Source organism: Gopherus evgoodei, chromosome 17 (assembly GCF_007399415.2).
Source record: "Gopherus evgoodei ecotype Sinaloan lineage chromosome 17, rGopEvg1_v1.p, whole genome shotgun sequence".
In the NCBI taxonomy this organism is placed as follows: Eukaryota; Metazoa; Chordata; order Testudines; family Testudinidae; genus Gopherus; species Gopherus evgoodei.
The window spans coordinates 5,982,450-6,126,628 of record NC_044338.1 but is presented as its reverse complement, the minus strand read 5'-3'; the positions used below and the strand labels follow the sequence as shown (position 1 = coordinate 6,126,628).

The following is a 144,179-nucleotide window of genomic DNA, read 5'->3' as shown; positions in this document are numbered from 1 at the left end:
TTTAGCAAATGTGACCACTAGATGGAGCATGTGTAGGCACATTTCTTGCAAATTTGTGTTTTTTTCTCCTTTATTTTCTGGTAGAGAAATATGCCTCACAGTTAGTAGCCATATGTGCGTGCGTGCACATGGTGGCCTAAATATATCAGAAAAGAAACTTTCTATCTGCAGTACACAGAATCCCAATGCAGTGAAGCAGATAGGTCTGTTACTAACTATGTGGGTTTACAAGGTGTGCGGGTGTATGTAAGTAAGTTACTCTTTCCACTTGCCTGGGAAGGAGGATGAGTTGTATAGAAATCCAACATGATCAGTAGAATAATCTCTCTTCTTTTTGCCATGATTTACCACTTGAAAATAGTGCCAGATCAACTGACCTACCCATGGCCTTTGATACAAGTCAGGCACAGAACAAGGACGCTTGCTGCGCTCCTGTCGTGATCTGAATGGCCCACCTCTAAGCAGCAGAGGGTAGTTTAGTCTTTCTGGCCTACTCACGCCTCTTATTCCTTCTAAGTTACAGCAAGGGGATGACAATTGTCATGGTACTTTTTGCATTACGAAAGCATCTCTACAATGAGGAGTCCTTATGGCACCTTAGAGACTAACACGTTTATTTTGGCATAAGCTTTCATGGGCTACAGCTCACTTCATCAGATGCATGGAGTGAAAAATACAGGAGCAGGTATAAATATACAGCGTCTGAAAAGATGGGAGTTGCCTTACCAACAACGTCCAGACTACCCGCCGTATCGGCGGGTTAAAATCGATTGCTCAGGGATCGATATATTGCGTCTAATCTAGATGCGATATATCGATCCCTGAGCGCGCTTATATCGATTCCGGAACTCCACCAACCCGAACGGAGTTCCGGAATCGACACGGAGAGCCGCGGACATCGATCCCGCCCCGTCTGGACGGGTGAGTAATCCGATCTTAGATATTCGACTTCAGTTACGTTTTTCATGTAGCTGAAGTTGCATATCTAAGATCGATTTCCCCCCCCCCAGTCTGGACCAGCCCCAAGAGTGTGTGTGTTGGGGGGTGGGGAGGAGATCAGTGCTAACAAGACCAATTCAGTCAGGGTGGATTAATTCCCAAGAGTTGGCAAGAAGGGATGAGTATCAACAGAGGGGAAATTATTGAATGTTTGGGACTGGCAATTCTGCAAACTGCTGAGTGACCCATCCCCTCCTGGGGATCTATCCACATAATATCTAAAGCGGGGCATGAATTTGGGATGGCTGAGGAAACCCTCCTAAGCTCTGCTTGCAAACTGCTGTCTGACCATAGGAGAGAGATGCCTGCTGGGCTTGGCTCTTTCTGGGTGGTCTTCTGGCTTGCTGCTGGTGTTTGCTTTCCTTGTGGCACTGGCGCTGTTGGGGCTCCCCTCAGAAAAGGAAGAAAATGGTTAGTGCCGCGTTGCTTAGCAACCAGCAATGACTGGCAGCAGCAAATGGACCCCACCACTCTCTCAAAGGGGCTGCAAGCTGTGGCTGGTGGTGGGTCCTGTCGGAGGAAGGCAGTGCCCCACTGCCCTCTCCTCAGACACTGTTTTCAAGGTGACCTCAGCTGACAACGTGAAATGGCCAACCCCTGTGGCTCAAGAGCAAAGTCTAAATGCGTGCAGCCCCTCTGTCCCCCCAAAAGTCCAGCTCAGCAAGGCATTGAGAGCTGACCCAGCTCAAGCCCTGGTGTGAAGTCCATTGTGAAACTGCAGAGAGGTCTCTAAGGCGACAGGCCAGACTGCAGCTCTGCTGCTATGCAAGGGTTGGCCAGAGTGCACTGAAGGTTACAGGTGCTGTTGCAGGAGGAATATGGCAAATTGCAGCTGGTATCACGTGCATTTTGGAGACCTTTCTGTGTGGAAGGAGAGAGAGTGGGAAGGAAATGGAGGGACTGCTCTCAAAGTGACTCTGAGAAATAAGCCTAGAGGGCACTGAGTGAGACTACTAACAACCACCTACTTTGAGAAGAGCAATGTCTCTGAATCAGGATGAAGGAAATGGGTGTTCCTTGTTCTGCCACATGGGAATAATTTTGATAATCCCATTGAAGTAGATCTCCTATGCTTGTATTTTTAAATGACCCTAAGGAGGGACACACATGAAATCATCAATTTATTTGCGCATCTGCCCAAATACCAGTTTGCAGCCCCCTCATTTCCAGTGTTCATTGTCATTTTGTCTGATGGCCTAGGGGCAACCACAACTTGCAAATGTTGCATTTAGTTCTGGACTCCATGTCACCAGAACTATGGGGGAGCACAGCGATGAGGAGAATGAAAAGTTCTGACTCACTAGAGGAGAGTGAAAGACTAGAGACGCTTGGCTAAGAGGTGATTGAGAGGGAAGGAACGTGGAGCACGGTAAGCCAACGGGTATCTCAAGGATGCAAACACCAAGGAGGGAAAGGAATTATTTAGTAGGGTACAAAAGGCTGTACAGCCAGGAGCAAAGGAATCAGACTGAGAGGTCAAATACCCGGAAAGCCTTCCTGATCATGACATGCCTTAGTTTCTGGAATTGTCCCTAAGGGAAGTGGCAGAAGCTTCACCACTTGGGATGTTTCAAAACTAGACTGGACAAAACCTCCATAAACATGCATTAGGAACAATCCTGCCCTTTTGTTCTGGGGGATGGACTCCATCAACTAATACTCCCAGGATTTTAAAAGATGGTTTAGACACGCGTCCGTGTTTTGTAATCTTTAGGAATGCCTGAGCACAGACACTTACCTACCCAGATCCTCCATCTGCATGTGGACTGTAGCTGGGAGGTCATGAGAGGCTAGTCGGTAAATAAAGCATGTTCTACATTCAATGAAGCATTCTGCAAACAGCCTGCTTTGAATCCTTAAATCAAGGGAAATGTATTGAGAATGGATATAGGTGGTACGGAATCACCAATCATTTGACCCCTGATCCCCCACCCAAATCAAAATCCATGTGTTTACATTGCCCTGCACCACATTAGGTTTGTTAGGTCCTGGAGATGCTAGTTCTCGGTTTTTGATGGTATTGGTATGGGATTCCCACCTTGCCACATCCTTATGCTGCAGCCTTGCTCTGAATGGATTGGTGTCAGTAGCGTGCCACTTTTATTCAGGCCCTGGCACCGTTGCAGAGAATACTGGCAATGACCCAATGAGAGTCTATGGAGATGGTGAGCTCTGTGGGTGTAGATGTCTGTTATTGTTGATGGCTGATCTGTGGCCCACGTGAAATGAGCAGATGTACAGAACACAAGTGGGAAGCCTTCCCATGTAATGGGCGCTGAATATGTGTGATAACAATTACTGAATGTGACCCAGCTCTTTGTAACATTCTAAAGCTACTGTGGGTCACAAATCGCTTCATCTTCGCGCTTCATCCTCTGAAGCCTATTACACGAGCTAGGTCAGGGTTATGTCCTGTAGTACCCACCCAGCTCCATCAGCGTCACCAGGAGAGAGCAGAATCTGTCCTATTGACTGATGGCTCTTAAACATCCCTTGTGAGGAAGAATGGATCAGATGAAGCAGGGTGGTAGGGGACCCTGCTCAGGTCTGAAGGTGGATCAGGGGTCAGGTTTTCCAGGGATTGATCCTATGCACTTGCCACCACACAGTTTACTTCAGAGTGCTTAGCAGTGATCACTCCATACAATCCGATGATTGTCAAGGAAATATCTAGAGTGTGTCTAGAGGTCTGAGAGCAAAGACTGCATGTGGTGATCCAACCCCTGCTTTGTCACCGACTTGTGGTATACCCTCAGGGGAGCCACGCTACTCCTCTCCCTCAGTTTCCCCATGAAATGAAGATATTTACTCACATACCTTTTTGAGGGATGTTATGAGGATTGTAAAGCTCTTTGAAGATGAAAAGGACTGTTTTTGTAATTGCCAGCTAAGATCCTATCCTGTTCCTACTGAAGTAAAGGGAAAGCTCCCATCAGCTTCTATGGGAGCAGGATCGGGCCCTAAACCATAGTCCTAAAAGGTGGTAGAAATGGCGCATTGTAAATTACTTACAGTGACTTTACACAGAGGTGGCGTGAGCTCTCCAGGGGGGGCTTGGAAGGAGCTTTTTCTCTTCCCAGCCCTACCACTCCCCTCCCCACCCCCATCCCCCTAAGGAGCTCCTCTGGAGCCTAGGAGTGCGCTATCTGCAAACTGGCGCAGATTATCAGCAAGCACTTTCAAGATTAGAGACCCATATTTATGTCTGTTTCTCCTGGAAAGAGAGAGTGAGAGTTCTGAGTTGAATTTGATGCAGACTCCTTGGCACCAAGTGCTGATTACTTGGGTAACCTTTCCCTTTTCTCGTAGCTTACTGAGGAGGTTTTGGAAGGATTCCTGAGTGCTTTAAAAATACAAAAACAACAAGGAGTCCAGTGGCACCTTAAAGGCTAACACATTTATTTGGGCATAAGCTTTTGTGAGATTCATCTGAAGAAGTGAAACTTTTTACCCACGAAAACTTATGCCCAAATAAATATGTTTAGACTTTAAGGTGCCACCAGACTCCTTTTTGGTTTTGTGGATACAGACTAAAATGGCTACCCTCTGATGCATTAAAAAATATGTGTGCGTGCACACGCGCGCGCACACACGCACACACACTTTTCCTCATCAAAGCTGCAGGGGAAAAATTGGGGTGCAACTCTGAACTCTAGACCAACTGCTGCTACAATGAAAGAGTAACAGATTCTGCCTACATGGTCCCTAACGTGTCAATGTAGTATTTTGTCAATGTCTCTGTATTTCAGAGTGAAAAAATTTTTTTAAATAGCAACCAATTCCTGAAGAACGTAATCTCCCCATGTAATGAATTGCATCTGTACATGCACCTCATGTTGTTGTCAGTAAGACTTGGACGTTGGATCTTCAGCTGCCCTACCCTCCTGCTGCTTGAACTGTGGAAGTACCTTTTTGGTGCTGGAGGTCCCACTGACTACTATAGAAGCTGTATGTTTGCAGCTGTGGTCCATTACAAAATGCCCCCTTATCCCCAGATGAGACATCGATCTCCTGTGGACTTTAGCTATTCGGATGAGCTTACCTAACAGAGCATAGAATTATTATAGTATCTAATGGCCACGGTCAGTGATCAAGCCCCCATTGCGCTAGGTGCAATGAAAATACACTACCTAGCTTTGTGTGTGTGTCTGTCTCCCTCTAATGCTATGCCAGGGGAGGAGAACCAATCCCAGAGTTACTGTTGGACTCAGTGTTAAGAACTTGTGATTGTTTGGGGTGGGGGTGCTGAGGGTCCCTATTTTTATCCTTGCTGTTGGCTGTGGAATCTGGTTGCAAGCTGCCATGGTTCATTACACTTGTGCATCCAGCACATAGAATTAACTTGTACGTGCCATAGATCGGTCTCTTCATCTGTGCACCTCAAAGCACTTTCCAAAACATTGTCAAGGTGGAGTGAAGTGACCCCCTGTATAAACCTGACAAGGCCACAATTGCTAGCAGATTGTTGAGCTTGCATGGAAGATCTATCGAAGGGCTATGTATTTTATCACTGTACATGATTTTCTCCTGGATAAAATATGTGGCAGGGCTTCCCTGAGCTTGTCTGTACTTCCACAGGTTCACCCTGCTCGGAAGGCAGCAGCAGATCGCCCTGGCAAGCTTTAGGGGCTTTAACAGGCTTAGGGCAGAGTGGCTCTCATGAGTGATAACGTGAATTAGTACAAATCTCATTTAGGTGAATGTTTCTCCTGGACTCTGCTTCTTGATAAAATAAGCACCTTCAAATCTGAGGTGGAGACATGATGAAAGGGACCCATACATTCTTCGTCTTTGGTAACGAAATCTCTCCTAACATAATTTTGTATTGTTGGAGGACAAATATTGAACCTCTATCGCTGCAGCCTTCCCAGTGAATCCACAAATTCTGTCTGAGTTGCTCCTTTATGCTCGACAGGAGGAAGGACAGAAATCCACTGTAATAAAAAATAGATACACAGCCAGAGGTTCAACTCTCTCGCACTGTGCGGGCCAGGTCCCAAGCTGGTATAAATGATCCTTGCTCTGTTGAAGTCCAGTTGAGCTGCACCCACTTACAGCGGTGGAGGGTTTCTGTATAGGTTCTTATCCTGCCCTCATCCCCATGGTATCTGAGCACTCTCCAGAAGTGCGTGAAGTGACCTGACTGATGTTCGCCACAGGTGGTTCATTCTTTCTCTTGTTGTTTTCCTGGGGAGGAAGTTGGTTTAGGAAGATCAACACGAAAGGCTGAGTTGTGGGGAAAGAGAGAAATGGCAGTTGCCATCCTTGCTGAGGGTAATTCTTCTCCTGTTTTGAAAAAGGACAGGATAGATCAGGCAATTTGCAGGCAGCAGTCAGGCCACTTCACCTGGTACTGAGACTCTCATGTTGTGCAAACTGTAGGATGAACTGGGGAACATCAGCTGTAAACTTTACATGGTTGCTGAGATTAAGACCCCAAGATGCTGCTGAGTTTAATCCTTGGCCCTGGATCTCCCAATGTCAGTCACAGCTTCTTCTATGGGAAGTTAGTATTCTTCAGTATTTTCCGCATCTGTACTGTGCCAGGCATAGTGACGGCTGCCAGATAGTGTTATTGTCCAGATGGACGTTAACCTTCTCAATTCATAGCCCTTAAGGGAATGGTTTTCCTCACCACTGAAATGCAGCCCCTTCTGTGGTGGAACACTGCCCATGACTGTTTAGGAATATTGTGGAGGAAAAATAGCCTATCCATTTTCAATTACAATGGGGGTTTTAGGTTGGCAGTCTGTAATTACCCAAGGTGGAGTTTGGCCAGGCCACTTGGGTTAACATCCTCACATCTTGGGCATGGGAGGGAAACACCATGGATCATTAATGACAAAAAGAGCTTAGGATCTTGGTTGTATGTCTCCACTGACAGCTTGTCACTACTCTTATCAAGGGCCAAGACGTAAGCAGCAAAGGAACAGTGTATGAAGGAGAGAGTGAGAGAGCTGGTCCCCTGGGAATCTGGCTCTGGTGAAGAAGCCCAGCATAAAAAATGAGGAAAGCAAGCTTGGCCCTCAGTCACCCGTTAGATGTGTTTCCAGCTTCTTTTCATCTTGCTTGGGCTTCAAAAGCCATTTCAGCATCAAAGCAGGAATTTCCCCAAGCAGCACTGAAGGGAGAGTGAGCAGACAGGAAGAGCTGTCTTGTGTCTAAGCAGAGCCAGGAAGTTCCCAGTGAAACTGAATCGGGTCCTGGAGGCTCACCTTCCTGTCCAGTCTTTCCTCCAGAAATTATCCCAGGTTTCCAAATGTGCTCTTGGGAATAGCATTGGTCTCACTGGGGACAAAGTGTCAGAATGGGAGGGGCACAGCTTAAAGGAGCTCTGAATAACCCAGCTCTCTTTAATCATGGAGGCAGTCTGTTGGGGATGCGTGACTGATGTCCCAGTATGTTGGGGGTTGTGTTTACCAGATGGATATTTTTTCCCTAACTCTTTCTGTGGCACAGGCACTGACCGAACCTCTGTGATGTTGATTGGAGTAGTCATGAAATCCAGATAGCTCACGTTTTTGATCCCACCCAGCCAGTGGTTTTTAAATATACAATTGTTTGGGTTTTGTCAGCTCCGTGGTAGAACTTCAGAAAGTTGCCAGGAGCAAATGTCTGTGGGCTGTCCAGGCTAGCACACATGAAGATGCTAGTTAACTCCTGTTAGCTACCAATCGATTCAACCAAGATAAAAACTCTAGACAGATCCCAAAAGTATTATGCAGGATCAGGCAGCGATGCGTGTGCATATCAGAAATACAGATCACCAGGGCACATCTGCGATGTTACTAATTAATGAAAAATATCAGTAGTGCAATGATTCTCTGCAGCCATGCAGAACAGCTCCCACTTCAGCAATGGATTCTAGAACCATTTCTATTGAGAGGGGGAATATTGTCCAGGATACCAGGGTTGTCCCATAGTCTTTATGTAAAATGCCATGGGATTCTTACCTTACAATGGGATATACACGAGTGACTTCAGTCGAACATGCTTTCCAGAGGACAGCCGTTCCCCAAGCATTGCTTTGGTAGTGTGAGCCCAAGGATTTGAGCCTTCTAGCCTGGACGCAAGAGTGAGTTATACTGACAGTGACTTCAGTGGGTTTGGGATCAGAATGTTAATGATCTGGTCCAAGTGAGGAGTACCGGACGCCTAGGCCCACTTACAACCAAACTGCCCTGGGAATAACTTCCCACTCCACAGACCTGATCATGGTAGGCACATGCCCTCCTGGTCATTGAAATCTATAGGACCAAAACTGATGGGATTTAAGACCCAGAAGTCAATGGGGCTTGAGAGTCCTGGTCTCCTCATTGGATTGGTCCCCAGGTGAAGCATACAAAGCAATAGTATCAAAGATCAAATTTTCCCAATGAAAAGTGAGGGAAGGCTTAGAAATTGAACATATTTGTCCAGATCCTGGAGCTTGGTACTTGAACTCTGTTCATGAGTTTATTTTGTTTAATGAACAAATGTGATTGCAATTATTTCAAGAACTCTTGCTTCAGAAGTTAATGGTAAAAGTGCTTATTAGTCAATGATAAAATGCACCTGGAGATGGAAAAAGCTCTCTTCAAGGAAAACATGATACTTCATTGGAAAAGTAGCTTTGCCAAACACTTCTAATTTTAAAGGTATGGCTTGGAATGTTTCCATAGACTCGGAAATCCGAGCTGAATCGTCTGCTCTGCAGGTTTTAACTACCTTCTCCTTAGAATTTCGAATTAACTAGACAATATCGTTCTGCCTTGAAGGATTTTGCCTAGAGCGTTTCCAGGGCATGTGCCCCTTCCCTTCTTTTTCCCCTTTCAGTAGGCCATAAATATCTTTATCATTGGAATTTTACCAACCCCAGCACATAACAAATGAGTTCTGAATTCATTAATACAGGTTAAGTGCTAGGCTGCTGCGCAGCCTGTAGGGGGAGCACAAGGTGGTGGTAGTGGTTTTTTAAACAATACCTTTGGGAACAGGGTGGGAAATGTGGCTACTGGACTTTATTATTTCCTCAGCAGCAAGGTGATGGATTAAGCACATGAGATAGACGCTGGAGAGTATTCCCCATCCATGTTCTAACCCTCTTAAAGATTAACTGTAAAGTTTTACCTGCCAAGACCTGGGTTTTGGGTTCTGTTTCTCTCCTGCAAGAGTTGATGCTGTCACTAACACCTACAGCAGAGCGGAGAGCTGCAGTCCTTAAACTGCATGAGGTGTTGGTGATGACATCCATTGCAGCAGGGGAAATGGAGCCCATTTCTCTCCTGTCAGGTAAGGGAAGGAGGAAAGAACTTTAAAATGCAGTGCTTTCGAATGCATCTTTCTAATGAAGTGGGGCCAACTCTGTGTGCTGTGGGTCATTGCTAGGGCAAAACACAGTGAAGTCAATGGGCAAGCTTACCCAGGTAAAACTTTGTCCCTTAAAGAGTTGAGATCTTGGGCCTGATTCTCTTTTTCACTTACACCAGTAGGAACTGGGAGGAAATCCACGAATTTCCGGTGTTACACCAATCAATGTGAAGGTGAGGAAAGTCACACCCCTGATTGGTTAAGCTCACTTCTCTCAGGTCAAACTCGAGGCACGTTAATGGGCAGAGCTCTTTTAACCTTTATAACGGTGAGTATGCAATGGGCCAGATCCTGCTGAAGTAATTCCCATTCCAGCCAGTGATGATCTTGCATTGGAGTAGCTTGAATAGCGGTAGCATGTGGCCCTGTGTGTCTGTGGCTTGATCTCTATTTCCAACATCTTACACCCAATGTTTCTTAAACATCTCTTGGTCCAGAACCATGGAATCCCATTATTATTTGTATTACAGTAGCACCCAGAGGCCCCTCCAGAGATCAGAGCCCCCTTGTGCAAGGCGCTGGATGGACACATGTCAAAGAGTTTGCAATCTAAATAGCAAAGACCGAGTGGGAGACAGAAAAGCCTTCTTATCCCCAGCTGGAGATGAAGAATTGGGGCACAGAGAGATTAAGTGACTTGCCCAAGGTCACAAAGGATGGCTGTGGCAAAGATGGAAACTGAATCTAGTCCCAATCCAGAACCTTGATCACAAACCAATCTTCCTCTCTAATTCAGCAAAGCATCTAACAGAAAACAGTGTTTACTTTTTTTTTTTAAAGGGGTGGATGGAGGAATATATATAATATGTAGGCAGGAGGTATGATTTTGGTGTGCGTTGTCCATTGAGATGCCAAGAAAATGTTAGTTGAACAAGACCCTCCCATTAACAGATGTAATTGGACACCACTGTAAAATAATGTATTTTAACAAACCATTTTTTGGCAAATTAAACCAGTGCCACCACATGTATAATTTCTATAAATGATCTTCTCTCGTATGAATGCGTCCATCTTAGTTAGAAAGAAACCCTTGTAAATTAAATGTTAGATGAGGAAGGACTCTGTTACATTGTTAAACAGGAGAGTTTGTGTGGCTGGGGAAAATAGTTTGCCTTTGTAGAGTGCCTTCCAGTTGAGGATCTAAAAGCTCAAGACAAACATTAGTCCATGTACTTTGGAAGAATTATCCCCGTTTCACAGGTGGGGAACTGTGGCCCACAGTGAGTAGAGTCACACAAGGAGTTTGTGGCTGAATTGGAAATTGAACCTAGGTCACTGGGCTCCCAGTCCTGTGCTTTAACCTACAAACTGTTTTCCCTTCTCCTTCTGTACCATTTTCATGAGTGCAGTGAAACCTGTACTGGAGTCCCGCTGGGGACCCCTCTCTGTGCATGGACCAGAGCAGAACTGGTGCAATCCCTGTGTGGATGGGGAGGAGGGGACTGGATTTCAGGAGCCTGTGCCAGGGGGACTGTATGTATTCTGTGTTCCTCTGCTTTGGAGAGGTGGGGGACGGGAGGCTTCCTGCATGTCTGGAAACTGAGATTGGCAGGGGCAGGCTAGGTGGTTCCAGTACCTACATCCAGTGTATCCACAGCCCGTCCATGGATTCACTAGCAATTCCTCCTTCCTCTCCTTACCACAGCCACCTGTGGGCAGAGGCTGCCTACTTCAACTGTGTAGCCTGGAATGGGGAGGTTCCCCCACCTCCTGTCCCATTCTCAGCTGTGTTCTCCAGCACCCAGTCCAAGTGCCTGGCCTGGGGAAAAGTGGGGAGACTTTTGAGTCCAACAGTGTATTTCATACCTACTTCCCCAAGAAAATCCCCGGCTAAGTCAGCCTCTTCTCTTCATCATTCCCAGGCACCCATTGCTTTGATAGGGGTGTACCCTGCTGCCATATATGGTACGGGCTGGATCCTCCCAATCACAAGGCTCCCCAAGGCCCAAGGTAGAAGCTCTTTCTGCACCAGTCAGGAAGGATAATCCAGGACTGAACTGTCTCTTATGCCCTAGATGATTTCTCTCCCCTTGCCCGACTAACCAAGCATGGGCCAGGACTGACCTAATACCCCTTCTGTGTATTGAATTTTCCAGCCTTCTTCCAGCGTGACTGTCAGAGCAGAAGGAGCAGCACGGTGCTGGGAAGAGAGCTGTCAGCACAACTGTTGCTGCTTTTGCTACCCTCCTTGCTGAGCCTGTTTAGATTGTAAACTCTTCCAGGCAGGGACTGTATCTTCCTTTCTTTCTTGTAGAGCACCCAGATGCTCACTGCTGCTTTGGCCAAGGGGCTTGATTTAACCACAAGCACTCTAGGATTTGAGGACATTTTTCCTCATTGTATTGCATCCTTGAATTAAACAGGGGGATGGGGGGTGACAACTCTGCTTCAGACACTAGATTACACAAAGAGGGTAACTTCCTAACTCCAGGGAGGGCTGGGAGAGGAGAGGGTAAGCAGCAGGTCAGACCTATGTTGGTGCTGCTTTGTGGATCAGCCAGCAGGGGGAGAGCTCAGAGCAGTGTGCCTATAATACAACCCATTTCCAGTGACCTGGTTTGGCTAGGAGAGATTTTTAAAAAACATACACAAGCTTTTTCTAAAGAATGTTTGTTTTTTAAAAAAGGGCTTTTTGTAGGTTCCAAATGCAATCAGCACCCCAAACACCCTGAAATCCGGACTGCTGCTTGCGTGAGTGATGTAATGGGTTCACTCTACACTTTCTTTAATTGTAGAACTGCTTGGAGGACTTGTTGCAGGAGGTTTTGAAAGGTTTGCTAGGTGCAACTCCCCAGGCCCAGTGAATAAACACACATGTGATTTTCCCTCCCCCCCCTCCAGGAGGTTAGCATCTTAATGTCTTATATTCTTCTGTATCAAGTTTGCATGTTACTTTGAAGTTTTGAGATTCTATTAGCTTTCAGTGTCCTCTTTTTGGAATTAATAGTAATAGGCATTTCCCTCTGGGGATCGCTTCCTGGCCAGGAAGCAGAGGACTCTGCCAAATTTTGCTCTAAACTCTGATTTCAAGAGAGTTGAGAACTGTTTGTGATTTAAAACTATATGGTATTTCAGGCTGCACTGGCTTGTTTGCCAAGTAATTTGGATGCCTTCCTTTGATCACCCTGATTATTGAGTCCCACTGTAAAAGATGTACATGATTTTAATGAGGACAAACTGTCCAGCTCATAAAAGATAGCCATGGTGAGTGAAATATCTTCTGCCTGTGACAACTCTAAAGCCTGCATGAGAAGGGAACATTAAGCCTGGGCCATTTGGATGCGGTGATGAATTTGTACCATTTGCCTCTCAAAGCCGGTAAGGTATAGACTCTTGGATAGAGAAACAAATCATGTTTCTCTTCGGCAAAGCCCGCAGCCTAAACAATGCAGCCTTGTTCTAGCTCTGTGTATTAGTGAAGTAATGCAACTATCCTGGGCTCAAGTTTTTGTTGAGGACTGTTGGGCCATAGACTTTTATGCAAACTAATAATCTTGAGTTGGGTCCTCTTTATACTGTGGGGCTCAAAAAGAATGTCATCTTTCCTCTCTGAAAGGAACAAATATTTTATTTATACAGCATCAAGGGGCAAGACACAGTCCCTGCCTTGAACAATTTGCAGTCTAATGGCCGAATCTTGCAGTTTTATCCAAGTAGACACGTTCTAGCACCTGTAGGGAGCCTGTGTGTGTGCAGACCCTTATGTCTCACTGATGTCATGGCTGCATGATCAGGGCTTAATTGTAGAGCTGAGGCAGTGAGCGATAGAAACAAACAATGGGAAGAGTGGGGATTGGGCTGGGGAAGGATAATGGTTATGGCATTGGGTGTTTGATTAAGGTAAACGCATGTTTTGATGGTGAATCCCTACATATACCGTTGCATGAAATAGGTGACATGGAAGAGGTGGGTTTGTAAGCGGGATGACTGGCTCTTGCTTTCAAGAGAGATTGAAGCAGAGAATGTGAACATCGTCTTCTGTCTGACTCTTGGGTTGGGTATGGTAGGAAACCTCTTGCGAACAAAAGGATCAGAGAAAATGTACTGCCAGCAGGTAATGAGAGAGCTGCGGCTGAACATGTGTATTTCCAGAAATGCTGAATTTAATGGTGTTTCACTACCTAAAATACTCTTCTATGGTAGTTTACATTATAAGGCCCCATGAATGACACAAATTACCTCAGGCAAAACTCCCATTGAATCTGACAAGAGTTTTATCAAAGTAAGTACTGCAGGCTGAAGCCCTGAGTCTTACAATGGAATAAAATAATAAAATTTCGCTTCACAGGTAAACAGGTATATTCAATAATAGAGTGTGAAGAATTTCTCCACTATATTTTAACAGTTATGCGCTGAGCAACACACACGTTAGACAATGGAAGAGATGTAAATGTCTATTAGAAACACAATGCACATCGTAGTTATGCTTCGGTCCAGATCCAAATCCCACTGAAGTCAATCAATGGGATCTAAACCACTAAGTATCCTACAGTCCAAATCTGGCCCTTTAACAGTGTAAAGAACTCCAGATAAGTGGACACTGACTCCATTATAGCGCTGTGGAAGACTGGACCCTCGTGTCTAGGTTGCTAATGTAATTGTGAACAAAATGAACTTGTCCTAGCCAACAAAGGTTGGGGTAGTTGAATGAATAGGCCACAACACTGGGACTGCCTGCCCACAGAGCCTAAGATTTTTGGTCACATATACATTAAAATTTTACAGAAAACCTTTGAGAACCATTTTTGTTAAAATCCCAGTCTGGTCTATCTGGGTGACCAATCTACAAAACAATGTAAAACTGCATTTATTCCGAACATTAACAATAGCAGCAAGGAAATGCGTCACTGAGTTATGCTCACAAGAGAAAATCTTATAATTCTGTGGCTAAATAAAACATGAGACATGGAACAGCTCAGAGCTCTGTGGCTTTTTACCAACGATCTGTCAAAGCCAGAGCTGTAATCCCACAACGCTCAATAGACACAATGCTGCATGTAGTTTCAATACAATGTCTTTAAAGAACTTGCACTGAGAACTTTAAACAGGCCTTCTTGATAGAAGTGGGGCCGTATAATGATGTAATACATTTGTACAGATCTATGTGGATCTCCCAGTATTACAAAATCTCTCTAAAATGTATATTAAAAAAGAGAATTATTTTATACTCCACTCCAAAGTAAAAAGCCAGAAATTTCAGTGTCTCAAAGATGTGCTTGGAAGCCATATATTTTCACTTAAGTATTTCAGTGGCATTTTCAGCATATTTTTAATGAAATACTGTGTTACCAGAGATCACTTTTGGCGGATAATGCACTTACCATTTATGGAGAAATACACCGCTAAATCTGATGGTCCTTGAAGTTGCTTATAAAACATGCATAGGAATCAAGATACTGATCACAAGAGTGATCTGGAAATATATTGAAAGCATTTTTTCAATTTATTGATAATATAAAAATTTGATTTTTGTCTTGTGAAGATGTGGAAGGAAAATATACAGTATTGTTGATCCAAATGTCAGTGTCCGTTCAGAGAGCAAGTAGCGTTTAGTGTTTGATAGACTTTCAAACCACAGAAAGAATCTGGTTATAAGATGCTAAGAAGTTGCTCCATAGTATATGGTGCTCACACAGGACAGCTTTCAAAGCCCACTGGAATCAGTGAGGGTATTTCAGTGGCATCTCAACCACTGTTAACCTCTGTAACCTATACTGAAAAGAGACTGTTCCATGAGAACCATATTTACTTATGTCTTGCATGGATCTAGTTTTACTTTTATTTATTTATTTTGTAAATTATTGGCAAACAAGCTTCTGAAGAACATGAAATTGTGGAGAACATGTGTCCCCCACCCCCCCATAGAAATTGACTCCAGATCATATTGCATGTCTTATCTTGGTTCTATGTCTTCAAAGATGTATCTAAACTTGAGAATGCCGGAGGAAATTCCCCCTGTGCAGAGGGATTTGTGTCTGTGTGAACCCTCTTAAACCCTACTTGTATCTTAAGTGATGCTTGGGTCTTGTGTAGGTCCTCTGGACTCCAGATCTGCAAGTTGCATTATAATTAGCTTTAGTCATGGGAATTAAGTGTGACAAAGGTATCACTTAAGTTCACCGGGTCTGTTTGGATGATTTACATGTACTTGCCTTGAAAAGTGAATATCTCCATCTTAACCACTAGTGATTACTTTCACTGAAATAACCTGAACAGAGGTTTTTAATCTGTATAATTTAGGGTGACCAGACAGCAAGTGTGAAGAATCGAAATGGGGTAGGGGGTAATAGGAGCCTATATAAGAGAGACCCCAAAATCAGGACTGTCCCTATAAAATGGGGACATCTGGTCACCCTAGTATAACTCCAGTTAAAGTCGATGATACTAATATCTTGTATGACACTGACAAAAACTTCTCTCAGCTTTGGCCTTGGTTTAATTTGGCATGAGAGAGTCTCTTTATTCTCCTCTGCAGTTTTTCCTCAATCTCTATGGTATTGAAGAGACAGAATTAAGCTTTTTTTAATATTTTTTTTTTCTTGGAGCAATATCTGGAATCTTCTTGTTGTTTTATGTGTTCTCACCAGCAGTTTGTAAACCTGCCCAGTGTACTGGGAGCTGCTAGGACTAAGTGACACAGCTTTTTAAAGATGTGAAGAGTTTCCAATTTGCAGTCCTCTTTATTCCAATCCTTCTGAGGTTCCCCCATGACTAGTACCTGGCCTTCCTTAAGATTTAACTCACTGACAGCACCAGTGTTTCATCCTGCTTGAAAGCTATGTGCTACACAGAGGGATGTTTCTAACGCCCATAATCTGTTCTGCCACCATCCATTCCTTTTGTGACCCCACTGCTTTCCCTCTGTTTTCTTCTCAGCATTTCTTCTGCCCCGCATCCTGGCTTGTCCAATTATTTGAATTATCTTGAACTCGGTTCTTTTTTTCCCTCCTTAATCAGTCTTAATGAAAGTGTGCAGGGGAAGCCGAAATCAAACCTGAGTGTGATTTTTTTTTTCCTGGTGGTGGTGGAATCCAAATATTGGAGTAGGGGAAGTCAGGAATCCTGAATTATTTTCCTGACTCTGCCACAGACTGCAGGACGTGATATTGGGCAGGTTCCTTAACCATGCTGTATCTCCGTTTTTTTTCCTCTCTCATTCAGCACAATAAAGCACTCTGAAATCCTCTCATAACAGGTGCTGCACACTGTGCTAGATTCATAGTCATACTTTACCATGGCTGTAGGTCAATATTTAAAAAAAAAAAAAAAAAAAAAAAAGCTAAGGGTTTCAACAAAACTGATTTGTCTGGCAATTTAAAAGTAAAATTGGAACAGACTGTCGAGCCTTCCTTGTATCTATCTTACTTGGGTGCCTTATTCCCACAGTATTTGAGTGCTTCGCAACACTTATATGGAATAGGACTGTCCTATTATCCCTATTTTACAAATAGGAAACCGAGGCACAAAAAGACCCTCAAGGTGACTTGTTTAAAGAATCCCAATGTCTGTGGCAGGTCTAGTCTAGCAGCCTAATCAATTGACTCTTCTTCCTTTATATACTTGGTGTCTCCTCAAGGAAAGCAAGGTCACTCTGGGTGAAAGTAGGAGTCACGCAGCAAGAACTCCTGAATCTCCAAATCTGGCAAGCGTTCCTAGAGCTGATAGCTTTACAAGTGGTTGCAGAAAAAGACACTAACCTTCCTCTGCTGGCTCCATATGCTAAGCCAACTTGCTTCCTGAGCCCGGGCTGCAGGATGTAACACTCTTCAAGGGTTAACCCAAGTAACTGTCAGATGAGTGTAAAAATAGTCATAAGGCTGCGATGGGGTTTTCTAAAATTAGAATTTACTGTGGTAATTGCAGCTAATGTATTGGATCACTGCAACATCCCTTCTCAGAATGAAAAAAATAAATTGCACAGAGTGTACGTAACTGAGTCAGTCACATTTATTGCATTTAATCAAAACTTGATTCAGTTAAATGTATTCCATATGATAGCCATGCAATTCCCATGATTGATTCTTAGTTCAAGCCAGTGGGGAGGCTCAGTAAATATTTGGCTTTTAAGCAGAGGGGAAGGTTCAGATGTTGTGGTGTTAGACATTACCCAGTTTAGTGGGGCTAATTTGCATATACTGTTATGAGCACAGGGTGTACATCCTAGGGGATATTTACTGTCTACAGATAATGTATTGCTAGTACAGAATCTAGATCATACTCCACTCTGCACTGATTTTATTTTGTGTTTTGCATTGAAAGTGAAATTCTCTTCTGTGCAGAAAAGCAGCACAGCACTCAGGCACTGGTTTCAGTCCCACTGGAAGTCCTATTTTGAGGGCTTAAGTAGGATTTAAAGAGGGGCAGAGGCCTCTTGCTTGGCTGTCTGCACAGGGAGAATTTCATCGTTAGCCCTTCACCCAGCAATCAGGTTCCCATAAGCAGTTCAGATTGCCACTGAAATCAACAGTACAGGACTCTAGTTGAGTGGGTCCAGTTGCAAGATGGAGGTTTAAAATGGTAAACCCTTTTGGCGGAGAAATTCTTACATGGAGGGGATGGGAGAGACAACGATCGCGTGAATTCTTCAAGGTGGGGTATCAGGAGCTCCTACTTAAAATACGGGGATCTGTTTACACAGTGCATACCTCTGCCCATAGTCCAGACTCTTGGCTTCATTGCAATATGGATTTTACACTCGAACAATAGCAATATCATGTAAATTTCAGCCTGAACTTTCTCTGCCAAGCTTGACAGTTCCCACAGAATTCTTCTGACCCAGGCCTTAATTACCATTGCCCTCAGAAGGCTTCTATGCTGCTTGTCTTTGCTAATTGAATCTGGGGCTCAGGCGCCTCCCAGGAGTCCCTGCATCCCCTAGGCAAGCTCCTAGGGTCTCTTGTATTCTTATACCGAGTCACAACATTGCAGAGTCAGGGAAGAATTGGGTCCAGTGTCCTTAGTGTATTCTTGCTCTTTCTTGATATTGAGGTGGGCCTAAGACACGCGTTTGGATCTGGATCCAAAGTTCAGGGGTGGGGGGAAGGGGAGAACATGTTCAGAACTGGGGTGCTTGGTTAGACCCACGGCACAGAAGGGAGCCAGTGTAGATCCAAAATCTGGCAGTGGTTGGCTGCAAATCTTTGATCCAGGTCTGTCTCAGGGTGCATGTTCTGTACCTTCCCTTGTTCTTCACATGGTACATCCTGAAGTAATGTATTGCTCTCTCTGCTCACTCCTCCTGCCCTCTTTGTTAGCTCTGTGATGCAAAGCTATTTCTTCCTGTATAAAGATGTGGCTTTTCCATTGTTTCCTCATTCTCATGACAGAAGGAATCGGGAATACATGGCTGTCAGAACCCACCTGTAATTCTTCATTACATTCTTCATTGGGATACAGGGCAATAGCTAGTTGTATAAGATTCTTGTCCTGTTTGCTGGAAGAAAGTTCTGACAAGTCGCAGGGCAGAGGCTGCCTGCCCCTTCCATGTCTTGGGCAGCACTGAGGACACTGCTGGTGTTTAATAATAAAATTTCTGCTCTGAAAAGAAGCTTTTGAGCGACACAAACATTTCTCCTCCTCCTGCAAGTTAAGTGTTTAGAATTCTTCCTCACTGCGTGTGTAATTCACTACATTAATCTTCCCTTAAAACCTGCTCCTTCCACAAAGCCTCCCTGTATTGATACAACAAAGACAATTATATACTGCGGGTGGGGGAGGAACAGCTGAAGTGTTTTGAGACTCAGCCTTCAGCTGGCTTTGTGTCTGAATTGTCTACCTATTTAGTTTATTTTTAATTCTAAGCACCTGTGACGGGGTCATGTCTTCTATATACTGTACAGTACTGAGCAAGTTGATGGGACTATGTTAAATACTTAAAATGATTGCTAGCTATGTATAAATAAACACGCCCTGATGTTTTGATGAGAGATATAAAACAGGTACAATACAATCTTCGGGCTTGATCATGCTCCTGTTGAAACCAATGATGAAAGCAGATGAGATCCCAGTCAAAACACCGTGTACTCGTACAGTCAAAAAGTCACCTCTCCTGGGGTCTGGTTTATTAAGGAAAAGGTCTTTCCAAATAAGACTATATGAAGCTGCAGCCTAAACCTTCTCTCCAGCTAAGCTGCATTTAAGATTCCTTCCTTCAGGGCCTGTCTGTCACAGGCCTTAACTTCCCTCTTTAGAAAGCTACTTTCACCTCCCTTAGATTGCGGGTACAGTCTAATGAATCACACCTACTCCAGTGAGCCTGTGGATCCTACCCCTCTGTTACAAATGGCAAAACTCCCATCAATTTCAGCATAAGCTGCACCAGACCTGTATTCTGCATAACGTCCTTCCTACACAGTACATTCCAAAAGGCTTTAGAGTTACTGCTTTCTAAAAAAAAAAAAATTCAAATTGCAGAGATCAATAATGAAATCCGCGACCGAGGGCTAGGGGGAAAGATTTTCAGCTGTCTGGAATGCAGCTAGCTGGAAAATGGGCATCAGATTCAGTCTGTTTTTTCCCCAGTGAAAAATTTTGATTTGAAACAAAAAAAAATGGTCTTGACAAAATTGACCCAATTTTTTTTTTTTAGTTCTTCAATCAGAACTCAGGAAAGAAAACTGGTTGAGCAAAATTTCATCCCCTCTCCTCCCACCATTTTCCACTGAAAACTGTCTTGAGGGACATTTTCTAACAAATCCTGGCTGGAAATGCAACAGGTTGCTGCAGCAGAGGGACACACACAGGAGTCTCTTTCAGATGAGGGGAACCGCAATTGGGAAGGCTCTTGTGCCAAGGGGTAGTGAGCGCATGTGGAGGGATGGAGAGCAAGCCATTGCAAGACAAGCAAAGGGAGTAAGGTGAGCCTAGGAAGAAAGGACGTCAGTAAGTGAGGTTGGAAAGGTTTAAAAAACAGTCCGCTTTGGCCTGGCTACTGGGTGAGGGAAAGAAAGATTTTGAAAGTTCAGCTTAACTGTTCACTTGACTTGATTGCATGGGCATTTTGTGGGAAACTGGCTCACGCTTTATATTAAGGTTCCACTTATAAAGGGTTACTAAGTAGTGTTTTAATAAATGGTAAATCAATTAGTCCAATAACTCAATAGTGTGCTTATAGGCTCATAATCATCCATGGCACCACTACTCATGTCTGCATCATGCTTCTAATGTGTATTATTAACTGTTTACAAATGAAACCCCAGTATGAATGGGGGATGGGAAATGTAAGCATTTGATATTTCATACTAGGCAAGAAATGTCCTACGTGAACGTTAATACTGTGTTTGAGCCCAGTGATCTGACTTTGCTTCACTCTGAATGGAGTCCTTGCCTCCTGTTTGGTGCCCCCTGGTTTTAATGTTCAGTGGTACAGTCTGCAAAGCCTGGGATCGCTTTTCGGGTCCATTCTCACATTTGCCCACCCCAGCAGACTGTGGCAACACTTCTGACTGTGCTACGTGCAGCTAGCTGCTGAAGGGAGCTCCCTCCAGCCTGCCTTAGCTGAAGGAAGGCCGATTCAAGACACTGACATGAGATGCAGGGTACAAATCCCCAGGCTGTTTCTGCAAACTCTCATTGACTCCCCTGTAGAAGTCTAGAGGACCCAAGGATCAGGCCCCAAGGGAAGAAATTAGCAGCGGTAGTAGCAGTCCCTATAGTAGACCCCTTATAAGCAGCAGGGAAGGGAAGATCTGATGCTGATGAGACGCTTCCATGTCCAAAATATTAATTTGTGTAGTAAAAAGCCAGGCCATCTAAGCTAGGAGAGTTTGCAGAGCCCCTCTGGAAGAAAAATGAGAAAATAATGAATTACCCGGATTGACTATTTCTAAACATGCCCTAGATTAATGTGCAAAGTTTTCTCCATAATGCAGAAGGCATGAAATAAATCCTGCCCTCCCAGAATAATGAGGGAATCAATAGGATTATGAGGTTAGGGCTGAAGTAAACCTGAAAGACAGCTGCAAAATAAATTTTATTTGGAGGACATGGCTGAGGTTAAATGAAACATCATAAATAATGTAAAGTCTTTGGAGGGGGCAGGGAATAGTCCAGAGATGTAAGGTCTAACAGCAGCCTCCATGATTGCTAAATCTGTCTAGGTTATGCCAATTGCCTGCTTTCTTGAACGGCAGGACATGTGTAGTGCCCCAGATTTGGTTCCAGGCTTTTTAATGATTTTGTTAGGCCTCTCCTGTGCCTGCCCAGCATCAGCTTGGAGTTGGAAGAGCTGGTACTAGGTGTGAGGATGTAGCGAACGGGGTAGCATCCCTTTGCAAGCCTTCTAATGTTGTTCGTGGGCCGCAGACTCTGCAAGGGGATTGTTTTAAAGTCCAAAACAAAAGCCCACAACTCCACCTGTTTTTGCTCAAATTTTGGAAAATGCACAAAGATTCTAGCATAGTCATTGTTTGTTTGTGTTACCGGGTTACCGTGTAAAATTATCTCTCCTGCAGTTGAAAATCTTAAATTTTGGTTAATTAGAAGAGAAGATAGTTACATGAATCACTAATGGGGCACTAGATGGCATTGGCTGGAAATGGAATATCCAGAGCAGAGGTGAGCAGCAAACTACAACCTGCGGGCCACATCCGGCCACGGGACCGTCCTGCACGGCCCTTGAGCTCCCAGCTGGGGAGGGTAACTCCCAGCCCATCCCCTGCAGCCATGCCGCCGTGCAGGCAACGCTCTGGGTGGTGGAGTTGCGTGCTTCTGCTGCGCAGCGCAGCGGCGTGTCTGGCTCTGGCCAGGCGGCACAGCTGCCAGACATGCTGCTCTGAGCGGCATGGTAAGGGGTTTGGGGTGTTGGATAGGGGGCAGTCAGGGGATGGGGGGTTGGATAAGCATGGTAGTCCTGAGGGGTGGCTGTCAAGGAGTGGTGATGGAGATGGGGAACAGGGGGGTTGAATAAGCATGGGAGTCCCGGGGGGGCCCTTTCAAGGGGCAGGGGTGTGGATAGGGGTTAGAGCAGTCAGGGGACTGGGAGCAGGGGGGGTTAGATAGGGGCTGGGGTCCCCAGGGCAGTTTAGGGTTGGGTGGTCCCAGGAGGGGGCAGTTAGGGGACATGGGGCAGAGGAGATTGGATGGGCTGAAGGGTCGGTGGGGGACAATCAGAGGTCAGATAGGGGGTGGTGCCAGGCTGTTGGGGAGGCACAGTCTTCCCTACCCGGCAACCCCAATGTGGCCCTGTGACGAAATGGGAATGTTCTTAATGTTTTCTCTGAATACTGTGTGGGTGCCTCAGGTTCCCCTATGCAGTTCTTAAGTATCTAGGTGGTGTGATAAGGGTGTATGGTTGCTGCAGAGCAAAGGGCCAGTGCACCTAAATGCCTGACACTCTGTCTCCTAGCAACTGATGGCCTGGGCCCCTCCTCTGCAAAGGTGCCAACTGAAGGTGTTGGGGACAGAGGTCAGGTGACCTCCTGGCCCAGGAAAGAGAAAAAGCCCAGAGAGGAGGAGCTGGAGGGGGTTTCAGTTTTGAAGCTGTCTGGAAAATAGAGAGGGATGCCCCGGTGGGGCTTGGGCTTCCCAACAGGGCTGTAGCCTCCCTGGGACCCCAGACGGATCTAACTAAAGGAGGTCCTGTTGTCTGTGCCTGCAAGACCTGTCTTGGACTGTGTTCCTGTCATCCAAATAAACCTTCTGCTTGACTGGCTGGCTGAGAGTCATGGTGAATTGCAGGAAGCTGTGGGTACAGGGCCTTGTGTCCCCCTGCACTCCATGACAGGCCCTCTGGCCAAAGAGTTTGCCCACCCCTGATCTAGAGCCTTTGACATCTAAGTTGTTGGCACGAATCTAGCCCAGGTCTGCAATGACCAAAACCTGATACCATCTGGTAGCTCTTTGGTGGCTTCTGTGAAATGGATTCATCTGTTCACATTGCCGTTGGTGCTAAACGGTGTCCTGGTTTGCATCCTCTGCAGAGAGGTTAAAGACTGAGTGGCCCGTGGTGAATGAAGCAGTTCTGCCCCGCTGAGCTCTTGCATGGTCAGAATGAAGGCCTGTGTGAGGGAACCTGGCACTGCCACCGCTTCCTATGCGGTACTTGTTCTGTGGATTAATAGAAGGCCTCCCTGTGCAAGTTTGTCAGTCCGGCAATTTTTCACGAGCCAATGATAGGCACACACAACAGCTCATCGTGCTAAATATGACAGGTGAGTCAGAAATGTGAACTGTGACACAATTAACATAGGAAGGTTCAAACGCCCTCCCCTTCCTTGGATTCTTTCCTGTCCCTCTTAAATTACATTCATTTCTGTCATCTAGTATCCACAAAACAAGATTTTATGCTGCAGAATCCTGGTCTCCAATCTCTCTCTCTCTAGGTTCATATGACTGAGTCAGATGGTCTTTTGCTAGCCCTGATAGGGGATGTTTGTGCATGTCAAAGAACCAGCACTCATTCTGGTACAATTCATCGTGATTAGCAGCCTCTGCTAGGAGAAGCCCCTAATGGGAATAACAGGAGGTATTCCAGGTCAGAGTGAGGTGCGTTACCAGAGCTGTGTAGGGAAGCACCTGGATGGAGCAGCATCTGCCCCCAACCAGGGCTGGCTTTATCCAGTTGTATTAGTCCCTCACTTTCACGAGCGCCAGATACACATGGCGCAGGGAAACAAATGCACAGCCTCCTCCTGTATCCCCAAACCAGCTCCTCAGCTTTGGCATCGTCTCCAACACGCCAGCTGTTTGGAGAAGACCAAATAGATCTGACATCATGGAAAACAAATTGAAAGGGCCTAGGGGACTAACACAAACCCGGAGACTGCTGGGCAATAATGAGTTGAACTGTGCAGTGAGTCCATGCTTTCCACCTCATGCAGCCACGTCGGGTATTCCAGACTTGGGATCTGTTTCCGCAAATCTAGGCTAGCACTGCATCGTTTAATCAAGGTTCCTGGGGTTTGATCCTTCACACAAAAAAGGCATTTTCCAACATCTCACAGGAACATTATGGGTATTTCCTTCCTTCCTTCCCTCCCCCTGGGTCGAATACCATCTTTACCTGTGGGACGCTAAAGGTACATGGGAAGGGTCACCACTTTTTGGCCTAACTCGCAGAAGTGTGCAGCTATTTCCAAGAACAAGGGAAACTGCCCTGCTAAGCTCCTATGGGACAGCTGCAGTGCTCTCCAGGCTCATCGGAGACTGATCCAGCTCCCACTGAAGTCAAGAAGCTTTACCATTGACTTCAGTGGGGGTGGCTTTGGTCCCAGGCTGCCTCTGAGATCGAATCCTTTCCTAGTCTAATTGTTGTGTCTCTTTGTATGCTGCTTTTACTAGAAAAGATGCTTTTCTTTGACTTACGAGTGCGTCCCAACATTAGCAGCCAGTTTCTTGGCATTTTGGCCTTTGTGGGGGACTTAAATGTTTGGGCTCTCTCACTCGCTCTAATTTAAATGACCAATTCTTGGTCAAATAGCAGAAGAGGTAGCACAGTTGTGAAGAGACTTAGGAAGGGCCAAAGGTCCTGTCGTGGGTAATGCTGCTTGTTTCTACTCTGAGAAAATGTCATCTTCAGGCCAAGCCTGATCCTACTGAATCCAATGAGTGTTTTGCCATTAAATTTGGTGGGATCAGGACCTGGACTTTAGGGTTTGACTTAGCACACCGAGTTGCCCTGGTTTAACTAAACTTTATATGGTTAAGCTGGAGCAAACTCCTGGGTGAATTAGACCTGAATATATGGAAGCCAAGTTTAAATTGAATTAAGAGTGTCCACACATGGCTTTGCACTGGTTTAACTTAGTCAAAATGATGTAACGCTGTGTGTAGACTGGCCCTTAGCAGATGAAGCTTTGTTCCATTTCCTATTCTGAACACAGTGTAAACGTTCGGCAATAGGAAAGAGATTTTTGCCAATATACTTGATCCCGTGCGCGTCCATGTACTCACTTAGGCAGGTTACTAGGGTGAGTTTTTAGTTTTAATGCTGGTTCCTTTGTATATTTTTTTTCTAGCCCTTCCCTCCAAACATGTAAACTTGTACCTGTGTGTATCCTGCAAACCTACACATGCTTGTATAGAACACTCATCCATGTGCGTCCGTTGTCATGCACATCCACACCCAACGCATGCACATACGTCTCTCTCGCCCACCCATATGCATCTGTTCCTGTGTTATGAACACCCACAGACATGTAAGTTAATACAAGCACATGAACACTCACACACGAGACCTTTGGGAGGGAAAATGCAGAAAATACCTTGTTTTTTTTCTCTTGACATAAACTGCTCCTGTAACACTTAAAGTTAGCCATATTTCTTAGGCTTTAACATAAAATATGAAATATTTACAAGTGATAGGGTACATTGCTTGACAAAATTCTTGGCAGAGTCCGCACTGGTGGGCCACCTGCTTAAGAGAAGGATCTGCACAGTCTAGTTCCAGTCCCAAGGCCTAATTCTGCACGCAGTCCCATATGTGAATAACTTAACTCACATGACCAGTCTCACCGACTATCTGTAGGATGTAAAGCCATTAGGGTCATGGGGGTTTGCAGGCTTGGGTCATCAGTGATTCACATTATACACTGTGATAGATTCAGTTCCGAACAAGTGTGTGCGGAAAACCAGTTGTGCAATTAGTTAAAGTAATTTGCTCAGCTTTTATTTTTGTATTCTTTAAAAAAAAAAATTACAATCAGATACAAAGAACAAGGAGTCTAACGGCAAATGGAAAATGAGTGATGGTAGCTCCTTTCTGTGCTACTCCTGCTCTGGGAGCAAGACAGCAACTACAGACCACATGGGATCTACTTCAGGCAGTAAAATGCGGGCTGCTAATATAGTTACATTCTGCAGTCCTTAATGAAGCAAATCACCCATTGGAGTCAATGAGCCACCTTCCCCATTCTCTTCTCTGGGGAAATGCCAAGTAACTTTCAGGATTTGTACGGGGGTCTTCATTTGAGTAAGGGCCAAATAAGCCCAGATCTTGAAGTCTTTACTCAGTGGTTCCATGACCATGTTATCTGACGATCCCTGTTTAGTCTATCCCAGGCCATGCGGTTGCTCTTTGTAAGAGGAGAAGTTGCCTCAGAGCATAAATGCAAGTGCTGCAGGCCACACCTCTTCCACTTTATAAACCTTGCCCACTACACTACATGTTCTTGGAGACGCTGCATGTTGGGGTTGGTTTTTTTACATCTTGCATGTAAACTCTCTTCCAAATCCCACCTCTGAGGTCAAGGGAGAACTGGCAGACACCTGCACTCTGAAATCAATTCTGCCTAGCGTATGAGACTTCGTGCTGTGTCACTAATTGAAAAGTTTGGGTTTGATTTTTAGAGGCTCTGCTTTTAAGAGTCAGCTAATCGTGGAGGTTTCATACAGTAAACAGATAATCTCAGCTATTAAGTTATTTATCTGGGTCTGTTTTCCACTGTGCAGAATATTAACTTATTTTGCAGTGCCTCCTGAGGCGGCTTCTGGGTTAAAATATAGACGACATACACGAGGCTGGGCTAAATACTGGCAGGAAAACACATTTGGTGTTTTAATTGGAAAAACATACTCCTTGTTTTTATCACCGGGGGCCTGGATTCTGTAGAACAATATAGTGCATTCCAGGAAGTAAAATGAAAATGTACTGGAAGTGCTTGATGCTCTCGTTCGAAGACCGGTAAGGGTTTGATGTAAATACACAAGTGAATGGGTTCAGAGTGTAAGGGTGGAAACCGTGCCATGCCCTCTGTTAGCATTGGTGGGAATTTGATGGAGCACCCAGCCCTATGTTCCACAGGGCCCTTTGTAAAGTAATATGTTCAGGGAGACACAAGGCTCCCCGCTAATATACGAAACTGGGGACATTGGCCTCTGCAGCACTCTCTTTATGTGGCTGCCTTCAAACCCTCCCTTCCCAAACAGAGGGGTAACCACAGGGGGACAATGCAGGGCTCTCCTCCAGTTTTCTTGTGAGAAATGTCAACAACACAGCAAAAGGCTGGGGGAGAGGGATCATTTCCCCCCCCCCCTCACTCTTCTGACGGCTGCAGCTCTGGTCCTTTGTCTGTTTTGGTCCCACAGCCCTTTGCCCATGTCTGGAACAGAAATCCAGGCTGGAGCCAAGGGGCAGCTTTCCAGAGGAGAGCTAGGGGAGGGATGGTCCTGGAGTCCGATGGGGAATGGGGATAGCACTCCGGCTGGGTGTGTGCGCCTATGGTGTGGGGTCCCTCGAACAGCAGGACCCTCTGCAGCTAAATAGATCGCACCGGCCTAAGGCGTTCTCTACCGCTTGTGGCTTTGTCAGGCTCACAGCTGCTGACGTGACCGGGCCCAGAGCAGGAACTTCCTAGCTGTCACGGCACATCCCCAGACTCAGTGTGATCGCAGGGGAAGAACTCGTATCTTCCTGCTCTAAAGTCCCAGGGTCCAACCAGTTGAGCAGGAGAATCCCTCTTAGCAAGTAAGAGGAAAGGTCCTATGACATGCAGCTGAACAGTTCTGCTCCCATGGAGTAGAGGATAGTATGTGTCTATGTAATACTAGCTGATTAACGGGAGCATAATTTTTGTTGCATATAAAATTCAGTTAAATAGGGTGGAAGAAGATTACTAATAACACCACCTAAAAAGCACTTATTTAGCTCTTGACTTCTTTAAAGGGCTTTCTAAGGGGTAACCTCCTGAATCCAAGAAAGGAGAGGACATAGCTGGTAGTTCTCTTTTGCAGATGGAGAAACTGAGACCCAGATAGGTCAAACGACTTTCCCCTGGCCACAGAGGGAAGTCAGTCTCAGAGATGGGATAGGAGCTCAGCAGTTCCTGCCTTGCAGCCCTGTGGTCAGACCCCTAGACCATACATTGCTCTCAGGCCCGTTGAATAATGCACATGGCTGGAGCTGAGGTAGAAAGCCGTGCTGAGAAGGTACAGGCTGAGATTTAGAAATCATGATGTGTGAAATGAAATGGGAAGCAATGGATCTAAAGAATCACCACAACTGCTACAGGGTGTTCCTGAAGCTGTCATCAAGCCATCTGCCTGCTTGCCATAGGTAAATAGCTGCGGAATAGAATGCAATGGCTGACACTTGTTAGACATATATAAAGGGGCCTTGGCTGAGACAAGAGGAGCCCCCACGAGCAAACAGGCCCCAAGCTACACGTGTCAAGGGGAGTTCTGTTGTACACAGCGCAATGATAACCAGAGCAAGCCCTGTAACAACTGCAGACAAGGCTGCTAAGGCTGGGCCACCCCTAATGGACAAAAAGGAGAGAAAAGCCTCTGGCTGGTGAAAGCTTTGTGCAGTGTTTGCAGGGGGGGAAGACAGCCTTTTTTTTCCCTCATGTTGTTACAATTGAGTAAACCTCCCTGTTCTAGTGCCGAACTCCTCATAACTCATCCGCGGGACACTCGAACTGAAGGGAAACGTGCAGTTAGCCGAGAGAGAGGCGCTGCTGGTTCCAGGACGCAATTTATGGCCCTTGGTCTCAAAAAGAGAGTGTTTCAGAGCGGAGCCTGCCCAGGGTAGGCCTGTTTCCCATTTGATCTCCCCACAAGCTCATTACCCAAGCATTCGCTTTGCACCATAGCAACCCCATCAACAGGCAAGACTCATTCGCCACTGCCTCCAAGGAGCAGGGCAGGCCGCCTCCGGCTCTTTCACTCCTTCATTTTCTGTAAGGACCATGCAGGGTTCACACTGTGGGCAGTGTTTCAAGGGAGGGACAATGTACTGCGTTCTGGCCCTGACCCCTTGCATTCATTAAAGGTCCCAGGGCACACTCTGAATGGCTCGGGAAGTGAACTCCACCCGTCCTAGGCAAGTTCCCACTTGGGCTGGAAATCCCTTCTGCCTGCCTGTGGCGAGCTCAAGTTCCCAGACAATTCTGGTGTGTTGCTGTGCAGTGTTAAATATTTGCTGAATTCCATCCCAGGGGAGGCCGCACTGCAGTGGTGGATGAAGCCATGGCTGGGTATGTAACTTATACCGTGATTTGGGAGCTTGGAGGATGACTGGCTTTGTGATTGTAAGATATCTTGGGCTGGATCTTATCACTCCATCCTGCACCCTACCAGCTGCTTTGCATTGCTCCTGGAGGCAAACCAGGGACTTGTGGTTTCTCTAGTGCAAGGGGAATGTAACCAAGGGGCAGGTAGCCCCTGGGAGACCATTGCTGTTGGGATGTAATTCAGAGCAGACCTGATGGCCAGCCCAGCCCCTGGACAGCACCAAGATCAGGGAGAGGGATGGAAAGGTGTCACACACGTGCCGTTACATATGCACACCCTGCTCCCTGCACCACTTCGGCTGCACCCGGCTGAGTGTGAGGATCAGGCCAGAACAAGAACACAGGGCTCTTGTTCTGCACCAGAGCATCCTAGTGATGTTTCAGCCGCATTGTCTAAGGATGACTCAGGGATTATGGCTGGGGGAAGCCAATGTTTCTGATGCACAAAACCCTATACACAGGACACAGTTTACTTAGGGTACTTCTGTTGTGTTGTATAAGGCAATAGGTTAAAGACCAAACACATCCGTGGTCTAACTCACTTAGCTTAATTGTGTGGATGGTTCCATTGATGCTTATCTGTTCTAGTGTTCACAGCAGCCGGGCTTGTCCCCACTCAGGCTCAGAATCTCTTTGCATTTCTCTGCAGAAAGAATCAGACACTTCCTGAAATAGTCAGCAAAGATGAGGGCAGCAAACCCAAGAATTCCTCACAAGCCCTTGTCCTCTCTTCCCAAATCTGACTGGGAGGAGAGACAGCTTTGCACGGTTGCCGACTGCGGTAAGAAGGGCAGTGGAATTGAGTAAATATGTATATGTGTTTGAGGTTTGTGTGCCTCGGCCTACTCCTTAGTGAACTGAGAGGAACCTGATCCGGTGGGAGGGGACTTGAGAGTCCTAACTTCCATTCTTGCTTTGTCATGGCTTTCCTGTGTGATCTGGGCTAGTCACTTAGTTCCCCTGTCCATAAAATGGGGATAGTGATGCTTCATTCCCTCACGGGGTGAGGATAAGTGTATAAAAGTCTGTGAGGGGCGGAGGTACCATGATGATGGGAGGCGGGGCCAAAGCTTCCTGTTCTATCACAACGCTCTCCACAACATGGAGGCAGTCCGGAGACTTGCCTGGGAGTGGCAGAAGAGGGCAGGTTGTCCGTGTGGGTTGGGGATGCACCAGCAAAGCTGTCAGTGCAAATTTGAGGGCGCTGGCCCCCAACTCCGTCTGGTGCCAAACCGACCCCTAAGTCCTTCCCTTCCATGAGCACCGAATTCGCCTGCAATGAAAGGAACGTTCATGAAATGAGCAGGCCCCTGAGCACGTAACCTAAAGCTGTTAGAGCTCGAATTCTTTTAACGTCTCACAAGTCTCTCCTCTGCACTAGCCACCTCATTTCTCCTTCTACCCAGTAAACTTAGACCCTTTTGAAAATGCCCAAGGATGACTCCATAGACAAAATGTTAATTTATTTGAATTTCCTATTCCTAATGTGCCCTAATGTCCTTTTGTTTGATTTGCTGCCAACGTGCCAGTTCAGCACTTCCTTAGTTTCCCAGCCTTTATGGCAACTCTTCAGTAATAAGTATCAAGCGTACACATCCTAGTTAGCCAGATTTGAGCCTACAGCAACAACTTTACCTTTTTCCTCTGGAAGATCCTAAAGCTGCAATTACCCATTGATTTCCCTGGGAGTTTGTTGGTGCAAGGATAGAAAAATTAGGACCTCAGTTCCTAGAAAGTTTTTAAGTTTTGCACAGTGCTAAATAGATGGTCGTGATGATAATATTTATGTTGGGTCAGTGAACGTTATTTCCACTTCACAGAAGGGGAAATTTTAAAGCACAGAGGGGTGAAGTGACTTGACTTGTCCATGGGTACCCCATGAGCCGGAGCAAAATGAAGACTAGATCCCAGGGCTGCTCATTTCCAGTGCTATGGCCCAACTTTTAGGGATTAGTCTGAGGGCTGCAAATCTCCAATAAACAGTTTGATGGCTTTAACAGAGACCAACGCAACAGACTTTCCAAAACAAGGGAATCTGCTTTAACTGTAATGCTGTGTTTATTTTCACATCTTGCTCATAGTGAAGTCAGGGGAAAGTCACTAGTAAGACATACTGGGTAGCAAGGAACCTGGCCGCATCGCTGTGAAATGTGTGTGCATCATCTCATTGCTGTTACATTTAATGATGCAGCTGTTGATACCACAGATGGTGCTATGGGTTCGTTGCTCAAGAGCAGCCTCCTATGATGTATTATGTGTCTGAGTCGCTCTCACTTATCCACACTCGTCACCCAGTTGGTTTGTACCCATACAAGTGTTGTCAGTGGCAGCTAGCAAGGTTGCTCTGCTAGCCATCCCTTCTGCTTTTCTTATTGTGGAGTTTGTTTGGTTCCCAGGCCCAGGCAGAAAAGCCATTGTGGCTGCTGATGCTTCATCTCAATGGAGGTTAGATAACCATTCCCTGCAGAGCTCTGGCCCAAGGATTAGTGAGCTTGTATCTATTCTGAACTGAAATCTCTGCCCCACACCTTTCCAGGTACCCTTCTTTCATTATCTCATTCACCTTTTCTTCTCTCGTTAAAACAAAGTGCAGGTGTGAGAGAGGAAGAACCCTCTGTTCCAGCACTTACCTCACTCTCCTTCCCCTTCCTCTGTTTTTCTCATTCCTTCCCCTCCTGTTACTTACAGGGAGTTTTGGATCCCAACACAAAACAGTCCTCTGTGGCAAGGAGAAAATTCCCAGCCTATGGGTCTGATCCTACCATTCGATAAGCATCCCAGGCTCCCGCTGAAGTAAAACAGGAATTTGGAGTGGCAGTGCCTGCATCTTGCCTTTCCTAAGAGAGACAATCATCGGAAACTTGGTCCCAAAAATTAGCATTCACTCTCTAGTCTCTGATCCGCAGCAGCTATGATTGGGGAGGAAGATATTCTAGATGAAGAATAGCTCTTCTTTCAAGACCTCGCCCTGCACTACTGAAATCGATAGGAATTTAAATTACTGTTAACTTCGCCGGGACAGGACAGGAGGCTGTGGGTGTTCCATTAATAAGGGGAAAGGGCTGGAACCTGTATAAATAAGGTTCCAGCTCTGTGAAAGCACCAACCTTGATTCAGCTCTGGTATAGCTCAAGACCCAGGTGGGTTTCCTTTTGGACTTGCGTTTCAGCACTGGTGAAAACTGGTTACATCTGGCTGGATTTGCACCTTGCCTCTCTTTGTACTTGGCTTTTTTGTGTGTGTGTGTGTTGGGCAGGGGGGAGGCTTCATCCTGAGAACTTGCTGAGGTGGAACCAGGAAAGGCCTTGTTGACAGAGCATGCAAAGAACTGGAAATGTCAACTCCTGCCCGGGAGCGTCCACATGGAGTCCTGGAGTGAATTGAACTGGGACTCAAGGCGCTAGCACAGAGAAAGAGAAGGAAGAAATAGTGACATCCTGATGTCTGGAAAATCAACATCCTATCGTATGTGACTTGTATCATTGGCTTGATCAAGCAACCTGGATGGGATTTTAGCTCGACCGTCTTTAACTTCAGAAGACATTACTGGCAGGATGGCTTGGCAGAGTGCACTGCCTTTCAGACCCCCTGGGGCAGGTATTGTCGTCCAGGCCCCTTATCTCCTCACATCTTACCATCTGTCCCACACGCCTTTTGTATGGCTCCCGTGTGTACCGAAAGCTGCTTCCTGCTTTCGCAGATGGACAAAGAAACCCGATGGCATCTCCCCATCTTCAAACAACTCTCTTGGACCTCCATTCATTTCAGGGTCCCCTCCACAATTGCCCTTGCTTCTAAACCTCTCTAAGGATTTGTGTTTCTCTGCCTATTCCTCCCATTCATCAACCTCTGGCCTCTTTCCTGTCCCTTCACTGTAACTGGTGGTGTGAGGACCAGCTCCTCTGTAGCCCTTGGTATCTGGAAGAGGCTTTGTACCTCCCTCTCTGTCTTCAAGATCGGGAAGGCATGTCAGAGGTCAGCAACCGGAGGAGTTTTCATTAAACAACCACACCTGTTCCCCTCTCTTACCTCCTTCCTTTGAAAAATCAAACTCATTTTTAGATTATCCTTGAGTCTATAAGACCCACGCTATGAAAATTTTTTGACATTAAATATTTATTTTTGTGTCTGGAGATTTGTGAGCAATAACTAAAGCCCAGACAGGGCTTTCCTCTTGATGTTCCATATAATGTTACGTGTCCATTCTGGGCAGCGTCTATTGTTTTAAATCCAATGTTCCTGGATGATGCTTCCTATTTGTTCACGGTCTTTCTTCCACCCTCCCCCATCATTTGCACCTCCAGAATGAAGTGAAGACTCTATCCTAATGCTGGTAAAATGGAGACAAGAATACATGACAGGGTAACTAGTAGAAAGGACAACATTGTTGTCTTCCATGTGCTGCTCATGACTAAGTTGGAGTGAGACCCTCCAGTCTTTCTCTGGGGTGATCCTGAGACTGAGACCAGCTCTGCCCGCCTGCATTGTGCAAGGAGACTGGTCCTGCTAAGAAGGATAAGCTGGAGTCTCTGGCTGGCTCACCCGTTGGGAGAAGGAGGCCATTTCTCTGTAGAGTGGTCAAAACTGGAGAGCAAAGAATCTGGAAAAAGCCCATGAACTGCAGATTAAAGAACCCATGTAACTGGCAAGAGGCTACTTGGAAGATGTTTCTCTTTGAGTAGGTGTGAAGGCTGGGCACTCGTTCGAATGGCAAGATCCTGAGCAAGGGTGGGATACCAAAGCACATGGTGGGACATGCAGAAGTGTCTGCCTTGAAGGCATTGGAGCATACAATAACAAGAGCAGGGATTTTTTTAACTGTACTTTTGGCTAACATAAAATAGTGACCTGTCTGGCTTTCATGTTTGGCCAGAGCATTAAATTTAGGCTGTTTGTTGAAATTCAGGGCCAAATTCTGCTCTGGGTTACACAATGCAACTTCCCTGGGGCTGGGCGGTGGAACTGAGGCAATATAGTCCAGTAAAATAAGACACTGGATGGGGACTCCGACAATGGGGCTCTTCCTCCCTCTGCCACTGATCTGCTTAGTGACCTTGGGTGAGTCACTTAATCTCACTGTCCATGTTTCCCCTCCCTCCCTATAGCCTGTCTTGTGTATTTAGATTATAAATTCTTTGGGGCAGGGATGGTCTCTTACTGTGTGTGTGTGTGTGTGTGTGTGTGTGTGTGTGTACAGCGCCTAGCACTATGGGGACTCAGTTAGGGCCCTCTAGGGGCATTGTAACACATATAATAAAGTAATAAGTGAGGCTGGAAACTGGCCCTTAGTCCTGTTATCTTGCATTGTTTGTACCTCATTGTGCAAAAGTATTAAGGTTACCATACGGTAAAATGTGCATTTTCTTCCAAGCAGTGAAGCTTAGATTAACTTTTTGATTCTGGTTCTCCAATGCTTCAAACAGATTTCTTGAATTGGGTCACCAGCACAAGGTTTAGAAGCTTCTCGTTTTGTTTTGTAATGGAGGCTGGCAACACTCTTGTATCTGGTCAGGCCAGTTGAGTTACTGACCTGGAATGGCCCAGTTTGTGAGATGCCAGCATTGTGGAAGCGATTGTTCCAAAGGACTGTTTCTGGAACCAATGCAAAAATTATGTGTGTTGAGGAATGACTTGCAAGTTGTCACTTGTGGGCGGATGCAATTCCTGTGTCTTCCAATATCCCCCACAGCTGAGAGAAGCTTAACCTAAAGGTTTTCTGAGTCTTCCTCCTATCACATGATGGCTTCAATAAGCCCCTCCATACCCTGGAGTTGAGTGATTTGCTATATCCACTCCCCCTTTCCTCCATGTGCAGCAATCAACCTTTTTGAGCGTCAAGCCTTTTCTTCTTAATGACTCCAGAAGTCCCTGTATTAGCTGAATATCCCTTCAGGGCTGCTCCATTCAGGAATTGCTAAGCTTGAGCTTACAGCATACCTCAACCTATGATTCCTCCCCTGCCCAGAGAGGAGAGAGAGCTATAACAGTTGACCCATTGACCTGCCTTAAACTGTAGCAGCACCAGAGGATGCTGAACATGAGTTGCAGCAGTGTTAGGATCTGGTGTGATGTTTCTGGCCAGCAACATCATTTTGATTTCATTTCAGGAGTGCTGTGAATCTGTGGTCGTTAATGTGTGTGTGGATAAGTCCCATGAAAATTATCAAGTGCCTAGTGGGTTTTTTAAGGCTACTAAAAGATGTTCCCATGTGTTTGTCTATTTTTATCTGTCCAGTCTTGCATCTCAATAAACTACAGTTTTCAGTGCATTTGCACACTAAAAATGGGATTGTAAATGTTAGGCAGATGCACAAAATTTTTCTGGTGCATATCTTAGTGAATCAGGCCTATCGCTAATAATAATGATTACATATTTCTAACAAAGGACTACCTAAATCTGACATTCACGGGTATAATGACCGCTAGGCTTTTCCTTCCTGAATAAATTGTTTCAAAATTCTCCATGAGCTCTCTTATTTCGAAAATACCCAGTTTACTCACAATATTTAACATAAATGTTGTTTTCTCACCAGTGAATAAATATAATAATTCAGTGAGGATCAGCATATAACTCCAGAGTGGTCAGGGGAAACTATTGTTAGTTTCAAAAACGAAAATAAATTCTGATGTAAATTATTATTATTTGCAAAATCTTGGATTCATCTTTTTAATCTCTAGACTTATGAATTTTCATGCATATTTTTATGACAAATATTTGCTCAGCTACAAAAATTAACACGCCCCCCAAATTTGGAACTAAATAATTATAGTTGAAGAGTATACATTTATTAAGTATGGCTCAGATTATAAAATATCCTCAAAATAATACAATAGCAACTAGAAACATCCTTGTTAATTTGATTATCCTTCTATAGTGCACACTTACAGGGCTGCAGCTGTTGCATGGAATAACATGTCAATATATAATGATTGCTCTAAATCATTCATTTAAATATTCCCTTAGCTGTGTACAAAAACGGCTCCGATTCTGCAAAGATTTGCTCCTATATGAAACTTTTACATATGTGAATAGTTCCATTGTGCATAAAGTTACTCACATAAGTGTTTGCAGGGTCACAGCCATAGGGTGTATATTTTATATGCACTTGAATGCACACTAGAAATTAAAGAGAGCTGTTTATTGGATATGATTTATCTATGCTTCCGGTTGTCACTTTTTGATTTGTTTTTGTGTTTCTTTTTACATTTCAGGCTGGAAATGTCTGGTACCTATTGCTGGCAAAACTAGCTGAGGAATAGACGAGTAAAGAAATATGCCCCAGCTGCTATGCACAATGAGGTACGGATGCCCTTGTACGGTATAATTTAAACATGTTACAAAATTATTAGTATTGGAATCTCAAATTGAGCCCGGTTTAATTCCAACTGAGTAAATGAATAATCCTGTACCACCATTCTCTCTTTGGATCTCTACTACCAACCAAAATCTGTAACCTTTTGTTTAGCTCTCACCATTCCAAACTCCCACTGGACCAGGATCTCGATGGTATAAATTGGTGACGTTCCATCAAGATCCATGAAGCTAGTTTACATGAGTGGAGGTTCTGGTCTGTTGATTTCAGTTGGGATTATAGACCAGGCAATAAACACTGATCCTCCTCTCACTTACAGTCGTGTAAATTGGAAGTCAATGGAGTTGCACTCATGTAAAAGTGGTTTGAGGTGAGGGGAGCCTGGAGAGTTTTGTCTGAGTAAAAATGGCAGGATTTTACCCAAATATTTTCATTCCAATTAGTTTATACAAGGGAGCAAATCCTGGTCTTTCTGATGACAAGGGTGACCACAGGGTTGTGGTGGATTCTCCCTCACTGACTATTTTTCAATTAAGATTGGATGTTTTCTAAAAGATTTGCTCTCGTTCAAACCGGAATTATTTTGGTGGTGAGAAATAAGTGGATAAATGCAGGGCCGCCCAGAGGGAGGGGCAAGTGGGGCAATTTTCCCCAGGTCCCCATGAAAATAGAATATTCTATAGTGTTGCAACTTTTTTTTATGGAAGGGGCCCCTGAAATTGCTTTGCCGCAGGCCCCCTGAATCCTCTGGGTGGCCCTGAATAAACGAACCGATAGTGAACTCCATATTCCCCATAGAATAAGTGAGTAAATTCTGTTTACCCATGTGTACCTTCAACAACCCAGTGATTTTCAGGGACATTCTCTGGCATGTGGTGTGGTTTGGTTTGCTTTGCAGAGGTCCCACTGGATGAGCTGTGGTCCCTTCTGGCTTTAGAATCTAGGAGCAATGGGAGTTTTGCCATTGACTTTAGCCAGGGCAGGATTTGATCCAGTGTGGGGCACCTTTTGGTGAGCAGCTATTGAGAGAGACTATCTCATTTTAGAAACTAGTGAGATCTTTAAGCAGGAATTTCTGTTGTATTTAGTGCGTTGTAGTTGCATATTCTGGAGGGAATTTGCGGAGGATTTCTTTGGGGGAAAAGAAGCAAGCAAGGGGGGCTGCGTCACACAGTTCTCAGTGCAAATGCTAAATGCCACATCTTGAAAAATATTAAAAACCCCACAGCAGGTAACTGGCAGACTTGATCCTATTTATTTTTTCCATTCCCAAAGACTAAGTGTAAATGTAACTACTAAAGAAAGGCAACACTGCATTTTTATGAATCACCAGTGTTTAGGGCCAAAGAGGAAGATGATCAGACACAGTGATGAGTGATTCTGAATGTCTGTCCCTGGAAGAATGACTTCTCTGCTCCTTTAACTCCGTGATGATGAGCAATGAAAGATCCACGCTAGCTTTGTGTATCTAACACTTTATCTAAGGAGCGATGACAGTCGGGGTGTTTCAGAATCCCGGAGTCTTCTAAAAACATACAGAGGTTCTGCTAACACTTCAGACATGATAGGGCGGAGTGTGTGTGTGTGTGTGTGTGTGTGTGTGTGTGTGTGTGTGTGTGTGTGTGTGTTTGAAAACAATTAAATCTTAATGTGTTTAACAATTCCTTGCGCTCTTTTAACCTGCGATTCAAAACCATGCTTTGAAAATAACTTCCAACCACTTTTTCCATTGGCTGAATAATTTTCCACTGGTTTGAATAATTTTACAAAGATCAAATCAGGTACACAGCGGACCTACAGGATACGTTATGTACTTAACTAGATTTGTCATTTCAAAAAGCTAGTCTGTGTTTTCGGGATGAAGTTTGGATTAAGCAATAGAGCAGCAGTAAAATGTATTTGTGTGTGATACAAACTGTCAACAGAACGACATAATGTGAAATTAGTGATTTTTGTTCCATTTCCCAGCCCTCTTAATTACAAAAATGTCCTGGAAAATCTTTTACAGAGGCCTCCACTCTCTAAAGGAACACCGCGTCTTTCTATCTATAACTTGGGTATCATTGAATCAAATGTATTTTAAAGCCATTTGAAGCCTAAATAAAATTCCGACAGGGCAGTTCATTAATGCCCCGGCGATGACTGCACCATTTTTTTTAAAGAAGCCTCATCTCTTTTGGGTCACTTCTCTTTACCAAATGAAATAACTATAGGACCGAGTTCAATTACAAAGGGGAAAGTCCGCTTTCCTGCTGCTGGGAGCATTCGGCCGCGCGAGTCAATTTCTTTTCAAGTGCTGGATTGACCATTCCAAAGATTTGGAGCCAATTCCTTGAACTCGGGGACGCTGCTGTGAACCCCATCTCCTTAACTGGAGTTACTCCGGATTGGGTGTAGCGAAGATCAAAATGGGATTCTACAATTAAAGATCACATTCTGGGCTTTTTTTCTTCCACGGGTCTTTACAAAAGAGAGTTTCGGAGGGGGGGGGTATAACTGACCAACGTGGTATCGATAACTCTGAGCCCCATATCGACAATGGTTCTTTGGCAGACCTCTCAAAGAATTATTTTCAGCTAATTTTCCAAATCCTTCCTTAGAAATCTGAAGGGGAAAGTTCAAAGGGGTGAGGGCTGACAGTTTTTGTACGCACTCACTTTCTGTGTTTACATAGCATGCATGGTTTCACTTTTTAAAAATACTTAAAGGAGAAAAAAAAGTCCTTTTAGGCTCGTATTTTAACTGCTTAAAGCCCGTCTGCTTGTGCCGGGGCCTAAAGCAAACGAGAAAGGAGGAATTCCAGTCCGATGAATCCATAGGAAGATATTTTGTAGCCACGTATTGCTATCAAAATAAAATAAAAAATATAAATATGCTCTTAAATAGCAGAGAAAATACAATAAATCAACCAGCATGAAATTAGAGAGGAATATCTCCCCCTTCTTTTAAATGATTTTATTTTAGTAGGATAGGATCTAGATGAAGATGTCAGGGAATCTTTGCTCGGGTGTCGTTAGATTTTTCTAAAGCAAGGGCGATTCGAATGGTCGGTGTGTTTTCATCCTCCGTGTCAATTGCAGGCGGGAAGGTTTTCTCCCAGGCTGAGACCCCCCCTCTCACACGTGCTCCAAGGAGCGCGCTCAGATTTATTGTAAAGCCAAGATTTATACCGTACAAAATCACTGTACAGCAGAGTTCAGAGTCATGACAATTCCCTCCTAATGCTAAATGATGTTAATTGCTCCAGGATGATTGTATATCTTCTTGCTGCCTTCGAGGTGCCCTTAGCGGACCATAAAAGAAATTCAGAAGGAATTCTATTGCATTGAGATATTAAACAGGTTGGATTGCAGAATTTAGTCTCTTCTGGGTAACAGCCCTGATGTCTCCCGGCTCAAGAGGGAGGAGGGTTGTGGCACATTGATTTTTTGTTCCCTCCTGTGTGTAGGGGGGGAGTCCTCGTTTTAATTTCGGCGTTTCCATAACTTGTAACACTAGCAGCAGCTTTGCAATGGGTTTGCAGATGACAGACGAAGATGCAATAACAAACCCGGCTCTAACACGGAAAAATAAAACGCCCCCTAAATAAACCCCCACTGGATGTAGCCGTGGGAACCAGCGCTGGGCAGAGGCAGGTACAGTTCTCTGGCCGAGCGCAGCTTTGCAAAGCGGTACTTAAACGTGCACAGGGCATGAGACCCACAGGCAGGAACCAGCCCCGCTCGTATTCGAGTCCTTCCTTTCCCCCCAATTAGCGAGGTGGCTAATTATTGCGAAGGGAAGACAAAAAGTTGTTGTTTACCTACCCCTCCTGGATACACTGACCAGCGGCGAGGCTGGGCCGCGAGCACCAGAGCGCTGCCAGATCCGCTCTGAATTTTACAAACGAGTTTGCAGTCAAATGTATGTTAACGAGATTTTTATATATTTGTCAAGTGGACGGGGCTGGTTCATTTGGGCTTAGAGCCGGAGTCCTTTGCTTTCCCTTTCCTAGAACCGGGTCGGTTGGATGTTCTCTTCCCCCCACCCCCGGTCTCCCGTTTGATTCGGATCCTTTCAAAAATACATGTAATGATCTGGCCGGAGAGCAGAGAAAATGTCAGCTGTTCCACTGGGGTCTCTCGGCGCTGGCCAAAGAAAGGGCCCCAAATTCGGTGGATCCTTTTATTTGTTAAAGAAAATCAATAGTCGATTCACCTTGATGTTGAGTCCGGCGTCTCCAGCTATCAGCCCTCGCCCGGTTCCGCCAGAGGGGTCTCACCCTGGCCTGGCCTGGCCCGGCTCGGCCCGCTGCTAAACTCAGCCCTAGAGGTGTGAAATCTGGAAAGGGGACAAACATTTGGAAGTGGAAGTTTGGGGAAGTCTCCCTTCGTGGTGAAGGCAAAGCAGAGCCGCAGAGGGGCTGGTGGGTTTTGCCTCCTTGATCCCAGAACTTTCCAGACCCAATCCGTGGGCCTTGGCCAGGTTATTACCCCTCCTTCTCCCCCCATCTGCTTGAATAAGGTTTCTAGAAATGGTTTCGGCCCATAAGGGACGTGCCGCATGTAAACCGAATCCTGCACGTATATAAAGTATAAAGAGGCAAAATGCTGAAATACAACAGCCATCAGCTGCCTAACCCACTGCAACAAGACAGTGTCCGTGTGTGTATGTGTGTGTGTGTGTGTGTGTGTGTAAAAGCAATACACGTACACACACACACACAATGTGTGCGCACACGAAACAGCCCAGAAAAATAATAACTGGCCGGGAGTAAAGCAGGCGCCATTAACAAAGCGAAGCCAGTTCTCATGTCCTAGATCTTGGGCCTCTTCTGAAAGGGGATTGTAACGGTTGTGCTCGAGCCGAGTGGTTTCTGGGGTGAAGACCCAACTTTCGGCTGCAGACGCTACAAGTCACAACAGCAAGGCGCGCACACATCTAAAGTTGCTCAGGAAAAATAAAGTGCCTCTCGGCCCATCTAAAATCCAACGTTATCAACAAAAGTCTGATCGCTGGCAAAAAAAAAAAAAAAATACCGGGGACAGCTCCCAAAAGCAAACATTAAACTCTAGCCTGGTCGGGGATTGTATACTATTCCTTTGTTCTTTCGTCGCGAGGAGACCCCAGCAACAAAACACGCAGCTCCCCCCCCCACTAGACTTTAGAACCAAATATTTCCAACGGATTCATCGAAAAATCAAACTCACTCATAACAAAATGGAGCAAAACGTTAATCAACACTCTTTGGGCGGGAGGGGGCACCTTAAACTGACATCTGTAGTCTTCCTCCTTCCCAAAATATCTGCAACTTGCCCTATTGAGAGCTCGAAGTGGCGGGTAATTATTGTGTTGGCGGAAAGTTCGTGTGTAAATTACAGCAAGCGGCCCACGTGTTTGCTCTGCTTCAGGGAGCTGGGTTGCCCGGGTTTTTGCTTTTTAGATTTTTTGCGTCTCTGTGGTACCAACTATGCCCCAACCTCTTCCCTTGAGCTGCATAACTATCACCTGTTCGCTCCCTGATTCCTAGTTAAGCCTTATTCTCTTCTGCATTTCGCCCTCTCTCTGATAGTCACAGGTAATAAAGCAGAGAAAGTCCATCTTCCATTCCAATTGGTTTTCTGCATTGTCTTCCGGGAATTCTTCCCAGACATGGGAAAGCTTCTTCCTATGCCTTGGTTAACATCACACTGGCCTGCCCTGGCCATTTTTTTTTTTTTTTTTGGAGTGGGAAAATGGTTCATTAAGAGGTTGACCCCAGTTTAGTTTTTATTCTGCTCCTGTTCCCAATTTCTGCACCACGTGACGGTGGGAGTGAGTTTGGGTTTAAATTCACTTTCAAGAAAACCCCGATAAAAATCTTGCCCCATAAAGAATCGGTAGTTTTATGACACTGTCTTTTTAAAACCCTGAGTACTCGGGCATAGAGTCCATTTTGCAAATTAAGATTTTTTGGGGGGGAGGAAAAAAAGGGAGAACTTGGAGTCCAGCTAGGACAAGCAAACGCGACTGGTAAGAGAATTCTTCTTCTTTATTCTGCAGCAATTTACTTTACTGATGAAGGAACAGACACTGAGAGGATGCGGAGGTGTATGTGTTGTGTTTGTTTTTTTTTACCAAATAATTCAATATGAACAGCATAAAATGATAAATGCATCGTGTTTGTCCCGAATTTAATACGAATTTCCATCGTTGTTGCGTGCATTCTGCATGTACTTACAACACTAGAATGGGATCTCACAGTTGTGTCTAAAAGGATCTGATGTGGGGTTGTGTGTATGTTATATATAGACACAAACATATATAGACATATTTACAAATATATTACCTGTGCGCATATAGTTATAATATACACATGATTTTGTGTGTATATCTCGTGTATTGTGCATCTGGGTAAATATGCATATGTCTATTGCATGTTTATATATATAATATATACACACACACACCATTAACCGATTAATTTATAGATACTTCGAGGTGTAGTTTGTTTTGTTTTACAAACTCAGAAGATGGATTCATTTTAATTAAACCGTAATCCTCAGCTATCTAAAAAAACAAACCGGAGTCAAAGTGGCCATCTATAAATATATACTAATGTATTCTTCGGAACTCTCTCTTCTCCGTTGGATTTAATTTGTGATGGAAAATAGAGCAAACTTTTCTAGGTTGTATTTCTTTTCTGGGGGGGGGGGGAAAGCTAGGTGAAGTGTTAGTTGTCAGAAAATAAAAATAAACAATTAAGAAGTAATTTGCCAGAGAAAATTCATAGTGATATTTGCACTTTTTTTTTAAACCATCCAGCAGCACAGTGAAATCTGGTGTGTGGGATTTAACTGATGCGACGTCCTCGAATTAAAACCCCTGCAAGTCCCTGATTAACCCGCAGCCTGGGCTTTCAGTCACAGACAAGGCGTTAGAAAACTCTTGGGTTTTATTATTATAATCCAGCTGCCGTTGGGATAAAGCCCCTAAGATGGGGTTTTCTCCCCCCCCTTCTAAAATTGGAGTATATCCGTTCCTTACCCCCCCTCCTTTCATGTATTATTTTTCTTTCAAAATAAATAATCGCTCCTCTAGCCGCTGTATTACTTGCCACTAGATCGATATTTTCTCCTTTTTCTTCTTTCCCCGCACCCCACTCCCCACCCCACACACACATTTGAAAGGGAAGGATTTGGGGCTTGGTCTCAGGCACGTTTTGCCTTTTAAATAATTTATTCTCTTTTCTGAACTCTGCTGAGAAGGTAGATGAATGGTCGAAAGGCCGCTGGATGGGAGGGGGGGATGGATGTAATAGTCTATCAGAATCCGCGTGGAGTTCTCCCTTCGCTTCATAGACGTGCGGATTTCTATTTTGTTTCTTTTGCCACATTATCCTGCTCAGCTAATAAAATTAGAACAGGATTTTTTGTACGATAATGTATTCAACATTACTTTCTTTTTCTCATCTAAATCCTTCCCCTTCCTTTCTGGGATATCCAGGGCCGAATGCACAACTGTGGTCCATGTCGTGTTAAAAATAATGATTCAAATCATGTGAATTATTATAACATATTCTGGCGAGTGTCTGTGTGTGTGGAGGGCGGGAATACCAATTTGGATGAAAAATCAACGATTGTCGAAATTACCATTTTTAAATGTTTTAATCTCTCCTTTCACGCCGTAGACTTCAGAGATTTGGCTCAATGAGTTCAAATACTCAAATTCTCATGCTCTGTTGCGAATATGGGGTGGGGGCTCACTGTGCCACCGATTTGCAGGCAGAGCTCTCATTGATTTTCAAACGGGGCTTCTGCTTAAAGATTGCTCCTCAACTCTGATCGCTTGAGGATAAATTAAGAGGTCAGGGCTCCACATTTTAATTTTCAGTCAGAGGGGAGCGCCGGAAAGCTAGGCTGTACCTTTGGGTGGTAGCGGTTTGTAGCCGACTTCCTGGGAGTAATATCAAAATACTGAACTAACTGGAGGGCCCAATCCAGCCTGCAAGACATTCTGAGCGGGCTATTTACATTATTTAAAACGAGAGTGGGAGGGAGAGAAATGGGTTGTGAGGAAGGAACCTGGAGTGTGAATCTCGCTGTAAATACCTTCCCCCGGGTCAGGTTGAAAGGGAAAAGACCCTTTTGTCCCTGCAGCCGTTAGAGCTGAACTCCTCCGGGTAACCAGAGCTGGCAGGCCCATGCCTGGGTCTCGCTCTGTGTCCCGAGGGCAGGAATCGAACGTTCCTGGCACCCAGGAGCCTTTGAAGTTGCGAACATTCGCAACGGGCCCATATCCGTCCGCAGAGGCCATTCCACCGCCTCTCCCCATCGGTATTTATTCCAGTCGCGATGCTGGGCCGTTTAATGACGCTTGGCACGAACTGAATAGTTTCCTTTGTGTCCTGATATATGGCCCTTGGCACTAAAGAACCCCGTCATTGTTCAGACTGGAATCACAAGCCACATTTCCATTTTTGAAAAAGTTTTTGGCATTAACCTTTGTGCCCCTAAATTTATAGATTCGCATTTCATTTGCCTTTTTTTTTAAAGGGAAAAAAAATCAAAAATGCCTCCTTGGGCATGTTTGTCGTTCTTGTTTCAAGTACCCAAGTGTCGCCCCCGTTAAACGATTGTAAACTTTGAGTGCAGCCCGCGAGATCTGCTGTTGCTTATTACAACCTGTCTAGGCCCATTTTGGATATTTAAATATTACGCATCAACCTGCAACCGTGTTTGTTAGTAGCATGAAACCACCGTTTTATTGCAAAGGGGGGGGGGGAGGAGATTAATTTTGTGAGTTTGCCAGCACATGCAGTAAATCACAGGCCTCCCTTAACCACTGTAATTTTCAGATTGACCCTTTAATCCCAGATTGAGTCGACCATTATATTAAAATAAACCCACACCACTCTCTAACCACCCATATTTCATGTTTTTGCAACATGGGGAGGGCTCTCTTGCTCTTCACCAGGGGGAGGGGGGTCCTATTCCTGCGTGGGATCGGGAAATCAAGCTTTCAGTCTAGGGAGGGCGAGTCCTCCCTCGGAAACCCCGATTCTCTCCAAGCGCCCCAATAATTAGGGCAGGGGCCCGCAACCTGTCAGAAGTGATGCGCAGATTCTTCGTTTATTCACTCTGATTTAAGGTTTCGCCTGCCGGTCATACATGTTAACGTTTTCAGAAGGTCTCTTTCTATAAGTCTATAATATATAAACTATTGTATGTAAAGTAAATGAGGTTTTTTAAATGTTTAAGAAGCTTCCTCGGACTGGTGGCCAGGGCCCGGGCAGTGTGAGTGCCACTGAAAGTCAGCGCGTGTGCCGCAGGTCGCCTGCCCCTGAATTAGGGGAACACAGAATAGTGCACTGGAAACAGACGGGCTACCGAGGAGCCCTGGGCACGGGAGGGCTGTACTAATGCTAAGGAACACATCGACCCAGTGAGCGGAGGCCGACATGAACTGGGTTTGGTTTTATTTGTGTCTAGGAGATCAGTCCCCTCCTTGAGAAACAATTCGGAGCCAGGGACTGTGAAATTCGAAAGGGTCGATTTACTTTTTGCAGCCAGGCCTAGTTTAAACGGGTACCTCTTTTTTAAATAATTAAACCCCCCCCTCTAGCCTTCTGTGCAATCCACCCCCACCATGTGCCAGCGACCCATCTCCAGCCCTCTAGGCGCCCCCCGGCTTTGGGCTTCATTTCAGCCTGGGCTCTGCCCGGGGGCTGAGTGGGTGTCTTGAGAAAGTTGCCCACTGAGGCAGGCGCAGCTCTGCTTCGTTTCATCACGCTGACGCTTCCACTGGCCCCGCGTTAAAAGGCCATGAAGCCAGAGTCCCTGTGCAGGGGAGCTCTCTGCCCTGGACAATGCCAGGAAGTGAGGGATCTTTGGCGAGCGGTATGAATCTCCCAGGCCAACCGGATTTGTACCAGCTATTCCTGGAAAATGTGAGAGTCTCACTAGAACTAGAGCTGAGGGTCAAGGCCAAGGGGCCCGTTTGGGGTCAGACTGGAATTCGGGCGGAGGGGGGGCAATCATAAGAAAGAAAAGTGCAGCCTGGCCTAGGAGTGATCTGCAGAAGCGAGCTGGAAATACACGTTGATTTAAGCCCCAGAGCCACTTGTTGACTCTTGGGAGGGATGGGAGCGGGTCTGGATGTTTTAGGAGTTGCTGGACTTGTGCCCGGAAGGGAGTGAGAGGCTCAGCTCGCTCCCCGCCTCCCCCAATTTAAACTCGTCCTGTTCCTCTTGCCCCTGTGCATGGGGCCGAAGGCCCATCCGGCTGCTCAGCCGCCTGCAGCTTGTGCTGGTTGGTGCCCTGTGCTGTTTGCATCCCGCTCCAGGGTTTCCCAGAGGCACTAATCTAAACCAGGACGTGCCTCGAGCCCCATCCCCACGAGCTCGGGGGCAGGCTCCGAGCAGTGGTGGCAGGGCCCTGTCCTGGCCGAGTGCCGAAGCGCCCTGGACAGAGGGTGGCTGCTGGGCGGGGGAGGCGAGGCAGGGGCAGGGGCTGGGGGTGGGGGCAGTGGTTTGGGATATCGCCCCGCAGGAACAGCCAGGAGTTGAGCTCTTCAGGGCTGATTGACAGCAGCAACGTCAGCACCGCAGGGGAAGGAGAAGGGAGGGGGGGAGAGGGAAGGAGGCGAAAGGCCCCAAACTGGATCTTGATGGAACATTTTTTTCGAGAAGATCAAGGGCAAGTGAATCCGTGGAATGGGGACGGTCCCGCCGGCGGCGGCCAGTGAGCCCGAGCTCCCCTGAGTAGCCGAAGCGAAGCCCGAACGGAGCCCCGGGGGCTGCAGGATGCACCCCCCCTTTGGATGCTTTTAAGGCAGCAGCCACCAAATTAAGACGAAGTGTGAAGATCCCCCTTCCCCAGCCGCAGCCTGAGCCTCCTGCCCCCCCGGCGATCAGTGTAAGTGCCCCGGACTCTCCCTGCAAAGATCCCAGCTGGGCCGGGCCCGGGGAGCAGCCGGACACCCAGGAGGTGTTCAAATCCCTCGCCCCCAGCAGCTGCTCCAGGCCCTTATGTGCAGCAGGGAGAGGCGGTTTGCCTAAGCCCCGGGGTGGGGGTCGTAGCAGGGGCCTTGCGCGCAGGTTGTTTGTAAGCGATCCCAGGGCAGCCCCAGCGGGGGGACCCTGTTAAAACCACCTCGGCCAGCCCAGGGGCGGGGGAGGGTCTTCTCCTCTTGGGCCTCCTTTAAACACCGAGCTCCCCTTGGCACCCCTTCGTGCCCGGCCGGCTGCGCTCCCCCTGTCCCCCGGGGGAGCTCCCGTGAGCTCGGGCCCGGCGCTGCCAGGCGAGGGCCCCTCACTGCCAGAGCTGGGAGCCTGTTCTCTGCGCCGCTTTCCCCGCTGCACGGTGGCCTCTCTGGGGCGCTTGCACCCTTAGAGCTTGGCCCTGGCTGCAGATGAGCTCCCTGTGCCCTTCCAAGGCGGCCCCTGGGTCGATTTTTTTCTCTGCGGAAAGGAATAAAAATTGCTGAACAGATTAATTGGGGGGGGGGGGCGGCTGTTGAGTTGGCCAGGGTGATTAAAAACCCAGCGAGCAGGGTTTCTATGGAGCCGCCTGGGGCGATGGGGTCTCAGTTACTTCGAATTGTCGTCCCCCCCCCCCCATCTCTAGCTGTGCGTGCTCACTGGTAAGTGACAAGAGAAAAGCCCCCAGCGAAGATCCAGCCCCGAGGATTGTTTTAGGCGCAGATTCTGGTCCTAGGGGCCGCCTGAGGTCTGGTGTCTCTTGGAGTTGACAGGACGCGTGTGTGCTGATGAATAGTAATTAGGTGATTGTTTGCCTCTAACCAGCTCTGCACAGGGCGAAAAAAAAACAATTACCCCGAGAAATAGAGTTGTGGAGAGGACTGAAGTCCTGGCACCAGCAGGCGTCTGATGACCCCCGGTTTCCCCCCGAGCGTTTGCAATGCGCCGCTTGCTACGGTTGCTAGTGAAGACGCGTTTTAATAGCGCTGGGAGCTTTTTCATGGCCAGGGGACAGAGCTCGCTGGCACGGGTACAAAGCGCTGTTTGGCCTCACGGCCTGTGTTTGTGTGTGCACGCAGGACCCGCAATCTGCAGCGTGGTGGTGTAAATTCAGTCAGTGCTGGCGGGGGGGGTAGGGGGTACCCAAAGCAGGTTCAAGCCCCCTGCGGTAAGACAAGCACGGCAGAGATGTGGCTGTCCGGACGCACGAGTGGTGTTTGTTGCGAGCCTGCGCTCCTGATGCGCTGAGAGCTTTGACATATTCCCAAGTGATTTGTTGGATGGAGACAGAGGGATCGGTACTTTTGCCTACTGTGGGGAGGGGGAGAAGTCAGGCTGGAATTTGGGAAACTGCCCCAGACCCACTAGAATAGAAAAATGAGCCAATGTTGTTTTAATACAAACGTAGCGCAACTCAATGGAGACAAATCCCTACATATCGAATTAATAGCGGCTTAGAAGCTGGTTCTGGGGTGAGAAAATGCCCTTTCCCCTCCTAGTATATGTCTGTGGGGAGCTTCTCATTGACAGACGGGCAGGAAGTAACTCCAGGGCTGTCTGGTATGCGCGTTTGGGTCTGTAGTGCGCATTGATTGAACCTGGCCTGGCTGCTTTCTCCCCTTCCCCGCAACTGTCTAGATACAACTCTTTTCCTTGAGCGGCATCCCCGGGTTCACAGAGCGCTGCTTCCACTTTAGTCTTGCGCTCCAAAAAGCGGTAAACAGGTTGTCGACAAAGCGCTAATTTTCGAAGTTAAAAATCGCAGGATTCCTTGCCTACGAAAATAGCAGCCGTTTCGCTGTCATTCGCACAAGTTTCTACTTTCCTGCGAATTCCTACTTTGTGATACAAGTTTGTCTCTCAAGCACTTGAAATCAATGGGACGGTGTTAAACGTTTGCAGATTGATAAGGCATAAAACAGAGCAGATGAAGACTAGCTTGATGCTGTTACTGGCAACAATAAATAAATGGATCAGATTTATTTCTCACGGGGTGAAACCGAGACCCAAGACAGCAGCGGGAAATTGGAAATAGTTCAGTTGGGGGAAGTTTCAGTGATCAATGCAAGGGCTAGATTGGCTTATGGAACGGGTTTGCTTTGATTGCTTTCGAAAGTCGAGACCAAACTATTTAAAATAGGAGCTTGCATCTTGTTTGTTTAATTACAGACATTACGTTTAAAGAACTAGCTTGGTCCAAGCAGTGCCTGATCTATAAATTGTGTATTGTCTATTTTAATTACTAATATAGTAATATTACCCTGTACCAATAGGCTACACAAGGTACATTTTAAATATACCCTTTGGATCTACGGAAATATTACCCACAAAAACTTGTGAATCTCTAAAATGCGATTCCCAGCTGCATGGACCCCTGCTCTCCATGAAACTGTAACTGCAAATCCTAATAGGATCAAACTGTGCTGTTCAAAATACTCACTCACCAGACCGCTGGAGTTACTGGGGGGTTGAGAATCCCACAAACCGATTGGCAGAAGCAAGTAGCAGAAATCTTTAAAGATTTGTAAATTCTCATCTCCTAGTTAAACAAGTCATCCCAAAGAGCTAAGGTTACTCCCCCAAAAGCACCACGCAGGATTCATTTAACAATCAGGTACCGTTTCAGGCAAGCATCGGTGCCTATGTCCCTGCTGGACGCTATTGACAAGACCTAGGTTTAAGCACGCTGTTTGCTTGCTGTGCTTAGTATAATACTGTAAATGGAAAGTACATTTGCGCAGTAAAAGTCCGGCTTGATGTGCAGCAGCCTCAGTGGAGCTGTCAGGTCTTATCTTTATTGGCTTTTCCCAGTCTCTGTCCAAGTTGAAGAGAGGTCTCCTTTTATCTTAGTGAGCTTGCACTTAGATTGTTTACACAGGGCAACTTTTTGTTTTAGCATTATTACCAAGGTTAAAAACCTGACTGGAGACAGGAGATAAGTGGGTCATATTGCACTGGAGCAGGCTCTCAGGACTAGAACCTGTGCAGCAGCTGCCCAGATCAAAATAAAACGAACCCCCTTCGAGGTCTTTTCGAAACCAATTGAAAATGAAGCCGAATATTGCAAAGAATTTCCGTGTAACACATCAATCCAACAAGACTGATTTTTTTTGGGGGGGGGGAGGGGGAAGTATCTAAAACGAGAAGAGACCCGAAGGACAATAACGCGATATGTTCACTGTAGCTATGTAAGTGAAAGCTTTTGTCAATCTATAATGGCCTTTTGTTAAGAGACAGAGAGAAAACATCAAGGATCAAATCCTGATCCCACGTGCTTAATTGGGACCAAGATTTAGCCTTGATACTTAGTGGAATCTTTCCTACAAAGTAAATGTAACTGACCAGTGACTTCTGTATTTGCTGAAGAAAAGCAAATGCAACTGTTGTGGTTTTTGGTCTCTGTGTTTTGTTTAAAGGACATGTGGGAACGAAATCCGTTATTTTGTGTATAACGCGTTCCACCCGCAGCTAAACCATTGGTGATCGTACCAATAGGGCTGAGACAATGGAAACATTTGCTTTTTGGAGCCATCAGCTGAACATTTCAATATCCAGGTGTTGCTCCTTTTAAGGTTAAAAATAAAAAGCGAAGGTAAAAGGACCGATATTTCCCCAGTAAACTATACTCCATTGTCCCGTCCGAGCAGAACAAGCAGGCGGCAGCGCAGCTGCTATTGCGGGGTCTGGTCAGGGCCTGGACTGATTCCTCAGGCAAAACTCAGCCCTGTTTCAAAGGTGGGTGATGGGCGGGATACAGCCCCCTCTGTCTGTAACCGCTAAATCCCAACGAACTGGGAGAGTCACTCTGGGTGCGCTGGTGTTTGGTCACCCCCCATGCGGAGAAATAGAAGTCAGCCGAGATTTCTTCTGCGTTAGGCTCTTACCAGACTGGGAACCCCAGGCCCTGGGTGTTTATAATCCAGATCGGGAAAGAATTAGCAAGATGGGGCTCAGACGCGGGGAACCGCCCCAGTGGCCTTGGGAATCAGAGCGGAGTCCTGCCTGAGCTGCAGGGAACGGGGCCGTTTCCCCTGCTCGGGAGACACAAGGGCAGGTTTAGAAAATGTCCCTCCAAGTAACCGAGAACGACAGCGGAGTCAGCGCTATAACGCAGCGACCTGCCGCTCTGCGCACAAGCGGGGCTATGGGGATGTTTGTGGGTCTGGGACAAAGCTGCGGCCTGGGCCAGCTGCGGAGACGTGTCGTTTTCCAGCTGCTCATGAGCTCTGCCCTTGACTTGACAGCCAGGCGGCTGATTTTCAGGAGATTTCAATTTGGCAAACCGGACGCATCAGGGCCCAGTATTTGGGGCTGGGGGCGCTGCAGGCGGGAGTCAAAGGACAGGTCTGACCTGCTAGGCAGAGCCGTTTATGTTGCGCATTCAGACAGCGGGGTTGGAAACGGGCCTGGTGCCGTTTACACGGAGCCCGTTCGCTTGTCTCCAGTTCCAGCCGGCTTGGCACTAACCACGTGTGTCCCTGTCGAAAAGGAAATGCTCCAGGAGAAAGGCCTGTCTGAAACGGAAGAAGGGTTTCCAGCGGCCCAGGCACCTGGTCATGCAGAATCCACCGTGGGTTCCCCGGTTCTCGGCGTGGCAAGAGTCAGCAGCACTCCGCTGAGCAGTCCGCAGGGCCAGGATCCGGAGCAGGTACGCACCGTTTACACAACCAGCCTCTTCCCGCTGTGAATTGCATCCCTCCCCTGCGTGCCGAGCTCCCTTTCCACTTCCCTGACCCCCTCCAGCTAGCACCAGCATCCCAAGTAGCTCATAATCCCCAAGGCGATACACCCCCTGCTCCCCCCAGATATCTTCTTGCACCTGGGGATTGAGTTTTTCTGAAATTATTTGCTCTAAACTCCCAGGGCTCTTACCCGAGCGCTCTACACGCGCTTTATGTGAAACAAGCCATAAGAGAGAGAATTTACTGTCACTGCCACAGATGGAGGGATTTAAAAATGTTTCCATTTTTCTCCAGCTTGGTTTGGTTTTTTTGCTCCCCTTTTAACTTGCAAGCGTTCCCCGTCTGCTCTGGTTTTCTTTGGAAGGACATGTTTAAAGCCTGCCACTCCAGAGAGTCTGTCTTTGCACAGTCTACCCAAAACTGCAGTTGCTGGTTGCAATGAAAATTCAAGATCAAGAGTGTATCAAAACCTTCCCGCTTATCCAGAGTTCTCAGCAATGGGGTTTCCTTTGGCGGGTCTTTAATTTTTTGTCTAAATTTAGCTCATACCTTTTTGACCCATGGACCTTATTCATCTGCGTTGCTATAGAAACATCATTATGACCTGGCTGATTTCATGTGCCAGATTGAGTCCCCCTGTACCTTTTTTTGTAACCCCACTCCAAATATGTTATGCATCCTGAGATTTGTATACATTAATTAAATATAATTAAGCTCCTTATGCCAAAAGGTCTGACTATAAATTAGATTGCATTCAGTCATGCCTTCTGATTGGCTAGGGGTATTTAGTGTGCTTTTTGACAACTTTCTCATATCAGAATTATAACCTGTCAAGGGGATGAGGAGGGGGGGAAAAGGAAGCAGAAATGTAAAACGATGTAGTTTTATATTTGCTATTTAAGCTATTTAAAAAAAACACCCTATACTGTGTAATCATAAATGCGTCAAGTAATAGTAATTATGCCTCCAGGCTTTTTAGCTTAATTTTCCTCTGTTTTTCTTCCACACTCTGATCTCCAGCCAGGTGTTGGAAAAGGAAAATAGAACCGTGAAAAATGAAATGTTGACAATTAGTGATAGGTTATAGAAAACTCAAATTTGTAATAGATAAAATAGAAACCTCTCAAGATGCTCAGCATCTCCTTCACAAGGAGCCCAGTACAGAAGTGGGTTTGCTAAGAGCTGAAAAGTGAGTGTGTCTCAGATGCACAGATGATTCCCTCCTAGTTTTCTCGCCTTTAGATTTCACACACCAACGACTGAAGCTTAGTGGGGTTAGCAAATAACCATGGGATTCCAAGGAAGGATATGAACATCTAAGGTTTGATCCTGCACCCATTCAAATTAAGGGGTAAAAGCTCCCTTTGACTTAAATGGGGCAGGATGAGGCACCTCATGTTGAGTTCCTGTTACTTCAACTTCGCTGTCAAATGATTTCCATGAACTCTGTTCTCATGTTCATCACTTTCCTTAAAAGGGAGCAAACACCAACCCTGTCTTGTCTATATTATACATAGGTACCTACACACCTATTCCAAACTTCTTATATAGGCAACCGAATAAACAGGTCAGAAGTTCTCTACTGAGAAATTATGTTCACTAGAAGTAGGTGTGTCTATATAATAAAAATAAGGGGTTTCATCTATTGGGGCCATTGTGCTCCACCTGAAATCAGGGGGAGTTTTGCTGTTGATTACATTAGGAGCAGGTTTTGTCCCAGTATTTGTAACTGAACGTGACAGAACATTTTCAAGTCCAGGCGTTTTGCTTTCAATTTTTCTTGCTATTCACAAGGCTTCGACTAACCTGAATAATACATACCCTACCTTGATTTTTTCTTGCATTCTGGGCTGGATCCTGCTTTCACTGAAAGTCAATGGCAAAACAAAATAAACAAAGAAGTTATAATATTTGGTTTGCAGCTGGTTTGAACTGCAAGTTTTAGCATGTTGGGATAGATTTTTTTTAGTCAGTTTTTGGGAGAAAAACTAACTTAAAAAAATTGAAATAAAAATTAATATAAAGATGATACTGGAAAGATGTTTAAGCAACACAATTATTCTGTTCTTACATTATATATGCATTATTATTTTTCTGGTGGATGCATTTATCTTTAGTTGTATTAGAATCTCCTTTTACAGTTCATTACTTGGAAAAATAATATTTGTGAAACACTTTAAAGATGACAAGCATTTTTTTTATCTGTAGTTCTGTAATCTCTACTTTCAAGGAAATACTGAATGAAGCAATGTAGGAGTAATGTAAAAATAATCTAACCACAGATAAAACTGGATTATCCAAAGTGTTTTTACATGGGACTGATCGTATGAGAGCTTGTATACATGGGGAGTTATTCCAGAATAGCTAATTCCTGATTTTATTCTGGAAGAAGAGTGTCTATAGGTGGAGTTAGTCCCTTATTCCACATTCTCAATCCATTTTGGAAATGGATTCCACACATGGAGTTAACTGGAATAGTTAATCCATTTTCCAGTCACACTTTCCTTTATTCTGGATTAATTTTCATGTATAAACGCCCTGAGTATTGTTAATTGTGTAAGTATTTGCTGGATCAGACCGAGGCTCATAGCGTGCAATGACAGAACCAATGACACTGCAGGAGAATAATATAATTATGTATACCCATCATGTCATTTATTATCAATCTTGTTATAAAAATCGCGATCTATTAAATAACTTGCTAGGCTGGTGGGATGGTGGTGCAAAGAACAATCCATGTAACACTTTCTCCTAATTTTAAAACTGTCTATTCTGAATAACGGGGGAAAAAGTTGATTCCTTTTGACCTGAAGGTTATGCATTCTGCTCATATGAGAGTGAGTTGCCACCCTGGCAAGTGCTGGCTTTTTATCAGCTAATTTTAAAATATGCACTTACCAGTAAACATTTTCCTACAGAATTTCACCTTTTGCTGCTGCTTTCCCCCCTTACATTACCAGAACATCCTAGAGCTTTTAATTTTATTTTTTGAGGACAAGTATTTTTCTCACCTTGAACCGAGCAGACAGATAAAAGGTTGGATTTTTTTCCTTTTGTTTTTACCTGACCCTCATCTTAAAAGTGGAGCTTTACTTACTGATACACAGTTATATTTGATAATATCAACAACTCACTGAGCCAGTGCTCAGAAGTCTTTGTTGTTGTTTTTTTTTAATTTATTTGGCTGCAATATCCTAGCTGGATGTGAAGCATTCTGCAATTAAAATTGATTCAGTTTGTTTTTCTCCATTTTTTAGCAACAGGCAGTGGAATCTTCAGGGCCTGCTCCTGCGACCAGCGCAGTCAGTCCTGGGTTTGCCTTTCTTTTCCAAAGAACGTCAGCTTGCAGCTTTGCTTTGAGGGAAGAAATCACAGATAGAGGGCACTTTTGATGATGGTGGTTTTCTTTTTGTTGTTTTGAATCTTTTTAGACAATAGAAAACATCAAAGTCTTTCTCCACGAGAAGGAGCTATGGAAGAAGTTTCATGAAGCTGGCACCGAAATGATAATAACCAAAGCAGGCAGGTTGGTGAAAATGCATTTCACACCCTGAAAGTCTCTTTTCTATATTCAAAGTCACAATTTGCCCACAGTGGAATCTTTTTCTAAGGGGGGAGGCCTACTGCAAATGATTGAATTTTAAGAAACTGGGATTGCTATAGGATTACTTACATACTGAAAGTTATGTACCTGCATTGATACTTTGCTGAATATCATCAGAAGTGAGAACGCAATATAAGAAAAGCAAGTACAGTATATTGTCTTGGACGATATACTCTGGTCACTTGATAAGTCTCTAGTTTAATTTTAATTCTCTATGCTGATATTTCCTTTGATTATTTGTGTTTCTAAGACCTTCAGGACCATAGTGATGTCAGTTCTATACGTGACAGTAATTCCTTCATGAGCGAGAGATTACCTACTCTATATAGAATAGTAGTAATGCTCTGTGGTACGCTTGTGGAAGTAATAAAACCTTTGCAAACTGAGACTTATTATAAACCGCTGGTATCAAATCTTTGTTGAGTATAGGGATGAAGCTCCCATTTTGTGTGTGGGGGTAGAGCTGTCCCTTGGCTATGGTGAATTGGGGTGACCGCTCTGGGCCCTGTGCTTTGGGGGGCGGTGCGATTGGCCAGCATGGTCTGTCCTGGAAGAAACGAATCTGTAACTTCTGCCCTGGGCCCCACACCGCTCTAGCGACAGCCCCATGTGTGGGGACTGGCCAGGTGTGAGTTAGCTTGGGTCCACTTTAGATTGCTCACCATTCCTTTGCATTAAATGCTGTTCACGTGTCCGTAAGCTCTATTAATGTTGTATTTTAGCTACCATCATCTTCATAATGGTGAGAGAGGGCTTAGTCCTGTGCAGTGCTGAGCACCCTCAACTCTCAGTGGGTCAGTGGGATTGGAGGAAGGTGGTTCCCATTGTAGAATAGGTGGTTCCCATAATAGAATCTCACAGCAGTGAACATGTGATGGGCTGCAAGGCCTTAGTCTAACAAACTGTTCCACTAAGGTGCAATGCCCTGTGACGTCAATGGAAGGGTTGCCCTTGACATCTGGGGAATTGGGTCAGGTTTTTGTGAAGGATTACCATAAAGATGTTTTAAAAACCCCTTTAATTTTCTTTAGTACAACCCTTCTATAGGCAACTGTTGATTTAATACAACAGCACATTAGAGAATCATAAAGGTGTAAAGAGCAAGAGAAATAGTCTGAAATCACCCCCCAAAAAATGCCTTATAGTGGTAATGTTTCTTCTATAAGCCCTGATCCATAGCCCACTGAAGTCAATAGGAGACTTTCTCTTGACTTTAATGGATGCTAGATCAGGTCCATGGTTTAGCAGGGCTAAATCTGGCTATGAGATCCAGACTCCAGAACTCTGCTACAATGTGGCATATTCGCAGCTCTGCAGGGTAATAGTGTCCTGCTCTCAACCAGTAAGGAAATGTGCACTGAATACTTCCTTGCAGGCAGCCTTTCTGCATTCTTGCTCTTGAAGCACTTCCAGGGTTGCCCACTCCTCCCCATGTCTTCTCTGCCCCCCCAACTCCCGCCCCAAAAAGTGCTGCTCTGTCTCTATTGGCAGTGTTGAAAGACGCACTAACAGAACCTATCCCACCAGGGAGACGAGGTGAAACTGTGTGTGTAAATCAAGAAGCTGAGACATGTACAGTGGGGCAGCTCTATGACCTGATCCTGCAGTTCTTATGTAGATAAGATCCCCCTCGGGATTGTAATTTGCTATAGGGCTTGAAGCCTTTATTCACATTCAGACTCCTATTAATTTCAATGGAGTTGCTACTCACATTAGAAATGGCTGAAGGATCAGGACTGCAAATACTGGGCCTATAAACTGAGAGAGAAATTTTACCAAGTTCTAGAAACTAAACATCCCAAATGTGTAGGTTATCTCCATGTCAGTCTTAACTTAGATTGTTTAAACAAATCCATATGGCCAGGACCCAGTCCTGCATTCTTTGGGGGCTTAAAACTCCCAGTGAAATCATATTCATGCTTCACAGCTGCTCAGAGGGGACAGGGTGGCTCTGGTAATTGTCCCTGGGATCTGGAGCCTTTCACTTCTAGAAGACCAGGGCCAAATTCTCTGCTAGTGAAAATCAGTGCAGCTCCATCAGAGTCACTGGAACCCTGCCAATTTATGCCAGCAGAGAATTTGGCCCTCCGTCTGAACCAGGCCCTAAGTCAGTAGGGATTCATTACCAAACCATATGAAATAAGTGGGTAGTTTCACTTCTGTTCTGAGTGGAGAGTTACAATCCACTTCAGCCCAAATGACAACTTTAATTCTCAGCATTGAGGCCAAGGACTGAATGGGCCTCGTTACTTGACATCTATCTAATACACCGAAGTGTAACGCACCCATTGATGCATTGTCTTCTAAAGGTGGTCTCTGCATGTCAAGGATGAGGCATGTTAGCAGGGAGGTAGGGGTGAGCGTGTGTGTGGGGGGGTGGTGGTGGGGGGGATTGTGTGTGTGAGAGATTCCTCTAACATTGCTTATGCCTGTTCTGCAATAAGAGATTCCTCTACCAGCACAGAAAATAAAAATACCTGTAACAGTTAATAAAAGAACTAGTCTTACAACAACTAAACAACCAAGTTAAGCCACATGACAATAAGTCTGATTTAGACGCACATTTCAAAACTGATCAGTGTGCAAAACCACCTAGAAACAGAACCATCCAGCAGCACAAGAGCAGACTTCAGTTCAATTCTTATTGAAAATCGTATTTCACCCAAACTGTTTAAATGCATAGTAATAATAAACCCACCCACCCCCAATGACCCAATTTTAAAAAGATGATACAGAGTCTGTTGTTTCAAGGGGCCTCATACTAGACTCTCATTCTGTGTCTGCAAATAATATAGAAACAGTTGAGTGCAGACCCAAAATATGGTCCTGATCCTGCAACAGCCATTCTGTGTGTGTGTGTGTGCACGCGCACAGAGAGGTGGGGTTCTAAGCAGGCACAGGGATGCACCCACATGCATTCAACTGAAGGATCAGGTCACTTAAATGTCTAATTATTTAATTTCAAAAGGAAAAAAAGAAAAAAAAGGAGTCTGTTTTAAATTCTAAATTGCAAATGTAACTTTAATGACCAGTTATTTAAAAAGCGGGTAAAAAAATAAGATCAATGGGTGATCTAGTTCTAGGATGCTGGTGTAAAATAGATTTTTTCTAATTATAATCCAGACACCGATAACTCAAGAGGAGTGTGTTTATTTCATATGTTGTCAATCTGTATAATTCCACAGACCACGTCAACTATAAATTACCAGGAATTTCGGACTAAGAATTACTTTGGGGGATTATTACTCCCTCTTAGGACTGATCTGTAGGAGACGTTTGGAGAACACAGCAAGCTCAGTACTGAAATAGGAATGATGTTGTTGCCAAGAAAGCTTGATTTATAAAGTGGAAACATCTTTAAAATGCACTCACTATCTTTTTAATGTTTGACTCTTTCATTGTGGGAGGGGAAGAAAAGATTATTTTATATTAAAAGGATCATCAAAAGATAAAAAGTTTGTTAGCAAAGTTTCCTGAACTTTGTGCAAAACCATTCGCCTTCTTTGTATATAAAATACCACAACTTTTCATGTCCTGTTTGCAATGCAGGGTATGCAAATCAAAACTTTTGTCATGTCTTTTTTTTTTTTTAAAGGTTTGTTCTTCTACTTAATTTGTATTGTGTTCCTTTAAGGCATTAAACATAACACAACAATTGAGAAGCCAGCCCTGAATTCCTTGCACACATGCAATTCCCAGGTGTTTTGGGTGTGCACAAATGCAGGATTAGGCCTAAAGAAATGGCAGAAATTTAAAGTAAAATTCATTATCCTTTTTTAATGCAAAAAAAATCAAGATTTGCATGTTATTCAATGTAAAATTAATATGATTGACTGCAGGGTGGGTCAAATGCTGCCCTTACATACATACAACCCTACTGCCTTCAATGGCTTTCATTTCAGTCCTGATCCTGCAAAGAGGAGCACCTGAGTGGAACACTGGACTTGCACGGAGGCCCAGGGAAGTGAAAAGGGATGTGGAGAGATCTGCCGACATGGTTCTTTTAGCAGCATTATGGCCTGTTCTTGTGTGTGTTATAACCTAGGTGATAGCTTTAGATGTTGAGATGCATCAATACAATTTTTCAGAAAGATAAAAGCTCTTTTCCAGACAGAAAGATAATCCCAAAACCATAGTTGCCTTGAAAATAAAGGGGTGCGTGTGTGTTTTCCTCTTTCTTACATGTACTTGCTCTCCAGTATGTATCACTGTATGTACATTTTTTAAGTGTGCTGCAGATTAATACACTCCTCACTTAGGGTACTTACATGCTCTTCGTTTGTATTTACGGCATGTAATAGTCACAAATTTAATATGATGGAGCAATTTATACCCAAAGCAAATTCTACAACTTTATTATAAGCTGCTTTTCTTTTTTGTCCCCGCGCTCTGTCCCGAATTAGGCAAGTCCTGCAGTTGTAGCTATCTTTGTGGCTCAAATCAGTCTGTCTCAATTCTCCAGTGGGCTTGACCCTCCAAACCCTCATTCAGTCAAGCGGTCTTTACTCATGTGAGTAGTCCCATTGGCTTCAGGATTTCTTCTCCCCTTTCACCTTTTTCCAGAGCTGTCTGGCTTTTTATCACCCTGAGGTGCCGATCTTTACGGTTCCTACCCGGTACCATTCCATGACCCAAGTGAATGGGCACATCATCACTTCATAGGCAGTGTTATAATGGGTTTATTGATAAACAGCAGGGAATGCCAATCCACAGAGCAGCTGACCCCCTTCCTGTGGACACCCGACTCTAAATTAATATGTCAATTTCTCTACAGTGACGAACATCCTGATGATGATGATGATGATAGTGGGTTTGTAACCATGGAGTGGGGTTCAGAGCAAAACACCGTGTATACATGGATACAGAGTCAGCCTCAGTTTTTACTGTAACAACTCTTAAAAACTGCATGTAGATTGATGGCTGTTTATTTGAAGCTCCTCTAAGAACCTTCTTACAACATAGTGCACAGAACAACTTTCACCCCAGGGTACATGGAAAATTTGCAAAGCTCTGTGATTTTTAGATTTTGGTTTGAGTGGCTTATTTCAGTTTAGTTTAAATATGTTCACAATCAACTTAAGGTAAACTGAAATTCCCCTGGTTTAAGGTCACAAGGGTTTGCACCAGTTTAACTAAATTGATTTAAATTCACACCTTAGATTAAGCTGGTGAAATTTTGTCTTGTGTAGACAAGCGCTGCCAGGTTAAGATTTTCAGCTAGGAGATATGGATGCCCGGTTCCCATTAAAACAAAAGGGAATTGTGTCCCCAGAATCACTTTGGGCAGTTTTCAAAAGTTCAGCCCAAAGCTTTACATTTCAAATAGGCAAACCAGATCAGGTATGGAATGGGAAACATCCATTTAGAACTTTGGAACTAAATTAGTAATTCAAATAATGATTGACCTCCCGAGCCGTAAATTCAGGCTTCTGCAAATACCCTGTGTAGGTAAGCTCTTGCTCCCGGTGCAATCAGTGGGAACCAAAGCAGGATCCATTCGCTTTTGGCTCTGTTGCTAGAGATGTCAACATCTCTGGCAGGGAACATACAGTTTCTTGAACTTGGAACAAGTCAGGAAAATGGACAGTATTTTTTTTTAAGTCTCCCTTTATTTTCTGTTAATGATTTGGGATATTAATAGTTAAATGTGTTACCAAAGCATTTTCAGTTCACTGTTAGTCTGTATCCATAAAAACAACAAGGAGTCCGGTGGCACCTTAAAGACTAGCAGATTTATTTGGGCATAAGCTTTTGTGGGTAAAAAACCTCACTTCTTTTGTCCATAGACTGTGAGTTCAATGTTGCTTGTGTTAGTGACAGTGAATTTGGGGCTGAATGCATCTGAAGAAGTGAGGTTTTTTTATCCACAAAAGCTTATGTCCAAATAAATCTGTTAGTCTTTAAGGTGCCACCGGACTCCTTGTTGTTCTCATGCTAATAATCCCTAGCGGGGCAGTTCTCCGGTACCAGGACTGTGGTGTTTGCCTTTTGCCTTGAAGGGCACAGAAGCTACAGATCCTCCGATGCTGGACCCATAAAGGTCCAATCCATGTTGAGGAACTAAATCAAATACTGTAAGCAGTCAGAGTACTCAACACTATGGACCAGATCCTTCTAATGGCTCCTACAGAGGGTGTAACACTAATGGAGTTCTACCAAGGAGAAAACTGACTTTCTTTAGAACAGTTAAAATCATTAGGAACCAGCACAGAGTTGTTAACTTCCCTCATTCTTGTGCAGTTTCTTTGTTACCTTTGTACTTTGCTGTTTATGCGTCAGTAAACTTAATCTAATTTTAGCTCAGCCATCCTCTATTATGGTTTGGACCTCGATAAGGGAATGCTGTAAGCGTTTCAGCTTTCATGGAGGAAAATCAAACTGGAGGTAAAGCATCTTCTTGCAAGAAGTTTGTCTAGGTTTTAATTTGCTATGGGGCAAGAAGAGAAAATGATACTAGATCATTAAAGTAACTGCATAGTTAACCAAGTTCTCAAGCGTGTGAGAAACAATGTTTTATTTAAAACTTAGATGAGTTAGCCAGAAGAATTTAAATAGAACCTCCCTTTGCCAAACTAGAAAAATCCCCTAACTGTCTGATCCCCTCATCGGTGGGTCATAGTCCTGCCACCAGATAAATCTCTCCTATCTGTCCGTAGACTGTGAGTTCAATGTTGCTTGTGTTAGTGACAGTGAATTTGGGGCTGAAAAATGAACTACTGATGAGAACTCCTGTTGAACCTGTATTGTTTGTTATTCTGAGGCAACGATCTGGCATGGGCTAATCCAGCACTTCAAAGCTAACTGCTCTTACTTTGTATACAGAGCGTCATAGTGGAGTGGCGTGGGTGATAAGAGAAAGAAGGGACTGGAGGATTAGGATTCACTGGGAAAATGGGACCCTGTTGAAAAAGTCTTTGATCTCTTCAAAGTATTTTCTGAAAGCAAGAATCTATCAAAAAGGAAATGCCATAAAAAAAAAAAAGCTTAAAGAAATAGTTGACATGACCAAATTTGTATTAACTTACCCCTGGAAAACATTTTAAAAGATGCTTTATGTTGATATGGGAAATATTTGTCACAAAGGAGGGGGGGAATAGAAGAATAAGGAAATCATTTTAAAGAAGAATTTGGTTCTTGAAGTCTCTACTCACCATTAGTTTGTCTTTTGGACAATAAAGACAAAGTGTAAAATTTTCACAAGGGCCTAAGTTTTATTTTTCAAAAGGCACATGGGGCCAGATTTTCCCATCAATGGGAGTTGGGTGCTTTTCCTGCATAGGTGCTTTTGAAGACCCCATTAGGTACCCATCTGGCCTAAATCCATTTGAAAATCTGGCACTTTAGGCTCCTAAATCTTAGTGAGAAACCTTTTGAAAATGGCACTTAGGCCCCTAAATCACTTAGGAGCTTTTGAACATTTTACCCAAATGCAAAGACTGATTTAAATGTTTAATGGCAACTGGGCTGTCTTGTGAACCAACCTCTAATGTTGGTAGGGCCTAATCCAAACCCAGTGGAGTCAATGGTGTAAGACTCCCATTATCTTCAGTGGGCTTTCGCTCAGGCGCTGGTGAACAAATTAGCTCCTTCCAAAACTGCAAAGAAAAATGTGTTGCTACCAGAGCATCACGCAGTCAGGGTTAGACTTCATCTCCAGGATTAAGGTCTTTCGCTTCCATTCAACTTCTCCGAGGGAGTGAGAGGTAACGGCACTCCCTAAGTGTACTATACCTTCCTGTGCACCATGCCACCGCAGGGGCTTAGAAAAGTAGGACATCTTTGCTCAAGAGCAGGTTAGCAGCTTCCCTGAGGTGACCCACACTGCCCTGAAAAGGAAGGTTAGATCAAGCCTCTTACCGGGTAAAAAGGTCATTAAGAATGGAGAGAGGTATAGAAGCCACTTCATGATCCGGTCCAGACCAAACCATCATCTGGTGTCCCTGGCAGAGAGACACATGCAGCTTCTTGACATCTGGAGCGAGTAGGCAAAGGACAGCCAACCCTCACATCAGTGTCTCCAAACCATTAGTAGTTGTACTAATACTGGTGCTTTAGGCTTTTGCGATTGGCACGCAAGGTTCCTCTTTTCTACTTCACCAATAAGATACTACTGGACGCTGGGTGCTGCAACTGTGCACCTCCCATTTTAACGTATGTACTCTCCAGTCCCCAAAAGGAGCTTGCACTGCCCCAATTCCCCATCTTCCAAACAAGTATCCTTTTGGGCTAGGCCACGGACAGCTCAGTAGATGCTGGGGTCACTGGTTGCTACCACCAAACTTTTAAACTAGTACAGCTGCCTTAAAGGCTGGGATGTCCTGCCTTGGAGGAATGAATCTGTCTCTGTCTCTCTCGCTCACCATTTTGCTGCATAACCAACCAACCACGCAATTAAACACCAATTAAAGTTTGTATGAACATCAGAAGTTTTGGCTCCACGTCAGTAACTGCTTCCTAGTAAAAGGGATTGAACTGTAAAAGAATAAATAAATAAACAAAGGACGCTTATTCTAACAGCTCATTTGAAAACAATTTGTGAATATCATGTAGAGATAAAACGTGCATAGCACAAACTTAGCTAAGCAAAGGCTGCTTCATTATCAGAGCACATAATTCACTAGCACGTCAGCTCTAAAGCTTGCAAGGGCTACAGAATAGCGCTGCTTGCTTATTTTTCTTGCTCTTACTGTTTTTGTTACATTTCATCTGTAGAGCGGCACAGGGACGAATTTAGCTGGGGCCGTACTATTACCCTGCCAAATTTTTCATGTGGGTTTTGCGCCCCCCACCCCATATTCAACTCCCCAAAGCAATGCACACACTGTTTTTTGCTATCCGCAGGCCTCCCCAAAGAACATCGATCTGCAGATAACTTGATGGCAATTGAGATAAAAAAGACAGTATTTTAACATAAGGTGCTGGACTCCCCCAGGGATAAGGAAGAACGTTATGACCGTTCATCTTTCTTGATCTTTTCCATGGAGGATGCCTACGTTCTGTGAACATAAAAACAACGTTAATTCTTCACCACTAAGCTCTAGTGAGAACAACAGTCCTTACAAAGCAGGAGCTTCTGCACATCTGCCAATACTGCAAAATTTGGGGAGGAAAATAGGGATGTGCCTTTAAAATCCATTCCTAGACCACAGGAGAGTTTTGGAGGGATGGAGAGGAAGAACAATCAATACTGTACCAAAAAGACTAGACTGTCCCTTCTCAACGGGTGTGGGGTAAGAATGCACCTGAGACACAGAGTGTGAACATTCCCCAAGCCTGGAGTTGTTGGGATCTGGGACTTTATTCTGCCCCTACAGAGGAGGAGGGAGGCAGTAGGGAGCTAGCTGAAATCCCCAAGTTCAGAGGTGTTGGTTCTGGGGTTTCAGTTCAGGCCTGTGGGTCGTTCCCTTAGGCCAATATGTGCTTTTGTGTTGGCTGTCGTTCTGGTGGACACAGCAGAACTTGAACTGGGGATGTCCAGAGCTAAACATATGAGTCTTTACAGCATGAGCTAAAAAGCCATGTTTTGTAGCTAGGGGCTGTAACAGAGCCATGTCCTCTGTGGATCCTAAACAAAAGGAGATGCATAGCAAACATTGACCAGTGGGTTACACCCATTGCGTGTTTTGCTTTCTTTTAAAAAGTATTAAGGGGAACAAATCAGGCCAAGAAATCCATAACTCCTATAGCACAAGGTCTTGGTGTAGGGGATTGGCTTTCTCTACTGCTCTTCCTTCCCCTACCCACCAGACAGGAGGGGATGCAGTGTGGGAAGGGAGCAGGGCTAAGAGACCCGTGAGAAAGCCAGAACCCATCCCTAGAGAGCTAGATGCATGGAAGGAGTCTCCTCCTTCGTTCCTGTAGCCCCACTACAGGCTTCCCAGACTGTAGTTAGAATCTGACCCCTCCCAGGGCAGTCAGGGAGTTCACGGCTAGGGGCAAAGCTGCTTAAAGCAGCACTGACTTTCTGCTATGTTTCCTGCCTGGGCTCTGTGGTGCAGCAGGGCATTCGGTGATTGTGTGGAAAAGGGCCAGTAGATTTTTAAGTGATGGTGTGGTCCTAGCAGTCATCTCTGGGGGTAATAAATGAGGTATTTTCATAGCAAGAGCAACCTCTTGAATCACGTGAGGCGAATGAGACCCTCAAGCCCTTGCAGTGTCCATTCCACTTGACCTGTTTTGCAACTTGCACGGTATTTGGTCTCTGCTTCCCTTCCTTACCCATCTCACTCCTAACTTTTCTGTCTCTCTCCCTCATCTTTGGTGACAAGAGTGGTGGAAAGTTGGGGATTTTTGAGGCCCAGGAGCATGGTGAAAGCCAGGGGCAGCTGGAAAGCTTCTGATGTGACAGTTCTCTCTGTGCCGACTTTTCAAGGAGTTGCTTCGTAACAGCAGCAAAACAGCATGTGCTCTCCTCCTATGCTGATGAAGAAGAGTCTTGGGCTCTGGAAGTCTGGGGGGCCTAATGTTTGGGATGGGATTGGGAGGCAGCACTGCAGTTGCTTCTGTTTCTGGAGCAATGATATTGGCAAATGCATTCACCCTGGTCACACAATGTACTGGGATCTCCCTTTTAACATAGAGTGACCAGACAGCAAATGTGAAAAATCGGGATGGGGGGGTGGGGGTAATAGAGCCTATATAAGAAAAAGACCCCAAAATTGCGACTGTCCCTATAAAATCGGGACATCTAGTCACCCTATTTTAATGGGCACTTGTTCAAGGAAGTGCTAGTTTAAAAACCAAACCAAACAGTAATTAGCTGTGTACTGAACAGGCAGCCCATCAGCAATGGCTGGGAGTCTTTCCGTTAATATCTTTTTAAAAGGAAATGAAGGCTCACAGGCAAGAAAAGACATTTTAATTCCACTTCCTTAGATGCAAGAGGACTGATGCGCAGGCACAGATCTTTGCAGAGTGCAGCAGCTTGGAATTTCTGCCTTTCCTCCTTTCTTTGGTGATTCCCCCGCACCACTTCCCAGCCATAGATTTTCTTACGGAGCAAAAATCATCTGTGTTTATGACAGACAGGTGTAATCGAGTTGGTCTGTGCAAACAACTGAGAGAACAGGGACTACTTGGCATTAATCCTGAATCTGATGCTGATTCACTCTGTGGCCTCAGGCGAATTATAAATAGCCAGTTTCTACAATGCTGTAAATTCACACAGCACTTAACTTCTCTATCGTTCCCCCATCTGTAACCTGCATGGGGCAGAAACTGACCTTTTGTTCCGTTTGTACAACACCAAGCACAATGCATTCATGGCCCACAGCTAGGGCATCTAGCATAATAAACAGGAATAGAACCACTTTACCTCCTTTCTTCAACGAAGGTGTTCTTGAGGATTAAATACTGCATCTCATCTGCAGTCTGAGCTAGGAAGAGTTCCCAATGAAGTCAAGAATCCTGTATGTGCCCTGCCACATTGGGCTGCTGTTTGTAAATGATTTTCAAACTATGAAGCACTTCCTGAGTGTGAAATACAGTATGATCGAGGGGGCCAGTATGGGTTAAAATAATCTGTCTGGATCTTCATTCAGATCTCAAACCAAATCCAGCCTGAGCCTTTTTCTGCAGTTGGGAAAAGTGTGATCAATTTTGTGTGTGTGTGTGTGTGTGTGTGTGTGTGTGTGTGTGTGTGTGTGTGTGTGTGTGTGTGTGTGTGTGTACACACTCCATGTACCTGTTGAGCAGCTCCTGGTTTCAGATGGGACAGGAACTGAAAGTAACGTATAGAGAGGGATTCCTCGGCCAGGCAGAATGAAAGACTTCCAAAAAAGAATCTCCCCAGAAAGCCAGACTTGCTACAGGTCAACAGAGCTACTTTAGGTAATAAGCTCAGTGTTCAGCAGAAACTGTGTACAGGATCAAGCCCTCAGCCAATCCCACTGGACAGAAATTCTCCTGAGGCCAGGCTATGCAGGCAGACTTTTGGATGCTTACCAGGACTTGCTAGTGGACTTCATAGCCTTGCTGTAAGAGTGTGTGCTCCGCACGCAGCCCTGGAGATGTGCTTCCCCTTGGTTTTCTCTGATTGACCATCCAGATAAGAGCCTGGGCAACACTACACAGCACTACCACACTCTCTCTTTAACTTTTGAATCAAAACACTGATTGCATTTTTGGGCCCAACTCCCCAGTTAGTTGTGCATCCTCACCAGAAACACACGACCCATGTTTGTATCCTATTGCACAGAGGTATTTACTAAACTAGACTTTGCCAAGGGGTTGAGAAATATGTTTTCATTAAGAAAATTAAAGTGACACATCCCTGGACAGCATTTAGTCGCATATTTTTTTAATGCCAGAATGCAGCAGCTAATAATAATGATGAAATGTCCATGCAGGGCCAGAATTAAAAACTGATAATGCTTTCCTGGAAACAAATGCCGAGAGCTGGCAGATGCCACTGTCTCTCAGTCTGTTGACTTGCTAAGTGTAACGCTACCACTGCTAGATACTGAATGGTTTGCAAGTTAAGCAACACCTTCAATCAGATGTGAGTTCCCATTTGTTATCCTTCAGGAATTTCAGCTGTGTATATTAGAGTAGTACTTCGCCTCTTTATATTTATTTTAGAGAGCTATACTAAAGAACATTATAAACTCAAGCATGTCTACGCTATATGAACTCCATATGCTGAAGCTTAATTTTAAATGCCATTAAAAAAGCACTTAACATTTACAGTAGATCAGTCTGGCTACTTTAGCAGCTTGGATGTAGTTCAGTATGTGAAATGAATGGGGAAAAAAACTTCAGAAGCTACAGGTTATTAAAAAAACAACCCCGATATCTATAGAATCCTTTACTGGTACATCTCAATAACTATCCAAAATCTTATTTTCTAATTTCTTCTTAAAGTCCACTTTTTCTTTCATTTCATTTTTAAGTGCAATTTTAAGACGTAGTTTAAAAAAAAAATCTTGGCAGTCGGCTTGGATTCCTAGTGTAATTTTTTTCCCATGTGAATTGGGCTGTGTATTCACAACCTGAAATGTCCTACTGTATTTATACTGGTGCTTACCTGTGTGAGAACAAGGTTAAGAGGAGTGCACCGTTTATGAATGAAAATCAAATATGGACATTGGTAAACCACCCCTGGTTAGTCCCAGCTAAATACATAATAAATATCTGGATTTTATGCCTGGTGTTAAAAGAGTCAATTCAAATGAATCCTAACAGGGCCCATTTTATTGCCTTCTCCCGGAGCAATTACAAAATGGTGACACAGACAGCAACTACCGCTCATCTCACAGGCCCAGATTGTTCAGCGGTCCCTAGCACTCGCCACTTTCCTTAGCCACAAATACAGCGAGCCCTTTTATTGGCCTGAAGAAACTTGTTCATTAAAAAGAGAAAAGGGGGAGAAAAGAGAATTTAAAATACTGGGTCTATCCAAGGGGAGGGGAGGGTTTTCTCTGCCAGGCCAAGCTATTAATCCAGACTAAACTCTTATTTAAGTTGCTAGGCATTTTGACAGAGTAATGATATCAGGATTTGGCCCATTGTTGCTAACGCCGGTTGTGACGATGCTGCCTCAGGATATAGATATTTTCATCCATTCTGCCCATTTTTTTTGCTAGTGCAAATGAGCTGTCATGGCATGTTGATGTATTGGATTGTTCCGTCTTCTTGCTTAAAGACCGTGATGAGCCAGTTTGCGCAAGTAACTTGTTTTTATTGGATGAGGAGAGGCTTGGTAATATGGAGCCAACAGAAAAGTTACTCATAAGATTGAAGATGCATGCTCCTGCAAACCCTTACTGCTTACTTGGTATTTAGTCCCTTGGAAACCAATGGAAGTACTCACATGGATCAGAGTTACCCACACCAGCAAGGGTTGCAGGTGCCTACACTGTGACTGTTTGAATTAATTTCCCTGTCACATCTAGCTGTTGCTTGTTTTCATGCTGCAAATACTGCTCAGTAATGTAACATCTTAGGGTGAGATTTTTCTGCTTGTGTAAATTGGCACAACTCCACTGGCTACAACAGCGCTGCGCCAACTGACCCTCACAGAGAATTTGAGTCAGACACTCCATTATTAAACAGTATTTGCAGCATTCGATTAATGCACAGGAAAGTCAATGGAGCTGCATCTATTTACATCAGCATAGACTTTGTTCCTTAATCTGCCTCCCTCCATTGGAGAGAGAGAACCTGGGGTATCTGAGGCAGGGCTCCATGTTGGGTCAATATCGAGTAGTAACACTTTTTTTTCCCTGCTACCTCACGTAAGGTTTTTCACCATAATATTGTTGTTTATGATTTGTATTACCGTAGCACCTAGGAGCCCGTCGTGGAACACCCCCCCACTGTGCTAGGTGCTGCACAAACACAATCTCACTGTCTAATGGTTGGATATTCATAATTTCTGATCAAAATTCAGTGCCTGGGGAACTGTGTGTGTAACGTAGCTAATTCGATGTACTTAGATCTACTCATCTCAGTGTCTTCACTGTGGTAAGTCGACTGCTGCCACTCCCCCGTCGACTCTGCCTGCACCTCTCACTGGTGGCGTACAGGAGTTGACGGGAGAGCGCTCGGGGTTGATTTATCCTGTCTAGACTAGACACACTAAATCGATCTCAGATGGATCGATCACTGCCCGCCGATCCGGCGCGTAGGATAGACATACCCTTAGTTCCTTCGCCTCTTTCAGACCCATAGTCATTGTCAGCACTCCTGCTTTGTGTGCCCTCTGGAAGGCACTAAGCCAACCAGAGTCATTCCCTAATGATCCCGAGTAGCTTTTAAAATCAAATCAGCTAGTAGCCCAGATTTTTAGGGTGAAAATCACCTTCAGGCAGAGGGCCTGTGCAAGGCCCAACGCACCGATTAATAAGGGGCTGCTCACTGCCCTGAGCATGCATTAGGGATTAAATTCTGAAAATGGTCAATGCAAGGCCTCCACCCCATGTAAGTCCCCCCTTTGCTCTGTTATGAGGAAGCGGAACGTAAGTGGCGCACAGACCCTGTGTTAGCTCTCCACAGGGATGAATGTCATTCAAATGCCGTGACACGTAAGTGGTACGGAGTTTTTGGGTGAATTTCACTTTAGACTTTCAGTGAAACCTTCTTTCAGGGCTCCTGTCTGCTGTTCTGTTAGTGTACTATGTGTTAAGTTAGGTGCTAATGTATTAACCCTTTGCTTTTCATAAGGAGGATGTTTCCTAGCTACAAAATTAAGGTAACCGGAATGAACCCCAAGACCAAATACATCTTGTTGATCGACATCGTCCCAGCTGATGATCACCGGTACAAATTTTGTGACAACAAATGGTAAGAGACTGTTTGTTTTTTTTCCTTGGGTTATCAAAAGAGAGGCATTCATATCTGTATCAACTGTTTGCAATAAGCACTGAGGAGATGGTCAATAAGGACCTTCGTGGGGAGAAAATACCAGATACCAAAGTGCTCTCTAACCTAGCCCTGAAAGGCAGAACAAGAATCAATGGCTGGAAGTTAAAGCCAGAGAAATTCAAATTAGAAACAAGGTACAAGGTTTTTTTAATAGTGAGGGCAATTAACCAGCGAACAAACTACTAAGGGAAATGGTGGAGTCTCAATCACTTGATGTTTTTAAATTAAGCCTGGATGCCTTTTTAGATGACATGCTTTAGTCAGACACAAGTTATTGGGGCTAATCCAGGGGTAACTGCATGAAACTCTATGGCCTGTGATATACAGTTTAGACTAGACGATGTAATTGTCCCTTCTGGCCTTCTTAAAAAAAAAAAAAAAGTCTCTATGAGGCCCTAGATTTGCAGTGGGTTGAGTGTTGACTATTTCTTCTCTAATTATATTTGTTCTGTGGGAAAGAGCCACAAAGCCACCAGGTGAAGATCTGTTGGCAGACCAGATGAATCTTCCTCATTTATCCAAACTGGTGCGACTTTTCTTGCCTGCATATAGTCTCAGAAGACCTGTTGATAGTGGTCATCTTGAATTTACATCTTTTGAGCAAAAATACTTGTCCTTCCTGAGATGTCATCGTCTGTTGGAAATGAAATATATGTGCTTTAAAATAAATAAAAAAATAATAATAAACTCACCACCACCAGAGAGATTTTGAAGTGGCTGCTCTCCTTTCCTGTTGCCATTTTGGAAACACAGGAGCAGTAGCGATCTTGTAGTTCTTGTGGTGGTAGGGTCCCATGGGAATTGAGGCCTATCCCAGATTGAAAGTCACAGCCCTTAGAAGTTGGATAGCTAAAATATGGGACTTCTTTGTGGTCTCAGAAAGAGGGAGGACAAGTGGAATTGGTCAGTCCAATGTAGCCCAGTTCTGGAGCCATTTTTATTCTCCCACCCTCCACCTTTTTTTTTTTTTCCTTGCTTTATTCTCCAGATTTTTCTCCTTTGTGTCTCCTCTCGCCCCCTCTCAATGACAGCAAGATAACTCAGCATGAAGGCTGGTTTAATATTTACTTTCCTGCCCATGGGAATCTCATGCATCTTGACACCTTAAAATCTCTCCTTGCTGAAAATATGCTGTGCCTTTCCTAGAACCCTCCTGCGTTCTTTGTGTGGAGCTTCATCTGTTCCACTAAGTGTCGACATTGTTTCTAAGTCAATGGCAAAACTCCCGCTGACTTTGAAGGGAATAGAATTGACCTCTTCATAGTGAGATCCCATACAAATGTAATCTACATGCATTTTAGGGCATTGTTCTCAGTTTTTAATTGTCTTTGAGCCAATGCTTGTTTCTGGAGCTCTTGCAGGATGGGAGTCGTATTCACTGGGAACCTTACGCAACCCAGGGCAAATTCTTTGCTTTAGCCATTAAGTCCTAGATGATAACTCTTTTAATTTAACTTTGGCCAGTCACTAGAACTGTTTTCCCTCTCCATTTTTCATTGCTGTTGGAAAGGCTCTGCTGGTTTTGGTAATACTGCTTTTACTGGTGTTTTATTACATGAGAACAATACACAGGAAGGGGAGAGTTGCTGTTGCATGCTGTATTAGAGCATTAAATCCATGAAAAATAACGGCGCTTTTGACATGTGAACAAAGGTGTCTGGCAGGGGGAATGTGAGGACAAATCCATGTCCCAGCCGCAGCCTGAGAACTAGGCTTCCACAGGGGCTGGAGGGGAAGGAGTCGCTTCCCAAGAGCTTCTACCAAGCTGGTGTTTCAGCCTTAGGAGCTACAGTAGCCTCTAGTCTTCTTGCAGCCCTGCTACCTGGATCCAGCCCTGGTCTTGCCCCCTGCACTTTCCCCAAATGCCTTCCTCCTCACAAGGCTGAAGGAGTTCCCCCAGAGTGATGCTGGATCCTGCCTCTCTGCACAGTGGAGCCATATGGTTTCCCTCATGCTCAGGGACCTCTGAGTGGCAAAGACAGGACTTGTCCATAGCCAGCTCTCATATAGTTGCTGTGTACTCACTCATAAAATACTGTGTGTCCAGGGAAAACCCTGCCCAGGGAATGAGAACTGAAAAAATGAGAAAAGAGGCCTGTGTTCCTTGCCCCTCTTTTTGCTTCATCCTTCCCAGATCGATGAAGCAGCAGCAGCAGCCTACATTTCTTGTGTTTCTCCATCAGCCAACCTGTCTGGGCCAAATCCATCTTAAAATACAGACGATAGCTCAGGATTTGTAAGATGGTTACCATGTTCAGTTAGGCAATGAATTGCTCTGAAGTGCTAATTGGCCAGGAAGATGTAATCCATAAGTGCCTTGTTCACAGGATGGTGGCTGGGAAAGCAGAGCCTGCAATGCCTGGGCGGTTATATGTTCATCCGGACTCGCCCGCCACGGGAGCTCACTGGATGCGGCAACTGGTGTCGTTTCAGAAGCTAAAGCTCACTAACAATCACCTCGATCCATTCGGACATGTAAGTTCTGGAAATGTTATTGCCAGAGGTGGGCACAAGCCCTGGTTTGCATCTGAGTCGGAACTTCCTCAGATTTCAAGCCGGCTCGGCTCTGGGGCTCCGCTTAGGAGTGGCCTCTAATTAATCAACTTTTAAAATAATTATTAGTAGCATTTCTTTTATTCTACTATGTAACTGAGAATGAAGATGTTTTAATGATACAAGATCAAGCACTCACCACTAACTGCTTTAGTGCTGTTGCATTGGCCTCTTGAAGTGCCATGCGTGACTTGTTCCTTTATTCATCTGCATGGTGCTATTGGGCTTCTACTCTCTGCTATGGAATTTTCAAGTCAGTGTTTTCCGATATTTCAGCCAAAGCCTTTGATGCATAGGGCATGCAGAGCACTCAGAAACAGGTTACATAAGCTTGTCATTTTCCCCGCTGGCTTCGGCACTCCTATAAAAGATGGAGTATTTTATTTGGAAACTCTTAATTCCTGTGTATTGCAGATGTAGGACTGGGAAGTTCACCGTTATCGACTGCAGTACGTTTAATAGCTTAGAACACTGGCCTTTCCAGACTCCCAGCCGTGTGTGCACCCGCGTAGGTAATTAGAACATACTGACCAGTCTAGTTTTTGCTTTGCAAGTTGAAGGATGTGTACAAATAAACAACATTGACTAGAAAAAGTAAGGTTAGATTTTTAGGATTTGTAGAATTCTTTTAATTTTAGTGGTCTCAAGCACTTAGTAACACAGGTCAGAGCATTGGCTTTGCATAACAACATATGATTTTTACCAGCTGCTCCTTGAAATACCCCTGGTGTTGGGAGGGGCAGGGTGGGGGATGCTGATAGGATTGCAAAGTGAAGGGGAAGTGGGCCTGTCTTGCTCAAACTAAGCATATAGCCATATGCTAATGATCAGATCTTCAGCTGGGGTAAAATGGCATAGCTCCACAATCATGAGCTGTGCATCATGTTAATTTTCCAAACTACATGACACAAGGATCTGCCCCGAAGGGTTAAATCCTGGCCCCATGACATAACTCTGTTCCCACTTCAGTCAATAAGAGTTCCGCCATTAACTTCAATGGGAGCAGAGGCTAATGCTAATGCTTTGCATTTCAGAGCATCCTCTGGCGAGTAACAAACAAACAGCCCCACCCCAAAATCAAGTGCTCTTATTAATATATTTGTCCTGAAATATACAAAAGTTACAACTCATTTGGAGAGCGAAATTACTTTTAAACATACTAATCTGGGGGTCTTTCCCAAAGCCCGATGAAGTCAATAGCAGCCTTTCCAATGACTTCCGTGCATTTGGATCAGTTCTATGACATGCAAGGTTTCAACACAACTGAACAAAGCTCTTTGTGAAATCAAATTTTGCACATTCTCCCTGACTGGCTTGAGCAGAAATAAGGGCTGCTGATGGGACACTGCACAGGAAGATTGTGTAAGTCAAATAGAAACACAATAAAATTCTAAAACAAACAAAATCCTGAATAAGCAAATCCACTGTGCATTAACATAGGGAAAGCAGAATGCTTTAAGTCCTCAAAATAGTGCAGATCCGGTAATTTTAGGGTCTGTCCAAAATTTTTGATGCCTTTTATGACTTTATGCAAATTCTAAACTATCTTCCCATTTCTAAATTTCAATGTTGCAAAGATTCCAGCCATCACAATGTGATGCCTTGATAACCCAGCTTTACAGAAAACAGTCGAGCAAAGTTGGGAACTTGACCCTCTTCTCCAACCTATTGACCCCAATGAAATGTGTGTGAACTTCAAAGACTAATCAGGACCATTAAATGCTTACATTATTAAGCGCAGGTTTTCTCCCCCTCCCACCCGCCCACACTCTCTTCTTTAGGGAAAAAACACCGTGGAAATTAAATGCAAGCAACTACGCTAAAGATTGCATGGCTGAAAATTTCATCTTCGGAAAATGCCAAAGTTAAGGTCTCAGTGGCAGCAGTAACTTGATCGCTTTGCACACATCCCACTTTTTCTCCCGCCCCCTCGGGTAACTGTGCATCTTAATATATTACTGTTTATGTTGTAAAATGGATACTGTAAAACTTACAGGACGTTCAATGTGGTCATAAAAAAACCCAGGATATCTAGTGTTACTGTTGGAACGTTCAGCATCTGCTTTTCCTGGCTTTTTTTTTTTTTTTGGTAATTTTTAACTGTGCAATTTTAACACAGTATTTAACAGACTCAGTTGGTGTTTTTTTGTTTTTTTCCCCATTTATTAAACATTTTGTTTGTCACTCCGAGAACACATTCAGAATATGATGGGGACTCTATTTCGATTCTCTGGGTCAGACCCTCAGGTAGCGTATGTCGTTGTAGTGCCATTGACTAGAATCACGATCCATACCAACTCAGGATTTGGCCCTCTCTCCTCATGGAATCTGTCCTCTAAGACTGCCCTTTTATCTACGATTTTAGTACAGTGTATGCTAAAGAAAAATGCCTGGAGTAAAATTTTCAAAGGTGCCTAGGTCCCATTTTCAAAAGCCTCTAAATCCAAGTGGGACTTAGGCACTTAAGAACTTAAATCATCCTTCTGAAAATAGGATTTAGGTGCTTTAGACACTTTTAATTTTTTTTGATATGGATATGAAGGAAGGCAGGACCATGTACTGGGCTAGTCAGACTCTTCCTAGCAATGCAGGATATTTCACTGCATCTGTTACACCTTCACTGACACTTCATAGGGCTTGTCTACACCAGGAGCTATTCTGAAATAACAACGAGGAGTCCTTGTGGCACCTTAGAGACTAACAAATTTATTTGGGCATAAGCTTTCCTTGGGCTAGAACCCACTTCATCAGATGCATGGAGCGGAAAATACAGGCGCCGGTATGAATACATGAAGGGATGGGAGTTGCTTTACCAAGTGTGAGGTCAGTCTAACGAGACAATTCAATTGACAGCAGGATACCAACGGAGGAAAAATAGTGATTCCTGATTTAATTCTTCCTGATTAACTCCATGTGTGAGCGCTCCTATTCCAGAATAAAAGTGCTTTATTCCAAATTAACTTAATCAGGTTAATCTGCTTTGAATTCACATCCTACTTTATTCCAGATTAATTGGTACAGTTATAGACCAACCTTTAGAGCATAAGCTCTGCAGGGCAGAGGCAGTGACTTTGTATGTGTCTGTACAGTCCCTAGCACAACATAGGTGCCAGTTTTGACTGGGGTCAAGGGATACTACTGCTATGCAGATATTACTAAATTAAGAATAATCGCTATTAATTTCTCGGACTTTGCTCTCAAAGTATTCGCAGACTATCTCGTAATGCTCCCTAAAAACAGGTCCTAAAACCCACACTGCTTGTTTGCCTTCTATTCCTGCTCTATAAGGCTACTCTGCTATTTCCTTTTGTCTTTGATTTTCCTAAAACCTCAAAACCACTGCGGGTCTGTTTCTTCAGGCTGCAGTTACTTTCTATTGTGGTGAACAGAGTGACCCAGAAAGGGACCTCAGCAGTAGCCTGCTCTGGCCCTGTTAGTTCAAGGGAAATGGCTAGTGCCAACCCGGTGTGTAAACGTAGGGTTTGATACCATCCCACCCAATCTCCGCACATGGAGAGTGAAGTATTAAGTGAGCAATCCTAAATGCACAGCCCGGCTTGCTGCAGAATCTCTGTTACAAAACCAGTGTGCCCTGCCCTAATCTGCAGCTTTTTTTGAGTGTGTGTAAGTAATCCCTTTATAACGTGCTTTGACATGCAGAACTCTTATAGCCTCCTTGCAGGCAACCGCTGCTGTCTGACCGGGGCAGGAAGTTACTGCAAAATAGCTCTGCTTTGAACTACTCCATTTCTGCATTTACATTTTTTTGGCAAACGCATCATTTGAAAAAATGTCCTTACAACTCCCTGTCTATTCTCTTCACAGCTAAGTTTTGGTGGGTTGGTTTTTTTCAGGCTTAGCTCACATACACCATTGTACTGCTCTGACAAGCACATAGCACTGCCAACCCTCCAGGACTGTCCTGGAGTCTCCAGGAATTACAGATTAATCTTTCATTAAAGATTATGTCATGTGATGAAACCTCCAGGAATACGTCCAACCAAAATTGGCATCCCTACAAGCACAGTCTAGGAGTGCTTACCGCAGACACTTGTGAAGCACAAGACATTGTTAGGCTCCCTCCCTGCTCCCATCCCCAGCCTCCATTTATAATTGTTTAGGAGACTTCCATCTTTGGGGTTCAGTGTGCAGTGCATATCTGATCGTTTACTCTGAACGTGGCTCTACCTTGGCAGCTACACATCTGGTATCTTATTTAAAAATAAATAAATGAGTAGGCAAATCATTTACAGTCCCCTCACTGAATTCCTCAGTAAGTAAATCCAGGCCCTGATTCTCTGCACTCCAGTACCTGATTAAGGCCTTGATCTTGCAAATAATGTATGCATATGTTTACTTTTATCCAGGAGTAGTCCCACAGAGTTCATAAAGCTAAGAGTGTGCAGGCCTGAGGCCTAATTTAGGTAAATTAGTTAAACAGATTAATTTTAATAAAAAGACTTGGAAGTGTTGCGGAATTGAGCTGGCTTTCTGAACTCAATGAGGTCTGACTGAAGATTACTTGCGTTAGTAAGGGTTTGTGGGATCAGACCCTTAGAGTATGCCCTGAAAATGGTCAGATTCTGACTACGAGCTCCTAACAGACTGAACAACTGACCCCCTAAAACATTCACTGCTGTCTCTTTGGTGAAGACTCATAATCAAGTCCCTACATTTTTCACCGGTAAATTATCTGCTGTTGTAAATTCTTTGGATTATGAATAGCGGCTGCAGTGTAATGGGTGCTGTCCAGGCATAACAAGGGGCAGTTCCTGTCTAAAAAGAATTCACGTTCTAAGGGCTCGTCTGCATGAGAAAGTTGCGCTGATATAACTTAGACTGATGAAAACCCCTGTGTGGGGAGACTTATTTAATTTTGAGTGGTTTATTTCAGTTTAGCTTAAACTGACTCCTAATCGAAACAAAAAATAAGCCTGGTTTGAGCTGAAATAGGTATCCACACAGGAGTTTGCACCAGTTCAAATCAATTTAAAATTGCACCTTAGTTAAATCAGTGTGCCTCTCTCATGTGGATGAGCCCTGAGACATCTGTGGGGAAGGAGAGAGTGAGTTAATTAAATATGTTGTAACTATCCCCATTAGCCTCCAACCTGTGTTTTGCCTCTTCGGACACTGAAATATTTATTCAGCAACCCGGGGAGGTCTCAGGTTGAGGTGCTTGTTAAAAGGCACTGCTGATGCACTTGTTTGGGAGCTTTGCAGATGGGTGAGGAAGGAGTTTGCTGCACTTGGGCATTTGCAAATGTTTATTTTGGATGGTGAACAGTTTGCGAACAAATATGTTGCTCGGCAGCTCTTCATTGCAGGTGACTGAGGACGTGCGGATTCAGCCTTGTCGGTTTAGAGCAAACAATTAGGAAGATTCCTACTTTTTTTTTTTTTTAATTTAGTGAAGAACCTGTGTAGGTAGGAAGGAAGATCTTGTGGCTGAGGCACAGGGCTAGGAGTCTGGAGACTTGTGTTCTGTTCCAAGCTCTGCCATAGATTTCTTGAGTCAGCTTGGGTGAACTGCTTCCCCACTCTGTGCTTCAGTTTATACTTCAGTCAGTTCACAAGTTGTGAAGCTCGTCTGTATCGGGGACTTTTGTGCTGGTGTAGCCACACTGATGTAACTGCACCGGTGGAAGCTCCTTGTATTGATACACGCTGCACAAGTACAAAAAGTGACTAGCACCAGATAAACTGCACCAGTGCAAATGACCTTGTACATCAGTGCAACATGTCTACACTAGGAGTCTGCATTGGTACAGAAGTCCCCAGTGCAGGGAAGCCCTTAATGCTATACTTTTTTCTGTCAGAGCAATTTTTTATCAGGAAACGCCTGTGTTTTACATCAAGCATTTCAACTGAAAAATACTTGTGCTGAATATGGATTCAGAGGACTTCAGTAGCTTAGACAGAGATTTGGGGTCTATTATAGAGGTGTGGGGGTCAGGTTCTGTGGCCTGCAATGTGCAGGAGGTCAGACTAGATGATCATGATGGTCCCTTCTGACCTTAAAGTCTGTGAGTCTATGAGAAGTAGGGTAACCAGATAGCAACTGTGGGAAAAAAACGGGACGGGGTGGGGGATAATAGGCACCTATACAAGAAAAAGTTCCCAAAAATGGGACTGTCCCTTTAAAAAGGGACATATGATCACCCTAATGAGAAGTGATCAAGTGCCTGTGATATTCAGCTATAGAGTTGATCAGATCCTAAAGAAATCATTTTAAGCCACTTATGTTGCTCCTAGAGTGAGACCTTAATTTATGTATTTCAAAACTTTACATGCACAGATAATCAGCCCAACAGAACCTCTGATTTCTGTGTCCCCCGAGGCTGGTTTGTGTTATAACAAGCTCATTATTTTGACAGATTTGGGACTTTCCTTCCTAATGCCATGTAAATGATTGGTAGCAACGTATACTTTCTTTGAAAGTGCAAAATATTTTCTAAACTTGAGAGTCAGAACACTGACACAACAGTAAGGTATCCATTGAAACTACCAATTTATTCAGGCTACAATACCCATCCAGCTACTGGTTCCAGATGAAAAATTAGAATTACTCCTTCAGAACACTAACCACGAGCCTTAGTGGATCTATTAATTCATTTAGTGAATGTTATCTGTAATCTCCTGGTAATTCTACAAAAATATGTCTTTATTAAAAAGGACTACATAATTATAGTTCTTGCAGAAGGTTAATACAGAGCATTAAGGGAGACCTAACAAATATTTCTATTAGTTTAGTTTAGAGCCTTATGAATGGAATTCCATTGTCTTTTAAAGATTTGCAGTGTGTCTCTGAGTTCTCTGTGTCCAGGTCTGGGTGAGAGAGTGCCTACAGACTGTTACAAAGGAATTCTCCTACACGTTCTCGTTCTCACTGAGTTCACTGGGGTTTGGATCAGGCCCACAATGAATTATCTTTTTCCCTGAGAGACCAGTTGATTTCTATGCTGAGGATTCTCTCCAACCAGAATTAAAATGTGCAGGGCATTGACTTTCATTCTATTTGGGTATTTCCCCCCATCTGAGTCCACAATGATATTTAGATTACAAGCTCTTTGGGCCCAGGACAGTCTGTCTGGTCTGTGTTTATTATGCAGCACCTAACACTGTAGGAGTCCTGGTCCGTGATTGGGGATCCTACCATATACAAATAATACATAATACCAGCTCATGAGCCAAAGCCCAAGAATACAGGCCGTGAAACTGAGTCTGGTCCCTAGTCCAAAGGCCACTGCAAGTCTCTTAATTTACTTTAACAGGCTTTGGATGAGGCCCTGGGGGGGAAACAATCCTTCCCCTTGGCTATTGAACAGCTACCGAGCCACCATTTCCACCCATATTCTTTTATGGCAGGGTGATGGAAATGGCTGGAGGAAGGTGGTAATGTCTCCATAGCCACCCTGCACAGCTATGTCAGCTGAACTAGTCAGCTGCGTACGCAACCCAAGCCTAGGCTCCCCAAATCATCCCCATGGCCAGGCAATAGAACTGCTCCAGTTCTACTGCAGGCAGGTACATTTACACCTGCAGAGGTGTGGCTTGGAGCTGCCCTCTAAAAGTGGCTTCCATTGAAGCTATTCGTGTACAGAGAGAGGCAATAAGCAATGTAATAACAAATAACAGAATTGGGAGCCTGGCTCTCCTGAGTTCTAATCCTAGCTCTGGCTTCCTCTAAGCCTTGGGAAAGTCACTCGAGCTTCAGTTTACCATCTGTAAAATGGGTAGATGGTAATGCTGTAGTACTCCTCCAGGGTGTTGGCAGGACTAAGTGTTAACATTTGGATAGTACTTTGCAGAGGAGTGCTAAGCATTTTTCTTAGAGTGAGGGTCAGTTTACATACAAGACACTGAGAGTATTCATTCAACCACAGTGTACCAATTATTAGTATTATTTTAATCTGAGCAATTAGCCTTTTGATACATGGGGGGGAGAGTGGGCAGAATCGCTTCCATGCAGTTAGGATATTCACATTCTTAAAGGGACATCCTACTCTTTTAAGCTATTTCTTCATGGTGGTTTTTGACAGATCAAGGGTTCATTTCCCTTGATCTCAGTGGAATAACCATCTCCAGGAAAAGCCAGTGAGAACTCAGGTGATTATCCTGGTTTATTGTGGAGCGTTTTCTGACCGTGCTTCTCAGCACACAGGAACTAGAGTAGTGAGCCCTTTAAGAAGTGGTTGTGATAATAAGACTTCTACTGAAACCAGACAGTTCTGGGGGAACTGCCACATTAAACAGGCTTTGCTACAGAGACACACTGAGGTTAGCTTGGCTGCAAAGGCACAGCCTATCTCAGGCTTTCTCGGAGTTTTTCGCCAACCTCAAACTGGCTCTGAACAAACAGTACCATGGCAGACTCTCTTTCATAGGCATGTACTGACATTTGAAAACTGCAAGGGGGCAAATGCATCACAACAGAGTTTTGTTTTTTAAATAAAAATCTCCCCTGAAATTAAATATTTGGAGCTGTATCTTAACCCCCCTGAAAGCTCAGCATTTCAGAAGTGCATTTGTTCTTCACACTGTTTGGAATTTTGTTTCTTTACTTTATTTTTCTCACGTGTGTCTTCTGACTGCAAGGATCTTTGTACATCCCTCTGTTGTTCATTCCATTGCTGGTGGTTTGTTGCTCTTTAATTCCCTTGTTTTTGTCTTATTTTAAATGCATTTTGTTTTGTGAGGACTGCTGCAGTTTGATGTTATGGGACATTCCAGATGGGTTATCAGTTGCAGTGTTGCTTTTGGTTTTCTTGATCTGCATCTTCTTGGATCTCTTTAACTTGCTTTGCTGTTTGTTCTGATCAGGTCTGTCATTTCTCCCCAGCTGTTTTTATTGGACTCTTTCTACAAGGCATTGCTTTTTCTTACCTTTGGAGCTTCACTCTCATTTTTCTATTAAATTAATTTTTGCATTTTCTGTCTCTTTGTTGTCCGGTGCACTCATCACATTTAACCATGTCAACAGCCTATTCATCTTCTAAAGTCTGAATCTTATAAAGTTAGATGGTTAGTTAATTTTTGCAGTTCTGCGTTGACTTGTGGGACAGGAAATGTTTCCTATCTGGGACCTGGTATGTAAATTTAGGTGCATGTTTTACCATCAACATTCACATGCCTCTTTCTGGAGAAACTTTGCACGTGTACCATTCAGCATTTATTTTGGGCTTAGTGATAAATCTGTGAAAACTTTGGGCCCAGTTCACTGCTTGCGTAAAAGGGCATATATTTGTTGTACCCCCTTACACCAATGCTGAATGCGTCCTGACATCCTGAGCAATAGACTCGCCCAATGTCCTTGTTCTCTGGTAGTTTATACTTCAGTTAGATTCACTTTTCCATAATCTGTTGTTTCGGAGGTGAATAAATTTCTGACTAGCCCTGTGTTTGGCTGCCCAGTTCAGTCTTTTGGGTTGCTTATTGGGTTGGTTCTCCCAGCAGAAATATCTTTGTGAGGGATTTTATTTTGAGTCTCATTTTTTTGTATTGAAAATGATCTGATCCCAGGGATGCAGAGATTGCATTATAGAAGCCGAGCTGAACTTTTATATTGTCTGTTTTGTGCCTATGAAAAAGAACTGAGCCTTGTGCTGATATATTGTATGATACTGATTGGGATGAGTAGATGATAACGTGACATTTATTTACCTGGATAAGAAATGACTGGTGTGATTCCTGGTTGAGTTTAAATTATATGGCTTGGGATGAGAATTTATACTTGATGTATTAGGTGTTTTTTATGGTCACACTATTGGTTTAAATCAATCTAAGGAAGTTCAGGTTTTTTTCTTAATATAGAATCAGAGTCTGAAGCCTTTATTCACTCTTCAATGGGAAGTTTGCCTAAATAAGCAATCAGTGAAAGATGTCAAGATTTGCATAGTGCCTTTGCTCCTATTGGTGACATAAGGCCAAATTCTAGTCATGTACTTTAATGGGAATTTTGCCTGCATATGGACTTCAGCATTTGTTCTGTTTGTTACCATTCTGAAAAAAAAGATTTGCATTGTTGAAGACTCGTGTCCCCCCACAAACGCCACCACCAAGGCCACATCTTGTGACCTTTACTCAGTTTTTACTCAGGCAAAATTCCCGTGGACTGCAATGGAAGTTAGATAAAATAAGGACTGAATGAGGACCTCTGGCTTTGGCCCTCTAGAAGGAACAATTTGTTTGCTTTCCTGTTGAAGCTTTTCCCAAGGTTCTCCACTTTCTGTTTCTCATTGTGTAAATTGTCAGGTCACATATATCATTTGGGGCGGACGCCTCCTTTTCTGCTTGCGCCAGTGGTAGTGTGCAAGGAAACAGCACGGAAGGATTCAGGGCTTGGGCCATGTGGAATAGACAGAATGCTCACAATTTAGCCCTGGCATTAGGGCTCTACTCTCTGAGCATATGGCGCCCATAAGACACTTGCTTTTTATGCTGAAGCATATTTTATCCCAGCTCACCTTTCAGGGACATTTAAAAATAACTGTGAGGTCTACAGCAGGCCAGGGAAGCAAAGAGGCCTTTGAAAGATCTGAACAAAAGAAAAAGGATTGTTGGGGGCACACATGGTTAAGAAGTAAAGTAAAGTAGGCAACAGGTGATGCTTTTTTTGTAGCACTTAATTATGGACTATAAAAACCTCGAGTGGCAATGTGTGGTTTATGTGCAATTACAACAATGCCCTGTGCTGTTATTTGAGGCATGAGGGTTCAGATCAGGGTGAATTCACTGAAACTAAAACCTTCACAAACAATCATAGATTCATAGAAATGTAGGGCTGAAAGGGACCCCGAGAGGTCATTCCGTCCAGCCCCTTGTGCTGAAGGCAGGAGCAAGTAAACCTAGCTCATCCCTGATGGGTATTTGTCCCACCTGTTCTTAAAAACCTACAATGACAGGGATTCCGCATCCTCCCTTAGAAAACTATTGCAGAGCTTAACGACCCTTATAGTTAGAAAGCTTTGCCTGATAACTAACCTAAATCTCCCTTGTTGCAAATTAAGCCCATTACTTCTTATTCTACCTTCAGTGGGCATGGTGAACAATTGATCGCAGTCCTTTTATAACACCTTTAACATATCTGAAGACTGTTATCGGGTCCTCCTTCATCTTTTCCCAAGATTTTTTGTTGCTCTCCTCTGGACTCTCTCCAATTTGTCCACATCTTTCCTAAAGTGTGGTGCATGCAATTGTACAAAGTAGTTCAGCTGAGGCCTCATCAGTGCCAAGTAGAGTGGGACAATGACCTCCTGTGTCTTACATATAGCACTCCTGCTAATACACCCCAGAATCATATTAGCCTTTTTTGCAATTGCATGACATTGTTGACTCATATTCAATTTGTGATCTGCTATAATCCCCAGATCTTTTTCAGCAGTACTACTGCCTAGCCAGTTATTCTCCATTTAGTATTTGTGCATTTGAGTTTTTCCTTCCTAAATGAAGTACTTTGCACTTATTTTTATTGAATTTCATCTTGTTGATTTCAGACCAATTCTCCAATTTCTCAAGGTCTCTTTGAATTCTAATCCTGTCCTCTAAAGTGTCTGCAACCCCTTTCAGCTTGGTGTCATCTGCAAATTTTATAAGTGTATTCTCCACTCCAGTATCTAAACCATTAATGAAAATATTGAATAGTACCAGACTCAGGATTGTCCCCTACATGATCCCATTAGATACACCCTCCTAGCTGGACAGCAACCTATCGATAACTACTATTTGAGTACATTCTTTCAACCAGTTGTGCACCCACCTATAAAGGTCTATCAGGTCTACTGCTTCCACTCTATGCATTAGACCCAAAACTTTATCAAAGAAGAAAATTAGGTTGGTACGGCATAAGATCATCTTTACAAATATATGCTGGCTATTCCTTATAGCCCCATAATCCTCTAGGTGCTTAAAAACTGATTGTTTAATAATTTGTTTCAGTATCTTTCCTGGTATCAAAATTAGGCTGAGTGGTGCATAGTTCCTAGGGTCCTCCTTGTTCCCCTTTTTAAAGATGAATATTATGTTTGCTCTTCTGCATCCTCTGGGACCACACTCATCCTTCATGAGTTCTCAAAGATAATTGCTAACACTTCCAAGATTGTTTCAGATGGTTCCTTAGGTACCCCAGGATGAATTTCATCAGGCCCTGCCGACTTAACTACATCAAACGTCTCTAAATATTCTTTAACCTGTTCTTCCCCTACTTTAGCGTGCATTCCTTCCCCATTGTGGTTAATATTAATTGTGCTGAGTATCTGTCTCTATTATCTTTTTTTGCTGAAGACTGAAGCAAAATAAGCGTTAAATGCCTCAGCCTTGTTGATGTCATCAGTTATTAGCTCTCCTTCCTAGCTAAGTAGAGGACTTACACTTTCCTTTATCATCTTTCTTGCTCCTAATATATTTAAAGAACCTCTTCTTTATTGCCATTTATGTCCCTTGTTAGGTGTACCTCAGTTTGTGCCTTAGCCTTTCTGATTTTGTCCCTATGTGCTTGTGCTATTGTTTTTAACATAGCAATTTCTCCATGGTTTCCCTTTTGAAGAATTCGTTTTTGATTTTCATGTAATTATAAAGCTCCTTTAGTTAGCAGAATTGAGAGCTGGTTTCATTTGCTTTAGGGATGTTTTTATTTATTTATTTAAAATCTGAACAGAGAGTTTTCTCTAAACACTTTGATTAGGCATATTTCAGGTCTGCATGCTCCAGATCAGCAGAGACTGCCCCTATCCCAAGGTGATCCAGTTGGTTATGTGGCGGGTTGAAGTAGATTACTTTTACTATAACTTCACCTGTTCACACTCTGAGTGGCATACCTGGGCATCTTGGGGGAACCAAGATTCACAATGGGCTGGATGCTAGGAGGTGTGAGAACTGCTGAGCACCCTCATGAACTCATTAATAGCTAGGCAAATCAGCATTTCTCAAGATGTTCTTGACACCCTGCTGAATCAGGTGGTGTAAAAGCTGCACTAGTAGCTGATAGGTAAAATTAGGACTTGAGAAGGCCACCCCAGAGGAGGTCAAGCACAGCCTGATATTTTGGTGATTGGTTTTCTTTGATCATTTTTTCAATAAATGCTGGTACGTTCACTTAAATGAGCAGCTCCCAAAAGTGACCAATTTCCCTTTCCTGTACCATAAATATTCATAAATGACTTGCATGGATGCTTTAAAAAAGCATGAAAGCCATTCACAAGTATGTCATGCTCTGTGCATCCAAAGTAATTAAGCAGAGGATGACAAACACCCTGTTTGTCCAGCAAATATGCAGGCTAAAGATGGACCAAGTTGAAATTCATCACCTGGAGAGCTGCCCATAGACCCTCCTCTGTTATTTCCAAACCTGGGGGCCACCAACTTTTTATCACTCATGGGAGGCACTCTGGTTAGGAAGAGAGAGAGAGGCATAAATGCTGACTTTCTCTTGGGATATGCTAAGTTTGGTGCAGAGTTGTGTCCCATTTTTTGTGGTCTGTGCTGGACCCTCTCTGATTTGTTTAGACTCCGTTCTTCTTTATGCACAAATGAAAAGGGTCATTTTTATTACATACCTGTTTGAGGCCCAACTTAAGCGGACAGAACCATTGAAGAACATGTCCCTCCTTTGCTCTAATGCTCAAAGAGAATAGAAGGAAGAAAGAAACAGAAAATACATTAAAATGAAAGATTTGACATTAATTGCGTGATCCTCAGGGACCAACCATAAAATTATGCAGCTTTTACGCAGTTATTTACTATTCAGTATAAAAAGGGCAATTGCCATGACAACCCCTGCATCACACGATACATGCTACCTTGGAGAAACAGCAAGGTCTGTTAAATCAACTCCCAAAATGTCGTGTGAAAGCGAATACATTACAATGAGTTGAGGGAAAGTTTGCATTACAGCGCGTAGGCCCCATGTACACTTAAGTTCTCAAGCTAAAGGCCCAATCCTACAAAGTGCCAAACACCTTCAAGCCTTGGTGCTGATGCTACTCAGCACCTTGCAGGGTTTGGCCCAAAAGCAATGTTTTCCTAAAGAAAATAAAATGAATGGCGCAAATGATGTCATTTGTTTTTTGCCATTTGTTGCTTTTGAGAATGCAAGAAAAAGATTATTTAATTGAGCCACATTAAAGTTTAAATTCCAGCTGCCAACCACGCGATCAGTGAATGGGAGGGGGGGGAAAAGACATTTGCTTAAGCTCCTATTGTGTTTAGGAGTCAAATAAGGCTTTGTCATGAAGAGTTCACAGAATGCTAGGCTGGGAGACTATAAAATTGATACGACTCTTGATACATGTGTGTACAATGTCCACTTTAGCGCACAGCTTAAGCACTGGCACAAAGGGAGTATGACTCAACAGTATTACGTGTGTGTGTGTGTGTGTGTGTGTGTGTGTGTGTGTGTGTGTGTGTGTGTAAAAAAAAAAAATGACGGTCTTTGAAGAAAATGGCTGTAAAATATTGCCCAAATGATAGAAAAGTTATTGGAATTGTGACCAACTTTGAGCATGATTCTACAATTCAGGAAAGTTTTTCTGTTGCCTATGGTAAAATTTCTCATATTGAAGAACACAAGTCACTGTACACCATGTTAACCCCTCCTGCCAATGGACTTATACGGGGAGGTAATTGTCCCTATAGGCTTTATTAAAAGATATGAATGTGCTATATGTACCTGTAAAACTCTCTGAATAAGAGAGCCTGACCCTGGTCTCACTAAAGGCCCAGCATGTGCATGCTGAGTCAGCCATTTGTTTTCTGAAAGAATGATATATCTGAGACTGTGCATCAATCTGCCTTTTCCCGGTTTTTCAAGCAACCATGGATGTTGCAGTGATGGGGACCATACAAATCCCTATATAAATAGACAGTATATTATATTAGTGACTAAAATGACCTGTAAGAATTCTGTGGCACCTTTTAGACTAACGGACGTATTGGAGCATGAGCTTTCGTGGGTGAATACCCACTTCGGCGGAATACCCACTTCCACATGTAGTGGAAATTTCCAGAGGTAGGTATAAATATGTCTGGAGATAACAAGATTAGTTCAATCAGGGAGGATGAGGCCCTCTTCTAGAAGCTGAGGTGTGAACACCAAGGGAGGAGAAACTGCTTTTGTAGTTGGCTAGCCATTCACAGTCTTTGTTTAATCCTGAGCTGATGGTGTCAAATTGGCAGATGAACTGAAGCTCAGCAGTAACACAGCTACCCCTCTGATACTGTAAGAATTGACAACTCAGTGTTTAGAATTTAAATGCCTAGTTCGGCAACTGTAAGTAGGATTTTCAAGATCACCTGTGACTCTCTCTTAATAGGTCTAAAAAAGCACCTATTCACTTACTTAGAGTTCTTTGAAAATCCCACCCAAAATCTTCTAGATTTAGGCACCTTAATAAAAATGACTTGATTTTTCACAGCTGCAGAGCAAATAAGACACCCGTTAACCTCACTGAGAACTGTGGATACATAATCAGGCTAATATCAGATATCCAAATATGGATTTAGTTATCTCACTTTAGTTAACCTGAGTTTGATTTTTTTTAAATAAGATAATAGTACAATAAATACAGCTTAGATGTGAACCTTCTAAGTGAGACTATATACCATGGAAGCTGGATTGTGCTTCCTTGTGGACAATTGAATAATAAGATCAACGGCACGTTTAATTCAAAGTGATAGCAACCAATCTAATAGTGATAAAAGTAAGATCCAGTATTTGTATAGCAAGACATTTACAGTTAGTAGCATAGCATGTTGGAATGCTAGTTAAGAAGTGGTGTTTTCAACTTGCTATACTAATGTTTTATTCATATAGATTTATAAATATTTCTCTGTCACCAGCGTATTTTTAACAATTCCAGACAATAATGTAAACATACTTTTTTGGGAGGGGAGGGAACTAACTAATATTTCAGTTAATGCAAAGATAATTTTCAAAAATATACATTATAATATTTTACATTTTACAAAGATTAATTTCACAACCTACTTACAAAATAGTAAGAGAAGGAAAATCTAAAAAGATCATGTCAGTAATATCATTCCCTATTGGGAAAACTAAGGCACAGAGCTCTTAAGTGAATTGCCCAAGGATTCCGCCTGTAAAAGTCCTGACTATGTCAATGCTTCCAGTATGCATCCTGCATAATATATCATATGCTCTATTTTATCAATTCAATTATTTCTTCTTAATGCTAGGACTCTTTAGGATAGTATTTCCACTGATATTGGTCATAGGAATGGCATTTTCTTACATTTGTTTTGAGCATTTTTAGACAATGACACAAGATTGTATTTTCAACAGCAGCCACTAATATCAAGGTCTGAGTTTTAGGTACCTAAGGGACTGTCCATACAAACAGTTAGTTCATGACAAGCTAGGATGTAAATCTATCTCGCACTAGCCTGCTGTGCACCAGCGGTCTGTGTGGACTCTGCTACGATGCACTAAAAGTGCCATAGTGCACTTTGGTCTATCCCGCTTTGAAATGGGAACTGATCAAAGCGCGTTATGGTATTTTTAGTTCATCGTAGCAGAGTCCACAGAGACAGCAGGTGCACAGCAGGCTAGTAGATTTACACCCAGCTTGCCACGTGCTAACTGCTTACAGAGACAGACCCTAAGTTTTCACGTGCACAGTTTTTCATGCTTAGATTTTTTTGGGGGGTGGTGCACATAAAACCTAAAACAAATGTAAGTAAGGAATATGTGTGTGTGCAAATACAACCTATCTGCATAACTCCATGCTTTTGTACATGCAAAACTTATTGATGAGGAAAAAAATGATGGATCCAGAAACTCTCACACGCACAGCTGCAAAGACGGGGCTGAGGCTCTGGAAATGTTGGCAGTGTCGAGGTAATGATGATTCCCCCCCCCCCTTTTTTTTTTTTCTGGTCTCTAATTGGAACTGCTGACTATTCTACCTCATTGTGTCATATCCTGTTTGTGGTTGTCTTCCTGTAACCAGGAGGCATCAGTTGGTAATTTTGCGTGTCAGAACAAAATCTCAGGCTTTAAAACACTTGACTGACAGGGATACCATGAGTGTTATCAAGGAATAAGGGGCATAAGGCCAAATCAGACCTCTTAACTGGCTGAGCGTTCAGCACCTTGTAAATTCTTGATAGATTCTAGCGTCATGTAGATACTGGGGACTGGTAAAGATGTAATAGACTGGTTTAAAATATGTATGTTTTCAAGGGGGAAGGTTAACTGAATTCATATTCTAGATAGACAATCATTCACTTAAACTCCTGCTTCTCTATCAGAACCTTATAATTCAATGTGTAATCACATAGGATACATTGCTGCATAATAATATGTGAGATGGTATTTAATAAATGTGCTTACAGCTAGAGTAATGAGTGAATGTATTTTTCAGTGGGACCATAATCATGAAAAAAGAGAATGAAAATGCATTTATTTTTAGCAAACACAAATGGCAGTTTCTGCAGGTTTAATTTGTCTTTTGGCCATGAAAAAACCGCTTTAAAAAATTATCAGGAAATTGGCACATTTTCCTCCTGTGCTGTTGGATTTTGTGCTTTTCTGCTCTCTGCTGAAAGCTGTTCCTCATTCATGTCCATGGACACTGACTAAATCAAGTTAACCTCCACCTTCTGCATTTCTCCTGTATATTCATCACACTCTATGTAAAGGGATCACCGTTCTGCTTTGATCTGGCAAATCTAAAGCTGTTTCCTTTCATGGTCTGCGCCCTGTAAGGTCTCTGCATTTTCCTGAGCAGTGGTGAATTTTCAGTTTGGTGCAGCAAGGGACAAAAATGCAAAACCTCGTAAGTGAGGTGGGGCAGCTTAAGCAATAATGAGTTTGAGTTCGACCTCTAGACAGGTTTACGGTAACAACAGTATCCTTCAGAGTCTCTGTAAAATATCCATCTCTGGTCAAACTCTGAATGCTCCAGCAGGGTCTACAACCACGTAATACTGTCTTGAGATGTCGCCTTGGCTCTGTGCTAGTTAGGTTCAAGCAGGGCATTGAAACATGCATTATAGGGGAGGTAGCATGGCCTAGATGATATGACACTGGAGTGGGAGTCAGGAGCTTTATGGTCAGCTTTTCAAAGGACCCTCAAATGTAATGTGAGTTGGGTTCCTAGTTTTTCCCCTTTTGAAAAAATCCCAGTTTCAAGTTCTATTCCTGTTTCTGCCACTGACCTACTATGTGATCTGGGCAAGTCATTTCGCCCCTCTGTGCTGTTAGAAACAGGAATTGTTTCAGAGACGTTCTATGGCCTCTGTTAGCCTGGAGGTTGGACTAGATGATCATAATGGTCCCTTTGGGCCTTGGGCTCTCTGGAGCTGTAAAATGAGGATCATGAAGCTTGAACTGAACTGACCCTTTGAATCAGTACACTCTTGATTTGGGGAAAGTTCAGATCTAAATTAGAATTTGCAGCTTGGGCTCATCTCTGATGACTAATAACTAAAAACCTTCTCTTCATGAAAACCTCCGCTCTCTGCCCATGCTTCTCTATGGATTTGTGCTTCCAGTGGTTGATTCCTGAAGGGACAGCAAAGACTAAAAACCAAACAATAAGCTGACCCTCTCACATCTGAGCCCTGCAACATAGCAGCAAAACAGTTAAGAGAAACGATGCAAAGCTGATAAAATGCCAAAAATTCCTCATTCTTCTGCGAGGGGGAGAGGGAAGGTTGTCTGGAAAATGTCAACAATAAAAATTACATTTAAATGGTATATGATGCAGCCAGCTACTGTGGGCAGAGTTATGTGCAGCCAGATGAGGAGACTTTAGAGCCCCATACGGTACCTGCTGCTTTGTCTGAAATGCAGAATTTGCTTCTGGGTTTTTTTGGTTTGTTTTGGTTTGTTTGCTGTACTGAAGGGCACAAAGTCTGAAAGTTTTGCTAACCAAACCAGCAGATCCCAAAGGGAGTGGAACCAGCATCTTTTGCTTCTCCATGTAAAACAGGCCAGCTCCTTGCCATTCACAGGCAGCTTAGGGCACCAGTGTTTGTGGCAAGGAATAAGGATTTTGAAAAGACGGGGAGGGGCAGGGTTGGGGACTCACTCTCCCATTAGAGATGAATGGCCCCCCTGGGACAATGATAGAGAATGTAAAGGGGAAAGAAAAGTTAGGGGGAATAAGTCTTGCACCAAGAAGATAGGCAAGGGGGGCAGGAATAAAGGAGAAAACAGAGGAGGAATGTTTTGGCACTAAAGGCAGCAACCAATATAGACACTTATTTGTAACAGGAGTAAATATAGTGCTTGTGAAGGGCTGATGTGGGACTGAGGCAAGCTGCTGAGCTAGCTTCCCCAGGCAAGTTTGTCAAGACAGCTCAAACCCTGACACACCAGGGATTCTCCATACAGCTCTGTAATACACCTCGGTCCTGGTCTGTAGCCTTGATGTTTCCTTGGTCCTTAGCTCCACAGGTAGTTCCACTGATACACCACAGTCCTGGATGTTATTAACTACAGTCATATATTTCTAAAGCCTGTTTCTGGACTGCACACCAATCTGTTATATTTATTTCTCTCGGAAATCAAAGCATATGGCTGGAGTTGTTTGAATAATATTTTATTGCATTCACTTTTATTCCATTATTGATGCCAATCGAACGGTTCTGACCACTTTTAACAAACTTGCAATGTTTTTATTTGTTTTTCAGATTATTCTTAATTCGATGCATAAATACCAGCCAAGATTGCACATTGTGAAAGCAGATGAAAACAACGCCTTTGGGTCCAAGAATACAGCGTTCTGCACACATGTGTTTCCAGAGACATCCTTTATATCGGTGACCTCCTATCAGAATCACAAGGTATGGTGCTTTGCAGCAAAAGGTGCTTTAGCTTTGTTAGGTGAGTGTAATTTTTGCAGCCCTGCACTGAAGACTGAAATGAACTGATGGGAACAGGCACAGTATTACCGTTATGGGCACTGTGCTTTGAGGAACAGTGTTTAATGATGCAATTGCGCAGCAGGAAATGTCTAAGCATAGCGATTGGTTAGCAAGACTGGAGAGACAAAGGAGGCAGCTAAGGAGATGCATGAAAAATGTACTGTGTAAAAATATCTTGGCAATCTCCACTAGTATATAACTTAATGATCTGAGAGCTCATAAACTCTCAAATGTCACTCACAACAGCAAGCAAATCTAATAATGAATAGTAAAGCTGGCTCATAAATCTGCAGTGAAAAGTAATTACAGTATATATATTTAGTGAGACATACAAGGAATGTGACCATAAAAGTGCAGCTCAGAGCCTGACTTACGGTTAGGACACGAGGGAAGGTGGGTTTGTGTGTGTGTGTGTTGTTTTTTGGGGAATACAAAGGGCTCAGTTCAGCTGCACATAATGGATTATCATATATTGAGAGGGTTGGGGTTGGCGCTTGGGTGGGGTTGCAGCAGGGAGGGGGCGTGACAAAATTTGGTGTGGTCCCATCTGAAACAGGGAGAAGTGGAAGATGCCAAACAACATATGAAGAGAAGAGGAGTGAGCTGATTGGAGAAAAGTGAGAGGAATGTGACTGACTATTTAATACACATTCTTTTCTTCTTTCTCCTCCTCTTCCCTCCCCCCACCATTTAGCCCTTAGAGGAGATGTCAGGGTAAGCTGAAGCTGTCCAGAGATGGCTCTTATTGGAGCAGGGGGGATCATATTCTTACACAGACGACCCTGTCATTCCCAGCATGTTAGTTCAAACAGGTTTTCCTGCAGCGCCAGGAATGCATGGCTAGTGGGGCTTGTTGCTTTTGTAACTTGGGTGGAGGCGGTGCTTATGGGCGAAGAACACTGGGGAAGATGTGTGATTGGTTATCTGAGGCCGTCGCTTCTCCCAGCGAGGCCAACAAAACAAAGCAGGAGGAGGCAACAGATTTTGAGGTTTAGGGAGCATTGTAATCCCCAGGCTGGATAGACAACAGTGCAGCCGGTCAGCTGCCACCTTCCCATGGCTCTCAGCAGTAGCCCAGTGCATACGGGAGCAAGAGCAGGGGAAGGGGGCTTCAGGCTCTTAGGTTCTATTCGTAGCTCTGCTGGTGATTTGCTGCTTCTATACTATAATTTCCCTATCTGTAAAATAGAGACGAGGACACTTGTCTACCTATAGGGATGTATTAGGCTTAACTGAGTTTTGTTAAAGGCCTGCCTGTTTCGGTGAATGTAATACCTGCACTATATGTCAAGATATAGACTCCTCATACAAAAGTTGATTGCCCCAAACATGTGGAATTCCTGCCCACCTTTGGTCTGTTTAAATCTTCTCCTCAGATGAGTAGGAGGCAGTTTTATTTTGCCATTTGAAGGCTGGAATGCTCTGCAGTTACTGAGGCAGGGCAAAGAATGACAATGGAAACAGGGCTGTGTGCGTCAAAGTAAACAAGCAAAAGAGAGCCTTAGCTGAACGCTAATATGGATCCTAATTACAAACTTGTGACTGTAAATGTAAAAAGATCTATAGCCCAAACATGGTTAACCAGAAAGGCACTGAAGAACTTGTTTAATAGCTACTCATAATATTTTACGTCCATAGCGCCTTTGTGCTTCATAAACTTTATCCTTACAATATAACTGACATGCAGCCACTTCTTGTGGGGAGGCTGGTAGCTAACAGATGTACAGCACACAACATAGTGATGTGGATGGGGACAAACCACTACTGTTAGACTAACAGATGTATTGGAGCATAAGCTTTCATGGGTGAATACCGCTCTGATACTTCACTCCTGTTAGGGATCTTTAGGCCAGATGTTCAAAAGAACTCAGCTCAGAGCAGTTATATGGAGAACTGTCACAGCTGCGGAGAGCTGAGCCCTTCATGTTGGTGTCTAAATGGGAGCTGAGCTCTTTTGAAAATTTGACCTTCACTGCCTGTGCCTGTGACGAGCTTTGTTAATGTCACCTCTGAACTGTCATGACAGAGTAAAACAAATGGAACTCCATGTGCCTACCTCAAAGGATAAAGGGCTACCTGGCACTGCCTGAATTTTAACCTGATGACCCCCAGAGCCTACGTAGTGCAGACCTGCTGCGCAGCTAGTGGAGCAGCATGATCTAGAGGACTAGGAGCCAGCGACTCCTGTGATCTAATCTCCACGCTGCCATAGACTCAGTGTGTGGCCTTGAACAAATCACCACCTCACAGTGCTAAATATATAATAAGTTCTTCATTAGAAAACCATCCTTTCTGGCATAGATAATGAAACCCCCAGAACCACAGGAATTGCACATCATCTTCAAAAGGTCTGTTTTCCAGATTTCAGCCAATTGCCAAACTCGTTGGCTTAAGAAATAGTCAGCTAGCCAGAGGTGCACTTCTTAATAACGGCAGCTTCTCTGAAAGAGAATCGAGAGCTTGATTTCACAGCTGAAATGAGCATAATGCTACAGGTAAAATCCTCAGCTCCACCTGCACGCACACAGGTCTGGGCTATAGAGCTTTCCTGGTATATTTACCCCAAACTTCCCTTTTGGGGCAGATGCAGGCAGGGTGAAATCTTGGTTCTGTTGAAGTCAGTGGCAATCCTCCCATCCACTTCAGAAGGGCGAGGATTTCACCCTATGTGCCAAAGATTTTGCACTCAAGTGTGTGTGGGGGGGGAATTTCAACCCAAAAGCATTAATAGTTGAGCTCCCATATATCTCTACCTAACAGTCATCTCAAATTACTTTGAAGAAAAAGAATAGCAGGAACACAATGGAAATTATTATTTCTGCTGCCAAAAGAGGCTTGTTTAAAAAATGTGTTGTGACTGCAGCAGAACTGAGTCAGGCTGCACGTTACAGCATCAAAGAAATTAAATTAAGGCTTACGTGGCTTCATGTTGGTCTGTGGGTGGGGAGGCAGGCAAGGCCTTAAGCTTCTTGTGGTTCCTCAGATGATTGTTAGGCTACCACAGAATCCACTAGTGAATCAAAGCGGGGGGAAAAGAGGGCACTGACTCCATCCAAAAGGAGCCAATACCATCAATGCTAGGCTCGGTTTACAGGCTGCACAGAGCAGATCCTGACAGCTGTTGAAAGTGGCATCCGATGCTGGATACATAAGAACTGTATTGATGCTTACCTTCTTTGATTACAAATACCAGCTGATCCATTATGACCAGGTGGGAGGAGCTCTCTTATAATCTTCATTCTGTTGGGTAAGGGATATTTTCAAAGTGTTCTTGAAAGTACAGATGCTAATTAGAGCAACATTTTTGGAAATAAGAGCCAAATGCTGGATGGTACAGGTACTTGCCAGAAAATCCTTAGCCAGCAGGAGTGGGCGGGAGGGAGCTGGCTGTCTGGATTCTGCCCCATGTCAGAGAGAGTACATCATAGGAGTGGCTGGAGTTCAGGGCCATGGTATATGTGTACACTCCCTTCAAACTATCACTAGCCTTTGCACATGATCACTCCCTCCGTGTGGAAATTATTCATATTTTCATTTGCAAGCAAATGCAGGAGGAGAAGAGGTTGAGTGTTGCTCTTGTGTTACCATAACAGCACATTAACGCAGGGTTGGCAGTCTGTCTATGGTATTTCTTAGACTTGGTAGGAAACGGGGTGGGGGGAGGGAAATGTGTGTGTTGCGGGGTGCACGCACACACTCTTTGGCAAGAGGTGCCTTATACCCTGGGTCAGTGTTCAGTGGGCGGGAAGCAGAGGAAGAGCACAGAATTGTTACTATGTGTTTGGAGGAGCTGAGGGGAAGGGGCTGGAAGAGATGTGGCTAGGCATGCTGCCTCAGAGAAAGCAACTTAGTTATTTTTTAAAGGGTGGTGCCTTTCAAAGATTCCACCACAATGGCCCATTGTGGCCGTAACATTAGAGATGTACAAACACAGCAGTAACCAGGGTCTCTTCCCCAAGGAGCTGACAGTGTTAACCAGTAGAAGGCAAAAACTGAAGGACTGGGCACAAAAAGGGTGGGGCTTAAGAAATGACTTTTAAAGGAGGGACTTGGAAGACCACCTTGGAAGGCCATTGCTATGAGCTTCAGGGTAAACAAAGGGTGCACAAAAGGAAGGGAATTGAGAGAAAATTAGAGCAGGGGCGGGGAGAGTAAATGAATGCAGAGATTTAGGCAGGTGAGGGGACTGTGGGGAAACTTGATGAGGTGACTGAACTTTATTAGCAGAGGGGAAAGTCAGGAGACAGCCAGAGAATCCAAGGACACAGATGATGGGAAGCAGAAAAATTAAAGGAGTGTGGGAAAAACCCTGATAAGACTCAAGTGTTCTGTGGGGGGGTGGGAAGAGGAGGAAATATAGAAAGACCAACTAGCAAGTGTGAACTGCCAGCCCTAATGCGGGTTGAGGACATCACTGATGAAAGCTTTATAGCCTTGTAATTCACAGTTGTTCATTGTCAATATTTCTTAGATATTTTTATTTCCTTGGTATCTTGTTCCATGTGAACCACGTGAGAGGCACTCCCGCGGCCTGGGATGGCGCAATGAAGCCGGAAATGACAGTGTGAGCTCTACCTTACGCCTAGTGAAATCACTGGGAATGGTGCCATTGACTAAGCAGCAGCAGGCCCAGGTCCTTTGCCATTGTTTTATATGGATGGGTTTCAGTTTTTAACACACGTTTCTTTGACAGGGTTGTTGCCCCTACATCTTCAAAGCCCCTTAACATTGGTAGTAACCAAAGTGCTTTGAGTGTCCATGCTCCAGGGGCTGCTTCAAATCAGTAGGAAAGTTATTAGAAGCTCTTTCCCATGCAAGGCATCCTTCTCTACATGCCCTGCTGGATGTGCGCGTGCACACACAAAGCTGCTAGCCATGTGTTGTATTGTCCCGTGAGGAAACATTTACGGTACTGGCATGAAAGTTACTGCTAGATGATGCTGGGGCAAACCCCTCTCTGCTCAGTCTATGGGTAAAAGTTTCACACACACACCCCGCATCCACCCCACCCCCACTGGCAGGTCCAAGTGATTGGGGCTTGCAGTGTCTCAGAAACCAGTCCAACTCCAAACATCTACACTACTATTTTTAGCTCTGCAGCATGAGCCCAAGTCAGTTGACATGAGTGTGTGGGGGTGTATGTGTGCATCCTAAGTTACAATGGTGTAAACCCAGGGAAGCAGGGCCTGTGCAACCATTTAGCGACCTAGGTAGTCGCCTAGGGTGCTAGGATTTGGGGAAGTGGCATTTTCTTCAGCAGCGACTGCGGCGGCCGGATCTTCAGCTGCCAGCGGCATTTAGGTGGAGGGAGCTGGGGCAGGGGAGCACAGGGAGGGCCGCCTGCAGCAAGTGTGGGGGGGAGGCGGCACACAGGGGAATGTGAAGCAATGATGGTGTACTTGGGGAGGAGGCAGAGCAGGGGTGAGCTGCTTCACTTCTCCCACCTCCCAGGCTTGCGGTGCCAATCAGCTTAGGCGTTGCAATCTTAGGAGGCGGGAGAAGTGAAGCAGCGACAGCATGCTCAGGGAGGAGGCGTGGCAGGGGGTGAGCTGGGGCAGTGGGGGGATGCTGAGTGCCGTAGGGGGCGCAGGCTCAGGGACGGGGCAGAGCGCAAAGGGGAAGTTTAATCTAGGGCGTGAAACATCCTTGCACTGGCCCTGCAGGAAAGGCAATAGAGTTATTCTGGGTTTGGGGGAGGGCTAGCTCAGTGGTTTGAGCATTGGCCTGCTGAACCCAGGGTTGTGAGTTCAATCCTTGAGGGGGGGGCCACTTAGGGATCTGGAGCAAAAATCTGTCTGGGGATTGGTGCTGCTTTGAGCAGGGGGTTGGACTAGATGACCTCCTGAGGTCCCTTCCAACCCTGATATTCTATGATTTAACAGCTCCCAGGCTGGCCCATTTTTTTCATCAAAGCCTTGTTTTCACACATCTTTGGCAAATCCAGGTAATGATCATTTTTAATTAAGTTAGTTAAAATTGTGGCTTTGCTGCCATTGAACTACATGGAGGCAGACGCATGCCTTTGGAAGCCCCAATCTATGTGCTGGTGGTTATGGTTTTAGCAAACAGCTTGTGTAGCACTTCTAATGTTCCTGCCTGAAAGAGCTGAACTATATGGAGTGTGGTGTTTTTTCAAGTGATTACTGTATCTTAGAGGTGCAGAGGCAAACAGCAGTGACAAGACTTGGGTGTACAAGGTTGGATGTAGCACCTGGCGTTTCATCATCAAGTGTGAGTTTACAAAGTAAGCCTGAGTGGGGTCACCAAGGAAAATGCCAGGTGCTGTAAGACGTAGGTTAGGTGACTCCATAGCTATTGAAACACCATGAGAATAAATTACCAACCAGGGACGCTAATGCTGGTGGAATTGCAGTCACCTGATGTCGTTCACTCAGCTGTCTGTCTTAAAGAGCTGTTCTAGCACAACCACAGTCTGCTTGATGAATGTTTAAGGCTAGTATTACAGCAGTGTAGATGCCCATAATGGGCCCATCGGCCCTTCAGCTATGGATGGCTGTGTTCCTTTCCTCAGCGGTGGGCTTGGCCCAGCACTGTGCTATGGGCGATGCCCTTTTTCCTGAGCCGTAAACCTGAGGTGCTGAGCCTTAACGGTGCCATAGCACTATTCGCATAGGTAGGGGGAAAAGAGTGAGCACCTTTGGTAACTCTCTAGTCTGTCTCCATTAAAAAAAAGATCTCCCTGTAGCTCCTCTTCACTAATTGGTTGGGTAGTGGTGCTGTGCACGTGTTAGATCCTAGGGTATGTTTGCATTACGGGGTGGGTGAAGTGATGTCTGTGTACATATAGTTTATAAAAGAGCCATGAAGTTATTACGAAGGTCTTAAGGGGATTTAATGGATTGTCTCTGCTTTTTCTACTTAGGTGACTGACTGTTAATGTGCAATTTCCCAGCTTCTGAAGCCCTTCCCATATGCTCCACAAAAATCATTTGTTAAAAGAGACTGTAGTTTAGAGAATTTCCTGCAACACAACACTCTTTCCTATGACTTTTGTAGGCAGTTTTAATTTCAGGTGTGTGTTTAGGAGGGAATGAGAGAAGAGGCTTGTTTACTTGTGTTTTTAGAGGTGTGAAACTAATGAATATTTTTTTAAATGAAATTTTACACACAGCCCCGTAACTTCCCCTCATGTGTGTTTGTTTATTTCCAAAATTTTCATGAAGTTATAGAAATCGATCTCAGGCTGAGGGATTTGGATCACTGTGGTAACCTTAGTCTCTTGAAAGACTAGTGTATTTCTGGGTAATAGTGATTATAAAGCAGTAATAATTCTTCTCAGCCATAAGGGAAGGGGCTAGAAGATACTGCCTGGGATAGGGGAAGATGGTTGGGGGGGGGGGGAGAACAGTAGCTATCCACCCAGATCTCTGTTCTGGAGAACTTTACTTTAGGCCACCAAAGGTACATTTTCAATAATGAGAGCACTGCATAAAACCCATCAGGCCTAACTGAGTTCAGCACTAACTGGGCTCTTATCTCAAGCCCGAACCACCTGCCTGGAAAATAAAATAAAAAAGGTCTGGTGGGAAAGTAAGTTCAGCTCTAGAACGAAACTTTGCAGCTCAGGCTGCTCTGACTTTCAACTGATCCCCCACCTGCCGCTGTAGCATCTTTAGGTGACTGAAGCTGTGCAGGAAATAGACCCTGAACGCCACTGGATGATGCTTTTTTACATGCATCTTTTCAAATCCACAAACCTAGTCCCCCAACCATGTGGTTCTGATACACTATTAACTGACTGACTCCTGTTTTGTTTCATTCTTTTAAAGATAACCCAGCTGAAAATTGAAAACAACCCATTTGCCAAGGGATTCAGGGGAAGCGATGACAGCGATTTGCGTGTGGCACGGCTACAAAGGTGTGGCTAAAAAGAACAATGAGATGCAGCTGTTTAGAATATAGTTCTAAGCTCTGCCACCAGAGGGCCTCGATTCAGTGTGTGTGTGTATTAAATGCATTGGGGGGGGGTGTTCTAATCCAACAATCTATGGTAACAGGGCTTTGGGAGAGTAGGAGCAAGGAGCTCCAGTGTTCCAAGCCTAGCATGGCCACCAACAGGCACAAGTCTCACCCATTCTGCAGCTCAAGCTGTGATAGTTGTTATAATACACACCTGCCGCCACACAGTGGTTGTGAAATGTAGTTAAAAAAAATTCAAGTAAAGTGTCTTGAAATCCTTTGCTGCAAGGAGCTATAGGAATGCTAAAGTAGTAGTATTTTGTCCTGCAAGAGCTGACTGTTATCTAACTAGTAAATGACTTTTCTCGCCTGCAGCAAAGAATATCCAGTGATTTCCAAAAGCATCATGAGGCAGAGGCTGGTTTCCACTCACGGCCAGCTTTCAACAAAAACAGATGTCAACCCACTCCATGGGAGTCACCAGACCCTTCAGCATTATCAGTACGAGAATGGTGCTCATATGCCATTTGCTGCTTCGGATACTCAAGATCTACCACTGAACACCTTCACAGCACAGAGAGATTCAGGGCTCTTTTATCACTGCCTGAAAAGAAGAGGTAACAGACCTTTATAGCTCTTCCTCCATATACAAAACAAAACACCCTAGTGGATTCTTTGGCACCTTTTCCTATCTCTCCAGGGCCAGGAGAGCTGTGCTGGTCTATTGCAAAGCACTGGTGGAACTTCTGATTGGATAGTATCAGGGGGTAGCCATGTTTGTTAGTCTGAATCTGTAAAAGTAGCAAAGAATCCTGTGGCACTTTACAGACTAACAGATGTTTTGGAGCATGAGCTTTCATGGGATGCATCCAACGAAGTGGGTATTCACCCATGAAAGCTCATGCTCCAAAACGTCTGTTATTCTATAAGATGCCACAGGACTCTTCTGATTGGATAGTATTTTAAGCACAATCCTTCAAGGTGCTCTGCACCTGTTGCCTTCATTGCAAGTTATAAATGCTCAGTGGTTTGCCAGCGTATACAGGCCCTTGTAGAATGAGGCCCTGAGAACAACGCTAAGGTGCTAAGGGAAGTGATAGTTTGGATGTCAACATTCATGATACAATATTTTAAATGTAGGAAATTCAAGTACTAAATTATCTGAGCTCAAAATATATCCGACAAGCAAATTCATTTGCACTCTAAATCTGTGCATGAAGTTGCCATTTGTCTATGCACTTTAAACGTGTTCAGTGAAGCACCCCAATTTTATAAGAAAGGAGAATCTATTATGACACACTAGGGGCTCAGCTACCACCTTTATTCACACTGAGTAGTATGTGTGAATAGTCTCATTGAAAGAAACACAGTACTACTCATGGAATTTATTCACGTCATCAGAAAGGTGACAGGATATTGCCATAAGTGATTTATTATAGATCAGTGTCACAGTGGTTATGGTACTTTACAAAGTCTCATTTGCCACTCTAAAGAGCCTGATCCAAAGCCCACTGCAATCAGTGCAAATCTTTCCACTGATCCAGTGGGCGGGGGATTAGATCTAAGTCCTGATCCTGCAAACATTATTGAGAGTAATAATAATAGGAGATACAGCTATCTCCTAGAACTGGAAGGGACCTTGCAAGATCATTGAGTCCAGCCCCCTGCCTTTGCTAGCAGGACCAAGTACTGATTTTTGCCCCAGATCCTTAAGTGGCCCCCTCAAGGATTGAACTCACAACCCTGGGTTTAGCAGGCCAATGCTCAAACCACTGAGCTATCCCTAGTGCTTATTACCCTATAGTCCCCTCAAAAAAAGACCAAATCAGGCCCTTAACTAGAGCACACAAGCAAAGTAGATCATCCTGGCATGTGTCTAAAGGAGTGAGATTATGTTGGTAAATTATACATTCAATTACAAACAGTTACATATGTATATTCTTAATCAGAAAGTATATTCAACTGAGGCCTGATCCTGAAATGTGCTCAGCTGCTCGTGAGATTATGAAGAGTTGTACATCTCAGCACTTTTCAGAATCAAGCCTTTAGTAAGTTTGTTAATGTCTGTCTATTTTTGATTACAGAAGCTAGCTGTAGACATTTTCTTTGCCTGCTGAGCCAGTTTTTAAATGTAACCAGCCTTTAAGTACACACTGCTCCCTTCCGACCAGTATCAGATGAGATCATGTCAGATTCTTTTGTTTTTAAGTTAAATGGAAGAGCTTTGCCGAGAAAAATCCTTATACTATCATGTCTCATTTGCTGCTAACTAATCTCAGCTTTGGTGAAGACACAGGTAATAAGAACTGCAATGCAAAACTTTAATAATAGAAATCTGCTGGTAGAGTTGCTACTTCTCCGACAGTAAATAATAGTTCCTAATGATAGAATGCTGGTAAACAAAGTCAACTAAAAGGGACAGCTTCTCTAGCACGTAGCAGAAATCCTTACCAGAGCACTCTCCCTTGGTTTTATCTTGAAATATTTCTGCAGCGCTTGACATGAATACCTGGTAAATGTATAGTAATTTTTGTGAGGACAGGAAGAAAGGTTGCGATAAGACATTTTAAAAGACTGCTTGAATTTGTCAAAAGAGTCGTGGTCCTCGGTTATCTGGATGAATGAAAAGTAATCTCTGGCTGTAAAAGTAGTAGCCCAGATCACTTATTTAAACTGATAAATGTAGCCGAAAAAGGCTTTAAGGCTGATTGGATTAGACTAACATTAACAGTGTAATGCCTTTTTAATATTAAATATTGTTTTTCAAAATGAAGTAGCTTAACTGGATTAGCCTGAATAACAATGCAAGTAACCTAGTAAAATGATTGTAAGATTTACATGCTTTTAAGGTGAATCCATAAGCTTTTCGAGAGCTTGACAATGTAATGTTAAATGCTGTTACACTGGAAACCTTTCCCTAAATGCTTATTTCTTTGTTTACAGAAAGTGCTCGGCATTTAGACCTGCCCTGCAAACGGTCCTATCTGGAAGCCTCCTCTTCTGTAGGAGAAGATCATTATTTTCGTTCACCACCTCCATATGACCAGCAAATGTTAAGTCCTTCCTATTGCAGTGAGGTGACACCTAGGGAAGCTTGTATGTACTCAGGTTCTGGGGCTGAAATCGCAGGTGTCTCAACAGTCGATGACTTGCCGCCTCCTCCCCCTCCCCCTTTGAGCTGCAATATGTGGACTTCTGTTGCACCTTACACCAGCTACAGCGTTCAGACAATGGAAACTGTGCCTTATCAGCCTTTCCCTGCTCATTTTACTACCACCACCATGATGCCAAGACTCCCCTCTATCACAAGTCAAAGCTCCCAGCCACCAGGTAATAGCCCCTTCAGTGTCTACAATCAACTGTCACAGTCTCAGGTTCGGGAGCGAGTTCCTCCTTCATCCTTCCCGAGGGAAAGAGTGCACCCATCTGTTTGTGAGAGGAAGCCCCCGTCTCCGCACTTAAACACAGCAAACGAATTTCTGTACTCACAAAGCTTTTCACTCTCGAGGGAATCTTCATTACCGTACCATTCAGGAATGGGGACTGTGGAAAACTGGACTGATGGATGATTCTAATATCTAAGTAACAAAACAGTTAGTTTTACCGCTCCTGAACAACATTACTTCACTGTTAATTCCTGTGGGTAACTTGCACTTCAGTGAAACCTACACACATGTACAATTCCAAAGGGGTGTATGTGTGTATGAGGCGTTTGTATGTTTACACATATACAATTCTGTACAAAGTAACTCTTAGCTCAATGGCCTGGATTCACCAATCTCTTCTAAATTAATTCAGTCCTAGTGGCTCCATAAGAACCATCCAAATGACTACAATGTGATGTGGCTGGTCCTTTTCCTTTGTTTAAAACAGCAGATTTTGGGGGAAATTATTACCCTTAATTTATGTGGCTCATGGAGTCATAGAGCCATAACAATTAGAGACAAAACCATCAATTTATAGTCCAATGTCTGCAAGTTATAGGTCTTTTAATCTAGGACTGTTTCTATCCTCAGCAGTGGATAAGCATTATTAGCCCACTTATAGCTGGAGAAGGAGAATCTCAGTGAAGTGACTTGCCCTGAGGCTGCATACGCAACAAGCCCATGTCATCTGATTCCTTGCAGTATAGTGGCTTGAGATTTGTCCAGCCTTGTTTTAAATGGCTCTAGAAATGGGGTTTCCACCATTCCCCTCGGGGAACACTATTTCACAGTGTAATAGTCCCTAAATACTCATTTTCTTTGCACTGAACTGAAGGGAGTTGTTTTCAGGATGGTGGAGACAGTGAACCAATTTTTTCCCCCCATGCTTTTAATTAAAGTGATCAGATTTTGCAATGGACAAAAGTATCAGTGGAGGTGTGAAAAGCTGTGACCAATATATTTACTGTGGAATTATTTCCAGGTGACAAATGGATGGATACCTCCTTCAATGATCAAAGGCCTGCAAGAATTCATTCATCAAAAAAACCCAGCCATTATGAGAAAGGGACACTTACAGGGGAAATTCTGCATTCTTTATTAAACAAAACTCCTACTGCTTTCAAGTGAATAGTTTTGTTGGGAAGGAATTGCATCTTTCTCTGTATATACCACACCTTAGGTCTCCAGTCCTATGCAGGACCACCAGCTGTTACTCATAGAACAAATAGAAGGATACATAGAAATAACAGTGGGAGTTTGGTTCAATTAAGGAGTATGGAATTTGACCTTAATAATTTTGTCCTGTTTACCGAGCAATCAATGAATAGGTGGAGGACTACAGAAATTTTAAAAAGTTGCTCCTGCTCTTTGCTGAATCCATTCCAATGAGGAGAGATTGATGATGTTTAAGCTAGACAAGCCCAAGGGCACTGAAGTGAAGGTTATTTTTAGCCAGGACATTCATATATACCCCATTCAACAGACAGTATGTGTGGATTTTGTAATCAGATTTGGGAAATCACTACAATTTTTGCATGCTGAATAGCTATTTATATATATATATATAAATATAAAAAATATATATCACAAATGCAGGCCACCTGTCCAATTCAGCTTTGCTTTTTACAAATGAAATACTTAATAAAAATGAATGTTGAAAGGGTGGTTTTTTTTTTGAAAGACATCTATTTAAGATTTTTTTTAATTACACACTTGCTGTAAAAACTAGGAATTGGTTAGACAAAAGACATATATACCACAAATGAAACCCCCTTAGATACAGGTGGTGTGGACTTTTTAAATGTTTTGTTACATAGCATGGACATTTTATTTTACATATCAGAACATAAAGCCATTTTATTACTATAAACTGTCTCTGGGTGCATTTCAATAATTAGTATAAAATCTGCTGTGGTGAGTCATTGGACATCTGATCTTTCCCTCTGTCCTAATATAAATCTTACTCTTTCCCAGGCTGCATGCTTGACCTTTTTACCAGCTCACAGCCACTCAGTAACATTTTAAAAGCCTATTTCAAGATTTTTTGTTGTTTTTGTTTTTAAATTGGGACACTCAAGCTCTAGAAACAACAAGTTGATAGTGATAGACCATGCAGCAAACCACACGTTGAGGAGAAGAATCCTTACCCTGCATGCAAAATAAAAGCACCCAAATGGTGTATCTTTACATTTTTACATGTTTAAATGGCATTTATAATTAAAAGCAACATCTCAAGACTTAAAGGTAACAGAGGTGTCACTGGACATAGGCTGAAGTGAACATTTTCATTTGTCATAGTGACAGTGAGTCAACACTAGAAGAGAGTGGTGCTGCCACCCCTTCCTAAAATTTATGGGGCCATGAGCCTACAGTCCCAGTGACCGTCTATTCTGGATTCTTTTGCCTGTTTTACAAATTTTATATATATTTCAATATAGATATATCTATATCGAGATTAGATACATCATCTCCTTTTCTTTTGGTAGAAATAGTGCCCTTCCCCTGAACAGTTGGCCTTTCCAGTTACATGCCTTCTGTTACATTCAATGCACTGTGGCTTGTTGTGAAGGATTTTAACAAATAGCCCTATCAGTGTACTATTGTGCTGGGGAATGGGGTACAAGATTAAGCTAAGGTTGAAAAGTCCTACAATATTTGGAAAATGAGCAGTGTGGGAATAATGCTTTCAGACTTCTTGCGTAGGGGCTTACATTAAAGCAAACACTGGGAGGGGTTGGAAAAAAGGCAGATACTGTTGTTCATTGAGACATTAATAACCTATGCATAGCTCCCATTACTATCAATGGAAGTACATTTTTGTAAAGGTTGGGGTCCAAATGTGATGTTGAAACAAGTTGGGCTGAGTTACACTGCCTTGAACAGTGCTCATGCCAGCTCTGAATTTGGCACTCACTCTAAATGTATTCGTATTACTTACTTAGTCTACAAATTGATACAAATGTCAGAAATTAAACAAGCTAAAATTAATTCATGCCAAAAAACCACTAGTCTGGGATCACTGGCAGCTCGCATACTTGACAGAGGCCTAAAGCTGGAATAACGGGAGTGTTTTTGGCATATACCCACACACACAATGTTTTTTTTCCAGGCTCAAATGCCTCTCTACAGTTTGGAAGATTTGGGCCTCTCTGTCTTAATTTATGATGTCATTAAATAATTATTTTTGCAGCTTGTATAGAAAAAATGTTTCTTTTGAAGATCAGAACTCCCCTGGTGGGATGGTTAGAGTGGAACATTCCATTAGGAGGAAAAGTCATGTCTTCATTAGCCAGTCGAGATTCCCTACTGGTCTTTGAACAGCAAGAGCCGACAATTTTATAAAATAAGGGCCTGATCCAGGGAGGTGCTCAGTATCTCCTATAACATGCTGAATTTGTTTGAATGCCAGGTGGGAAGAAAGTACTGAGATTTTGCTGGATGGAACTCTAAGAGTGCTTGAAGATTTCAGGGAAATCACAACATGGCCAATTTGCTGGTGAGGAAAGTAAGGATTTAAAATGTATCTCCTCTCCACAAGCTACATTGTCAATTTATTAAAAAAGGGGGAACATGGGGAACACTAAGACAAAGGTCCCATTCAATAAAGAATGTATATTAATCTTAGCAAGACACTGTCATGCGAGAGTCAGGGGCCATTGTGTCTCTTAGAAAGAATCAAGTTGAGGAGTCAGATAAGAATCAAATGGAATCTAAAACACACCTTTCTGACTTCTTTAGGGATCAGCCTCTCATGCTTAGTGTTGGATTTTGCATCCTAGTTCTGCTTTTTGTTTTAAGATTGTAAGCAGATAGCCAGCTGTAAGAGGAGTACCAGGTAGGTGGAAAGGGAGTGACCTCACTAAGAAGTGGGAACTATAAAGAGTCAGCATAATCTGGTTGCCATTTATCTTCAGTCTCAGGGATTGTATACCTGGAGAATTGCACTCATTTAACTTGAAGTGTGATTTTTAAACTGTTTTATTTAGTTACATTAATGCAAAAGCCTGACACCATTATTGTGATTTAAAGCAGGCTTATTTTGGTTTAGTTTAAGTCAATTACGAACCTGTTTAAGATAAACCAAAATAACCCACTCAAATCAAAACAAGTATCCACTAGAGCTGATTGTGACAAAAGTTGACAAAAATTATTTTTTCCCCTCAAAATCTATCTGTGAAGAGCAACAGGATTTTGCCGAAAAAAACCCACAGCATTTAAAAAAATTGTTCAGCAATGAAAATAGTTCAATTTTTAGCTAAAAATTGATTTGGCAAAAAAACCAAATATTTAATCAGAAAACAGACATTTCCCACCAAAATTTCTATTTTGGAAAAAAAAAAGTATTTTTTGGCAAAACATTTTGAATGAAAAAATTTGACCAGCTGTAGTGACCATACAGGAGTATGCACTGTCTTAACTAAACTGGTTTAATTAAACCAGTCCAAGACTGTGTGTAGACAACACCTGAGACACTGCTCTTGTGGAGTTAAAGAAGCCTTTGCCAAAACCCTTCACAGAGAACAACAGGCAAAGAACAACAAGTTTTTCTGTGTATATGATACTCTATACAAAAATAAATCCAACTTACATTAATTGAATCCATTGCCAGAAGGGACCACTGTGATCATCCAGTCTGTCTTCAAGTTCAAGATTGGACATTGTTCCTTTTGAACTAGAGCATATCTTAAAGAAAAACAAAGTTTAAAAGTTGATTTAAAAGTTGCCATTGACAGAGAATCTATCTTGTCCCTTGGTTTATTGTTCCAAGGTTTACTCACTTAAAAACGTACATTGTATTTCCAGTCTGATGAATGTGTCTAGCTTCAACTTGCAACCAGAGAGTATCCCACCTTTGAGTGGTTGGCAGATATAAAAGCCTTAGGGCCCAGTCTTTCTTCCACTGAAGTCAATGAGAAAGCGCCCATAGACTGACTTTGGTATGGCATGAAAATAAAAACAAAGAGCCTGATCAACAAGCCCAAGCCCGTATCTTTCATGGAGGCGCTAGCCCTGGGATGTGCAGTAGGACATTGACACACTAGGCACAGGGTATAAGGTCTTTGATGAAGGGCAAAATGACACATTGTTATGTATAATTACAGATAACTCATTTTCATTGCATCTGTCTTTTTGCTAATGGGGTTTACACACACACAGCAAAACCCTGAACTTAAATCAGTTTACGGGATATAAATAAAAGTGCACAATACGCAAAAAAGAGTGGCCTCAAGCATTGATACAAATATTACAACTCCTGGAAAACACCTAGAATAAATCGGAGAACACCTCAAGCAACTTATTTCAGCCTGAAAATATAGAGCAGGTCTCCACAAGACATAAGGAATCAATCAGGAGCCATCCTGGAAAGGTGATGAACTTGCACTGTGTAACTAAAGTAATGTGAACCAGTCAGCATGGAATGGTAAAGGTGACAGCTACTAAGCAACTGGATACAGATGAAAATGGAAGTGGGGATTGGTAATCAATTCAATTTAAACAGGAGACCAAAGTACCACAGTGACTGTCTTAGCTGATTAGACATCTTTGTCCAAGGCTTCCTCACAAGAGCCATGAAAGGTCAGGAAGTTAAAAATATCAGTGCCGCAGCCCTATAAACAGAGATTCTGTTTTATATGCATCACCATTCTTCCTTCCTGTCCTTTTAAAAAGCAACCAGTTTGAAGAGTAGTTTCCCCCTCCCCACCTGCCCAACCATTTATCATTATGAAAGAAAGTAGACCAGTTAGAAGCAGGAAAAACGTCCACTGAGATTTCTGTACAGTATCACTAAAGAGGACCAGATTTACATTTTACAGTTAAAACAAAGCACATGATTGTTACAAAAACCTTTGGGTGAGTTGTAGTTTTTCTACATTTCTCCCGCTGTAATTTGAAGGGGGGGAGAAATTAACTGTTTCCATAGACATTTCCTAAGCATTTTAAGAATCAGAAGCAATCAGTGAAAGCAGGGTACATAATGGTATGTGTTTGTTTAAAAAAAAAGGGAGGGGGCAAACCCTAGTTATCCTGTATCCGTACATATTATCCCAGAGTTTCTGTAAAGAAGTGGAACCAATGTGTTGCCACTGCTCAGGAAAGGGGACAGAATTCCCAACCCCTGCACAGAGGATCCATACACCACAGATCTGTGCTCTGGAGTATTTAGGGGACAGGAAGGTGAGGATAACTGGTCATTCTCCCCAGCTGTGGAGTGGAGACACAGGAGTCATAGACTTTAAGGTCAGAAGGGACCATTATGATCATCTAGTCCGACCTCCTGCACAACACAGGCCACAAAATCTCACCCACCCACTTTTGTAATAAACTCCTAACCTATGCCTGAGCTATAAGTCCTCAAATCATGGTTTAAAGACTTCAAAGTGCAGAGAATCCTCCAGCAAGTTATCTGTGCCCCACACTGCAAAGAAAGGCAAAAACTCCCCAGGGCCTCTGCCAATCTGCCCCAGAGGAAAATTCCTTCCCGACCCCAAATATGGCAATCAACTAAATCCTGAGCATGTGGGCAAGACTCACCAGCCAGACACCCAGGAAAGAATTCTCTGTAATAACTCAGACCCTACCCCATCTAACATCCCATCACAGCCCATTGGGCATATTTACCGTTAATAGTCAAAAATCAATTGCCAAAATTAGGCTATATCATCATACCCTCCCCTCCATAAACTTATCAAGCTTAGTTTTGAAGCCAGATATGTCTTTTGCCCCCAGTGCTCCCCTTGGAAGACTATTCCAGAACTTCACTCCTCTGATGGTTAGAAACCTTCGTCTAATTTCAAATCTAAACTTCCTGATGGCCAGATTATATCCATTTGTTCTTGTGTCCACACTGGTACTGAGCTGAAATAATTCCTTTCCCTCCCTGGTATTTATCCCTCTGATATATTTATAGAGAGCAATCGTATCTCCCCTCAGCCTTCTTTTGGTTAGGTTAAACAAGTCAACCTCTTTGAGTCTCCTTTCATAAAACGGGTTTTCCATTCCTCAGATCATCCTAGTAGCCCTTCTCTGTACCTGTTCCAGATTGAATTCATCCTTAAATATGAGAGACCAGAACTGCACACAGTATTCCAGATGAAGTCTCACCAGTGCCTTTTATAACAGTACTATCACCTCCTTATCTCTAAGGGAAATACCTCGCCTGATGCATCCCAAGACCATATTAGGTTTTTTCACGGCCATATCACATTGGCGACTCATAGTTATCCTGTGATCAACCAAGACTCCAAGGTCCTTCTCCTCCTCTGCTACTTCCAACTGACGAGTCCCCATCTTATAACAAAAATTCTTGTTATTAATCCCTAAATGCATGACCTTGCACTTTTCACTATTTAATTTCATCCTATTACTATTACTTCAGTTTACAAGGTCATCCAGATCTTCCTGTAAGATATCCCGCTCCTTCTCTGTGTTAGCAATACCTCCCAGCTTTGTGTCATCCGCAAACTTTATTAGCACAATCCCACTTTTTGTGCCAAGGTCAGTAATAAAAAGATTAAATAAGATTGGTCCCAAAATCGATCCCTGAGGAACTCCACTAGTAACCTCCTTCCAGCCTGACAGTTCACCTTTCAGTATGACCCGTTGTAGTCTCCCCTTTAACCAGTTCCTTATCCACCTTTCAATTTTCATATTGATCCCCATCTTTTCCAATTTAGCTAATAATTCCCCATGTGGAACCACATCAAATGCCTTACTGAAATCAAGGTAAATTAGATCCACTCATTTCCTTTGTCTAAAAAATCTGTTACCTTCTCAAAGAAGGAGATCAGGTTGGTTTGGCATGATCTACCTTTTGTAAAACCATGTTGCATTTTGTCCCAATTACCATTGACCTCAATGTCTTTAACTACTTTCTCCTTCAAAATTTTTTCGAAGACCTCGCATACTACAGATGTATGTATGCTGCTGTAGTGTGGCCCTGGAGTGGCTCTGCAATCTGAGAAACAGAGGAAGATTTTCTCCCCCCTCTTTGCTCCCGGGGAGCTATCCTAAGCATGGCCAGTTGTATAGGTTGTGGAGTAGGGCTAGGATTTGACTTAAATCTGTTTATAAAAAACAGAGATGTCTGGCACATACAACAAATGGTAAGGAATGTTTAATGAACAGGGAATAGCGTACTGTCTCCTTAAGTGGGAAAAATTTGAATTTTCTGCAGCTCCACATAGTAGAGAGGAAGCTGGAAGTTTGTGAAATAAAGAATCTAGAGATGACTTCCAGCATAAGTGCTATGCAGTACATGAATAGCCTAGAGTCCAAAGATTCCATGTGGGATGAGTGCCCGTTTAAGAGTGTAGTTATCCTACATATCGTATCCCATCCCTCTGTGGTCCTATGTAGACTAGGATTTAAAGGTGTGATGTTGGCCCAATACATCTGGTCCAGCATAGACAAGACCCACTGACTTTTTAACATGTCCTAAACTGACTGAGTTAAAGCCTGTGGGGAGCTATCTTTAAATCATAGTTTAGACCAGGTCTGTAAGGAAACAAGTAAATCTGTACCTGTTTGTGTGCATCTGACCTGGGGTTTCAGAGAGAGCGAGTGGCATGATCCAGCAGTCTAAGCAGAAGACTGGGATTCAGAAGCTTCTGAGCACTGACCCAACAGGGATCCCTTCAGGAAGTCATTTAGGGTCTGCCTTATGTTCCTCATCTGTGAAATGGAAACCACACCGTCATGCCTGCTTCATAGAGGTGAATGAGGATTGTTTGAAGACAAAAAGTGGTATCAGCACCACTGGCAGGAGAGTCATCTGTTTAAAACAAAATCAAGGGAAAAAGACAGTTAAAGAAAAATATAGGCAATTAATTAGGAGGAAAATGACATGGAACAAACTAGAATGGAAAGGAAAAAAACTTGTCAAGCATCAAATGGAACTATGCACAGTAAGTAAAGTGAAAAGCGTGTGCATAAGTCTTTGCAGGATCAGGGACCTAGTTTGCTCTGTTGTGTTCACACATTGCAAGGGTCTTCAAGCACTGGGTGGTGTTATAAACCCCATTCTATATGAGACAATACCTGCTGTGGGCCCAACATTGACAGTTCTAGGGTGCCCTCCAAACTTCCTTCTTTTAACCCTTTTAATCATTGCTATTGGGTCATTTAAAAGCACAGGTCTCTGAAAATGAGAAGTAACTGTAATCCTAGTTGAAAACACAACTTTCCTCCTGGTCTCTTTTGTTACCTCATTAGCCAATTCTCAGTTGCTATTTTAAAGATACAGAGCCAAACCCTAGTCCCATTAAGTTAATGACAAAACTCCAACTGGTTTCAATGGGAACAGGACTAGGTCCACAATGTCTCTTTCCTGTAAGACTAATATTATAGTTGTCTCATTCTGCTATTACATGGTGGGCATATGTTCCATTTTAGGGTTACATCATCCCTACTTCTGCCTTTTGCTTCAGTCTGAGATTCCTTTTGTTTTGAAATGTTGCCTTGTATTGTTTTTTCCATAGTAAAAGAGTTGGAGTTCGTGTCTTGTTCAGTTTCCTTATTGACAGATGCTGGAATTGCAGAACTCCAATTAATCAAGATTTTTACTAATAAACTCTAGCCGAATTGCATGTCAATGGGCAGAGTTCTATAAGTGAGATTTAGATAATCATCTGGATTATAGAAAAAAGGTTTTTGTTGTCCTATGACTATGTCCATCTGTGATTGAACCTTTTGCTGTGCCTGGCCTAATTAATAGCTAATGCCAGCCAGTCGTACTATCATTGATACTCATGTATCAAAGATATTTTCAATAAATGTTTAGAAGTGCAGGCTAAGATATACTAAAAAATAAATGAGATTTTGGGAGATGTTCCTTAATTTATTCTCTTGTTCAGATGCCTTGGTAATGTTTAATTGCTATAAAACAGCTGTAGCCCTCTTGCCTTTCTACCAAAATATAACCTTATGTCTTATTTGCTAGTCCAACCCTGGTACTAGCAAGGTGGTACCACGGCATATCATTTTACAGACAAAGATATTTCACTTCCACATGTTTCATTTAGTAAGCAGCATATTTAATTATATAAGAAAGGTGATGGCAAGGATGGGCCATTCTGACTGACTACAGCTGAGCTACAGCAGGGACGAATTTGGCTCAAGACATAAAAACACAAGTTTAGTAATTAAAAAGAAATGGTTGGGTTTCTTTTTTATAGTATCCAGTCATGTTGCCTTCAGAATACATATGCCTGGTCAGTAAAATCCAGCAATAAAGGTTTAAAGTGTTGAACATTTCATACGCAGAAAAACCAGTGGTGTTTAATTACAAGTGTAAATGCTGCCATGCATTTCTTACCTGGAGAAGGAACCCATTCTCTTTAGAGAAGCTTATTTATTCAAGACATGCTGAGTATTTGCCTGCTGGCTGTAACTTCTAATACCAGTAATTGTGCTGCTTCTTTTGTCATCTAAACAGTTGAATATTGTTAATTTTTGTTTTAAATTCCTTGTTTGGGTCACAGCGTTTGTGTGTTTTCCTTGTAGTGATGGTTCTGAATGTTATGAGAGCTTCAGTTCTGATAGATTCCTTTTTAAATTTAGGTTTCAGAGTAGCAGCCGTGTTAGTCTGTATCCGCAAAAAGAACAGGAGTCCTTGTGGCACCTTAGAAATGTGTTAGTCTCTAAGGTGCCACAAGTACTCTTATTCTTTTTTTAAAACTCACTCTCTCTTCTTTTTTGAAATGAAGGTTTGCTGTTTCTTCTACAGGCTCTGGGCCTCTCACTCTCCCAACTCCTTGGGCTTCACCAGCATGTTGCCAGATGCCAACTTTCAAACATATTTTGAAACCCAAATTTAGATTGGTGCATTTCTCTTCCTATAAGTCTTTCTGGCTCCCCTGGAAAAGCTTCAGTCTTATACAAGGCCCAAGAGACAGCCAGATTCATGCTATGTGAATTTATTCACAACATTCAAGGGAATACCCTGCCTGATTCCAAGACACAAGCCCCAGCACACACAGCAGCAGCAACATTCTGGAAAGAACAGCATAATCTAAAAATCTTTATTTTTTAAAATTTGCACAAAATTCTGTCTAAACAGTGCCTTTTTGGAGAAAGTGAACCATCATTATTCATTAATCTCTATTGAGTTTGAGCTCTCACTTATGTAGAGCTTTTGCTAACTTATAAGGATGAGATTCAACCTTTCTGTAGGAAACATGCTTTTTACAGGTGGGGGGAAAAAATCCTACACAATTCGGTGATGTTGAGACATGATTTAGAATCATCACCTGCCGTATCATTCTCATCCTTATGTCTGAATCCTCAGTTTTTGATTAAGTCAATTTCCTGAGTGCACGTGAAAGCCTGTGGCTGTAGCCTGGAACAATCCTACCTCAGTGCTTCTCTTATGTTGTTGATCCTTTAATTTCCTCCAGCAGACTCCTGCAGGGGACTAGTTCTATGTTTTATGCTCGCCTTTTGGACTAATCATTTACAACAGACTCAGAAAAAACTGCCCTGTACATACTGCGACTGCTTTGAATAGAAGGAGTACTAATTGGGATGTATTCCTAGCCAAATGGCAACACTTTAACAGGAAGTTCATTGGACCCTAAAAATTCTGCCCAAATCTTTACAACCAGAGCAATTATTGATAAATTTACAATCGTATTCAAAAATTAAGGTTTCCACCTATGAAATTCTTCCGTAGTGCAATTTTTCACACCTTTAAAACAAGTGTGCTAGCAGCAGAGCCATATAAGATGTGATTAATAAAAGACACTGCAACTTAAAGACCAAGTTTCATCTTCTATTTTGACTGGTAACAAAATTACATACGGACTCTGATCACCTGACCCAATTCTGTATGTTAAATATGAGAGCATCTGAACGTAATATGGCTCTTGGTTATTAAAAAAGTAGGAAGCACACTGAACTGGAAGTTTAAAACATTTTTTTTTGCTGATTATTGAATACTGACAAACACAAAATGAGAATTATTATGTGAAAGTTATGTTCATTAATTTCCTCAAGGTTCTTACAGCTAATATGTGGGAAAATGGACACAAGAACTGCAAGGTTACTCCATAACAAAAATGTTTATGCAACACAACATTTGTGATAAAAGCTGATTAAAAGTATGAAATTCAAAGTGAAAGCTGATAATCCAAGACTCCTTCCTTAAATCACTTTGTATTACCTTCTTCTACAACCTTAACATACTTAAATGTGCTTTTTGGGTTTCAACTTTCTTATTACTATTATTTATAAAAATACTTATTTGGTGGCAATAAACAAAATACAGCTTTACAAAATAATCTTGCATCATAGTCATTATCTAAACAAATATTTTGGTCATTTTACATATTGAAAAATTTAAAGATTATGGATTCATTATTTTCCAGATCTTTTTCTTTTTAAAAAGTGGGGTTATATTTACAACAATAGCTATGGCACGAATTGGAAGTTACTTTCATATTTGCAAGCATTAATAGTTGCTGAAAATTGCTCCTAAGAAATGTTGTTATACTGAATGGATGAATTTGTACAAATGAATGATTTATTTTTCACAGCAGCTATGTTTGCAGACTATTGTTAAAACTTAGAATCAATGTTTGTACATTACTTTGTGGGAAAGTAAAGTCATACTACGCTTTCTAGAACAGAAATGGGTTCTGTTCCTATTCCAGGCTGCATCTGCTAGACTGGCTATTATCCTTACGCATTCACTGGGAGTAAAAGCTAGTGATTTAACTGTTTCACATATTCATGATAATAATCTGGTATTCAATTAATGTTTTTTTTGGGCATAATAAACCAAACGGTAGAGGGAGATAGTCTAAAATGATCATTTACATGAGCGATTATGAACAGTGGAAACAGAACCAAAAATCTCAAGGAGCAGACGATTTACACACTAATTCCTTCCTTATACAATCAGACTTAGACTGGTCTGATTTCAGCAGGAAAATCTTTGCACAGAGATCAATGCTAGTCTCAGGCATAAGATCCTAATTATTTGAAAGGCATTTATTTTCATAGCTTTTTTTGTGTGTGTGTCCAAGTCGATGGCATTTTAATGCCTTACTAAATGGTTGTTTTACAGCAATCCATCTGTTCAGTCTCTGTGCCCACGCCTGTACATTGTGGTGCAGGATTTCACTTTTCATGCTAACCAAAAATATTTTCCAAATTCCCAATAAAAGTTTGATATTTCCTATGACAAATAGCTTGTTGGTTGTTTTTTTTTTTAAACATATTCTAAAATGGCATTGATATGTATCTGTCATTTCTACTATATCCATTTATGGTACATTTGCAAAAAGGACAGAAGGTTTGTTTTCATTAAAAGGACATTTTTAGGCAGTTTGGGCCAAATATGGGATTTTTTTAAAAAAACATAAACAGATGTTAATGTTTTCATAACTTTTGTTTTAAAAAAAGAAAGAATTTAAACATTTTGCATTGTGAGGATTTAAATATTCCCTTGAAATGTTTGGAGTCCAAACACTGCAGTGCTGGGGCTGCAAATTCATGAAAACCAGAAAAAGTGAAGCCAACTTGAAACTGACTAGAAACAACTGAAATTGAGGAGGCTGCTTTCCATCTTATACTCTGAAGGGCAGATAAGTAAACAAACAGCCAGAAAATGAAAATGAAATCAAAATTTTAAAATATTCTTTACCTGCATTTCTAACCCCTCCAGCTAATAACAGTTAAAGATTTCTGTTTAAATACGGGGTGGAAACCTGGCTTTATTGATGTCAAGGGTGTAACTTCCATTGATTTCAATAGGGCCAGGACTACACCCATGATTTTTACCCTGATAATTCTTTCCAATCATTTTACATGTGTACAAAGATAGTGCTGCTTCTGCAACTGCATGAAAAATACTTCTGAGCAGACATTAAAGAATAAAACCCTTTACTTATCTGTCTTATTAGTCCCGGTAACTGTGTGGCATACATTTTTCAAGATAGCTTCTACTCCAAAGAGCCTGTTTTCAGTTCTTGAGAGATCTGTAGCAGTAAGCAATAATGAACAGATGATGGAAGGAGCCAAACCTACAAAAGAAAGTATAGTAAAATTACTGCACTTAGGGGAAAAAAAAACTTGCCTTTGTACATAAATGGCTCTACTCATTAATAGAAGTTTTTACAAGTGTGGTAATTTCAAATAGTCAAAAAAGTGTGAAATACACTTAAAATGAGTAAAATGGATGGGTTTTCCTGTGGGTCAAATGTGTCATGCAGTAAAATTCTCCACACGCCTCCTCCTAACTGTCAATCATAGACCTCATCCTGTACCTTTACTTCACTCCTATTGAAGTAAATAAGAGTTCAGAGTGCTCAGCATTTTGGACTCATAATCAGTAAATCCCTAGTCCCTGCAAAGATTAATACATTCCTAGATTTTAAGGGGTCCAGAAGAGATCAGCTAAGGTCTGGTCTACACTGGGAACTTACACTGGCATAGCTATGTCTCTCTGGGACGTCCAAACCTCTGAGAGATGTGCCTATTCCAAGCTAACCCCGGGTGCAGACAGCACTAGGTTGATGGAAGAATTCCCCCTCTCAGAGAATTGGATTAACTACAATCCCATCGCTGTAGTGAGTGTCTGCAGTGAAGCACTGCAGCTGTGCCACTGTAGTGTTTTAAGTGTAGACATACCTAAGTTCGGCCCTTCTGCATAATGTTGGCCGTAGAATTTTACCAAAAATTCCGATATCAGACCCATAAGGTATTAGGCAGACTCACATGCTTGCACAAGTCCTATTGAATGTAACACTTGAGAATCCCACTGTAGCACAGAGGCCCTTGAGGAGTAGTTGCCCTACTGACTGTCTGGGCAGGCACACTGAAGGTGAACAAGGGGGTAGGGAATAATTCCGAGAGTTCATACCTATCATGGGAACCCAAAACAATGAATCGGAGAGAGAATTACTTGTCCAAAAAGTCTCAGAACCCACAGATACCAATTCTGTACCACTCACCATTCTGAATTCTCTCTAGGTGCCCATATGGTTCCTATCAAGGAGTATCCAAGCATCTCTCATGACAACAGTAATAACATCCTAAACACCTCCGTGAGGTAGGGAAGTATTATCTTCAGTTTACAGATGGAGAACTGAGGCAGAATGAGATTCACTTGACCAAGGTCACAGAGGGAGTCTCTGCAAGTAATTGGAACTGAATCCAGATTTCCCAAGTCCCAGTCCAGTCTCAATTATATGACTGTCTTTCCTAGCTATCTTGCATATTTTATTCTGCCACTTCATTGTCTTTTATTAATTTCACTTTTTTCCTTTTAAAACAATATTGAAGTCAACAATTAACAGGCAAATGCACTTTGGGATGACTGTATTAAAGACACCAAATGTCAGGCACAATTACTTTTCACCTGAATCTCTGAATTATCGGCAATGTACATGCCTGTGGTGGAATGGTGTTTCAGGTTCAAAGGCAGTATTGCATCATTTCCCCTCTGGTGGCAGTTGTTTTTAAAAGGACTGTTTCTCTGTTTACAGCACTGTTATGGTTAATATGATAATTATGTCAGCAGTTTATATCCTGCAAAACCTGCTTTATATTTTATGTATGAAATATTGAGTCTAAGCAGACACAAATAAATGCTGCTGGATCCTGGCACTGGAAATAAGAGTGCTTGTCACCACAACCCAGATAGTCATTTCTCCTGTATCTATGATCTCATGGTTTTGCCGTGGATGTTAAGATGGCATCGGAAATTTAGCATGATGATTCTACTGGCTGGTCAAGTAGGAAGATGCAAGAAACATTTTGGAAAACACAGGTTTATGTTTTAAATTTGATATCTTTAAAAGCTGGCTCCTTGTTTGCAATAGGCAACAAGCAAAACCTGAAATTTTCAGAGCATTTTCCCCAGCTACTGTGGTACATTATCAAAATCAAGTAAAAGAAATGTAAAGTATCTGCTAAGCTTCAGTTGCTTCGGCTCTCCAGCAAGTGGTTAGTCAGTCAGGCACTTAGCTCATGGGTGCAAAATCTTTTTTGCATACATTTCATCCCCTTAGTATTGAATTAATTCTTCATCAAGACAACTACTACAATTGCGTGTGCTGAGCATCCTGATCAATCTGAGCTACCGGAAGTTCTAGTATGCACACACTGGCTGTTTTTCTAAATGAAATAACGTATACATTTGAAATATTCCACACCACACTTCACATGGATTCTTGCCCTACAATAGACTAAGGATCTTAAAAAACCTGTTTTTAAAGAAGAAGAAAAAGCAGCAGCATTTTTTAGATACTGCTGTTAAAAAGACATCTAGATGGTTTGAGTTAATATTGTGTTAGAAACAGGTAACAGGCTGTATGCCAAAATTCAGTCCTAGGTCCATTTTTATGGCTTCAGCTGTAAACCCATGAAATTAGGGGTTTATAATGGAAATTTTGACACTATTTTAAGCATCAATACCGCTCGTAGTGGCAAATGAGTTTTTGACAGCTGTGGCACTTACTTGTATCAGCTGGATTACATGGACAAATGTCTTTTGATGGTGGGGTCCCTTTCTTATCCCACACTGTTCCAGCTCACTGGTCCTGCAGCAGTTTGATGCAGCCATCCAACTGAGTTTCTTTTGGAGCTTGCTAATACTAACTCCTGATTAGCTAGAATGAAGGGCTTGAAAGCAACACAAGGCACCAATTGGGGTTCACCATACTGTCTCTCTTGCAACGCTCCCAGCCCAGAGCACAGATTCATGTCATCCCAGTGGGCAGCTCAGCCTATGGAACAATGTTTTTCCTTCACTCACAGGAAGATGGGGTGTTTCTTCAGTATTTCTTTCTGATTTTAGTGCTCATCCTTCTCATGTGGTGACCAGGTATTGGGGCTGAGGAGAGCCAGAGGTTAAGAGCACTTTCTTCAGCAGCTGAGCAAGTGCGAAGTGCTCACAGCCTTGAACTCAAACTTGGAAACCTTCCTTGAAATCATCTTGACACTAAAGGTGTGGGCCAGCTCAAATACGGCTTTCTCAAAGAAATATACAAGGAAACCATCCTTGTTATCTACTAATATTAATTTAGAGGCACAGAATCATTGTCATTTCTTATATCCCTATAGAAATCTTATTCAAGAATAAGAGGGCATAAATCTACAAAATCCCTTTAGAGGTTAAATGGTAAGTGGTAACCATTCATCTGCATATCTCACTGGACTGACAAGTAGATCCTTAAATAAGTTCATGATTAAGTGAATACCTCACTAATCTTAACCATATCAGTCTGAGGACCCTTATAAAGCTGAACACAATAGGCTGCTATCACAGAGGATAAGACATGTTTCAGGCAAGAATGCACTCACTACATAGAGAGATATTTTATTAATAATAAAAACAAGAACTTGCATTAATCTAAAAGGGATTTACAACTTTGAAGCCTCCTCACACACATGGTTCACTTCACTCATCAAGGAAATGGAACCATCTCTGGGGTGGAACACAGCAGCTATTTACCAGGGCATCATAACTGTTTAGCTTTGGAAGTACAGAAGAATGCTGTATCACAGATAGTGAGAATTACATGAATTGGCCAGGACAAAATAATTAAAACAATAAAATAAAATGAGGGATGTTAAGTGCCATGTGACTTCTAATGAACACAAATAGGCAGGATGTCCATTTTCCATCTCACCCAAGAGACATCTGGCAGCACATTGCCCCCTACAGCCATGGTAGAACATAGGTTCCATGACGACTCAGAGGAAAGAATGCCACCTATTGAATCAACAATACCACATCAGTGTGTTGGAGATTTCCCCTCCAAAAAATTATCAGGCCAAACTTCATTAGCTTATGAAGTCTGATGGGACGTCAGCACAAAGTGGTTTAGTTCCAGAGTAGATCTACAGAAGATTTAAGATGCATGCATTAGGAAGACAATCTGGAAAAACATAACAGCCTAGAAAAGAATAGTCGTGAACATTTACCAGCAAAGGCACAAAGGTTACCTGCCTGCCACTATCGTTTTTATGTTGGAAAAAATAAACGGTGTTGCACTCACCTTTGAAAGAAAAATTAATTGTCCCTAGGCAAGTGGGTGAAAATTATTGAGTAACAAATGGACATTTCTATAAACACATCCAAAATTATGTACTTATAATTGTGAGAAGAGTCTGATGGGCAGATTTAATGTGCCATCACCAGAGCATCTGCCACATATCTGTATATCTCTGGAGTTAAAAAAGCAGAAGACAATTTTTTTGTTAACATGTCAAAGATATGACAAAGAGGGAGGGTTACAACAGTGACTGTCTAGGTAATCCATAGGGATCACTTCTATGCCTTATCTGTCTGCATCTGCACACATTAGGACTGGTGTTTCCAAAGGGGCAAATATGGGAGTTAGGCACCCAACTCCCACTGATTTTCACTGATCTAACGGCCCCTGTGAAAATCTCGGCCTTGATTTGTAGTCAATGTTGTGGAAGAAAAATAGTGTAGCAGCGAGGCAAATGATCGCTAGTAACATGAGTGAATTGTATGGGTGTAGAGGATAACCACCAGAGTTTCAAGTATTATTTATATGGTACTGAAAATGTGCTAGGCACTTTGCAGACAAATGAAAGAACATAGTTCTTGTCCAAACGTATTTAAAATCTGAACAGATGAAAAACAGATAAAAGATTGCAGATTGTTTTTTCCAAGTAGCAAGTTAATCTACTCTGTTGCAAAGTTAAGCATCCTCTCTTCTTAACGTGCAGAATAATTACAGGCACAATTAGATTAGCTACAACAGCAGATTACAGTGCAGCAGGTTAATTTTATGCAAAATGTGCACTGAATAAAGACAGGAACAGAGGCAATAAAGTTCTAGAAGACTTTAAAATATACGTCTGCAGAGGAAGTCAAATAACCATGTCTATTAATTAAGATCCATACCTAGACTTCCAAGACCTTCTTCTATTGACACTTCTCACTTAGCACGATTAAGTTAGTGTGTAGAAGGCTGTGCTGATGGAGAGAAGGCACAGCCTGGAGCACATTAGTTGGCTGTACTTTAAGAGCACTGAACATTTTAAAGATGCATGTAAAGTATGAGGATATTAATAATAAATTTACATACTTCATATGATAATTGCTAAGGGACCCAGGGTTCATTTACAAGGCCAGCCATCAGATGGTAAGGTCCACATTTAAGCTTCCTAAAAAATCATGATACTGTGTCACCGGCTAGGCCACCTGTGATTACTCTGAACATTGGGAATACCACAAACATACCCTTTGCTACTGTAACCTACCCTCTATCCTATCAGCATTTGACTATTTAACCACCTGTTTCATATGGTCATAAACCTAGACTGTGAGCTCTCCGGGTTATGGATTACCTTTGGTTTACTCTTTTGTATAGCAGCTGGCACTATTGGGCCCTGATCTCTGGATAGGGCATCTAGATTCTACTGTAACAGAAATAAATAAATAGTAATAGTAGCTTGATCATTGCTTCAACATATAATTTGCTGTTACTAATGTTCCTCCTTCTGATTATTTTACTAACGTTTCACCTACAGGTCTCCAAAGTCCTAGAGATGGTTCTTCGCCTTGTGCTCAGCTGTGATTTCAATCATGGCCCTAGTGAGGTCAATACATATGTTTATTTCCCCCTCTTGATTTGCATACAATGAGGGGCAAATTGTAGGTGCACAGCACATTTTCAGGATCAGACACCTGGTATGTAAGAATTTCACAAGCATTCCAAGTGCTTGAACTAGTACTGGAAATACCCAAACTCTCTAGGGTAAAAGGACCTTTAGACCCATGCCGTTAGATGAGGCAGAGTGTTTTTTGAGACTATCAGAGAAACAAGAAATCTGTAAAATGGTGAACAGGATACTTCCAGTTCCCTGACAACATCCCATTCACAGAAAGGAGCTGTCAAGAAATCACTGGAAATACAGAGTTTAGATGGAGGAACAATGAAGTTGCCATTTTTTACCTACTGAAGCCTCACGTGTCATTCTAGAAAATGAGGGAACAGCAAGAAATCTGCTGCAAAAAGTGAATTTGGAGCCTGTCTGAAGAAACCAGCCTGTGAAATACAAGTAAATCAAATGAGTTCAGTCTTGACTGTTAATTAAGAACTTATATGTTACCAATCCTTGATATAAGATACAGTTATAGGGCAAGTATAGGGCAGTGCCCAGCAAATGATGATGAGTATTGGCCAAATTGCTCCAGAATATGTTTACATGTGGTCTCAAGATACGTTATCGTCAGTTCTCAAATCGGTGCTGAGAGACTGACATCATATAAGTTAATAGTTATTTTCATATAGATTTTAAGTCCAGAAGGGACCGAGAGATCATCTAGTCAGATCTCCTGTATCTCATAAGCCACTCACTCCATCCAGCACCCACACACTAAACCCAACAAGCAAAACTGGACCAAAGTATTGTGGCTCACAGGAAACTAGCCTATGATGTGCCACAGGCAGAGAATAAGAGGGACCAAGGTGCACCAATGCCCAGAGTCCCTGCAATGGGACGGAGTTTCATGTCTGTTGAAGAAAAGAGATGGGAGGTGGAGGATTCTGCGTTCTTAATATTTTAGAATTTGCCCTTCCCCCTGTTAGAAAGAGACTGGGTTTAAGTAGCCCTCTTCCACCTAAATTATTTCAGATTTCAGAGATCCACAGGGCAAAAATTCTCTTCCTCCACTGCAGACCCTTTATCCATAGTATGGGTCCCTAGTGCATATTCTGCCATGTCCAGTAATTGCAGTGGGAATTCTGGGTGCTCAAGGGAGGCATGATCAAAGATTTAAAGAAAGATCTGAAACTTTTACCATTGAGAAGGATGACTTAAAAAATTCTCAAAGCTAAATTAACCATGCCTTCTTTAAAGTGGCTTATAAGATAAAATCCTGCCATACCCACTTGCAACCCAATGGCCTCATAGAGCCTAAAAGGGAAAGAAGTTGGTGGATTTCCATTACAGTGTGAGATGCAGGACGTGACAAGTTCAACATTCAATGCAAAAGCTGCGTGCCAAGGGGACCCCATTTTGCCACTGCAGAGGGAGAATTTGGGGTCATGGCCAGTGGCCCATATGAATACAACATTCAAACACCTTGAGTAAGGTGAAGTACAGTGGTTGTAGAAGCTAATGTAGCCCTCAGAGGGTCCCACACATTTGAAGACAGAACTTGGCTAACAACATTGAATGAGGTTCCTAATCAGGATTATTTTACTTGCAAAGAAACTCAATATAATTAATCCACATCGCAAAACACTACAATAAGGAAGTATTTACATACTAATGATTTCTATATAAGGAAATCTGACCAAGTCAAGAGCAGAACTAAACATTGCACACCAATTTCCTCTAACAGTCAATGTAAAGATAATGTACCATATATTTAGAATTTGTGTCATCAAAACTTACAGCAGGAATATTACAACCTTTATGAGGAAAAGATACACTTGGAAGCCAGTCTGGGTTAGTTGGTTACAGCAAGGAGGAAGTCAGGAGAGCTGACTTCTATTTTCAAGTTTGCCACTGACCTACTGTATGTCTTTGGATAAGTCACAGTCTCTCTCAGTTTCCCCACCTGTAAAACATCAATTATTGTTGCTTCTCTTTGGAGTGTATCCCCTATGCTATATACATATAAAGTGTTGTTACGCATAAAACCCCAATTTGGTACAATGTCTAGGCAACATGTCTTACACCATTAAAGTTCTGAAAATACAGCCTTTCAAGTTTGCTTCAAGCTGCTCTATAAAAATGCCATCATGTGGTTACATTTTTAGTAGGTCTAAATGATTTACGGACCAATTTACTAGTATAAACTGCCAGCACTACAAATCCTATCTGGGATCAGAGAGTCAAGCTGGGTTCCTTCTTAGTAGTACATCCTCCCATCTGAAAGAGTCTGTGGCTCAAATTCTACTAATTCAAATTCTACTGCTACCCCTGTGCAAGTCCAGTGAGTTCCCGGTGCTGTACAGGTGCGGCAGAGGGCAGAATTTAGCTATGCAACTGAATTTTAATTAGCAGTTCTGTTGGCAAGGCACAAGCCAGAAAAATATTCTGCTCTCTATGCTCACAGTGCTAGCAGAAGTGTATTTAAAAAATCCTTAATTTTGTCACTGAGTCAGCTGACATGACTGAGTCTGTGCTAGGAGCAGAAATGTTAAGTGAGACACTAACAATTTTACATCGTCTCTTTTCAGAGTAAAACTATACTTAAAAATGTAAAAAAGTCAGCAAAAGTAACATGAAGGCCAAATCTGACATATTTGATGGCATCTCTCCCCCTCCCCTCCCACTGCTGTATAGCACTTGACATCAGATGGTAAACTCTTTGAGGAGGGGTCTTATCTGGGATTTTCCCTCCCTTTATACAGCAGCCTGGATCTAGCTGGGGGAGAATTCCTATGGTGCAGGAACTGAGTAAAAGTCCCCTTTGCAAGCTATGCTATAGGGGGCATGCTGGGACCCTGGAGTGAGCAGAGACATAGTAGATGGTTCTACAGAAATTTTGGGTGATACAGGGCTTCCTAAGTTTAGCCAGGGACCCTTTTGTCCTCTGCAACAGCCCAGAATCAGGAGGATGCTAAGGCGACTTAAAGCCACCTTCACTCCCAAATCCCCCTGCGATGAGAGTTATGTGCTGCACCTCTTAGAAACACCACAAAACCTCTTGCCTAGTCTTCTTGTGTATTTGTTTGGCACCCAACACACCGGGAACCCACTCGATTGGGGTTTCCCAACACCATGGCAATATAAACATTCAATATTCGTATTTTTATTATGAACAGGCAGGAGTGAAATTACTAAATGGCTTCTGCTGAAAGGGTAGCATTTGCAGTATCCCCTTAATCTAACTTTCACCTCTTCCCCTTTTACAGAATAACTCCTCTTCACTGAAGACAAGTATGGTGAAATAAGTATACAACCAGAAAAGAAAGACATTTACAACGCCTGGCTAATAAAAATCAGAATAAAGTTGGGGTTTGGTCAGTCTGATTTTACTCATATTTTAGGGTAATTTAGACTCATGGCTACCAATGAAAAGATCTGTACGTACACACACACACACACACACACACACACACACACACACACACACACACACACACACACACACACACAGCCATTTCATATTACCATGCACTCCATTTAGATGTGAAAAAATAAACACCTTCTACACTTCTGACAAACTCCATTCTCTGAAAATGTTACCATGACTTGAGTGTTTCACTCTACTAGTTAAATGTCACAAAATTTTGTCCTGTATCAATTCTAACACTGCATTACACATCATTGTTTTCTAATAAAACTTATATGATCCTGAAACATTATGGAGATAGCTGCATTTATTCACATCAGAGATCTGGGGTATAACATTAAAATGTTAAGAACAGGAACTATTGCACGTTTGCAATAGTGATTCTTCAAATCCAAATCTTAGACTTTTTAAAGCTCATTTTACCCAAAATGTCAAAAGGTCCCAGTCCATAAGACTGTCTACCTGCTTGCAAAATTACAATAAAGTAATTGTTTAAAACACTGCTAAAAAGACTCCTATGAAACAAACAAAACCCCAAACATTTCCGATCTGCTCTTCAAATGATGTCTGCTTCCTAAAGGGGAAAAAAAGATCTCTGCAATGCCTTAGCTATTTATCCTATCAGCACGGCATCTGACCACTCCTGGGGACATCTCCTCCAGATTCTGATCAGGATATTTGAACAGCCAAGGAGATTGCCTCCAAGGCACTGAGCTGAATATTTCCTGATGCAGGACTGGGAGCTTAATAGATGCTGGGTGGACACTAATGAAGTGCAGATATAGGTTGAGATTTTCAAAGCCAACTGGGGGACTTAATTCTCATTAAAACTAATGGGATCTAAATCCCGTAGTCAAGTTTGAAAAATTTTAATCATGATCAATAAAGCTCACTATTAAATACTTCACCATGAAATCCCAAGGTGGGATTTTCAAAAGTATTTAAGTGACTTAGGAGCACAAGTCTCACTGGGACTTGTGCTTCTAAGTCTCTTAGGCAGTTCAGAAAACTCCACCCCAAACATTTTGTTTTAAGGAAGCTTCAATCTGGAACACAACATGAGCCCAATTTTAAAAATTCATCTGAATAGACAGCTTGAATTCTAAGTGCATACGGGATGTCCACTGACTCTTGAGGTTTACAGAAATCAAGCTATAAATCCATAAAAACGAATGTTTATATGGACAGAAACCTTAACTAGAGCAGTCCAGGGTGTGTTATTTAGAAATAATACAAATCATGGGTTTGATTCTGTGAGCACTTACTCATGTGGCTAGTCCCATTGAAGGCAATGAGTAAGGACTACTGACATGGACTAAAGGGTTTAAGATTGGGCATACTGTATAACATTCAGCTGAATTACAAAACTGACTATAATACTTCTACAGCTAAGCCTTACGATGTTGTCTTTGCCCATTCTCTTTCATTTGCACCAGAAAAGACAAGAGCATAGTTTTTGGAGTACACTTTTATGTACACATTCCACAAGGAAGTGTGCATTCCCTAGATCACAAAATGCGACATTTTTCCTGATCCAACCAATCTTTTTTTGCAATAGTATTTATCTTGCCTGATCCAATTTTCCCCTACAAATCAGAATAAATATCAAAGTAATCTAATCCACAACACACAGAATGAAGAAAAAAAATCACTTACATGCCAAGAGAAGGAATTATTATGAACTGAATCTCAAATCTTTTTCCCAACACACCAACAAAATAGAAAGACAATAGATGGCAAAGATAACAAAATTAATTAAATGCTTATAAAAACTAACATGCACTATCTCTCTAACTTCCCAACAGACACCCCCATCTGGAATTTATTTTTTTTTAGGACACTCACTGCTTCTCACAGGTTCAATGTTACCCATTTCACATCATTTAACTATTGAAAGCTCTTGAAATTCCGGATCATAGAAGCCAGAGCCAGTGTATTTCACAGTGATGCAGCTAATGTGTCAGACTTGTAAAATAGCTCTTAGTGGTAGACCTCCATTTAGAAAAAGACAGAAACTAGCTTTAAATACTTAAGGCTTTAATATCTAGTCCATTATGCTGCAACAAGGTCTTGTAAAGAGTCAATTATGGGATACTTCTGATTTGATCCACATGCAAGGGAAATCCGCTTCTTTGCCTTTAAATCCCCATAGTAAGTGTCCTGTTTAAATAATTAGTGACACATTTTCTTTGATCAAATTGATTCACATTGTTATTCTTTTATGTTAATTTAAAACCTAATCCACATAAAATGCTAGACAGCTCTTAATCCATCCTTCAGAGAGCTTTCTGCAAAAGGGACCGTCATGAGATTTTCCAGAAAACTCTACAGGTTAAAACCATCAACTAATTAATTTGAAATGAAGTGTTACTTTTTGCCCATTGTGAATCGCAAATCAAAATGATATTAGAAGCCTCGTTAAGCGGTGCAATTTAAAAATTGCTGCTAAGTTGAAGTGCAAAGTTACCTACCATTATCACATGAACATAGCTCAGAGATTTAAAGCATGAAGCCTAAATTTGTGGGTTTCCTGCGCAATACAAATAAATGGGGCTAACATCTTTGTTCTCTAGTCAAAGTCCAACTGTTTGAGTTATTTGGAAGTTTAAGCAATAGCAAGGCAATCTTGTTTCAAACGTAGGGGAAAATCATACACACAAACACAATCATCCCTATGGGTGAGGGAATGCTTATGTCAGGGCAAACCAATTAAGAACCAGGGGCTAGGCTGATGAATCCATGACCACTAGGAGTCCACCCATCATTCCTCCACCCCTGGACAGGGGAGGGGTGTGAAGCCTGTAGAAGCTATTACAACTGCAGAAGTGGTCATGGATGAAGTAGCAAAATTCCTTCCTCCATTGTTCCCATTAACCTTTCCAGTACAGAGTCCAGTTACTTGCAAAGCCCAGCACCCTTTCATATGACCTAGACTTAAAAAAAAAAACAAATCCTTATCATGTGCATGCCTTTGTACTGATTAAAAGATTTCTGTGAATCTGTGCATGAGCAGTTGACAATATAGTTAAACATAGAAGAGTGATACTTAGATTATCACATAGATATGAAAATTATGTACTGCTCCATAAATTCAGACAAATCCATGAATTCAGTAAATTATATCAGTTCTGTCCTTGTTGTACACATTCAAGCAATGTGTACACTAAAGTAAAAGATCAGCGGCGACAAGGTAGACCAAGGATTACATAGGAATGCACAATAGAAGCAGAACTGGAAGCTATCAAAATGGGAAGAAGCTAAGACTGCAGCAGGAGATCAGCAAAGATGGCAGACAGTGGTGAAGGCCTCAGGGAATAGAGAAGCAAAAGAGAGAAAGTAAAGGATCAGCTATACACTGAATAGAACACAAACTGATAGTTTCTAGATAGTTGAGTTAAATTTTGCCCTCACATGAGGCTGCATGGATGCAAGCGAGGGCAGAATTTTCTCCTAAAACAGCAGCATTGCTACCTAATATCAAGAGACAACAATGGAACATAGCTCTCCTAAAACGCTTATCATTTTTCTTCCAAAAGGGTTCAAAGAACAGCTTTTAAATCCTATCAGATCTTCCATGGTTACGTTTTTTCTATAGTATTATTTCACCCGTTAAAAAAGAAAATAAAAATATGGTATGTTCTAACTATTGTGAAACATTTAAAGAAAAGATCAGATGACTGTGTTTAATTGCATGGCAAAATCTCTGAGCAATTGTTCTATAAAATGATGTATGTGAACATAACCACTTTAACAAATTAAGTTTGAGATGAAAGACATGCTCAGCATCCTTGCTAAAAAGCTAGGTCCTGAGGCCCTCTACTGTTCACATAATGTACTGTAGAGATGGCTTGTTTATAATGTTATTTTTTCCCAACACAGAAAGGGCGATAGATTTTTCCAACAATGCATTTATATTACCAAATTATTTGAAACTTTCCAAACCCAAAATTGTTAGTTAATGAAAAGGCTAATAAAAATCACTGCATGGAAGCTGCTTAAATATTTAGCTGTCTGGTGTCAGTAATATCAGTTACTTTGTTCCCTTACTGTTTCATGGGGAATGGAGTAAACCCAAAGGAAAACACTCCCATTACTTCTCAGATACATAAGAATGTAATAATGGCCACACTGGGTCAGACCAAAGGTTCATCCAGCCTAGTATCCTGTCTACCGACAGTGACCAATGCCAGGAGTCCCACAGGAAGTGAATCTAACAAGTAATGATCAAGTGATCTCTCTGCTGCCATCCATCTCCATCCTCTGACAAACAGAGGCTAGGGACACCATTCCTTACCCATCCCAGCTAATAGCCATTAATGGACTTAACTTCCATGAATTTATCCAGTTCTCTTTTAAACGCCTTTATAGTCCTAGCCTTCACAACCTCTTCAGGAAAGGAGTTCCACAGGCTGACTCTGCGCTATGTGAAGAAGTTCCTTTTATTTGTTTTAAACCTGCTGCCCATTTATTTCATTTGGTGGCCCCTAGTTCTTATATTATGGGAACAAGTAAATAACTTTTCCTTATTCACTTTCTCCACACCACTCATGATTTTATATACCTCTATCAGATCCCTCTTAGTCTCCTCTTTTCCAAGCTGAAAAGTCCTAGCCTCTTTAATCTCTCCTCATATGGGACCCATTCCAAAACCCTAATCATTTTAGTTGCCCTTCTCTGAACTTTTTTCTAACACTAGTATATCTTTTTTGAGATGAGGAGACCACATCTATTCGCAGTATTGAAAATGTGGGCGTACCATGGATTTATATAAGGGCAATATGATATTCTCCATCTTATTCTCTATCCCTTTTTGAATGATTCCTAACATGCTGTTCGCTTTTTTGACTGCTGCTGCACACTGTGTGGACGTCTTCAAAGAACTATTCACGATGACTCCAAGATCTCTTTCCTGATTAGTTGTAGCTAAATTAGCCCCCATCATATTGTATGTATGGTTGGGGTTATTTTTTTCCAAAGTGCATTACTTTACATTTATCCACATTAAATTTCATTTGCCATTTTGTTGCCCAATCACTTAATTTTGTGAGATCTTTTTGAAGTTCTTCACAGTCTGCTTTGGTCTTAACTATCTTGAGCAGTTCAGTGTCATCTGCAAACTTTGCCACCTCACTGTTTACCTCTTTCTCCGGATCATTTATGAATAAGTTGAATAGGATTGGTCCTAGGACTGACCCTTGGGGAATACCATTAGTTACCCCTCTCCAGTCTGAAAATTTACCATTTATTCCTACCCTTTGTTCCCTATCTTTTAACCAGTTCTCAATCCATGAAAGGATCTTCCCTCTTATCTCATGACAACATAATTTACATAAGAGCCTTTGGTGAGGGACCTTGTCAAAGGCTTTCTGGAAATCTAAGTACACTATGTCCACTGGATCCCCCTTGTCCACATGTTTGTTGCCCCTTCAAAGAACTCTAATAGATTAGTAAGACATTATTTCCTTTTACAGAAACCATGTTGACTTTTGCCCAACAATTTATGCTCTATGTGTCTGACAATTTTATTCTTTACTATTGTTTCGACTAATTTGCCCAGTACTGATATTAGACTTAGGGTTGGTAATTGCTGGGATCACCTCTAGAGCTCTTTTTAAATATTGGTGTTACATTAGCTAACTTCCAGTCATTGGGTATAGAAGCTGATTTAAAGAACAGGTTACAAATCATAGTTAATAATTCCACAATTTCACATTTGAGTTCTTTCAGAACTCTTGGGTGAATGCCATCTGGTCTCGGTGATTTGTTACTGTTAAATGTGTCTTCTGAGCCTGATGTTATCATATCATGCCAAATTGCTTTTCCTTCAAGATCCTACATCACTTTGCCTCTGCCTACATATCTAACCTCTACCCCCAATACCCTCATCTCTGCCACTGATGCCAGTTTTATATACAAACATACATACATACATATACACACACACCCCCCACAGTGGTTATGCTGCTTTCCGCATAGTGGCCAGAATTTCACTCAGTGTTATTTCATTTGTAATTATTAGCAGAGGGGCTTTTTTTTTGTGAATTTGGAAACATTACCATGCAAACTTCAGAAACATAAAATTAAGAATCTCCATCTGAAGGTCAGTATTTCAGTAAATCTGCTCGGTAAATTGGTATCTTCCTACTCAAGTTTGTGGCAAACAAGTGAACTAGGATCATTCAAATCAAAGAATTGGCTGATTTCTCTAACTAATGTAAATGCTGTCTGACACTTTCGGCTACTACTTAGTTCTTGCATGGATCACTCTGGCTATTTTTCTTCTCTGCTAACTGTGCGTGTAACCCAAAAGACCTAACTGGGGAATATCAAATTGAAAACATTAAGACCAACTCAAAACTGGGGAAAAGACATTTCTAAACATTTCTTGGTGTAAATCATCACTGGTTACGTCTGCAGTATCTAGACTCAATAACCACATTTAATCATTTTGTTAAAAGTGTAAAAAAACTAAATCACAAGTGTTCTCCTCTTCAGAATGATTGCATGTAGCTAATGCTGCTGGTAGAAACCCTTAAGAAAGTTTGGGCGCATTCACTCTTGTAACAATTTAAGAAATTTGTTAACTCATGATTTAGCCAGACTGATCATTGCCCAATAAATCAAAGAGACTTGAAGACAAACATTGGTTCATAGATTTTAAGGTCAGAAGGACCATCATGATCATTTGGTCTGACCTGCACATTGCAGGCCACAGAACCTCACCTGCCCACTCCTACAACAGAGCCCTAACCTCTGGCTGAGTTACAGAAGTCCTCAAATCATGATTTAATGACTTCAAGTTACAGAGAATCCACCATTTACACTAATTTAAACCTACAAGTGACCCGTGCTCCATGCTGCAGAGGAAGGCGAAACCCCCTCCCAGGGTCTCTGCCAATCTGATCCAGGGGAAAATTCCTTCCTGACCCCAAATATTGTGATCAGTTAGACCCTGAGATGCTGAGGCTGTAATTGTGTGCCTATAATCTGATACAATTCTGTATCATTTTCTTTGAAGGTTGCCCCATTGAGTCCTGCAAATAATACTGAAAACCTCAAACCTTTTAACATGATCTTGAGCTACCAATTTATTGTGCTCATTTTCTCTTTACAGTGGAGTCATTTATGTACATCTGATCTGGTTTTATATCCCATTTAGAGCTTTGAGGAAAAAATTGTGTAGTAATTCCATACGGATAGATATAAATACATTTTCTTCTTCTATGATGCAATTCTATATTTGCTGGTTTTATAATTCTAATCTTACTAGGTCTGGTTTTACAGTAAAGACTAATTTCAAGATGGAAATGACCTTCCTGTCCCCCACCTCCAATGCATTAACAAAATGCCACCCAAAGTAGGCCCTGAGATGCCTTACAGGATTTCCATTTCCTTGGCATTAAAATGTAAATGGAGCTCAATAGCTGGCAGCCACATCCTTGAGCACACCTTATTACAAAAGCTAAAATAATAATCTCTGAAGTAGACAGCGCATTGGTCATGAGCATCAGTTGCTAAAAGGGGGAGGAATAGCTCAGTGGTTTGAGCATTGGCCTGGTAAACTCAGAGTTGAGAGTTCAATCCTTGAGGGGACCACTTAGGGATCTGGGGCAAAAATCAGTACTTGGTCCTGCTAGTGAAGGCAGGGGGCTGGACTTGATGACCTTTCAAGGTCCCTTCCAGTTCTAGGAGATGGGAATATCTCCAATTATTTAAATTTAAATCTGCCTGCTCGAATAACAATGCATTTACAAATGGACTGTCTCTGTCACAGTAAAGAAGTCAAAATGTGACTAGTCATAGCTTAGAATTAATAATCTGTTTATCTAGGTACTTCTGGCCTCCAATACAACAGTACCTGAGTACCACAAACATTCATGAAGTTATCCTCTCAACCTCTTGTAAGGTTGGGAAATAGTGCCGCAGTTCTCAGACGAAGTTATTTGCCTAAGATCAGAAGGTACTATTTGTGGCAGACCTAGGAATTGAACCCAGATCTTCAAAGCTTAAGGCCAGTGCCTTAACCACCAGACTTATTCCAGCAGGAAATCTAAATGAAACCAACACTATACGAAGACTAAGCATTAAGAAAAACTTGGCTAACCATTTATGTAGTTTAATACAGTGCAAAGGCTAAATGTTGCAAAGATAAGAAAACAGGCCTCTCTTAGAGAAGACTGTCTTCAAGGCATAGAGCAGCAAACACAGGTGCTGTGCCCACCTTCGTGGAAAAAGGCATGGTTTAGCAGCACATACAATGCCCCCAAGGCAAGCATCATCTGCTTGGTGGGAAGCTTTCCAGAAAGTTACAAAAGTGCTAGTCAGTTCTCAGGGACTCACACACGCATGTCCATGAGAAAGACTGGGTGCAGCAGAGAATACTTACCAGTATCCACACTCACCTCCATGCACAGGTAGGAAACACTAAAGATGTTACAAATCAAGACATGGTTTCAGGGAATAAATGTGTAATGGTATAAAAGCAGGGAAGCAGTCGGGCGAACTCTGAGTAGTACAAGCACTCTCTGCCTTAGGGTTTCTGATAGTCCCCATCCCTGTAATACCTTAGTGCTGTAAATAAAGGGTGCTTGTCTAACCCACTGGTGTGTGCCAGGAGATATCATGATCTTCATTAGGTTAGTAATTGCTCTTCGTTCCCAAATGCTCCATTATTTTGCCAGGTGAAGTGAACGGTACAATTTTGCCAGAGGAGTGTTACTTTCCTTTTGAGTTGTTTTTTAATAATGTCTGTTCAATCGCAAATTAAATTCATTGTCCTAGCCAGGGCCCAGATAGCTTGCCCTTGACCAGTATGCTCCTTTTGGAGGTATTAAATCTTGGCAACATCCATTGCAGTTCCCACTTAAGCTGAAGTAAGTACATGTGCAGAAGGGCTCTGTCAACATATCGGAGTGGAAAGATGTTTGGATTAGCTAAGAAAACCTATTTCAAATCTCAGATAATAAAATGTCCTCCTAAATCCTAATTGCAACTTTCATCTTGCGTCTTAGACCTTGCCACCAGCTGATGTGCCGATATGGATCAAGTGTTTAGTTTGATAAATGCGGCTTACTAGGCTCTTGGTATTGCTGACTGACAGAGTAGCTGAATAGGATCCAGGCTTCTAAAGGTGATTATCTGCCTAAAGAAGGAAGAAGATGAGCATAGGACAACCTTGTTTGTCATTTTGCGCACTTAATCAGACAAAGCTCATAATACTAAGAGCTTCTCTGTACTATCAAAAATAAAACAAAAGCAGCTTTCAAACAAATTACACTACCATTTTACAGGGAAAAAAAAATCTATGAGCATGCATCCTTTGGTTGCTATTTTCCTGCAAAAGTAATTACAGTCTGAACACTAAATCAAACTCACAAAGGCTCATTTCCTTGGAGTGGTTGAATTCGGAGTTTATTACAGCTAGAGTTCACTATATAATGCATGTAAAGTGGCACTCTTATTATAAACAACATGTAGCCAGATAGAAAGTCAATAGATAGAAGTCCAGTCCTTTTAGTACAAATTGTTACACAGCATAGAAACAAATATAATGCCTCTTTGGGAAGAAGCAAGCCTGTCAAAGCCACATCATCAATGCCCCCTAACTACATTAAGATAATACCAAGGGTACATGTTAGTTACTTTATCTTTGCCTCGGTACAGAGGGTGCATAATGTGATTCTAATGCAATATGATCAAATTTATTTCCCACTTTATGAATTTAATTTATGAAGCATTATATTTAAACAAAGCCTCTGAGCAATGTTCCGTTCCATACTCCATTCAGCTTTATTCATTGGTGAATACAAAAGAAGGTTAGAATTATTTATTTTCACAAAGTTATCTTTAGCTTCAAAAGAGGGAAACAAGTTTAAATCAAGAAAACCTGTTTTTTTCTTGGTCCTTCTTTAGAGTTAGTATATCACCTACCTTCATGTTACAATCTATTTTCTAAACATTCTGTGATGTTTAATTTGTGTTTCTTTAAATGAGAGTTTGTTAAACTGATTTATTCCATCATAAACATAAATTGAGCATCAATAGCTGACATAATAATGAAATTAAAAACCTTTTTCAGATGGTCCTCTCTTTAAGTAAAAAAAACAAACACCACCTTTCGCTGGTATTTGAAAAACAACAGGCTGGGATTATAACTGAATTTTAAGATTTGAAAGCCATTCGGTGAATCCCTGTTGTAGCACCACTGTAAAGAAACACTGAAAGACAGTAATAAAAGTACCTGAGTGATAGTGCTCTAATAGTGGGGCTTCAAAAAGAATGAGAGAAAAAAAATTTTAGTTAAGCAAAATGCATCATATCCAGAGTTAATCAAGAGTTGGATCCTATAATTTATACACACGCAAAACTCCCCAACATTACTTATTGCTGTTGAGTCTTAACTTGGTCATTTTTTTTCATAATGTGAAGTCCCAGTCTTCACTTGTACATTACACATCTCAAACTACTTAAGTAGACAGTCAGCATAACACAGGGACAAAACTAATTTTCAAAATACGGGCCATTCCCTACACACTCTTAGCCATGTGAGTAGACTTTACTCACACAAGCATTCCCATGGACATGAGCAGCACTACTAACAAGAGTAAGGCTTGCAGGATCTAACCCTAAAGCTGGAAAGCAGCACTTAATGGCCATAGACTGGCGTCACAAGTCAAGTATTTCAATTCACAGAAAGTCCAAAATATTTGATCAGCAAAATTGTCAGAATGAATGGGGATCATATGGAATTTTAAATCCTGTTACCAATTTTCAGTCAGAAAGTCTTAATCTATATCCTGTCCGATAAAATATTTGGAGAAAAAAGGAAACATACAAAGAGTTCTGTTTTCTTAAATAAACGTTTCTTTCAAAATAGGCATCAAGCACAAAGAAATCATTCTGATGCATTTCAGAGCTAAAGCATTTTGTCAATTCTAAACTTCAAACCAAACAACCTCCCAGTGTTTTGTAATCACACCTAATTATGCATTTAAATCACTAGAAGGATAAAGCAGTTATACTTGTAATGGTATTTGTCCTACTTTGAACATTACCAAACTGTTTTGTCTAATCCTTTAGGAAACACCATAATGAGGCTCATCCAGTGGCTTCAGCTAGTTAGGAAGGCAAAATAAAAGATTTAGCTCCTCAGTCTGTCTCTAAATCTTCTAAGTGAAAGATGATTTACAGTTAAGCTAAGAAAAATGTGACCACTCTCGAGTCTGGAAAGTCTCAATCTGATTTTAGCAATCTTAAATTACGACATGAGATTGTGTCTCACTAACTATAGATTTGCTTACCTAGGGAATCAGCATCTGTTGCAAAACATTCATCAAGTTATAAAGGTTCATCGTTTTCTAGGGCTTCAAACATGGGAAGATTTTCAGTGTTAGCACTAGAAATAATTTTTAGAATGGGCAGGGACATAGAAACATATTAGCCTGAACCCTGGAATAACATCGTCAGCTAGATAAGAATGATGTCTCACCCCCTCCTCCAGTATGGTATAAATCAGCCAAAATATCTGTAATTTTCAGAAGGAGAAAAAATGGTGCGTTCAAATATTTTAATGGGCATATTAATAAAAGTAGAGACAGAAAATGTACTAGTAAGATACAACATGAAACATGATTGAGAACGGTCTGTCCCTTAAAATATTTGGTGAAAAAAGAAAACTGTTGAAACATTACAATATAAACCTTGAATGCTGCAAGGCATTTCCAGGTGGTTAGAGTTCATTTTCCTCTTAAAAAAATATGTTTAAACATGAGATTTAAAAATGAAGCAAAACAAAACTTCAAACCATCCAAATTCTGAGGCAAGAAAGGGGATGGGGGTAATGTGAAGCATTCACTTTGTACCTCAGACTCAGCTGTGATGAGCTTTTGGGCTTCTCTTTCCCTTAGTTGGGGGTCCTTGTTCTACCATGGCCCAGCAGTTGCACCTTTCCCAAGTAAGTCCTGTGAATCAGCCCTGAAGCCATTGATAACTATATTTCAAAAGTTCTCAGTATCGACAACTGGGATTAGGCTTTCAAGACAGCTCAGCACCCAGCTCCTCCCATTGCAAACAATGTAAGCTGTTGGGTACTGAAGAGTTTTGAAAATCTGGTCACTAAATGGAAGTTGTTGGGTACTGATCCCTTGAAAATCCAGCTACCATGGTATAAGAGTAGGGGGCCTGGGGCTTGGAGTGGCAATAGCGGGCAGTTCATAGAAGGGCAGCATCTATGTTTCGGCAGTGAGGGATGAGGGGTGTTTCCTTGGGAGGTTCAGGTTAACAACACACAAATCTCCAAATGAAGACGAAGAGGTTGGCTTGCTGAAGTGAACTGCAGGGATCAGTTCACAACCAAACCCAGCACAATTCACGAAACCTGGGAAAGATGGCAACAGCCAGAACAGAAGCTGGGGCCACCTCCTGTGGCTCCTTGTGCAGGAAGGTGTGGAGCCATGTTTAACAAATTGTTAAGGTAAAAAAAAAATATTCTCAAGGTGTAGTTACCAAATATATAATAGACTTGATTCTCCTAATTGGTTTTGCACTGGTGTTAGCTTCTTTTCTTTACTCCTCATCTACATTGGGGTAACTGAGAGGAAAATGAGGCTCAATATTTAAAAATAAACGTAAAGATACAGAGTGTTGATTCTATGCTGACAGATACCTTTCAAAGCCATCCCTAGGAAGGGGCAAAAGTAATAACAGCGCCTGATCCCAGTACCATGAGCTTTTAGGGACCCTGCAGTCAAAGCATATACCTGCTTCTGTGTAGGAATTCCCCTCAGCCTCAGAGCTCCCCACTGTCTACAAGACCTCCTGGAACTTTGAGACCCCAGGGACACCTGATGTTGAGTAGCTTTGGATTATTAATCATTTTGATGCAAAATGGGAGGAGATGGGCCACAAGCCATCAGAAGAGGCCACCTTGGGAGGAAAAAGATTGGGATGTTATTTCACAAAAAGCCCTGCAACAAGTAGGACATGATGCCTTTGAAGTTCCGAAAATTAGTTAAAATGATCCTGCTACACTGGCATTTGCAAATGGCTAATGTGTGTGTATAAAATAATACTATGTCGTTTCACTGCATCATGTGTTTCACTTGGCATTGGTAAACCCCAGTTAGAAGGGTTTAATACAGAGCTCTCCAAAAGAATGATCCTGCACTGTGCCTTCTGAGATGTTTTGAGCACCCTCAACTCCCACTAGGAGCCCCCCTAATTTCAATGTTTCTTGCAGTGCTGGGGCCTTTAATCCTACCAGGCTGCAAACTGGTGATTGGGTCACCAATACCAGTCTTCTCATCTCTCCTCCCCTCCCATGGTTTGAATCCGTTAAGTGCTGTAGACTTATAAAGCCACAAAAAGGTAAATTTCTCAGGATTTCAGATGCTTCTCTCATCAGACGGCACAAAGTTTAGGGCCTAACTGTCCTCCTAAGATCCAGAGAGGAGACTCTGTGAATGGATTTTATCCTTTGCTCACAGAAGTGATGAGAATGCGTCATATCACCCTCAGCACTTTCCAACCCTCCCTGGAGAATCGTCTGTGTGGTTGGGAATTCACAGCTGAAGAAAGGGTTATTCTGAGCCTGCAGGGGACAGTCAGATTGGTTGATGAGCCATGTCTCATCCCTTCAAAAGCCAAGAGGGGAACCTGTATAAAAGGCAATGTAGATTGTGGCTGCATTCACTTCCTGCTGGTTCCCCTCTTCATTTTATTAAAATTATTTGTATTATGGTAGCACCCAGAGGCCTCAGCTGAAATCAGGTTGAGACCCCATTGTGTCAGATGCTGTACTGAGTAGAGATAGGAGTACTTGTGGCATCTTAGAGACTAACAAATTTATTTGAGCATAAGCTTTCGTGGGCTACAGTCCCTTCCAACCTTGATATTCTATGATTCTAATGCAGTAGTGGCGCATAAAAAGATACTGTCACTGATTTAATACCCATTCCTATTCTCTCATGCTCTGGGCCAGTTGGTGCTAGGAACATTATGGTGGGAGCCTACTCATCCTTTGAGGGGAGTGCCTTGTATCACTCAACTGGGACCCCCGAGGCCGAGTAAGAGGTGGTGGTGTCAATTTCCAAAGGGGGTTACACCCAGATCCTTTTGTCTGCAAGGAAGATGGCTGCAATTTGTGGGGCCTCAAGAAAGGGAGCCAATGCTCAAACCACTGAGCTATCCCACCCCCCCCCCCGATTGTTTTTACTGTGCACTGGCCAACTGAAATGAATAGTATTAATGGGACTCTGCACATTAAGACACAGTATGCAGTAACAGTGTGTGATATTGCGTAGAAAGAAATTGTGTTGTGAAAATCAAATGGCTATTAGTGCATCTTAAGTGACAAGGATATTATCCTGTCAGCATTTAGGCAACAGACTGAATTTGTATCATTTACACAATGCAAAGTTCGGACACAAGCGTAGTAGTAACAATGCACAGAAAAAGTACTGCATGCTATCAGGTCACCGCACTATCCTGCCAACCCAAGTGATTCCATAAGGACTGGTTGCACACACCGCCTGGTCTCTTTATGCCTCTGTAACTTCCTGCCTCCCATACAGGGCATGCTTCCTTTAAACAAATGAATTTAAATAAGAAAAGCTGTTGAAAAAGAAAATCGGTTTTTGTTCTGACTTCTAGCTACAAAACAAGGGAATTCAGAGTCAAGGTTACCACTTTGTTTTCTGAGTCTGGTATTTTCATTACTTTGTATGTGTGTTTATTCTGTTGTACAGTGCTCCAAGCACTTTGGCAGGGGTGGGGTGCTCTATACAAATACACTTACCACCACTTCCTACTTAGCTGTTATAACCCAGTATTCATAGTGTCATGAATCTCTCTCACGGGTCCTCTAGGAACACAATCAGAATCGCATACTAAGGCTTGAACCCAAGAGGCGCTGAGACCTCACAACTGCCAGTGATTTCAGGTTCTGGATCAGGTTTTCAAGGCACAATGTCATGAATAAACAATGGAAGAGCAACTGTCACTCTAAAACGTCCTAGTTCAATAGTTCAAACATTAACATTCCAACTATACGCGTAACTCTTACTCATCTGGAGAAACCCTCTTTGGTTACAATAATATGGTATCTGCCTCCAGGCCTGCAAGGTTAGTGGAAAGTTTTTTGTTTTTTTTTGTTGGCCACAAAGACAAAAATGTAAAAATCAAAATCCCTAGAGAATATATAAACGGAGACTGAAAGTAATTAATTTTCTAGCCTTAACCCCCGCACACCTATATAGTCCCCTAAGGGGAACTATTTCTTTAAAAATATTCTGTCTTAAGTAGTAAATTCTGCACATTTAGTGGATATTTTATTACTGGTGTCATGCCTAGACAATCATCTAGATACGTAAGCAAGTCTGGTATAATTGACATCATTCTGCAGAAAGCCTCCAAAAAATCCCCAACAGTGTAACAGCACTTGTGAGACTAGAAGGAAAAGCATGAGCTGAAGGAGGCATGACTAAGATTGGATCACACAGTATGTTTATCTGTAGAACAAACGAAAATGTTTAGGAAAAATTGAATGTTTCATTCAACTGATGTGAACGAAAGGTAAATAAAAGGTTACACTTTGCGGATTAGTAAAATGGGTTAATATTCCTGTCCCCCATACTCCTTTCACCCAAAAAATAGACTTCAACAGAAATCTGGAAAAGAAAACATTTCCATGAATTGTTCAAAGGGCTAAGCTTTGAGAAGTGCTGAGTGGTTTTCAGTTTGAATAGCAGTATAAGTACACCTGCTGAAACATTATTCTACTTTTAATGTTTACTTGGAGCTTGTTGCTGGTTTTATTTTTTGTTCTGTGACACTATAGAAAAATATAACTTACAAAGCTTATTTCATTAGTACGTTTTGAATTATCTGCATTTGTCTGTTGATCTGTTCTTGGTTTTTATCTATTCTTCTGCTGTGCATACAAGCGGTCTCTATTATTAGAGAGTTAGTATTGATATAACCTGTGAAAAGTTCTGTATAACTAGCCATTAAATGAAAGCATCTCTGAAAACATTACAACTTTTGTGTTCGAGGGTGTAACCTAAATTATAGAGCTAGTGAATATTCTCTTATGTATTATGACTTCACCACATTAATACCAAAAGTAAATACTAGATGGAACCTTTATCACACATGAAAAGCCCTTTAATGTTCAAGGTATTATAA

At 42.7% G+C, this 144,179-nt stretch overlaps 1 protein-coding gene across 4 annotated transcripts; it reads left to right on the top strand.

Moving 5' to 3' along the window:
• Positions 1–42,399: 42,399 nt before the first annotated feature.
• TBX4 (T-box transcription factor 4) lies at positions 42,400–106,897 on the top strand. Of its 4 annotated transcripts, none has more exons than XM_030536906.1 (10): positions 46,431–46,517; positions 47,259–47,484; positions 51,995–52,197; positions 55,663–55,757; positions 70,998–71,117; positions 73,526–73,673; positions 93,405–93,557; positions 101,429–101,517; positions 101,934–102,175; positions 104,502–106,897. In XM_030536906.1, the coding sequence occupies exons 3-10, from the start codon at positions 52,042–52,044 to the stop codon at positions 105,125–105,127; spliced, it is 1,629 nt and encodes a 542-aa protein (XP_030392766.1). In that variant the 5' UTR covers positions 46,431–46,517; positions 47,259–47,484; positions 51,995–52,041; the 3' UTR covers positions 105,128–106,897. The 4 variants fall into 4 exon arrangements, with proteins under 4 accessions (XP_030392767.1, XP_030392766.1, XP_030392764.1 ...); XM_030536904.1 differs by having other exon boundaries at positions 52,039–52,197; positions 104,502–106,896; XM_030536907.1 differs by lacking the exons at positions 46,431–46,517; positions 47,259–47,484 and adding an exon at positions 42,400–42,601 and having other exon boundaries at positions 52,039–52,197; positions 104,502–106,896.
• Positions 106,898–144,179: the final 37,282 nt, after the last annotated feature.

Coding starts and splice junctions, on each gene's coding strand:
- TBX4 (XM_030536906.1), top strand. CDS start 52,042: ATGCTCCAGGAGAAAGGCCTGTCTGAAACGGAAGAAGGGTTTCCAGCG. Junction 73,674..93,404: donor ACCTCGATCCATTCGGACAT/GTAAGTTCTGGA, acceptor TTTGTTTTTCAG/ATTATTCTTAATTCGATGCA. Junction 93,558..101,428: donor CCTCCTATCAGAATCACAAG/GTATGGTGCTTT, acceptor ATTCTTTTAAAG/ATAACCCAGCTGAAAATTGA.